The sequence below is a fragment of the Salmo salar genome, chromosome 02, assembly GCF_965601325.2.
Source record: "Salmo salar chromosome 02, fSalSal1, whole genome shotgun sequence".
NCBI classification, from domain to species: Eukaryota; Metazoa; Chordata; class Actinopteri; order Salmoniformes; family Salmonidae; genus Salmo; species Salmo salar.
In genome coordinates, this window is record NC_138292.1 from 72083055 (window position 1) to 72193554 (window position 110500).

General features: G+C 41.1%; 3 protein-coding genes and 1 long non-coding RNA gene across 4 annotated transcripts; all 4 read left to right on the plus strand.

The window, feature by feature from the left end:
- The first annotated feature begins 24818 nt into the window (after window positions 1-24818).
- Window positions 24819-38499, plus strand: LOC106592504 (uncharacterized). The gene is made up of 15 exons (XM_082969417.1): window positions 24819-25018; window positions 27174-27217; window positions 28068-28145; window positions 28410-28745; window positions 28908-29126; window positions 29253-29585; window positions 29697-29912; window positions 30152-30493; window positions 30596-30823; window positions 32501-32842; window positions 32954-33183; window positions 33533-33796; window positions 34185-34239; window positions 34334-34569; window positions 34878-38499. Exons 3-12 carry the CDS (start codon window positions 28091-28093, stop codon window positions 33578-33580), a joined length of 2349 nt encoding a protein of 782 aa, XP_082825543.1. The 5' UTR covers window positions 24819-25018; window positions 27174-27217; window positions 28068-28090; the 3' UTR covers window positions 33581-33796; window positions 34185-34239; window positions 34334-34569; window positions 34878-38499.
- A 19231-nt stretch (window positions 38500-57730) lies between these two features.
- On the plus strand, window positions 57731-60328 carry LOC145864216 (contactin-5-like). Its single transcript, XM_082969421.1, has 3 exons — window positions 57731-59331; window positions 59504-59830; window positions 59991-60328. The coding sequence occupies exons 1-3, from the start codon at window positions 59127-59129 to the stop codon at window positions 60326-60328; spliced, it is 870 nt and encodes a 289-aa protein (XP_082825547.1). The 5' UTR covers window positions 57731-59126.
- Window positions 60329-60935: 607 nt separating this feature from the next.
- On the plus strand, window positions 60936-63291 carry LOC123723829 (uncharacterized). Its single transcript, XR_014382904.1, has 4 exons — window positions 60936-61019; window positions 61122-61173; window positions 61259-61485; window positions 61815-63291. It is a non-coding gene; the product is annotated as an uncharacterized LOC123723829 (long non-coding RNA).
- A 12096-nt stretch (window positions 63292-75387) lies between these two features.
- LOC106593527 (B-cell receptor CD22-like) lies at window positions 75388-82751 on the plus strand. Its single transcript, XM_082969423.1, has 9 exons — window positions 75388-75545; window positions 78564-78730; window positions 78887-79153; window positions 79396-79659; window positions 79766-80029; window positions 80196-80286; window positions 80388-80442; window positions 80524-80759; window positions 81852-82751. The coding sequence occupies exons 1-9, from the start codon at window positions 75388-75390 to the stop codon at window positions 81916-81918; spliced, it is 1569 nt and encodes a 522-aa protein (XP_082825549.1). The 3' UTR covers window positions 81919-82751.
- The last annotated feature ends 27749 nt before the right edge of the window (window positions 82752-110500 follow it).

The window sequence follows — 110500 nt, forward strand, 5'->3', positions numbered from 1 at the left end:
CTAGCAAGTTAGTACAGAACGCTTGGAACAACCCTTAAAGAGATGGGTGGGGCTAAAGCTTAAGAGGGTGTGAACGATGCTGAATGGGTGTAGACAAAGAAAGGCTCTCCAATAGTAGTACCAAAACATTCAAAGACCAAAGTTAATCAACTTTCAAAGCAAAATTACTTTCCCATTGTTCCTTAACTGTACTGTATGATATACCATTTTGTAGTTCTGAGTCTCTACTTTTATCCAATGTAAAGAACACAATTTCAAATTATGCTACATAAGTCCAATTTGAGCCGGTCGGTCACAAATGTGAATCCCTCGCCCATTTCCATGACCCCTGGCAAAGACATAGACTGTGTATAGGGCAAAGATTTCAGCTTCGCCTGTTCCTCTGGCATGGATTCAGCAAACAAATATGGAAACTCCAATGTTCACACCAATTCCATACTTTTAAATCCATGATGGAAAGTGTGAACTTGCACTCTTGGGAATCGGAATCTCAGCCTTAGGCACCTTATTACCAGTTTATTATTCTGTTATTGATCCAAATGGATGAGGACATGATTGTGACATGTGAAGAGAGACAGGAGGCTGCAGTAATGTTGAGATGCCAGTAGGAGGAGCTCTAGTCTAGAACACTGGAACCTTCACTACCACTTTGATGGAGATGATGAGGAGTGATGGGTCGCATTATGTGAGCCAACACATAAAAAAAAAACATATAGAACACAACACTTTGTTATGGATCTGTATTTAAAGAAAATACTACATTGAAAATGTGCTGCATTTAGGCAAAATGTAGGCCCACTCCTCAAATGAAGAAATGTAAATAGCTATGCAGTCTTTAGCAGTACATCCAGTACATCCCTTTCTGACATGCTGTTGATGCATGCGACTGTCTTAAATCACTGACTAGGATACTTTCAAAATGTGTCAATCACTAAAATCACACTTCTTCTTTCTATGCACTGCTACGACGGTAAGTTGACTCACTGTACAAGACCTCTCCCCTTCACTATGTAAGTACGGTTGACGAGATCATTAAATATATATACAGTGGGGAGAAAAGGTATTTGATAACCTGCAAAATTGGCAGTGTTTCCTACTTACAAAGCATGTAGAGGTCTGTAACTTTTTATCATAGGTACACTTCAACTATGAGAGACAGAATCTAAAACAAAAATCCAGAATATCACATTGTATGATTTTTAAGTAATTAATTTGCATTTTATTGCATGACATAAGTATTTGATACATCAGAAAAGCAGAACTTAATATTTGGTACAGAAACCTATGTTTGCAATTACAGAGATCATACGTTTCCTGTAGTTCTTGACCAGGTTTGCACACACTGCAGCAGGGATTTTGGCCCACTCCTCCATACAGACCTTCTCCAGATCCTTCAGGTTTCGGGGCTGTCGCTGGGCAATACGGACTTTCAGCTCCCTCCAAAGATTTTCTATTGGGTTCAGGTCTGGAGACTGGCTAGGCCACTCCAGGAACTTGAGATGCTTCTTACGGAGCCACTACTTAGTTGCCCTGGCTGTGTGTTTCGGGTCATTGTCATGCTGGAAGACCCAGCCACGACCCATCTTCAATGCTCTTACTGAGGGAAGGAGGTTGTTGGCCAAGATCTCGCGATACATGGCCCCATCCATCCTCCCCTCAATACGGTGCAGTCGTCCTGTCCCCTTTGCAGAAAAGCATCCCCAAAGAATGATGTTTCCACCTCCATGCTTCACGGTTGGGATGGTATTCTTGGGGTTGTACTCATCCTTCTTCTTCCTCCAAACACGGCGAGTGGAGTTTAGACCAAAAAGCTCTATTTTTGTCTCATCAGACCACATGACCTTCTCCCATTCCTCCTCTGGATCATCCAGATGGTCATTGGCAAACTTCAGACGGGCCTGGGCATGCGCTGGCTTGAGCAGGGGGACCTTGCGTGCGCTGCAGGATTTTAACCTCTTGGGGCTAGGTGGGACGCTAGCGTGCCACCCGTGGTGCACTCCATCAACAGCAGGTGCATTTCAAGAGCGGCAAATTTGAATCCAAATAAATGTCAAAATTCAAATTTTTCAAAAATACAACTATGTTACACCATTTGAAAGATAAACATCTCCTTAATCTAACCACGTTTTACGATTTCAAAAAGGTTTTACGGCGAAAGCATAAATTTAGAGTATGTTAGGACAGTACATTTACAAGAGTTGTGTGTAATGTTTTGTCAAGTCAAAGACAGGGTCACCAAAACCATAAAACCAGCTAAAATGATACACTAACCTTTTACAATCTCCATCAGATGACACTCCTAGGACATTATGTTAGACAATGCATGCATTTTTAGTTCTATCAAGTTGATATTTATATCCAAAAATAGCGTTTTACTATGGCATTGATGTTGAGGAAATCGTTTCCCTCCAATAACCGGCAGTCAAGTCAGCGTCACAAATTAAATAATTAAAATTAGAAAACATTGGTAAAATATTATATTGTCATTTAAAGAATTATAGATTTACATCTTTTGAACGCAATCAACTTGCCAGATTTAAAAATAACCTTACTGGGAAATCACACTTTGCAATAATCTGAGCACTGTGCCCAGAAAAATACGCGTTGCGATACAGACTAGACGTCATGTTGGGGAGATCTAAAATCGAAAATACTATGTAAATAATCCATTACCTTTGATTCTCTTCATCAGATGTCACTTCCAGGTATCACAGGTCCATAACGAATGTAGTTTTGTTCAAAAAAGCTCATCATTTATGTCCAAAAATCTCCGTCTCGTTAGCACATGATGTAAGCCAGCCGGACTTCTCGTCATGAACGAGGGGAAAAAATATATTTCCGTTCGTTCAAACATGTCAAACGTTGTATAGCATAAATCATTAGGGCCTTTTTTAACCAGAACATGAATAATATTCAAGGTGGACGAATGCATACTCTTTTATAACGTATTGGAACGAGGGTACCCAACATGAAGTAGCGCGCCAGGTGTCTAATGGGACATCACCGTTCCATGGCTCTTGTTCGGTCAGATCTCCCTCCAGAAGACTCAAAACACTTTGTAAAGGCTGGTGACATCTAGTGGAAGCAATAGGAAGTGCCAAAATATTCCTAAACCCCTGTGTTTTTCAATGGGATAGGTTTAAAGTCAATACAACACATCAGGTATCCACTTCCTGTCAGAAAATGTCTCAGGGTTTCGCCTGCCAAATGAGTTCTGTTATACTCACAGACACCATTCAAACAGTTTTGGAAACTTTAGAGTGTTTTCTATCCATATATAATAAGTATATGCATATTCTAGTTACTGGGTAGGATTAGTAACCAGATTAAATCGGGTACATTTTTTTTATCCAGACGTGCAAATGCTGCCCCCTAGACCCAACAGGTTAACCTCTCTAGGATAGGTGGCACCAAATCGTCCCACCTACGTAACAGCCAGTGTAATCCCGTGGCGCGTTATTCAAAGACCTTAGAAATGCAAAAACTTCAATTTTTCAAACATATGACTATTTTACACCATTTTAAAGACAAGACTCTCGTTAATCTAACCACACTGTCCGATTTCAAAAAGGCTTTACAACGAAAGCAAAACATTAGATTATGTCAGCAGAGTACCCAGCCAGAAATAATCAGACACCCATTTTTCAAGCTAGCATATAATGTCACATAAACCCAAACCACAGCTAAATGCAGCACTAACCTTTGATGATCTTCATCAGATGACAACCCTAGGACATTATGTTATACAATACATGCATGTTTTGTTCAATCAAGTTCATATTTATATCAAAAACCAGCTTTTTACATTAGCATGTGACTAGCATGTGACTAGCATTCCCACCGAACACTGCCGGTGAATTTACTAAATTACTCACGATAAACGTTCACAAAAAGCATAACAATTATTTTAAGAATTATAGATACAGAACTCCTCTATGCACTCGATATGTCCGATTTTAAAATAGCTTTTCGGTGAAAGCACATTTCGCAATATTCTCAGTAGATAGCCCGGCATCACAGGGCTAGCTATTTAGACACCCAGCAACTTTAGCACTCAGAAAAGTCACATTTACTATAAGAAAAATGTTATTACCTTTGCTGTCTTCATCAGAATGCACTCCCAGGACTTCTACTTCAATAACAAATGTTGGTTTGGTTCCAAATAATCCATAGTTATATCCAAACAGTGGCGTTTTGTTCGTGCGTTCAAGACACTATCCGAAAGGGTAAATAAGGGTGACGAGCATGGCGCAATTCGTGACAAAAAAATTCTAAATATTCCATTACCGTACTTCGAAGCATGTCAACCGCTGTTTAAAATCCATTTTTATGCCATTTTTCTCATAAAAAAGCGATAATATTCCGACCGGGAATCTGCATTTAGGTAAACAGAGGAAAGAAAATAAAGCATTCGGTTGACTCGGGCACACACCTAAGCCCACAGTACTCTGAGCGGCCACTTGCCAAACGCGATAATGTGTTTCAGTCAGAGCCTGCCTCGATATCCTTCAGCTTTTTCCCGGGCTCTGAGAGCCTATGGGAGCCGTAGGAAGTGTCACGTTATTGCAAAGATCCTAAGTCTTCAATAAAAAAGAGCCCAGATGAAACACAACTTGTCAGACAGGCCACTTCCTGCATGGAATCTTCTCAGGTTTTGGCCTGCCATATGAGTTCTGTTATACTCACCGACACCATTCAAACAGTTTTAGAAACTTTAGGGTGTTTTCTATCCAAAGCCAATAATTATATGCATATTCTAGTTACTGGGCAGGAGTAGTAACCAGATTAAATCAGGTACGTTTTTTATCCAGCCGTGTCAATACTGCCCCCTAGCCCTAACAGGTTAATCCATGACGGCGTAATGTGTTACTAATGGTTTTCTTTGAGACTGTGGTCCCAGCTCTCTTCAGGTCATTGACCAGGTCCTGCCGTGTAGTTCTGGGCTGATCCCTCACCTTCCTCATGATCATTGATGCCCCACAAGGTGAGATCTTGCATGGAGCCCCAGACCGAGGGTGATTGACCGTCAAACTAGAACTTCTTCCATTTTCTAATAATTGAGCCAACAGTTGTTGCCTTCTCACCAAGCTGCTTGCCTATTGTCCTGTAGCCCATCCCAGCCTTGTGCAGGTCTACAATTGTATCCCTGATGTCCTTACACAGCTCTCTGGTCGTGGCCATTGTGGAGAGGTTGGAGTCTGTTTGATTGATTGTGTGGACAGGTGTCTTTATACAGGTAACAAGTTCAAACAGGTGGAGTTAATACAGGTAATGAGTGGAGAACAGGAGGGCTTCTTAAAGAAAAACTAACAGGTCTGTGAGAGACGGAATTCTTACTGGTTGGTAGGTGATCAAATACTTATGTCATGCAATAAAATGCAAATTAATTACTTAAAAATCATACGTCATTTTATGGATTTTTGTTTTAGATTCCGTCTCTCACAGTTGAAGTGTACCTATGATAAAAATTCCAGACCTCTACATGCTTTGTAAGTAGGAAAACCTGCAAAATCGGCAGTGTATCAAATACTTGTTCTCCCCACTGTGTGTGTATATATATATATATATATATATATATATATATATATATATATATATATATATATATATGTATTTTTTTTGGTGGGGGGTCATAAATCATATACTTGTGGTTATGTACTGTATCATTTTACTTTTACTTACATTTTTGACCTGTGTTTTGGTTGTTACATCAGGGCCAGTATTCATTCATTGTCTCAGAGTAGGAGTTCTGATGTAGGATCAGGTCCATATGATAATGATCTAAAAGGCTAAAGTGATCCTAGATCAGCTCTCCTACTCTACTTAGAGACACTGTGTGAATATGGACCCTGTACTGGTTTAATATATCAGGTGGAGTTATTCACCAGCTATAGAGTGAGTTGTTGTTTATGTTTCTAAGACTGCAGGGTGGGAGATGCAACAATGGCCTTGAGAACAGCAGGAAGTGTGTTGGTGGTCTTTCTCTGGTCTGTAGCAGGTATGGTCTCATTCATAACTGTTTTAGTAATGTTATCTTAATGTTATTCTGGTGTGTTCAGTGACATCATCTGTTAGGGGCTTCTTCTTTTCTGGAATAGTTGTCTTTCACACCTCACTGAGTAACGCTTAGGCCCTTTCTGTGGTTTCCATTCACACTCAGCAAGTAGAGTACGGCAACAAAGTGTGGACAAACGCTGTTAGTGTGAGCAAATGGGTCTGTAATGTATAATCACTATAATGTGTGATTGTGTTTCAGTGTTACTGGGTCAGTATGGCTGAAGTGTGATGTACACCATCTGTGCCTTGAAGGGGTCAACAGTGGAGCTGTCCTGCTCTTACACATATCCCAGAGGTTATACAGTCACAACAACCTTCTGGTTTACCAAACTTTATACCGTGACTCTGAGTGATGACCCAGACTACAAAGGTCGTGTGACGTACCCTAGCGACATGAAAAATGGCCACACTCTGACAATCAGAGACCTGAGAGAGAGTGACTCAGCTACGTACAAGTTCAGATTTATAACAGATCAGACCGTTGGGAAATATACTGGTGATCCTGGAGTCATTCTGTCTGTCACAGGTACAGTTACATTCAATAAAGCTAAACTGTTGAATTCATTTAGTTATGGGCATTTGTCTTGGTTTGTGTTTACATCTGTATAAAATTGGATTTCTTCCATCAGTGTATTAGAGTGAAAACTCAGTGATAAAGGGATTTACGGTGATATTGTTTTTTAGTCACACTTTATTTGGATAATCTGGATAGATGCTCTACAGATGGTCAGGATATCAACAAACTACCTGTTGATAAGTAAGTAACAGTTTTTTTTATTATTACTCTTTGTACTATTTTCACTGTTACCTTGACACAGCTCTCTCTCCACAGTGTGTCCATCCTGACCCTAACTGTGACACACACACCACTGAAAATGAGGACCAGACAGTCTGGCAGTAAGTATGTTATAACGTATTCATTTATGTGTTTATTTTGTATACAGTTTTTGTGTTTGTTTGTGTGAGTGGGTAATTGGGTGAGTGAGAGAGAGACACAGAAAGTAGAGGTGAGAGAGAATGCTGCAGAGCAGTGTGTAAAGTGCTCATACTGTGTTTCCTGTGTCGCTGTCTCTGAGTGTGAGGGACTCCAGGGGAGAAAACCACCACAGAACCTGGACTGAAGACAACCACCACAGAACCTGGACTGATAGAACCACCACAGAACCTGGACTGAAGAGAACCACCACAGAACCTGGACTGAAGAGAACCACCACAGAACCTGGACTGAAGAAAACCACCACAGAACCTGGACTGATAGAACCACCACAGAACCTGGACTGATAGAACCACCACAGAACCTGGACTGAAGACAACCACCACAGAACCTGGACTGAAGACAACCACCACAGAACCTGGACTGAAGAGAACCACCACAGAACTTGGACTGATGAGAACCATCACAGAACCTGGACTGAAGAGAACCACCACATAACCTGGACTAAAGAGAACCATCACAGAACATGGACTGAAGAGAACCACCACAGAACATGGACTGAAGAGAATCACCACAGAACCTGGACTAAAGAGAACCACCACAGAACCTGGACTGAAGACAACCACCACAGAACCTGGACTGAAGAGAACCACCACAGAACTTGGACTGATGAGAACCATCACAGAACCTGGACTGAAGAGAACCACCACAGAACCTGGACTAAAGAGAACCATCACAGAACATGGACTGAAGAGAACCACCACAGAACATGGACTGAAGAGAACCACCACAGAACCTGGACTAAAGAGAACCACCACAGAACATGGATGGAAGTGAACCACCACAGAACATGGGCTAAAGAGAACCATCACAGAACATGAACTGAAGAGAACCACCACAGAACATGGACTGAAGAGCTATGGCTCCAAAGCAAAGCTAGTCCTTACACCTCTATTCTCTTGCTAATATATTGTTATAATATCTTGAAGGTTCACCCAAATTACAAAATGACACATTGGTTTCCTTACCCTTTTACCAGTCTATGAACATGGTGTGACAGCAGTCCATGCTTTGGTTAAGTTTCCCCTGGCACTGTTTCAACTTGCTAACCTTTTAGCATCCATGGCACAAATCCCATTCAAGTAGAGAGGCATTTCTCGCAAAAAATGTTGAAATCATTCAAAAATAAAAAATGCATTGTGAAGCTCAACAAAGTCACTTAATATGTGAAATATTATTATCGATCCCATGACTTGAATGGGATTTTTGTTACAAATGCTATAATGTTATGTAAATGTCGGAGTGTTCGACATTGCAGCCAACTTTATAGGCGAGTCAAGATCTACAAATCATCTTGCATGATAAATAACTACTCAATGTTATTAATAGACCAGTCAGTCACAATTTACCCATCATACATCACAGTTTTGATGCTCTTGAACACTGTCTGTGTGACTGTGGAATGAAGCCCTCTCTGCATAAATGTCTTAGTTACTGACATAGAGTTGGATAGAGGGTATATCTTGGCATCTTTGTCAAGATGTCTTCTGTGACAGAATGAGCAGCGCCATTGAGGGCTATTTACATTTTAAAGTTGTTAATGCATTCTTCTTCAACTTCCATAAGTTTAATAACAGTCGGTATACCAATTGAAATGGTGTATTCAATGGCTTTGCCATGCTAAAACAGGCTTTTTAGCAAGTGCGCCCTCTATTCAACTCTATTGTCCCCTTCACTCTGTAAGTATGCTTGACGATATCTTAAAATATGTATCTTTTATCATTTCTTTGTATCCATGAACTTCTGTATCCTGTTTTGTGCATGGCAATGCTATTAGAATTTACATTGTTTAGTTTTTCTGTTAAGTACAGTATACTTTGTAGATGTATTTTTGCATATTAATCTGATACAGTATTGTACGTGGATTCGCATATAAAACTTTTGCATGCTATTTTAAGTGCTCTGAGAGCAATAGATTGTTGTGGAGACTTGTTTGAAAATGGCCTAAAGTAAGAGTGATTGGGTGGATGCTTCATAAGAGCTTTCGGAGAAGTATTAACATGAGACACAGTGATGGTGGGTTGTGTTTAGGAGTAGTATTAACATGAGACACAGTGATGATGGGTTGTGTTTAGGAGTAGTATTAACATGAGACACAGTGATGGTGGGTTGTGTTTAGGAGTAGTATTAACATGAGACACAGTGATGGTGGGTTGTGTTTAGGAGTAGTATTAACATGAGACACAGTGATGATGGGTTGTGTTTAGGAGTAGTATTAACATGAGACACAGTGATGGTGGGTTGTGTTTAGGAGTAGTATTAACATAAGACACAGTGATGGTGGGTTGTGTTTAGGAGTAGTATTAACATGAGACACAGTGATGGTGGGTTGTGTTTAGGAGTAGTATTAACATAAGACACAGTGATGGTGGGTTGTGTTTAGGAGTAGTATTAACATGAGACACAGTGATGGTGGGTTGTGTTTAGGAGTAGTATAAACCTGAGACACAGTGATGGTGGGTTGTGTTTAGGAGTAGTATTAACATGAGACACAGTGAAGGTGGGTTGTGTTTAGGAGTAGTATTAACATGAGACACAGTGACAGTGGGTTGTGTTTAGGAGTAGTTTTAACATGAGACACAGTGATGGTGGGTTGTGTTTAGGAGTAGTATTAACATGAGACACAGTGATGGTGGGTTGCGTTTAGGAGTAGTATTAACATGAGACACAGTGATGGTGGGTTGTGTTTAGGAGTAGTATTAACATGAGACATAGTGATGGTGGGTTGTGTTTAGGAGTAGTATTAACATGAGACACAGTGAAGGTGGGTTGTGTTTAGGAGTAGTATTATCATGAGACACAGTGACGGTGGGTTGTGTTTAGGAGTAGTATTAACATGAGACACAGTGATGATGGGTTGTGTTTAGGAGTAGTATTAACATGAGACACAGTGATGATGGGTTGTGTTTAGGAGTAGTGTAAACATGAGACACAGTGATGATGGGTTGTGTTTAGGAGTAGTATTAACATGAGACACAGTGATGGTGGGTTGTGTTTAGGAGTAGTATTAACATGAGACACAGTGATGGTGGGTTGTGTTTAGAAGTAGTATTAACATGAGACACAGTGATGGTGGGTTGCGTTTAGGAGTAGTATTAACATGAGACACAGTGATGGTGGGTTGTGTTTAGGAGTAGTATTAACATGAGACATAGTGATGGTGGGTTGTGTTTAGGAGTAGTATTAACATGAGACACAGTGAAGGTGGGTTGTGTTTAGGAGTAGTATTATCATGAGACACAGTGACGGTGGGTTGTGTTTAGGAGTAGTATTAACATGAGACACAGTGATGATGGGTTGTGTTTAGGAGTAGTATTAACATGAGACACAGTGATGATGGGTTGTGTTTAGGAGTAGTGTAAACATGAGACACAGTGATGATGGGTTGTGTTTAGGAGTAGTATTAACATGAGACACAGTGATGGTGGGTTGTGTTTAGAAGTAGTATTAACATGAGACACAGCTATGGCTGGTTTTGTTTAGCAGCAGTATTAACATGAAACACAAGGCCTGCCTGCATAGGATTAGGCCTATGGCGGCAGATTGACGAGGGCAGCATTTTCTGAGCTAAACTGACCAAGACCCACCTCCAACAACACAGAAAACCTCACATAATTCTGCCTAAAAACAATTACAATTTCTCTCAATCAGTGGGGTTTTTAGGTGAGCACTGATTCCACCCTGTGATAAGCAGTAACCACTTTGTCAATGGCAGGGATGCAAAATATTTATCTTGTCCGTTCCCAGTGCTCCTCTCCAGGGTGCTGTTGGAGAGACGCATCACTGCTGAGCTCCACCAACATTCTGTAAATAAAGAAAAAGAAAGAGTAGGTGGCCTTTTCGGGAAACTTTTTATATCAGGTTTCTCCTATCAAATAGCCTTACCTAAATGACCCCCAATCACATAAAAAATGTGCTGACACTTAACAAACAACATATTCTAAAAACAAGACAAGTCAAAGTAAAATAGACAATATTGTCTGGACAGCCAGGCTAGTCACTGCTGTCCAGGAGATTCATCCATGGGCTAAATTGTCACGATCAGTGGTTTCAAGTTTGTATCCTTCAATTTTTTACTAAGCTGATCATAGCGAAAATAAAATATTTCTGCATTTGTTGCTGTGTAAACACATTGCAAATAGGCTCAGGATAAATCCTCCTGATGAAGTTGGGTAGCTGATTTTCAGAGCTTAATGCGCCAAATTGATTAGTCACAGGAATCAGGACTAATTAAGTTGATGCAACGGCCTGTTTTGCAAATGATGGACCTACCAAATGGATGGGCATTCATAAAATTCAATTGTGCCTAACATCTTTTTGACATATTTGGTCATGTCCGAACTGGCAGTCTTTTTTGGTGTATTACAAATGGTAGGCCTACAACATAGATGGGCGTTCCTAAAATTCTATTCAGACAACACTGTAGGCTATACCTCAGTAAGCACCGTCCAACACTGACAACTTTTGGAGGTCTTTTTTTGGTCCTGTCTGGACTGGATGTTTTTTTTGGTGCATTCCGGACCGGCCCTGATTTCCACATTCACGGACGTTGGTTTTTGGTCTGGTCTGGACCAAATCTGAACCAATCATAGACGTCTGTGTTTGGTTGAGATTTTGCCTGCTCTGGACCAGCTTTCATTTGGCCAGAACAAAGACGTCTATAAATCACGTCTTTTCATCTTTCATTCAGAACCTAAACCTGAACCTAACTTCAACGTCTGGAAAAACAAGTATTTTAAAACCACGACCTAGAGAGGTAACAACGGCGATCAACTTAACACTTTACAACTAAGCACGCTGAAAATAAACAAGACTTCTACCGAGCAGCACACACTGTGTACCAACCGACAGCTCCACACAGAGAGCCAGAAGAGATTTATTTCCTCCTTCCTGACTGCCGATGCGCTCTTAAAGTGGCAGCGCACGGTGAAGGCTCTGTGCAGGATTTCGCCACAACGTTAAACTATATATGGATAACAGGCTATATTAGAATATGTATAGATAACAGGCTACATTCGACTACATATGGATAACAGGCTACATTAGACTATATATGGATAACAGGCTACATTAGACTATATATGGATAACAGGCTACATTAGACTATATATGGATAACAGGCTACATTAGACTATATATGGATAACAGGCTACATTAGACTATATATGGATAACAGGCTACATTAGACTATATATGAATAACAGGCTACATTAGACTATATATGGATAACAGGCTACATTAGACTATATATGGATAACAGGCTACATTAGACTGTATATGGATAACAGGCTACATTAGAATATATATGGATAACAGGCTACATTAGACTATATATGGATAACATGCTACATTAGACTATATATGGATAACAGGCTACATTAGACTATATATGGATAACAGGCTACATTAGACTATATATGGATAACAGGCTACATTAGACTATATATGGATAACAGGCTACATTAGACTATATATGGATAACAGGCTACATTAGACTATATATGGATAACAGGCTACATTAGACTATACAGTATATGGACAGCAGCAGTCAATACAGTAGGCTATGGTGATGATCATACTGATTCCTCTGCTAACTAATGCTACTACCAGTACTGTACACAAGGGTCAACAGTGTAACATAATATGATAGTGGTATGTTGTAATACTACAGACATCAGTGTTTTTGTGGTTAAATGTGACTTTGTCAAGTAGACAGTGTTGTGTTTCACCATTCTATCTGATGTATTGTCAGTTTGTTATGTTGTTATTAGTCCAACGTTATTGAGGACATTATTATTAGGAGGCTGCAGTAATGTTGAGATGGCAATAGGGAGAGCTCTAGGCTAGAACACTGGAACAGACAAGTTAATGTCTTAAAGAGGAAGGAAAGGACAGTTCTGTATCAGCTACTTGTGTCCTGACTACTATAAATATGTATCAACCACAGAACTGACACTTACTAGCAGTTCCCACTCACTACCAGTCAGTTAACTCACTGTACAATACCTCTCCCCTTCACTTCACTCTGTAGGTACTCTTGATAATATCTGGAAATATAGTGTGTGTGTGTGTGTGTGTGTGTGTGTGTGTGTGTGTGTGTGTGTGTGTGTGTGTGTGTGTGTGTGTGTGTGTGTGTGTGTGTGTGTGTGTGTGTGTGTGTGTGACACAGTGGATTTATCTGAGGGCCCTTCAGGACCAGACTGATAGGGAGTAGTGTTGACATCTATACTGTGTAGGATGTGTGTTTTAACTTTTCTACATCCATAACAACCAGCTCTCTAGACGTTGATGGCCTTTTTGGCCTTCCTACAGATGTTTTCTGTATTTGTTTGTATGTGTGTGTGTGTGTGTGTGTGTGCGTTCGTGCAATCGTGCGTGCGTGCGTGCGAGTGAGTCACTGTCTGTCTGAGTCACTTGCTGTTTAGCCTCACAGCTTGGGGATAGGAGCTATCATTGAACCTGGTGGTCAGTCTTTAGGCTGCTGTACAGCTTGACAGACGGTAGAGGTTTGAACATTTATCCTCCTATATTTGGGGTTCTGAGAATAAAACAACTTCAGAACAATCAATGTAGAAATATGTGTTTACAGTTCTACACATCTGTTAAATAAGTGGTTGTTGTTGTTGATGCTTTTTATGATAATGACTTTATTGAAACCATACAACATGTCATCTTAAATAGACAGACGTAGACAGACATGCAACACGTCACACACATTACATACATAGTGCAATAGACTTACAGACAGACAGTATTCACATAGACAACCATATAGCACAATACAACACAACACAATATGAGCCTGGTTCATTTTCAGTAATGAGGCCCTGTACACCATTTACAGTTTCTACTTCAATGTATCAGGTGGAGTTATTCACCAGCTATAGAGTGAGTTGTTGTTTATGTTTCTAAGACTGCAGGGTGGGAGATGCAACAATGGCCTTGAGAACAGCAGGAAGTGTGTTGGTGGTCATTCTCTGGTCTGTAGCAGGTATGGTCTCATTCTTATCTTTAAGTTGCTCTGTTTAATAATCTACAGACATTTCTAAAAGGATAAGAATCATAATGTTATTCTGGTGTGTTCTGTTAGGTGTCTCCACTTCACTTTAAATAGTTATCTTTCACACCTCACTGAGTGATTCTTATCCCTGGTTTCCATTCACACTTCTGCACGTCAGCAGCAGCAGCAGTATAATGTTGTCAACCACCAGCAGGGTTGGGGTCAATTCCATTTCAATTCCACTCAATTCAGGAAGTAGACTGACATTCAAATTCCAATTATTTTCAATGCTTTTCAATTAGGAACATTTAGAAAATGTGGAATTGGAATTTGGTTTACTTTGTGAATTGACTGGAATTGAAAAGGGATTGGCCCCAACTCTTGCCACCAGTGCTTTTTACTTCCATGATGTATACTGACATGAATACTAGAATGATATAAGGGATTGTACATTAGAGTAGATGGGTCCTACAGTATCCTGTACATGTTTACATGCATTTGGATGTAATATTGTAATGTCTGTTTTTTTATAGTCTTGATGTCACAGATGAAGTTCTCTCATGGTTGAGTCCTGTGACACTGTGTTTCAGGTGTTCTGGGACAAAATACTGTGAGGAGTGTCTGTGCCTTAAAGGGGTCATCAGTGGACATGCGCTGTCCTGTTCCCAGTGTGACCCAAGTCACAGAGATAGTCTGGTATAACAAATGGTTGAATCATGAGCCTTATGATCTGAGATGGGACCCTAAGTATGAAGGTCGTGTGGAGTACAGTGGAACTACAGAGAAAGACTGCATCCTGAGAATCACAGACCTGAGAGAGAGTGACATAGCAACATATTACTTCAGATATAAAACAACCCAGTATTCAGAATGGAAATATTCATATGGATTCACTCTCAGTCTCACAGGTACTGCATAAATAGTATAGTACAACTCAAGTTATTTATTACATGTTCTATGAGAACAGTGAAAAGGTGGTGACTGACAGACTTCCTCCATTATTGTTTCATAACCTCTCCCTTCAGATCTAAAGGTGGAGAGGATATATGACAACACACTGACCTGTATCACCACCTGTACTCTGACTGACAACCCCACCTACATCTGGTACAAGAACGGACAACTTCTAGATGAGAGCACCTCCCCCCAGTACAAAGACCCAGTCTCAAGTATTTATGTAGACAGTTACTCCTGTGCTGTAAAAGGCCATGAGGATCTCCACTCTCCTGCAATGTGTGAGTGGGAAAAAAAGTGTTGATTCAAACACAGTGTTTCCCTCTAGCAATACCAACAGCTAAAATGGTTATGATTTATACTGAAATGACTTGAAATGAAAAGTTTACTTCTTTACTTTGCACCTAAAGGTGCTCAGGGTCTCAACTGCTGGAGAGTGACTTACACCAAGAGGAGAATCTGTGTCTTGAAGGGCTCCACAGTGAACATATCCTGCTCTTACACTCATCCCACTAGTTATATAGAACAAGGTTCATTCTGGTTTACACAGAAACACCCTGTAGATCTCAGTTCATATCCAGAGTATGCAGGTCGTGTGGAGTACAATAGGAACACAGAGAACCACCACACCATGACAATAACAGACCTGACAGAGAAGGACTCAGCTGAATACAAATTCAGATTACTAACAACAGATGAGGGGAGATTTTCTGGTCTTCCTGGTGTGATGTTGACTGTCACAGGTAATACTCCACCTACAGTTAGTACTGTAATAGGACAAGTCTAATCACATGACAAGCCTGTCTGGAGTCAAATATGACTGATGTTTCCTCTTAGATATCCTGTTGGAGATGGATCCTACGTCTGTGTCAGAGGGGGAGAGAGTCACACTGAGATGTAGAACCAAATGTACAGTCGGTCTCAACCCCACCTACATATGGTACAAGAACGGACAACGTCTGACCAACCCAATCACCAGTTATAAAAGCCTGATCCTAGACCCAATCACCAGTTATAACAGCCTGATCCTAGACCCAGTCACCAGTTATAACAGCCTGATCCTAGACCCAGTCACCAGTTATAACAGTCTGATCCTAGACCCAGTCAGCAGTTATAACAGCCTGATCCAAGACCCAGTCACCAGTTATAACAGCCTGATCCTAGACCCAGTCAGCAGTTATAACAGCCTGATCCTAGACCCAGTCAGCAGTTATAACAGCCTGATCCTAGACCCCGTCAGCAGTTATAACAGCCTGATCCTAGACCCAGTCACCAGTTATAACAGCCTGATCCTAGACCCAGTCACCAGTTATAACAGCCTGATCCTAGACCCAGTCACCAGTTATAACAGCCTGATCCTAGACCCAGTCAGCAGTTATAACAGGCTGATCCTAGACCCAGTCACCAGTTATAACAGCCTGATCCTAGACCCAGTCAGCAGTTATAACAGCCTGATCCTAGACCCAGTCAGCAGTTATTACAGCCTGATCCTAGACCCAGTCAGCAGTTATAACAGTCTGATCCTAGACCCAGTCACCAGTTATAACAGCCTGATCCTAGACCCAGTCAGCAGTTATAACAGCCTGATCCTAGACCCAGTCACCAGTTATAACAGCCTGATCCTAGACCCAGTCAACAGTTATAACAGCCTGATCCTAGACCCAGTCACCAGTTATAACAGTCTGATCCTAGACCCAGTCAGCAGTTATAACAGTCTGATCCTAGACCCAGTCAGCAGTTATAACAGTCTGATCCTAGACCCAGTCAGCAGTTATAACAGCCTGATCCTAGACCCAGTCAGCTGTTATAACAGTCTGATCCTAGACCCAGTCAGCAGTTATAACAGTCTGATCCTAGACCCAGTCAGCAGTTATAACAGTCTGATCCTAGACCCAGTCAGCAGTTATAACAGCCCGATCCTAGACCCAGTCAGCAGTTATAACAGCCTGATCCTAGACCCAGTCACCAGTTATAACAGTCTGATCCTAGACCCAGTCAGCAGTGAGGATGCAGGGAACTACTCTTGTGCTTACAACCAAACATACTAATCAGCAATGAAACAAAAATGTGTGACATTTTTAGAACTGTATTGTTTGCATGTTGATAGCATTTTAATGTAGGACTATAGGGAAGATAGGTGCTGTGGAGATGTTTATATTGAAATATATCTTATTTTTATGTTCCATAATTGTTTGATTAGATTAGTACAGATTTTCTCAGGGGACCCCACATGGGGGCCTGACCCCACGTTTGGGAATCACTGTAAACTGATTCCAATATCTTTTTCCCAAAATGTTGTATTTCTGAAGTAGGCAACCTCAAGGTCCAGTTATATTTTATATATTCTATATGTTTTTATGTTATATTTCTGAAACAATCATCAGACTTGTGAGACTATATGCTGTATGAAGGCAAAGAACAAGAAAGTAATTCTATCTGTTTCTATTATATTGTATTACTTCATATGGTACTGTTAGATGATACACATAGTATAAGTTTTGTATCTTTTTTTGTTTTTATGTCCAGGAAAGAGTTCCTCTTGATGCAAGCCTTCTTATCGCTTTTATCACTTTTTTTTTTTAAGCTAAAGTGTGAAGTGTGACTTTTTTTCAGAATAAACTTAATTGTCATTGTTTTTACCTTGTTATAACAGTATCTTCAGTGGAGACAAAATGGAAAGCTTTCAAAATTGCACCTCTTCTACAGTAAGTACATACAGTAATTACAAATAAGACATTTACATTGGTATAGCAATAGTGGTTAATTCACCTTCATCACCATCATCATGAATGCTCAAAATATACACAGACACTTTCAGAAGGAGCAATGTCCAGCTCCTAGACACACAACAAGTTACATTAAATATTAGTTATTGTCATTTTTAAAACACACAGACACAACACAATATGACATAACATGGATGTTTGGAGTGTGGAGGGTAATTCAGTCAGTGATGTCATTCCATTCCAGAACACTGAGGGACGGAACATTACGGAATGTTCAATCGTTGATAATAATACATCTCACAGTTAAAACTTCTTAGGGCTAGGGGGCAGTATTCAGAAGTTCGGATGACTGATATGCCCAAAGTAAACTGCCTGTTACTCAGGCCCAGAAGCTAGGATACGCATATAATTGATAGCATTGGATAGACAACACTCTGAAGTTTCTAAAACTGTTAAACCAATGTCTGTGAGTATAACGGAACTGACATGGCAGGTAAAAACCAGAGGAGAATCCATCCGTAAAAAAAATTGTTTGAGGTCACAGGCCATTCCAATGCTTGCCTATGGGATATTCAAAAGAAATCCTCCCAGATTGCAGTTCCTATGGCTTCCACTAGATTTCAACAAGCTTTAGAAAGGGTTTCAGGCAGGCTTGTTTTTTGAAAAATGAAGAAGTAGTTGTAGTTTTTCAGTGTCCCTCAGTAGGACTCGTCTTGTGGCGTGCGTGAATGAGGGCGCGCACTTCGTTATTTATCTCCGGTATTGAACATACTACATTCTGTCTTAAATGTTATAGTTTATTTACATATTAGCGTACCTGAGGATTGATTGGAAACGTTGTTTGACTTGTTTGGACGAAGTTTACCCGTAACTTTTGGGATTCTTTTGTCTGCATGTTGAGCGAGTGGAACGGGTGGATTTCTGCATCAAACGCACCAACTAAACTGACTTTTTGGGGATATAGAGAAGGACTTTATCGAACAAAACGACCATTTGTTGTGTAGCTGGGACCCTTGGGATTGCAGACAGAGGAAGATCTTCAAAGGTAAGTGATTTATTTTATTGCTATTTCTGATTTTTGTGACGCCTCTGCTGGTTTGAAAAATGTTGTGTATGTGGGGCGCAGCCCTCAGATAATCGCATGTTATGCTTTCGCCGTAAAGCCTTTTTGAAATCTGACAATGCGGTTGGATTAACAAGAAGGTAAGCTTAAAAACGATGTAAGACACTTGTATTTTCATGAATGTTTAATATTACGATTTTTGTATTTAGAATTTCGCGCTCTGCAATTTCACCGGATGTTGTCGAGCCCAAAGAGGTTTTAACAAGATCAGACCAAGTAGTGAGATTATTGCCTGATTTAAAGCAATTTGTCCTTAGAAGAATAACAGTCCACGATTTTGTCGAACTAGTAGTTAGAGAATAGATTACATCATTGTTTAGTGAGAATGTGATGTCATATAGAATGAGTGCTATGGTCTCCAACATGGCGTGGCTCTTGACTCCCTAACTGTTGACTGACCTTCCCAGTTAGGTGTCTCTCTTTGGGGACATAGAGGGTTAGAAGGGAGACTGGAGATCCCATGTAGAGGTACCTTTTATCATACTCATACCCAAATAATGTTTATTTAACCTTTATTTTAACATGGAGGACATATTGAGAACTAGGTCTCTTTTTCAAATGTGCCCTGTATAATACAACATAAATATTCACATTACACACTATATACAGTACCAGTCAAAAGTTTTGATACACCGACTCATTCCAGGGTTTTTCTTTATTTGTACTAGTTTTACATTGTTGAATAATAGTGAAGACATCAAAACTATGAAATAACACAAATGGAATCATGTAGTAACCAAAAAAGTGTTAAACAAATCAAAATATATTTTATATTTGAGATTCTTTAAAGTAGCCACCCATCAAACGCTGTGTGTATCAAGAATGGTCCACCACCCAAAGGACATCCAGCCAACTTGACAACTTTGGGAAGCAATGGGCCAGCATCCCTGTGGAATGCTTTCGGCACCTTGTAAGTCCATGTCCTGACAAATAGAGGCTGTTCTGAGGGCAAAAGTGGGGGGTGCAACTCATTATTAGGAAGGTGTCCTTAATGTTTTGTACACTCAGTGTATATTCACAACATGACCAAAATTATGTGGACACCTGCTCACAGAACATTTCATTCCAAAATCATGGGCATTAACATGGAGTTGGTCACCACTTTGCTGCTATAACCACCTCCAATCTTCTGGGAAGGATTTCCACTAGATGCTGGAACATTTCTGCAGGGACTTGCTTTCATTCAGCCACAACAGCATTAGTGAGGTTGGTGACTGATGTTGAGCGATAAGGCCTGGTGAAGCGTGATTCACCCCTCCAGAGAACGCGATTCCACCACTCCAGCTGACGCTTAATTTGTGTGTTTGTATTTTACATGGTATTGAGAGTTTTTCTGTCTGTCTTTCTCTCTCTCTCTCTCTCTCTCTCTCTCTCTCAATTTCTCTCTCTCCCTCACTCTCAATCTCTCTCCACAGTGTCCACACTGACCCTAACAGTGACATGTGCACAGCTCTGAACATAAGGACCAGGTCACCAGAGTACGACACTCTGACAGTAAGTCTCTTATAATTAATTAATGTATGTGGTTTTTTGTTTGTGAGTGTGTTTGTGTTTTATATAGTATTTAACTGTGTTTTGAAAAACTGTGTCTCATTGTGTCTCAATGTGCTAATATGTTTCCTTTTATTTCAGAGTGTGAGGGACTCCCCCAGTGATACAGACCCTCAGGGAGACGCTCAACCCTCCAATTATGAGAACTGAAGAGAACCTGGACTGAACAAAACCACCACAGAGCCTGGACTGAAGATAACTAAAACAGAACCTGGACTGAAGAGAACCACCACAGAACCTGGACTGAAGAGAACCAAAACAGAACCTGGACTGAAGAGAACCACCACAGAACCTGGACTGAAGAGAACCAAAACAGAACCTGGACTGAAGAGAACCAAAACAGAACTTGGACTGAAGAGAACCACCACAGAACCTGGACTGAAGAAAACCAAAACAGAACCTGGACTGAAGAAAACCACCACAGAACCTGGACTGAAGAGAACCAAAACAGAACCTGGACTGAAGAAAACCACCACAGAACCTGGACTGAAGAGAACCAAAACAGAACCTGGACTGAAGAAAACCACCACAGAACCTGGACTGAAGAGAACCAGAACAGAACTTGGACTGAAGAGCTACAGCATCAAACCAAAGCTAGGCCTCACACCTCTATTCTCATATTATATTGCTATCATATTGTTATCATATCCAGAATGTTTTCCATAGCTTTAACTTTTGAGTACATTTGGAGTTGAATTCTCTTTCCTTGTAATGATAATTATGTATATTGATGATAAATAGGATAGTTTATGCTTCTGCTCTTTTTCTGTGGGGTTTTGCCATTTAGAGATTTTTTTATTACTTAATGTACTTTTCTCAGTGACTAATATTGATAACATTGATAACAGCTTTTTAATGTGTAAAGTCTCAGACCAAGTTTATCTTGATGTGTTGAAATTATGTACTTTGTATTGCTGTCAGACATTATTGAGCAATGGCATTAATGAGAAGGAATATTAATACCATAATCACACTTCTTTTACATAAAATTATGAATTTCTACCTACTTTAGATAAAGTTTGATTCAGTGTAATTTATGCATCATGTTGTAAATAAGCTCAAAGTTTTAGACAATTCATACGAAACGTTTTACTTTTAAAAACTGTTATGGCTTGATCCCGTTAGCGGGATCGATATGACGACAGCCAGTGAAAGTGCAGGGCGGCAAATTCAAAACAAAAAAAATCTCATAATTAAAATTCCTCAAACATACAAGTATTAAACACCATTTTAAAGCTTAACTTCTTGTTTATCCACACACAGTGTCTGATTTCAAAAAGGCTTTACGGCGAAAGCAAAACATATGATTATGTTCGGTCAGCGCCAACACACACAAAAACACAGCCATTTTCCAGCCAAAGAGAGGAGTCACAAAAAGCAGAAATAGAGTGAAAATTAATCACATACTTTCGATGATCTTCATCAGATGACACTCATAGGACTTCATGTTACACAATACATGTATGTTTTGTTTGATAAAGTTCATATTTATATCCAAAAATCTCAGTTTACATTGGCGCGTTATGTTCAGTAATCTTTTCCCTCCAGAAACATCCGGTGATTTTGCAGAGAGCCACATCAATTTACAGAAATACTCATCATAAATGTTCATGAAAATACAAGTGTTATACATGGAACTTTAGATAACCTCTTACATCTAGACGTTCCGCTAGTGGAACACCTGCTTCAATATCCAATAATAGGCGTGGCGCGAATGACAAATTCCTCAAAAATCCCCAAACTTCCATTTTTCAAACATATGACTATTTTACACCATTTTAAAGACAAGACTCTCGTTAATCTAACCACACTGTCCGATTTCAAAAAGGCTTTACAGCGAAAGCAAAACATTAGATTATGTCAGCAGAGTACCCAGCCAGAAATAATCAGACACCCATTTTTCAAGCTAGCATATAATGTCACAAAAAACAAAACCACAGCTAAATGCAGCACTAACCTTTGATGATCTTCATCAGATGACAACCCTAGGACATTATGTTATACAATGCATGCATGTTTTGTTCAATCAAGTTCATACTTATATCAAAATCCAGCTTTTTTACATTAGCATGTGACGTTCAGAACTAGCAAACCTCCGGTGAATTTACTAAATTACTCACGATAAACGTTCACAAAAAACATAACAATTATTTTAAGAATTATAGATACAGAACTCCTCTATGCACTCGATATGTCCGATTTTAAAATAGCTTTTCGGGGAAAGCACATTTTACAATATTCTCAGTAGATAGCCCGGCATCACAGGGCTAGCTATTTAGACACCCAGCAAGTTTAGCCTTCACCAAACTCCGATTTACTATTAGAAAAGTTTGATTACCTTTGATGTTCTTCGTCAGAATGCACTCCCAGGACTTCTACTTCAATAACAAATGTTGGTTTGGTCCAAAATAATCCATAGTTATGTTCCAACAGCGACGTTTTGTTCGTGCGTTCAAGACACTATCCGAATGGTAAATAAGGGTCACGCGCATGGCGCATTTCGTGACAAAAGATTTCTAAATATTTCATTACCGTACTTCGAAGCATGTCAACCGCTGTTTAAAATCAATTTTCTCGTAAAAAAGCGATAATATTCCGACCGGAGTCGTTGAATCCGTTCAGAGACGATAGAATAAAATCATGGTGTCGTATCGTGCACGAGCATGAAGCCCTTTGTCCGCTGATAGACCACTTAGCAAAAGCGCTCGTGTGTTTCAGCCAGGGCTTTGAATTACGTCATTCAGCTTTTTCCCGGGCTCTGAGAGCCCATGGAAGCCGTAGGAAGTGTCACGTAACAGCAGAGATCCTTTGTAATGGATAGAGATAATCAAGAAGGGGAAGAAATGGTCAGACAGGGTACTTCCTGAACAGAATCTTCTCATGTTTTGGCCTGCCAAATGAGTTCTGTTATACTCACAGACACCATTCAAACAGTTTTAGAAACTTTGGAGTGTTTTCTATCCAAAGCTAATAATTATATGCATATTGTAGTTTCTGGGCAGGAGTAATAATCAGATTAAATCGGGTACGTTTTTTATCCGGCCGTGAAAATACTGCCCCCTATCCATAACAGGATAGTAATGCAACCGCTGTGACAGATTTAAAAAAAGCTTCACTGAAAAAGCAATAATCTGATTACGGTGCTCAGACACAAAAACATGCCATACAATATGTCCGCCATGTTGGAGTCAACAATAGTCAGAAATAGCATTATAAAGATTCACTTACCTTTGATGATCTTCATCAGAATGCAATCCCAAGAATCCCAGGTCCACAATTTTTTTTTGTTTTGTTCGATAAAGTCCATCCTTTATGTCCAAATACCTCCTTTTTGTTCGCGCCTTCAGTTCACAAATCCAAATTCAGGACGCGCATGTCAGACGAAAACTCAAAAATGTCCATTACAGTTCGTAGAAACATGTCAAACGATGTATAGAATCAATCTTTAGGATGTTTTTATCGCAAATCCGCAATAAACTTTCAACCGGAGAAATCCTTTGTCTTCAGAAATGCAATGGAACTGAGGTACCTCTCATGTGAAAGTGCATGCCTGAGGCTCATGACCTGCTGGCAGTGTTCTGACTCCAGTAGCTCTTATTCATCATCACTTTACAGTAGAAGCCTCAAACAAGGTTCTAAAGACTGTTGACATCTAGTGGAAGCCTTAGGAAGTGCACAATGACCCCACAGACACTGTAGTTTGAATAGGGAATTAATTGAAGTCCTGCAGACCACTTCCTGTTTGGATTTTTTCTCAGGTTTTTGCCTGCCGTATGAGTTCTGTTATACTCACAGACATCATTCAAACAGTTTTATAAACTTCAGAGTGTTTTCTATCCAAATCTACTAATAATATGCATATCCTAGTTTCTGGGAGTGAGTAGCAGGCAGTTTACTCTGGGCACGTCAGTCATCCAAGCTACTCAATACTGCCACCATCCATAAGAAGTTAAATATTGCAGGTTAGCCTGTCATAAAAAAAGAAAGATTTGAAACGTATTCCACAGTTATTATAATATTGTATGACATCATTGGCTGTCAAGCATGTAAATGTGGCCGCGTTTGACATTGCAGCCGACTTTAAAGGCGAGTCAAGACTGACTGATCTACAAATAATCTGAAGTAGTTATTTATCATGCAAGGTGATTTGTAGATCAGTCAGTCAGTCAGAATTTACCCGTCACACGTCACAGTTTTGATGCTCTTGAACACAGCCTGTTTGAATGAGGAAGGAAGCCATCTCTGAATCAGCATCTTGGTCACTGACATAGAGTTGGATAGAGGGCACAGATTGCATCTTTTCATGATGGCTTCTGTTACAATATCGGCAGCGCAACTGTGTTTAGGAGTAGTATTAATCTATTTTAAAGTAGTCAATTTCTTCTTCTTCAACCTCCATGATTTTAATGACAGTCGATAAACAAACTGGAAGGATGCATACAACGTTATGCCCATGTTTAAACAGCCTTTGTAGCTAGTGTGCCTTTTATCCAACTCTATGGTCTTTCACGACTTCAAAGTTATGTCAACCACAGACCTCATACCTCACAGTCAGTGTCTGTTTCCTCAGACTGACAAATAGTTCATTACAAGACCTCTCTCCCCTTCACTCTGTAAGTAAGCTTGACAATATCTTAAAAAGCTTAAGCTCAGACAGTGTTAGATTATAGTAGATTGTTATGTTTAGGAGTAGTATAACATGAGACACAGTGACGGTGGGTTGTGTTTAGGAGTAGTATTAACATGAGACACAGTGATGGTGGGTTGTGTTTAGGAGTAGTATTAAGATGAGACACAGTGACGGTGGGTTGTGTTTAGGAGTAGTATTAACATGAGACACAGTGATGGTGGGTTGTGTTTAGGAGTAGTATTAACATGAGACACAGTGATGTGGGTTGTGTTTAGGAGTAGTATTAACATGAGACAGTGATGGTGGGTTGTGTTTAGGAGTAGTATTAACATGAGACACAGTGATGGTGGGTTGTGTTTAGGAGTAGTATTAACATGAGACACAGTGATGGTGGGTTGTGTTTAGGAGTAATATTAACATGAGACACAGTGATGGTGGGTTGTGTTTAGGAGTAGTATTAACATGAGACACAGTGATGGTGGGTTGTGTTTAGGAGTAGTATTAACATGAGATACAGTGATGGTGGGTTGTGTTTAAGAGTAGTATTAACATGAGATACAGTGATGGTGGGTTGTGTTTAGGAGTAGAATTAACATGAGACAGTGAGAGTGGGATGTGTTTAGGAGTAGTATTAACATGAGACAGTGATGGTGGGTTGTGTTTAGGAGTAATATTAACATGAGACACAGTGATGGTGGGTTGTGTTTAGGAGTAGTATTAACATGAGATACAGTGATGGATTGTGATTTTGTTGGTTTAGAAGCATACACTCAGTTTCACTTCCCTATTCTACTTTCCTGTCTGTCCTCTCACAGGCCTCCTGAATCATATTAGAAATCTATAGATGCACATTAGACTATACAGAATATGGTCATCTGTAACTCAGATGGTAGATCATGGCACCTACATCATAATGGGTTTGATTCCCAGGACCAGCCATATGTAAAATATATGCACACGGCTATAAATTGCTTTGGATAGTTGAGTCTTCTAAATGGCATTATTTATGGACAGCAGAATACAACAGACCACACAGTCTAAACAGCAGGCTATGGTGATGTTCATTGATGCTTCTGCTAGATAAAACTACTAGCAGTACTGTACAGCAGAGGAGACTGGTGAGTGGATATATTGGAGGATGGACTCATTGTGATGGCTGGAATGACGGCAACACCGTTCATTTTATTCCTATTACTTCCAAAATGAATGAGGACATCAGGAATGGATGGTGCAGTAATGTTGAGATGTCAGTAGGTAGACCTCTAGTCTAGAACACTGGAACCTTCAGTACCACTTTGATGCTGCTGATGAGGAGTGATGGTCATGGGTGTATAAATTAAATGGGTTCTAATTGGATGACATCATGGAACTTTGACCTGTATATACAGAACTCAGAATGGCAAGGCAACACAATAAATTGTTAACGTTATAAATAGTTGTCACAGCGTCCACAGAAGGTGGCGCCCCTCCCCGGTTGGGCGGTGCTCGGCGGTCGTCGTCGCCGGCCTACTAGCTGCCACCGATCTACGTTTCTGTGTCTTTTGGTTTTGTCTGTCTAGGTCCGCATCTGTTTGTCTTTTTTGTTTGGGAATTCGTGCGGGATTATTACATGTCATGTTCTGTGTGGTAGTCGGCATTTTGCGCTGCTTCAGCTACGCAGCGTAATTTTTGGATTAGGCATTAGGGTTGCCGGGCTGCGCCCCGTGTGTTTTTATTTTGGAGCTGTCCTGTCTTGTGTTCTGCGCACCCTGCCTTGTGGCGACTTTATTTATCGGTGATTATTAAACATCTGTTCAAACGGACCTCAGTCTCCTGCACTTGACTCTACCCCTTTCCTGCTATCAAGGATAGCTCTGACAATAGTACAGTCAACACATTGTTTACATGGTTCTGTATGTTGTATAAAGATCACATTGGAAATGGACACATTTTTTAAATAAAATAATTGTAGGGCCAGGCTCGTCTTTTTCACAATTTCTGTTAAAATACAGTAACAGCACTTTTCTGACTTGCTGGTCTGGTTGTCATTTATGTTAATGTCTTAATTAAACAGGGAGGACAGTTCTGCATTAGCTACTTGTGTTCTGACTGCTTTTATAATGTGTCAACACTTACTTCTTGTTTTCACTCACTACCAGTCAGTTGACTCACTGTACAAGACCTCTCCCCTTCACTTCACTCTGTAAGTACTCTTGACAATATCTTGAAGTATAGTTTTGGGTTATTTGTTTTTAGTCATAAGTCATATACTTGAGGGTAATGTATCATTTACTTCTTGTTATGTTTTGAGCTGTGTTTTGGTTGTTACATCAGGGCCAGTATTCATAAAGTGTCTCCCCCGGCGTGGGTGATTGTGTGAATGAAACAGTGTATTTATCTGAGGGCCCTTCAGGACCAGACTGATAGGGAGTAGTGTTGACATCTATACTGTGTAGGATGTGTGTTTTAACTTTTCTACATCCATAACAACCAGCTCTCTAGACTTTGATACGGACTCCATGGGCCTTCACTACAGATGCACTCTGTGTGTGTGTGTGTGTGAGAGAGTGAGTGAGTGAGTGAGTGAGTGAGTGAGTGAGTGAGTGAGTGAGTGAGTGAGTGTGTGTGTGTGTGTGTGTGTGTGTGTGTGTGTGTGTGTGTGTGTGTGTGTGTGTGTGTGTGTGTGTGTGTGTGTGTGTGTGTGTGTGTGTGTGTGTGTGTGTCTGTGTGTGTGTGTGTGTGTGTGTTTGTGTGTGTGTGTGTGTTTGAGTCACTTGCTGTTTAGCCTCACAGCTTGGGGATAGGAGATATCATTGAACCTGGTGGTCAGTCTTTAGGCTGCTGTACAGCTTGACGGATCGTAGAGGATTGAACATTTATCCTCCTATATTTGGGGTTCTGAGAATAAAACAGCTTCAGAACAATCAATGTAGAAATATGTGTTTACAGTTCTACACATCTGTTCAATAAGTGATTGTTGTTGTTGATAATGATGATGATGATTATGTAGTTATTCACCAGCTATAGAGTGAGTTGTTGTTTATGTTTCTGAGACTACAGGTTGGGAGATGCAACAATGACCTTGAGAACAGCAGGAAGTATGTTGGTTGTCTTTCTCTGGTCTGTGGCAGGTATGGTGTCATAACTGTTTTCAATTTACAAACATGTCTAAAAGGTTAAGAGCCATAATGTTATTCTGTTGTTCTGTTTGGCGTATCTACTTCTCTTTTTATAGTTGTCTTTCACTCCTCATTCAGAGATGCTTATCTGTGGTTTCCATTCACACTCAACTCAGCAACTATGTCAACAAAATGTGGACCAACATTACTGTTAGTGAGAGCCATTTTTGCTAAATTTCCATTTAATAAATGTTGTGTTGTGTGACTGTGTTTCAGTTGTACTGGGGCAGAATGGCTGGAGTGTGACTTACACCACTCAGAGTATCTGTGTCTTGAAGGGGTCAACAGTGAAGCTGACCTGCTCTTTCAGATATCCCAGAGGTCAGAAAGTCACATCAAACTTCTGGTTCACTAAAATGGAGACTGAAGATATAGGTCTGGACCCAGAATATGCAGGTCATGTGGAGTATCATGGGGATAAGGAGAAAGACTGCACCCTGAGAATCACAGACCTGAGAGAGAGAGACTCATCTACGTACAGGTTCAGATTATTAACAGATCAGGAAGGAGGGACATATACTGGAAGTCCTGGAGTCACTCTGTCTGTCACAGGTACAGTAAAAACCTGCTATTATGTTCAATTACAATTAGTTCTGGACAATTGTTGTGGTGTGTATGTATGATAGTCTGTATAACATAGGATTTCTTCCATCTTTGAATTAGAGTGATAAGTCAGTGATAAAGGGATTTACAGTGATTTTGTTTTTTCTCCAGGTCTTCAGGTGAAGGTGACTGGTGGACACCAGGATAAGATACTGACCTGTATCACCACCTGTACTCTGACTGACAACCCCACCTACATCTGGTACAAGAACGGACAACATCTAGATGAAAGCACCTCCCCCCAGTACAAAGACCCAGTCTCCAGTAACTACATTGATGGTTATTCCTGTGCTGTAAAAGGCCATGAGGATCTCCACTCTCCTGCAGTGTGTGAGTGTGCATTTAACACATTATACTGTGTGTTGGTTTCACTCTGTCATTTGAGAACTTTTAGCATTTCTAGAAAGAACTGAGAATAGAATCCTGTTGACCTCTTGTTATGTCACTATGGTTTAGGTGTTCAGGGTCAGGACTGCAGCAGAGTAACTTACACCAAGAGGAGAATCTGTGTCTTGAAGGGGTCAACAGTGGACATATCCTGTACTTATGTTGGTTATTATTCCACCACATCAACATTCTGGTTTAGAAGTGATAAGTCGACCCCTGAAGACCTAACCACAGACCCAGGGTATACAGGTCGTGTTGAGTACACTGGAACATACAAAGGTCCCTTCACCCTGAGAATCTCAGATCTGATAGAGGAGGACTCAGCTGAGTATCGCTTCACTTTTAAAACTCAAAACTTTGAATGGGGTCATAGTTTCCCAGGAACAACTATGTCTGTTACAGGTAATACTACACTGTATGATACAACTGTAAATCATATTGAATTACAGGAGAAAATAAATGAACCATCCTGTTAACACAGAGGTGTATGTGGTTTTATACATATTGTTTCAGGTCTGCAGGTGAAGGTGACTCCTGCTGCAGAGGGACAGAAGACACTGACCTGTATCACCACCTGTACTCTGACTGACAACCCCACCTACATCTGGTACAAGAACGGACAACGTCTAGATGAGCCCACTTCCCAGCAGTACTCTGTCAATAGTTATTATTCAGACAGTTACTCCTGTGCTGTAGAAGGCCATGAGGATCACCACTCTCCTGCAGTGTGTTAGTATGAATGAAACTAGTATTTTATGTAGTATCATTTAGAACCAATAAGAATGGTATTACTTTCTCTATCAATATTCTTAACAATATACATTGGAATGATAAACAGTTTTATAGATGTATGTACATGTATGTCAATATTATTTTAAAATTCAAAATCAACCTGTCCAATACATCTGAAACACTTGAAACTATTCTCATTATCGTTTCAGGAATTGATCAGCTTCATTTTGTTTCAGGTGTTCGGGGTGAGAGCTGTATGAATGTGACTTACACCCATCAGAGTATCTGTGCTTTGAAAGGGTCAACCGTGGACATATCATGCTTTTACACACATCCCAGTTGGCATAACCTCACAGAAGTATCCTGGTTCAACAAATGGGAGTCTGGTGTAACTAAAGACCTGAGCCAGGACTCAGAGTATACAAGTCGTGTGGAATACTATCGACAAACAGAAAAGGACTCCACCCTGAGAATCACAGACCTGAGAGAGAGTGACTCAACTGAGTACAAGTTTAGATTTACAACTGATAAGGCAAGATGGGGGTACAGCTTCCATGGAACAACTCTGACTGTCACCGGTAACAATGCATAACACATTATAAAGTTTTGAAGAGTCATGACGTTAATAATTAACACCAATTCTGAACCATGTACCCTTTTTTTGCTCTCCTTTAATTCAGGTTCTCGGGTGGAGGTGACTCCTGAATGGAGTTCAGAGTCGAAGACACTGTCCTGTAGCACCACCTGTACTCTGAGTAACCCCAACCTCATCTACATCTGGTACAAGAACGGACAACATCTAGATGAGAGCACCTCCCCCCAGTACAAAGACCCAGTCTCCATTAACTATGAAGACAGCTACTCCTGTGCTGTAAAAGGCCATGAGGATCTCCACTCTCCTGCAGTTTGTGAGTGTTTATTTAAGGGACAAATCAAAATTTGTTGGGGGACGAGACGAAATGGGGCTGGTCTCCGAAGTTGAAAATATTTTCACATGACCCTCCTATTGTACTGTAAAATAAATTGAACACCCTCCCCCTCATAGAAATTCTGCAAAATAATGTTTACGACCACAAATAAAAAATAACTGTATTTTTAAACGTGAATATCGACTTTGCCACTTCAGCATGCTTTTGTGGCATGGTCGATGCCACGCAGGGCTGTGGGCCCGAAGTTTGACGGTTCCCGACCACTACAGACAAGCTTAACCTGCCTGCCTGTTTCATTAAGCTACGATCATATACAAAATATATGCAATGAATTTTCCACCAACAGGTTTCTGTGCCAATGCACCACACAACCAATAAGCAAAGCGTACCAACTTCGGGCACTTAAATATCATGGTTTGTGTTTTCAACACCACAATAAATAGACAATGTAAATCTGGACAAACAGAGAATACATCCCTCCCTACCTTGTAGTCTTAACCAGTATCGAAGGCTTCTCTTGACAATCTCTGAATGTCATTAAACGTTTTGGTGTTTTGTAACAAATGTCTCTTTCCATTCATCAAATGGCTGCTGCACAGTTTGGATTGATTGACTGATTGGTTTTATTTGTCAGTGTCACGTCCTGACCCTTGTAAGAGGTCATTTTCCATAGTAGAGTGGTCAGGGCGTGACAGGTGGTTGTTTTGGGTGGTTTTGGGTTTTCTTTTTATATGTGGGTTTTTTCTAGATTTCTATTTCTATGTTTTGTTTTCTATGTTTTGGCCAGGTATGGTTTCCAATCAGAGGCAGGTGTCAATCGTTGTCTCTGATTGGAAGCCATACTTAGGAAGCCTGTTTTGCCTTTGGGTTTTGTGGGTAGTTGTTTTCCGTTTTGTCTATGTACCTGACGGAACTGTTGGCTGTCGTTTTTGTTATTTTGTTGAAGTGTTATCATTAATAAAGGAAATATGAGCACTTTACACGCTGCGCCTTGGTCCCCTTTCGACGACCCTTGTGACAGTCAGTAAAAAAAATACATACATACACAATATTTTTTTAAGTGACCACGATTGCACAATAAAGTCAGGGACGTATTTCCATTGTGGTCCCTATGTTAAACATAAATACATATATAATTATACTGAACAAAAACAAACGCAACATGCAACAATTTCAAATATTTTACTGAGTTAGGGTTCATATAAAGAAATCAGTCAATTGAAATAAGTAAATTAGGCCCTAATCTATGGATTTCACATAACTGGGCAGGGTCACAGCCATGGGTGGGCTTGAGGGCACAGGCCCACCCACTGGGGAGCCTGGCCCAGCGAATCAGACTGAGTTTTTCACAACAAAAGGGCTTTATAACAGACAGAAATACTCCCCACTTTCATCAGCTGTCTGGGTGGCTGTTCTCAGATGATCCCGCAGGTGAAGAAGCCGGATGTGGAGATCCTGGGCTGAATGTAATAAAACACACAATCCTCCCCAATGCAAAAAATAAATAGATTTATCCCAAATACATCATTGTAAAACTGTATAAACTGTATATCTTTGTCTGTGTTGGTTTCACTTGTAGTAAGAGAACTGTTAGCATTTCTAGAAAGAACTGAGAATATAATCTAGTTGATCTCTTTTTATGTCACTGTGTTTCAGGTGTTCAGGGTCAGAGCTGCAACAGAGTGACTTACACCAAGAGGAGAATCTGTGTCTTGAAGGGGTCAACAGTGGACATATCCTGTACTTATGTTGGTTATTCCACCACATCAACATTCTGGTTTAGAAGTGATAAGTCGACCCCTGAAGACCTAACCAGAGACCCAGGGTATACAGGTCGTGTGAAGTACACTGACAAAGAGACATGGAGAAATGAAGGTCCCTCCATTCTGAGAATCTCAGATCTGATAGAGGAGGACTCAGCTGAGTATCGCTTCACTTTTAAAACAAACAGCTTTGAATGGGGTCATAGTTTCCCAGGAACAACTCTGTCTGTCACAGGTAATACTACACTGTATGATACAACTGTATATCATATTGAATTACAGGAGAAAATAAATTAACCATCCTGTTAACACAGAGGTGTATGTGGTTTTATACATATTGTTTCAGGTCTGCAGGTGAAGGTGACTCCTGCTGCAGAGGGACAGAAGACACTGACCTGTAGCACCACCTGTACTCTGACTGACAACCCCACCTACATCTGGTACAAGAACGGACAACGTCTCGATGAGCCCACTTCCCAACAACACTCTAGTAATAACTTAGTAGTGTTGGGTCATTCTGCGGATAGTTACTCCTGTGCTGAAAACACCACGAGGACTTCCCCTCTCCTGCAGTGTGTGAGTATGAATTAAACTAGTATTCTACTTAGCAAGTATCAATAATTTAATATGAATGAGAAGGGTATTACTGCTTTATCTATCAATATTCATCATTACATAGAAATTACAGACAATGTCATAGATGTATGCATGTCTATAGTTAGAATGTTCAGTACCTCAAACACTTGAAGAATAATTTAGTAGACACTCAAGTCCTAAAGTATCTCCAAATGTATTCTTGTTCATGTTTTTTGTAAGTGATAGTTTTAGATAGTCCTCTGACTTTAGATATAATTAATTTTACACATGACGTCATTTGAGGTAGTATACTATAGTCCTAACCCTCTGACAAATTCTGCTTTACTAGATGGTCCAAAGAACACCTCAGTGTCAGTCAGTCCCTCTGGTGAAATAGTGGAGGGCAGTTCAGTGACTCTGACCTGCAGCAGTGATGCCAACCCACCTGTGGACAAATACACCTGGTACAAGAAGAATGTAGCCTCACCAAAAGCATCAGGACAGAGTTACAGCATCACTAACATCAGCTCTGAGGACAGAGGAGAATATTACTGTGAGGCTGAGAATACAATAGCATCTCATAACTCTACAGCTCTGATGATCATTGTAGCAGGTAAAGTTTCATCTTTAATACCTCAATACAAAATTACTTTTCAAGATATATCTTAATAATTATACTTTAGATTATTACACTTTTGTTTATAACTACAGGTTTATTTATAAAATCCCCAAATATTAACAAGTATTATATTGATATTCTATTTTATTATTATAATAACGTTCAGTTCATTAGAACATGCTGTGTACTCATATCATCTATATTTTATTATATGGAAACAGACCTCAGTTATGAATGCAGCTGTAGGAATCATAGTGGTTGTTCTGGTTCTCATCCTCTGTCTCTCTGGACTCATGTGGTTCAGGTGAGTTTTTTGGTTGTTTATTATTTCACTTTAGAAGATTAATTCATTCATTCATTCATTCATTTGTTTACAAAACAGGAAGAAGTCCTCCAATACCACCTCTGACACAAGAGACACAGCAGACAACGGACAGGTGAGTCTGTTGGAATCAGAAGATGACTGTGTTGACTGTGCAGTATTTGTGGGACTTTACACTCCTCATGTTGTCTGTCCTCTCACCCCATCAGGGAGACTCTAGTCCAGTGTATGACAACGTCTCAAGCATGGCCATGAACCCTACTGCAGCACAGACAGCAGCCACAGACAACCAGGATGATGTTCACTACACCAGCGTCCACTTCTCTGGCTCCAAAAACCAGGAAGTGCCTCTATATTCCACCGTCCAACTGCCTCAGCCCCAGAAACAGGATGAGGATGTCCAGTACGCTGCTCTGAAATTCAACCTCCCCAGTGCTGCCACCCAGTGAGCATATTCTGCATGAAGGTCATGCATATGTTGCAGTTTATTGTAGGAGATGTCATCAATAAGCAAAACAGTTGACCCTTAGTGACCACTATGAACCCAAACTATGAACCCAACAACGGACATCGCAGGACAATTACTATGACATGTCTATAATGAGGGAGTGATGTGACGATGATTTTGAGGAACTGTTCTTCTGTTCTAAATGTCACTCTATTCCCTATTTAGTGCACTACTTTAGACAGAGCCCTATAGGGTGCCACCATTTGGGACGCTGTGTTTGTTTTATTTCTGTTTCTCTGCTTCAGACCCGCAGCAGCACAATCAGCTGAGGAGGACTCCTCTGTTCTCTACAGTACAGTCAACAAACCCTGAGCCAAGAAGACCTGAACGCAACAAACTCAGAACCAAGAAGACCCAAACACAACAAACCCAGAACCAAGAAGACCTGAACACAACAAACCCAGAAAGAAGAAGACCTGAACACAACAAACCCAGAACCAAGAAGACCTGAACAGAACAAACCCAGTAACAAGAAGACCTGAACAGAACAAGTTTGACACAAACCTTGTATATCTGGACCTGTATATTTAAACTAAGTGACATAAGGCCTGAGGGGGTGTGGAATATTGACCATTATAAACTGGGTGGTTTGAGCCCTGAATGCTGATTAGCTGAAAGGCATGATATATCAGACCGTATACCATGGGTATTAACATTTGAATTTACATTGGTAACCAGTTTAAAATAAGGCACCTCTGGGTTTGTTGTATGTGGCCAATATACCACGGCTAAGGGCTGTATCCAAGTACTCCACATTGCTTTGTGCATAAGAACAGCCCTTAGCTGTAATATATTGGCCATATACCACACCTCCTCGGGCCTTATTGCTTACGTTTATAATGGCAATAAGGCACTTCTGGGGTTTGTGGTATATGACCAACATACTGTTCCACGGCTTATTTTAAACTGGTTACCAACATAAATAGAACAGTAAACATATATTTTTATGTCATACACATGGTATATTGTCTGATATACAAAATAGACTTCTGAAATGCTGTTTCAGCCAATCAGCATCCAGGACCCAAACCACTCAGTTTATAATATTATATAATAATATATGCCATTTATTAAACACTTTTATCCAAATTCCGTGTCATTACAGTCATGCATGAATACTTTTTTCATATGGGAAGTCCCAGCAGGAATGGAACCAAAAAGCCATGATGTACAAACTGAGCCACACAAGACTACTCTATTCAAACTTAGAGTAGGAGTTCTGATCTAGGGTCAGTTATGACTTTGAAACTATGATGAATAAGAAAGGGACCTTAACATTTTTTAAATATATTTTTAAGTTGAAAATGTTGTGTTTCTGACATAGGCAACCTTGTGTTCCAGTTATATTTTACAGAGCATTCAGAAAGTATTCAGACCCCTTGACCTTTTCCACATTTTGTGATGTTACAAACTTATTCTCAAATTGATGAAATTGTTTTCTTTCCTCATCAATCTACCAAAAAGGTTTTTAGACAATTTAGCAAATGTATAAATAAAAAAAACTGCAATATCACATTTACATAAGTATTCAGACCCGTTAATTAGTACTTTGTCGAAGCACCTTTGGCAGCGATTACAGCCTCGAGTCTTCTTGGGTATGACGCTACAAGCTTGGCACACCTATATTTGGGGAGTTCTCCCGTTATCTACAGATCCTCTCAAGCTTGGTCATGTTGGATGGGAACAGATATTTTCAGGTCTCTCCAGAGATGTTCGATCAGGTTCAAGTCCGGGCTCTGGCTAGGCCGCTCAAGGACATTCAGAAATTTCTCCTGAAAGCCACTACTGCGTTGTCTTGGCTGTGTGCTTAGGGTCCTTGTCCTATTGGAAGGTTGAACCTTCGCCCCAGTCTGATGTCCTGAGCCCTCTGGAGCTGGTTTTCATCAAGGATCTCTCTGTACTTTTCTCCGTTCATCTTTCCCTCGATCCTGACTAGTCTCCCAGTCTTGGCCGCTGAAAAACATCCCCACAGCATAATGCTGCCACCACCATGCTTCACTGTAGGGATGGTGCCAGGTTTCCTCCAGATGTGACGCTTGGCATTCAGGCCAAATAGTTCAATCTTGGTTTCATCAGACCAGAGAATCTTGTTTCTCATGGTCTGAGAGTCTTTAGGTGCCTTTTGGCAAACTCCAAGCAGGCTTTCATGTGCCATTTACTGAGGAGTGGCTTCCGTCTGGCCACTCTACCATAAAGGCCTGATTGGTGGAGTGCTGCAGAGACGGCTGTCCTACTTGAAGGCTCTCCCATCTCCACAGAGGAACTCTGGAGCTCTGACAGAGTGACCATCGGGTTCTTGGTCACTCTAGGAAGAGTCTTGGTGGTTCCAAACTTCTTCTGTTTAAGAATGATGGAGCCCACTGTTCTTGGACCTTCAAAACTGCAGAAATGTTTTGGTACCCTTCCCCAGATCTGTGCCTCAGCACAATCCTGTCTTGGAGTTCTAGAGACAATTCCTTCGACCTCGTGATTCTTCCTCTGACGTGCACTGTCAACTGTGGGACAGTATATAGATAGGTGTGTGCCTTTCCAAATCATGTCCACTCAATTGAATTTACCACAGGTGAGTTCCAATCAAGTTGTAGAAGCATCTCAAGGATGATTCATAGAAACAGGATGCAGCTGAGTTCAATTTCGAGTCTCATAGCAAAAGATCTGATTACTTATCTAGATAAGGTATTTCTGTTTTTTATTTTTAATAAATTTGCAAACATTTCTAAAGTCCTGTTTTTGCTTTGTCATTATGGGATAGTGTGGTAGATTGAAGATTTATTTTTATTTAATCTATTTTAGAATAACGCTGTAACGTTTCAAAATTTGAAAAAAGACAAGTGGTCTGAATACTTTCCAAATGCATTGTATATAATGGTCTAGTGTGGGTGTTCTAACACCCACACTAGACCACCTTAAATGGAACAAGTAGTGTGCGACTGTGGATATTGGAACGAGACCATTAACAGTTCAGTGATTTTATACATATACACTGAGTATACCAATCATTAAGAACACATTCCTAATATTGAGTTGCACCCCCCACTATTGCCCTCAGAACAGCCTAAATTCATCAGGGCATGGACTCTACAAGGTGTCAAAAGCGTTCGACAGGAATTCTGGCCCATGTTGGCTCCAATGCTTCGTACAGTTGTGTCAAGTTGGCTGGATGTCCTTTGGGTGGTTGACCATTCTTGATACACACGGGAAACTGTTGAGCATGAAAAACCAAGCATCTTTGCAGTTCTTGACACAAACCGGTGCGCCTGGCACCTACTACCATACCCTGTTCAAATGCACTTAAATCTTTTGTTTTACCCATTCACCCTCTGAATGACACACATACACAACCCATATCTCAAGGCTTAAAAATCCTTCTTTAACCTGTCTCCTCCCCTTCATCTACACTGACTGAACTGTTTAACAAGTGACATCAATAAGGGATCATAGCCTTCACCTGGATTCACCTGGTCAGTCTGCCATGGAAAGGTGTTCCTAATGTTTTGTACATTTAGTATTTGTTCCATGGACTAATACATGCATGTTCAGTGTACTAATTCATGTATGTTCAGTGGAATAATACATGTATGTTCAGTGGACTAATACATGTATGTTCAGTGGACTAATACATGTATGTTCAGTGGACTAATAATGTATGTTTAGTGGACTAATACATATATGTTCAGTGGACTAGTAATGTATATTCAGTGGACTAATACATGTATGTTCAGTGGACTAATACAATTGAAGTTGACTAAAGTGACAATATGAGGAGTACAGAATGACTGAGAGCATCAATGTAAAATGACAATCTGTCTGTATCCTCTCAGCATGTGGGGGAGCTGGGTGTACAAATGACTGTTTTATTATGTCAATCAGTTGTATTCATTCATAATAAAATACAGTTTTATCAAATCAGATGAAGTTTCATTATTAAATGTAATTTTTATCTGTATTTTTATCCGCTGCCACGTGGCGTATATTTACGTTTCCCTCCCTGATTGGATTGTCTGAATTCACTTGTCGAGTGACAATTAAAGAAAAAAAACGACATTGATGAAAGATGTGAATCACTCTACCCTGGCAAAGACATAGACCGTATCTAGGAAAACGATTTAGGCTTTGACTATTTCTCTCTGCCCCTGGCCCCTGGCCCCTACCCTTTCTGTCTGCGTCCCTATTCTCCACCCTTCCCAAAGTATGTACTAACAACGAATCACCAATCACACACACACAAACACACACACACAAACACAAAGACACACACATGCACACACACACATAGGCAGTGTTAACTGAGTTGTCTCATTTCTGGTGGAGAGTTCAGACCCTGTGAAGAGGAAGGGAGTCTCACTAACAGGTGACATTAACACAATTGTCTCAGAATTCTTATTTCTATTCACTGAAATGAATATGTGTGTTTTCCTCCAGAGAAGGGTATTCAGTTATTTAAGTAGGGCCAGTACTCTCAGGCTGTGGACATGTTCTCTGAGGCTATCCACTGTAACCCCAAAGTCCACAGGTACACAACACCTTAAAGCTTAACCTCTAACCTATGACCCAAAACACCACAGGTACACAACACAAAATTCCACTATACTCCCACCAAACTCTCTCTCTCTATCGATCTCTGTCGCTCTCTCGCTCACTCTCTTTCCATCTCTCCCCACTCTCTCTCTCTCCCTTTTCTTTCTTTCTTTCTCTCCCTTCCTTGCCTTTCTCTCTTTTCCTTTTCTCTCTCTCTCTCTCTCTGGTTCTTTGGGAATAATTGATACAGCTACGGGTGTTTGGAGATCTACTCCTCTGACTTATCAGATGCTCAGAAGTCCATCCAGCTTGCTCCTGATTGGCCAAAGGGATACTTCCACAAAGGGAGTGTACTAACAGGTTTGAAGGTCACTCTCTGAGCTTTCTACTGTAAACGTGGACATTGATCTGTGTGTGTGTGTGTGTGTGTTTGTCTGTCAGAAATCTGACTCTCTCTCCATCTCCCCCCTCCTCCCTCCCTCCTCCCCTCTTCTCTCCAGCGGTATGGTGAGGCAGACAGGGCAACATTGGAGGCTCCTCAGAAATTCATAAAAATGTAATGTTTTAAACATTTGAAAAGTTATCCTTTTAAGATAAAAATGTCAACATATAAATTATTTAAACATACTGTTTTGCAATGAAGATCTACAGTAGCCTCAACAGCACTCTGTAGGTTAGCACCATGGAGTAGCTGGAGGACAGCTAGCTTCCATCCTCCTCTGGGTATATTGATTTCAATACAAAAAAAATAGGAGATTCATGTTTCTTACTCCCTTTCATAGACTTACACATTAATTATGACAACTTCCGGACGATGTCCTCCAACCTATTAGAGCTCTTGCAGCATGAACTGACATGTTGTCCACCCAAACAAAGGATCAGAGAATTAATCTAATACTGAATGCATAAGCTACAGCTAGATAGCACTGCAGTGCACACAATGTGGTGAGTAGTTGAGTCAGAGAGAAAGACAATAGTTGAACAGTTTTGAACAAACAGAGTACTTCCAAAATGAAGGAGAAGCAAGAGAGAGATAGAAAGAGATATTTTGTTAAAAAAAATCACTTTCACTTACTTAGCTAGCAAATGCAGCTATCTAGTTTAGCCTACTGAAACACCCTGCTCAAACAGAGGGATGCTATGTTAACTAGCTGGCTATGACTATCCAACAAAACACTGGAACTCTTCCAAGTCAAGGTAAGCTTTTGGTTTGACTAATTTATTGCCACCGGGGATCGCCGGTGTAACTGCTTACTGCTGACTGTAAACTGTAACGTTACCTCATGATTATAGCGGGTTTACTAGCGCTTTAGTTCTATTAGCTATTCTGACTATGGCATTACTTTAGCTAATATGGTGACAACGATATAGGGTGTGTGTAGTGGTTTGGCTTGGAAAGGTTTTTTCACCTGGTCACATACAGCTGATGTGTTGTGCATTGCTACTATAACAACCTCCACTCTTCTGGGAAGGCTTTCCACTAGATGTTGGAACATTAGTGAGGGGACTTGTATCCATTCAGCCACAAGAGCATTAGTGAGGTTGGGCACTGATGTTGGGAGATTATGCCTGGCTTGCAGTCTGCTTTCCAATTCATCCCAAAGGTTTTGATGGGTTTGAGGTCTGGGCTCTGCAGGCCATTCAAGATCTTCCACACTGATCTCAACAAACCATTTTTGTATGGACCTTGCTTTGTACACGGGGGCATTGTCATGCTGAAACAGGAAAGTGTCTTCTCCAAACTGTTGCCAATAAGTTTGAAGCATAGAATTGTATAGAATGTCATTGTATGCTGCAGTGTTAAGATCTCTCTTCACTGGAACTAAGGGATCTAGCCTGAACCATGAAAAAGATCCCCACCAAACCGAGATTCTGGCTGCCAGATGGAGGAGCATGATTCATCACTCCAGAGAACGCGTTTCCACTGCTCCAGAGTCCAATGATGGCAAGCTTTACACTACTCCAGCCGACGCTTGGCATTGCGCATGGTGATCTTAAGCTTGTGTGCGGCTGCTCGGTCATGGAATCCCATTTCATGAAGCTCCCGGCAAACAGTTATTGTGCTGATATTGCTTCCTGCAGCAGTTCGGAACTCGGTAGTGAGTGTTGCAGCCGAAGACACACAATTATTATTACACGCTAGGCACTTCAGCTCTCGGCGGTCTTGTGTGGCCTACCACTTTGTGGCTGAGCCGTTGTTGCTCCTAGATGTTACCACTTCATAATAACAGCATTTACAGTTGACCAGGGCAGCTCTAGCAGGTCAGAAATTTGACAAACTGACTTGTTGTAAAGGTGGCATCCTATGAAGGTGCCACATTGAAAGTCACTGAGCTCTTCAGAAAGGCCATTCTACTGCCAATGTTTGTTGATGGAGATTGCTCGATTTTATACATATGTCAGCAATGGGTGTGTTATGGCCTAATCCACTAATTTGGAGGGGTGTTCACGTACTTTTGAATATATAGTGTCCTGAGCTTTGTTATATTTCCTAGATATAGGACAATCACTTCAAAACCTTAGTTAGACTTAGTCTTTTTTTGCCATTTATGAATGTGTTATTCAATGTGTTAATATGGGCTATAGCATTAAAGGACACATTCAGTATTTTATCAAATCATTTTTAAGTATTTTTTTTTTTTTACCTAAAGGTATTATAAAAGTATTTTCCCCTACAGGGGATAAATAAATGCTACTTTTCTATTGAGGTACAATTGAATATGGGGCATGTTCCAGGCAGACTATATTGCAGTCACCTGCCTGCTCTCACAAACATTAGTCCTTCTCCTTTTTTTCCTAAAAGGGTACTATAATTCAAAATCAAATAGCTTAATGATCCATGTGTGACCACCTTAAAACAATTCCATATGTCAGCTAGTAGAACCCTCCAAACGGCTTAGACTTTTAGAGGTTCAGAAACCCAGTGTCAGAGGGAGCAATGTCCGGTACCTAAACACACAAATCAAATTGTATTAGTCACATGCGCCGAGTAAAACAGGTGAAGACCTTACTGTAAAATGGTTAATGACAAGCCCTTAACTAACAATGCAGTTGTTTTTATGTAAGAAAATAATACTTTTTTTTATTAATGAAATGCAACTAAAAAAGATCACACAATAAAATAACATTAACGAAGCAGCAATAACCAATTACATGAAAGATTATTCATTGTCATAAAAAAAACACGCATCATGCAGACACAATGGGACACAATAATCCCAGACAGACAGACAGACTTAGCTATATGCATGTCAGGGTTCACTTTGGGTCCATTGTTCTGAAGATCAGTGAGCTGAACACATCTCTTTCACACAAGCACACACTGAAAATTCAGAGCAGCTTGCCTTGGCCTTGGCATAATGACAGCTCACTGTTGTCTGTTGTTTCTAGCTAGCTAACGTTGGTAAATAAAAGTTAGCTAACTAACTAGCTTACTAGCTCAGTATGGGATCTTGCTGTAATTCAGCGGCAGCACATCATATTGTTCACAATCCAGTCCACAATGCACAAAACTACATCTGTTCTGTAACCTTCAGTACCAGCTGATGAAGAGTGATGGGAATGGGTCACATTTTGTCTCTTGTAAAACATGTAGGCCCACTCCTCAAATAAAGAAATACAACTACAGTATTCTGACTTTAGACCATTTTCTATTTAGATACAGTAACATCCCTTATGTGACATGCTGTTCCTGCATGTTAATGCCCTGACTAGGCTACTTTTAAAATGTATCAACCACAGAACTCACACTTAGGCCACGCCTGCTTCTACTAATACTTACAGTAGACTACTTCTTGTTTCCACGCAGTGACAGTAAGTTGACTAACTGTTCAAGACCTCTCCCCTTCACGTCACTCTGTAAGTACACTTGACGATATCTTGGAATATAGTTTTAGTTATGATGTATTTAGCCATACATCACATCACTTACTGTATCTTTGTACTTGTTGGTTTATTTTGAACTGTGTTTTGGTTGTTACATCAGGGCCTGTATTCATAAAGTGTCTCAGACGGTCCATATAATTATGATCTAATGGACTGTGGTTTCATGTGTTTAGTTTAGCTCAGTTTATTCAATTGCATGTTTAATACGTGATCAGTAGAGTATGCCAGTAATAGACGGATCTCAATTCAATGTTCACTGTCAAAGTATAACAGGGTCAAGTATAACTGTGTGTTTGTGCATGTGTGGTGTGTTTGTATTAATCTGATAGTGGTATGTACAGCCACGACCAAAATGATTGGCACCCTTGACAAATACTGAGCTATATTGTATGCTACAAAAGACGGGATGTACATTGTACATGTGGTTTCACATAAAGACGTGTGCTTGCTATTTTAAGAGCTCTCAGAGCAACAGATATAGATACATATATTATATTTAAGATATAGCAATAGATTGTTGTGGAGACATTTTGAAAATGGCCTAAAGCAAGAGTGACAGTAAGATTAAGAGAGATTGAGTGGATGCTTCGTAAGAGCTTTAGGAGTAGTATTAACATGAGACACAGTGATGGTGGGTTGTGTTTAGGAGTAGTATTAAAATGAGACGCAGTAATGATGGGTTGTGTTTAGGAGTAGTATTAACATGAGACACAGTGACGGTGGGTTGTGTTTAGGAGTAGTATTAACATGAGACACAGTGATGGTGGGTTGTGTTTAGGAGTAGTATTAACATGAGACACAGTGATGGTGGGTTGTGTTTAGGAGTAGAATTAACATGCGACACAGTGATGGTGGGTTGTGTTTAGGAGTAGTATTAACATGAGACACAGTGATGGTGGGTTGTGTTTAGGAGTAGAATTAACATGAGACACAGTGATGGTGGGTTGTGTTTAGGAGTAGAATTAACATGAGACACAGTGATGGTGGGTTGTGTTTAGGAGTAGTATTAACATGAGACAGTGACGGTGGGTTGTGTTTAGGAGTAGTATTAACTTGAGACACAGTGATGGTGGGTTGTGTTTAGGAGTAGTATTAACATGAGACAGTGACGGTGGGTTGTGTTTAGGAGTAGTATTAACATGAGACACAGTGACGGTGGGTTGTGTTTAGGAGTAGTCTTAACATGAGACACAGTGATGGTGGGTTGTGTTTAGGAGTAGTATTAACATGAGACACAGTGATGGTGGGTTATGTTTAGGAGTAGTATTAACATGAGACAGTGACGGTGGGTTGTGTTTAGGAGTAGTATTAACATGAGACACAGTGATGGTGGGTTGTGTTTAGGAGTAGTATTAACATGAGACAGTGACGGTGGGTTGTGTTTAGGAGTAGTATTAACTTGAGACACAGTGATGGTGGGTTGTGTTTAGGAGTAGAATTAACATGAGACACAGTGATGGTGGGTTGTGTTTAGGAGTAGTATTAACATGAGACACAGTGATGGTGGGTTGTGTTTAGGAGTAGTATTAACATGAGACACAGTGATGGTGGGTTATGTTTAGGAGTAGTATTAACATGAGACAGTGACGGTGGGTTGTGTTTAGGAGTAGTATTAACATGAGACACAGTGATGGTGGGTTGTGTTTAGGAGTAGTATTAACATGAGACAGTGACGGTGGGTTGTGTTTAGGAGTAGTATTAACTTGAGACACAGTGATGGTGGGTTGTGTTTAGGAGTAGAATTAACATGAGACACAGTGATGGTGGGTTGTGTTTAGGAGTAGTATTAACATGAGACACAGTGATGGTGGGTTGTGTTTAGGAGTAGTATTAACATGAGACACAGTGATGGTGGGTTATGTTTAGGAGTAGTATTAACATGAGACAGTGACGGTGGGTTGTGTTTAGGAGTAGTATTAACATGAGACACAGTGATGGTGGGTTGTGTTTAGGAGTAGTATTAACATGAGACAGTGACGGTGGGTTGTGTTTAGGAGTAGTATTAACTTGAGACACAGTGATGGTGGGTTGTGTTTAGGAGTAGTATTAACATGAGACAGTGACGGTGGGTTGTGTTTAGGAGTAGTATTAACATGAGACACAGTGACGGTGGGTTGTGTTTAGGAGTAGTCTTAACATGAGACACAGTGATGGTGGGTTGTGTTTAGGAGTAGTATTAACATGAGACACAGTGATGGTGGGTTGTGTTTAGGAGTAGAATTAACATGAGACACAGTGATGGTGGGTTGTGTTTAGGAGTAGAATTAACATGAGACACAGTGATGGTGGGTTGTGTTTAGGAGTAGTATTAACATGAGACACAGTGATTGTGGGTTGTGTTTAGGAGTAGTATTAACATGAGACACAGTGATGGTGGGTTATGTTTAGGAGTAGTATTAACATGAGACAGTGACGGTGGGTTGTGTTTAGGAGTAGTATTAACATGAGACACAGTGATGGTGGGTTGTGTTTAGGAGTAGTATTAACATGAGACAGTGACGGTGGGTTGTGTTTAGGAGTAGTATTAACTTGAGACACAGTGATGGTGGGTTGTGTTTAGGAGTAGTATTAACATGAGACAGTGACGGTGGGTTGTGTTTAGGAGTAGTATTAACATGAGACACAGTGATGGTGGGTTGTGTTTAGGAGTAGTATTAACATGAGACACAGTGATGGTGGGTTGTGTTTAGGAGTAGTATTAACATGAGACACAGTGATGGTGGGTTGTGTTTAGGAGTAGTATTAAAATGAGACGCAGTGATGGTGGGTTGTGTTTAGGAGTAGTATTAACATGAGACACATTGATGGTGGGTTGTGTTTAGGAGTAGAATTAACATGAAACACAGTGATGGTGGGTTGTGTTTAGGAGTAGTATTAACATGAAACACAGTGATGGTGGGTTGTGGTTTCGTTTGTTTAGATGCACACACTGACTGTCAACTTCCTGTTCTGCTTTCCTGTCTGTCCTCTCACAGACCTCCTGAATCATATCAGAAATCTGTATATACACATTCGACTATACAGAATATGGTTCTCTGTAACTCAGTTGGTAGAACATGGCACCTGCAACGTAATAGGTTTTGTTCACAGGACCACCCATATGTAAAATATATGCACATGACTGTAAATTGCTTTGGATAGTTGAGTCTTATAAATGGCATTATTTATGGACAGCAGACTACAATAGACTACACAGTCAATACAGCAGACTATGGTGATGTTAAATGATGCCTCTGCTAGATAAAGCTACTGCCAGTACTGTACAACAGGCTGGTGAGTGGATAAATTGGAGGATGGACTCATTGCAATGGCATGAAGGAACACTAACCTATCATTTTATTAATTGTACTGCCCAAATGAATGAGGATTGGAGGCTGCAGTAATGTTGAGATGCCAGTAGGGAAAGCGCTAGTCTAGAACACTGGAACCTTTCAGCAGCACTTTGATGCAGATGATGAGGAGGGATGGGAACGGGTCAGATTTTAATTATTAAAAAAATATAGGCCCATTCCTTAGAAGAATAAGAAATGCAAACATTTTCTGACATGTTGTTTATGCATGTCAGTGTCCTAACGTCCTGACTAGGCTACTTTTAAAATGTGTCTCACACTTACAAATCAAATCAAATGTTATTAGTCACATGCGCCGAATACAACAGGTGTAGACCTTACAGTGATATTCTTACTTACAAGCCCCTAACCAACAGTGCAGTTTAAAAAATACGGATTAGAATGAGATAAAAGTAACAAGTAATTAAAGAGCAGCAGTAAAAAATAACAATATATACAGGGGGGTGCAGGTACAGAGTCAATGTGCGGGGGCAACGGTTAGTTGAGGTAGTATGTACATGTAGGTAGAGTTATTAAAGTGACTAAGCATAGATGACAACAGAGAGTGGCAGTGGTGCGGAGGGGGGAGGGGGGGGGGGGCAATGCAAATAGTCTGGGTAGCCATTTGACTTTATGTTCAGGAGTTATGGCTTGGGGGTAGAAGCTGTTTAGAACCCTCTTGGACCTAGACTTAGCGCTCCAGTACCTCTTGCCGTGCAGTAACAGAGAGAACAGTCTATGACTAGGGTGGCTGGAGTCTTTGACAATTTTTAGGGCCTTCCTCTGACACCGCCTGGCATAGAGGTCCTGGATGGCTGGAAGCTTTGTCCCAGTGATGTACTGGGCCGTTCGCACTACCCTCTATAGTGCCTTGCGGTCAGAGGCCGAGCAGTTGCCATACCAGGCAGTGATGCAACCAGTCAGGATGCTCTCGATGGTGCAGCTGTAGAACCTTTGAGGATCTGTGGACCCATGTCAAATCTTTTCAGTCTCCTGAGGGGGAATAGGTTTTGTCATGCCCGCGTCACGACTGTCTTGGTGTACTTGGACCATGTTAGTTTGTTGGTGATGTGGACACCAAGGAACTTGAGCTCTCAATCTGCTCCACTGCAGCCCTGTCGATGAGAATGTGGGCGTGCTCGGTCCTCTTTTTCCTGTAGTCCACAATCATCTCCTTTGTCTTGATAACGTTGAGGGAGAAGTTGTTGTCCTGGCACCACACTGCCAGGTATCTGACCTCCTCCCTATACCCTTTCTCGTTGTTGTCGGTAATCAGGCCTACCACTGTTGTGTCATCGGCAAATTTAATGATGGTGTTGGAGTCGTGCCTGGCCGTGCAGTCATAAGTGAACAGTGTGGAGTGGGTCTAGGAGTGGGTCTAGGGTTTCTGGGATGATGGTGTGAGCCATGACCAGCCTTTCAAAGAAATTAATGGCTACAGACGTGAGTGCTACGGGTCTGTAGTCATTTAGGCACAGGCACTTGGTGGTCTGCTTAAAACATGTTGGTATTACAGACTCGGACAGGGAGAGGTTGAAAATGTCAGTGAAGACACTTGCTAGTTGGTCAGCGCATGCTCAGAGTACACGTCCTGGTAATCCGTCAGGCCCTGTGGCCTTGTGAATGTTGATGTGTCTAAAGGTCTTACTCATGCCAGCTGCGGAGAGCGTGATCACACAGTCGTCCGGAACAGCTGGTGCTCTCATGCATGTTTCAGTGTTATTTGCCTCGAAGCGAGCATAGAAGTAGTTTAGCTCGTCTGGTAGGCTCGTGTCACTGGCCAGCTCTCGGCTGTGCTTCCCTTTGCAGTCTGTAATGGTTTGCAAGCCCTGCCACATCCAATGAGCGTCAGAGCCGGTGTAGTACGACTCAATCTTTGTCCTGTATTGATGCTTTGCCTGTTTGATGGTTCGTCAGAAGGCACAGCGGGATTTCTTATAAGCTTCCAGGTTAGAGTCTCGTTCCTTGAAAGTGGCAGCTCTAGTCTTTACCTCAGAGCGGATGCTGCCTGTAATCCATGGCTGCTGGTTGGGGTATGTACGTACGGTCACTGTGGGGACGACGTCATCGATACACTTATTGATGAAGCCAATGACAGATGTGGTGTACTCCTCAATGCTATTGGAGGAATCCCGGAACATATTCCAGTCTGTGCTAGCAAAACAGTCCTGTTGCTTTGCATCTGCTTCAACACTTTTTTATTGATCTAGTCACTGGTGCTTCTTGCTTTAATTTTTGCTTGTAAGCAGGAATCAGAGGGATGGAATTATAGTTAGATTTGCTAAATGGAGGGTGAGGGAGAACTTTGTATGTGTCTCTGTGTGTGGAGTATTGGTGGTCCAGAGTTCTTTTCCCTCTGGTTGCACATTTAACATGCTGATAGAAATTTGGTAAAATGTATTTAATTTTCCCTGTGTTAAAGTCCTCGGCTACTAGGAGCGCCGCCTAGGAGCGTTTTCTTGTTTGCTTATGGCGGAATACAGCTCCTTCAATTCTGTCTTAGTGCCAACCTCTGACTGAGGTGGTATGTAAACAGCTAAGAAGAATACAGATGAGAACTCTCTCGGTAGGTAATGTGGTCTACAGCTTATCATGATATACTCAACCTCAGGTGAGCAATAGCTTGAGAATTCCTTAGATATAGTTGTCATGACGTTGCCCTCTTTGAGTACAGGGAGGACAGTTGACCCCCTCCCCCTTGCACCATCCCCCAACCTACCTACCTCCCCCACCCAGGCCCTGTGTGAAGGGGTGGTCAAATTCTAGAGGAGAATCTCTTGCCACATGGCCCAGTTGAGACACAGAGGGGTTTCATAGAGAAACACAGGAAATTCTTCCAACTCGCAGAATTGGGGAACCGAACGACATTTATGTTCTGGAGAAGGTATAAAAGATTGGTGAAGAATCCAGCTACGAACTGGTCCGCTTGGTACAATTTTGTGATACTCAGAAGAGACAATATAGCCATATTACCATAAAACTGTTTATATAATAGCCTCAGCTATGGGACTTGCATCCAAATGGTTGTATAAAATGTATTAATAAGGATAAAGCTATTTGGAATACGTTGAGATGCCATGTACTGATGTTAACCTGTTGGGGATAGGGGGCAGTATTTGCACGGCCGGATAAAAAAACGTACCCGATTTAATCTGGTTACTACTCCTGCCCAGTAACTAGAATATGCATATAATTGTTTGATTTGGATAGAAAACAAACTAAAGTTTCTAAAACTGTTTGAATGGTGTCTGTGAGTATAACAAATCTCATTTGGCAGGCCAAAACCTGAGAAGATTCCAAACAGGAAGCGCTCTCTCTGACTATTTCTTGGCCTTCTTGATCATCTCTAACCAAAACAGGGGATCTCTGGCATAACGTGACATTTTCTTACGCTCCCATAGGCTCTCAGAAGGCGCCAGAGCGATGAATGGTGGCTTTGCAGGCCATGGCTGAAAAACATTAGCGCATTTGGATAGTGGTCGATCTGAGGACAATGAGACTGGAGGCGCGTGCACGAGCCGACACCATGTTTACTTTCTCTCTCTTTGAACGAAAACAACGACTCCCGGTCGGAATATTTTTTACGAGAAAAATAGCATAAAAATTGATTTTAAACAGCGGTTGACATGCTTCGAAGTACGGTAATGGAATATTTTGAATTTTTTTGTCACGAAACGCGTCGGGCGCGTCACCCTTCTTTACCCTTCGGATAGTGTCTTGAACGCACGAACAAAACGCCGCTATTTGGATATAACTATGGATTATTTGGAACCAAACCAACATTTGTTATTGAAGTAGAAGTCCTGGGAGTGCATTCTGACGAAGAACAGCAAAGGTAATCAAACTTTTCTAATAGTAAATCGGAGTTTGGTGAGTACCACACTTGGTGGGTGTCAAAATAGCTAGCCTGTGATGGCCGGGCTATCTACTCAGAATATTGCAAAATGTGCTTTCACCGAAAAGCTATTTTAAAATCGGACATAGCGAGTGCATAAAGGAGTTCTGTATATATAATTCTTAAAATAATTGTTATGTTTTTTGTGAACGTTTATCGTGAGTAATTTCGTAAATTCACCGGAAGTGTTCGGTGGGAATGCTAGTCACATGCTAGTCACATGCTAATGTAAAAAGCTGGTTTTTGATATAAATATGAACTTGATTGAACAAAACATGCATGTATTGTATAACATAATGTCCTAGGATTGTAATCTGATGAAGATCATCAAAGGTTAGTGCTGCATTTAGCTGTGGTTTGGGTTTATGTGACATTATATGCTAGCTTGAAAAATGGGTGTCTGATTATTTCTGGCTGGGTACTCTGCTGACATAATCTAATATTTTGCTTTCATTGTAAAGCCTTTTTGAAATCGGACTCATTCAAACATTTCTAGAAACTTTGGAGTGTTTTCTATCCAAAGCTAATAATTATATGCATATTCTAGTTTCTGGGCAGGAGTAATAATCAGATTAAATCGGGTACGTTTTTTATCCGGCCGTGAAAATACTGCCCCCTATCCATAACAAGTTAATGTGATAGAATGTATTTCTGTTCAAAGCATCGGCACGCCCCCATGGACACAGACAGGACCAGGCGTCATGTGACAAGCCTGTTCTATGTTCACTTATAAAACCCCACCCTGATTTACTTTCTCTAGACCAGTTTACCTCAGAAGAGAGAGCCAAGGTTTGACCCCCAATTCCTCTACTGAAAGTTAACTATACCACATGGTTAAACTTTTAGACTATCGAGAACGACAGAATAATAACAAGTCTTTGATATTAATTAATAGTCTGCAGCTAGAAATTATATCATTGAACGCGAAGACCGACTAATCATCCATTCTATAACGACATTAATGAATATCGCTTTGAAAGATCCATTCTAACCGAGAGAGAGAAAACAGGACAAAAACTCTCCAACAGGACAAAAACTCTCCAACAAGGATCCCGACGACACACTGAGCGTAAATATATATTGATTGCAATTGTTACCGAATGAGTGAGCGTTCATGTGCAAAGGATTAGCATATCAATTGTTAATATTTATCAACTCAAACAGGCTGCCATGCCTGTTTAGCCCACTAGGGCACATTCCTCTACCATTGCTTTGTAACGATACCTACTGTTTTCTGTGCTTTCTGTGAATTACTTAGTTTAGTAAATAAATGATTTTAAGACAATTGATGTATGGATGACTTTAGTAAAGGCTGGATTCGTGCAGATACAACAATTTACGACGTTTGGAATGAGACTGGACGCGAGGTAAAATACACCATTTAAACCAGAAGATAATCGGCCTATACTATAATAGAATATAATATATAATGTTATAATATAGGAAAGTGTCACAATTGTTGTCTTCGTCTTCTGACGATAATGCGAAATCGTCATCAGAAAATGTGGACCAATACGCAGCAGGTACGTGAATGCTCATCTTGATTTTTAATTAATCTCAACAATGAACATACAAAACACAAAAAAACGAACACTCGACAAATAAACAGTCTGGTAAGGCACAAGGCTATACACAGAATAATCACCCACAAATCACACATACAAACACACCCTAATATATGGAACTCTCAATCAAAGGCAGATAGACAACACCTGCCTTCAACTGAGAGTCCCAACCCCAATCAACCAAACATAGAAACACACAACCTAGACTAACCATAGAATTAACTAAACATAAACCAAAACCCGGAATTACTAAATCAAACACCCTTTACACAAACACACCACCCCGAACCACATAAAACAAATACCCCCTGCCACGCCCTGACCAAACTACAAAACAATTAACCTTATATACTGGCCAGGACGTGACAGTACCCCCCCCTTAAAGGTGCTACCCCAGAAGCACCTTAACAAAAAATAACCCCAAGCAACACCAACAAAAAGTCCCCTTTTCTAAAGGGAGGGAAGGGAGGGTGGCTGCCGTCAACGACGGCACTGTGCTACACCCCCCCTCCCCAACCCACCTATTTCTGGAGGTGGCTCTGGTTCCGGCCGTTCCAGGCTGTCGGGCCACTCTGGCATCGCCGAGGGGCAGTCGGGCCAGTCTGGCATCGCCGGGGGGCAGTCTGGGCAGTCTGGCAATTCGGGAGAGTCTGGGCAGTCTGGCAATTCGGGACAGTCTGGGCAGTCTGGCAATTCGGGACAGTCTGGGCAGTCTGGCAATTCGGGACAGTCTGGGCAGTCTGGCAATTCGGGACAGTCTGGGCAGTCTGGCAATTCGGGACACTCTGGGCAGTCTGGCAATTCGGGACAGTCTGGGCAGTCTGGCAATTCGGGACAGTCTGGGCAGTCTGGCAATTCGGGACAGTCTGGGCAGTCTGGCCACTCCGGCAGTTCAGGGCAGTCTGGCCACTCCGGCAGTTCAGGGCAGTCTGGCCACTCCGGCAGTTCAGGGCAGTCTGGCCACTCCGGCAGTTCAGCGCAGTCTGGCCACTCCGGCAGTTCAGCGCAGTCTGGCCACTCCGGCAGTTCAGCGCAGTCTGGCCACTCCGGCAGTTCAGCGCAGTCTGGCCACTCCGGCAGTTCAGCGCAGTCTGACCACTCCGGCAGTTCAGCGCAGTCTGACCTCTCTGGCGACTGTTGACTGGCGGGCAGCTCTGACGACTGTTGACTGGCGGGCAGCTCTGACGACTGTTGACTGGCGGGCAGCTCTGACGATGACTGTTGACTGGCGGGCAGCTCTGACAATGACTGTTGACTGGCGGGCAGCTCTGACGATGACTGTTGACTGGCGGGCAGCTCTGACGATGACTGTTGACTGGCGGGCAGCTCTGACGATGACTGTTGACTGGCGGGCAGCTCTGACGATGACTGTTGACTGGCGGGCAGCTCTGACGATGACTGTTGACTGGCGGGCAGCTCTGATGATGACTGTTGACTGGCGGGCAGCTCTGACGATGACTGTTGACTGGCGGGCAGATCTGATGATGACTGTTGACTGGCGGGCAGCTCTGATGAAGACTGTTGACTGGCGAGGCTGGGTTGACGCACTTGTAGCCTGGTGCGTGGTGCTGGTACTGGGCTTACCAGATTATGTACACGCACCTCCAGGCTAGTGCGGGGAGCGGGAACAGGACGAGTCGGACTGGGTTGACGCACTTCCGGGTCCGCACGAGAGACAGGAGCTGGAAACCCAGGGCTATGGAGGCGCACAGCCGGTCTAGATCTTACCTCCTGCACAACCCGCCTTGGCTGGATGGAACTAGTAGCCCTGTACGAGCGGGGTGCTCGTACAGGGCAGACTGGGCTGTGCAGGGGCCTGATGGTAGCCGTGCGTAGAGCGGGAGTTGGGTAGCCTGGTCCTCGGAGGCGTACCGGCGACCAGATGCGCTGCGCAGGCATCCTCCTACCAGGCTGGATGCCCGCTCTAGCACGGCACCTGCGAGGGGCTGGAATAACGCGCACCGGACTGTGCGTGCGTATGGGTGAGATAGTGCGCTCCTCAGCGAAACATAGCGCTCTCCACCCCATACGCTCCTCCATATAACCACGAGTAGCTGGCTTCCGGCTCTTCTTACGCCTAGCCAAACTACCCGTGTGCCCCCCCAAAAAAATTTCTTGGGGGTGCCTCTCGTGCTTCTCCTTCAGCGCGTACTTGGCCTCGTACCACCGCCTCTCTGCCTTGGCTGCCTCAATTTCCCCCTGCGGGCGTCGATAATCCCCAGCCTGATGCCAGGGTCCGGCCCCGTCCAGAACTTCCTCCCAAGTCCACTTCTCCCGCCAGTCCAACTCGAACTCCGTCTGCTCCTTCCTCTGCTGCTTGGTCCTTTGGTGGTGGGTGATTCTGTCACAATTGTTGTCTTTGTCTTCTGACGATAATGCGAAATCGTCATCAGAAAATGTGGACCAATACGCAGCAGGTACGTGAATGCTCATCTTGATTTTTAATTAATCTCAACAATGAACATACAAAACACAAAAAAATGAACACTCGACAAATAAACAGTCTGGTAAGGCACAAGGCTATACACAGAATAATCACCCACAAATCACACATACAAACACACCCTAATATATGGAACTCTCAATCAAAGGCAGATAGACAACACCTGCCTTCAACTGAGAGTCCCAACCCCAATCAACCAAACATAGAAACACACAACCTAGACTAACCATAGAATTAACTAAACATAAACCAAAACCCGGAATTACTAAATCAAACACCCTTTACACAAACACACCACCCCGAACCACATAAAACAAATACCCCCTGCCACGCCCTGACCAAACTACAAAACAATTAACCTTATATACTGGCCAGGACGTGACAGAAAGTTATATTAGGAAAATTATAACTTTGTAATCTGAATATTTTCCTTGGTGCCCCGATCTCCTAGTTAATTACAGTTAAACGATTAATCAGTTTAATCGCGTGATAATAATTACAGGGAGTTATTTTGATAAACATGTCTTCAGTTTAATGGTGCCCTCAAGACACAACATAGTGCACCAGCTGTTATTTACAAAAATACATACATCGCTTCTTGTCTTACCAGACGCCGCTGTTCTATCCTGCCGGTACGTCTTATAACCAGCCAGCTATATGTTGACATTGTCGTGGTTCAGCCACGACTCCGTGAAGCTTAAGATGTTACAGTTTTTAATATCCCGTTGGTAGTTTATGTGGTGTGTTTGCCAGCAGATTTGAGGGAATTGTTTTTTTTTTAGATCGCCTCCGAATCCTCAGAAGGCAGACTTCTCTCCGGCCTCTCTTTTACGCCTCTTCTTCATGCAGATCACGGGGGTCGGGCCTGTTCTTGTTTCTCTGCACTGCCAGTAAGTGTTGTTGGTTTAGATGAACTAACTCAGCATCACCTTCATGTCATCCACAGACCTCTACAGCCTGAACCATATCAGAGTTCTTTATATGGACATTATACTGTATGTCCTTCATTAGCACTTTATATTCACAGAATAGTATATGTACAACAGGCTACATGAGACTATATATGGACAACAGGCTACATTAGACTATATATGGATAACAGGCTAAATTAGACTATATATAGATAACAGGCTACATTAGACTATATATGGATAACAGGCTACATTAGACTATATATGGACAACAGGCTCCATAAGGCAATATATGGATAACAGGCTACATTAGACTATATATGGACAGCAGGCTACATTAGACTATATATAGATAACAGGTTACATTAGACTATATATATGGACAACAGGCTACATTAGACTACATATGGACTGCAGGCTACATTAGACTATACAGTGGGGGAAAAAGTATTTTATCCCCTGCTGATTTTGTACGTTTGCCCACTTACAAAGAAATGATCAGTCTATAATTTTAATTGTAGGTTTATTTGAACAGTGAGAGACAGAATAACAACAAAAAAATCCAGAAAAATGCATGTCAAAAACGTTATAAAATTATTTGCTTTTTAATGAGGGAAATAAGTATTTGACCCCCTCTCAATCAGAAAGATTTCTGGCTCCCAGGTGTCTTTTATACAGGTAATGAGCTGAGATTAGGAGCACGCTCTTAAAGGGAGTGCTCCTAACCGCAGCTTGTTACCTGTAAAAAAGACACCTGTCCACAGAAGCAATCAATCAATTTGAGAAATCAATCAATTTGAGCAATCAATTTGTGTGTGTGTGTGTGTGTGTGTGTGAGAGAGTCACTTGCTGTTCAGCCTCACAGCTTGGGGATAGGAGCTATCATTGAACCTGGTGGTCAGTCTTTAGGCTGCTGTACAGCTTGATGGATCGTAGAGGTTTGAACATATTTGGGGTTCTATATTTGGGGTTCTGAGAATAAAACAGCTTCATAACAATCAATGTAGAAATATGTGTTTACAGTACTACACATCTGTTCAATACTTTGTTGTTGATGACTTTTTTGTATCCATTAGGAAATAGTTTTTGCATCATACATCATGTCATCTTAAATAAACAGACATGCAACACGTCACACACATTACATACATAGTGCAATAGACTTACAGACAGTATTCACATAGACAACCATATAGCACAATACAACACAACACAACATGAGCCTGGTTCATTTTCAGTAATGAGGCCCTGTACCCCATTTACAGTTTCTACTTCAATGTATCAGGTGGAGTTATTCACCAGCTATAGAGTGAGTTGTTGGTGTTTCTAAGACTGCAGGGTGGGAGATGCAACAATGGCCTTGAGAACAGCAGGAAGTGTGTTGGTGGTCTTTCTCTGGTCTGTAGCAGGTATGGTCTCATTCTTATCTTTTAGTTGCTCTGTTTAACAATCTACAGACATTTATAAAAGGATAAGAATCATAATGTTATTCTGGTGTGTTCTGTTAGGTGTCTCCACTTAAATAGTTATCTTTCACACCTCACTGAGTGATACTTATCTGTGGTTTCCATTCACACTCAACTCAGCAACTATGGCAAAGTGTGGACAGAACCCTACTGTCAGTGTGAGCCATAAGACCTTGACTTAATTCTGATTCCCTTCTGTTTTGTGACTGTTTCAGTGGTACTGGGTCAGTATGGCTGGAGTGTGACCTACACCAAGAAAGGTATCTGTACCTTGAAGGGGTCAACAGTGGATCTGGCCTGCTCTTACACATATCCCAGAGGTCATACAGTCACAACAACCACATGGTATAAATGGAATAGTTGGATCTGGACTCAAATCCAAGATAAATATGAGGATCGTATAGAGTACCGTGGGAATAAGGAGAATGACTGCACCCTGAGAATCACAGACCTGAGAGAGGAGGATTCAGCATCATATTACTTCTCATTTACAACAGGCTCATGGAAATCTGGCTCAGATGTCACTCTCTCTGTCACAGGTTCTGTAATCTGACATAAAGAGTATAGTTAGCACTTCTAATGATTTATTACATTTTGTCACGAAATTCATCGTGGTATTGAAGGGAAGACCAAAATGCAGCTGGTATATGGATACTCATTCTTTTAATTCACAAAAAAGGAGTAAAGCATCCACAGAAAAAAAACAAAAACAATACTCACGACTAACACCAGTGTGGCAGGCTCAACAAGCAGTGCTCACAAACAATTCCCCACAAACACACAGACAAACCCACCCAACTAATATAGGACTTCCAATCAAAGGCAACACCACACAGCTGCCTTCAATTGGAAGTCCACGCCAATTAACTCTACATAGAAACACCCAACCTAGACAGAACATAGAAAACACAACTTCTTCTGCCACGCCCTGACCAAAACTTATACACCTACTCCACCTGCTGGTCAGGACGTGACATTACCCCCCCTAAAGGTGCAGACCCCGAATGCACCTTCAAAAGAAAAAAACACAGAACATCCAAAACAACCCGAAAAAAATCCCCCTAACTACAGGGGGGGGGGGGGGGGGGGGGGGGCTGGCTGCCGTCAACGACGGCACTGTGCTACACCCCCCCTCCCCAACCCACCTATGTTGGAGGCGGCTCAGGTGCGGGACGTGGACCCCGCTCCATCCTCGTCGTTGCCCACTTCGGTAGCGCCCCTGGCTGCTCCGGAAGACTAGTAGGCGCACCTGACTTCGCCCGACTGGCGGGCGACTCTGGCGTCTCCTGACTGGCGGGGAGCTCTGGCGTCTCCTGACTGGCGGGGAGCTCTGGAGACTCCTGACTGGCGGGGAGCTCTGGCGACTCCTGACTGGCGGGGAGCTCTGGCGACTCCTGACTGGCGGGGAGCTCTGGCGACTCCTGACTGGCGGGGAGCTCTGGCGACTCCTGACTGGCGGGGAGCTCTGGCGACTCCTGACTGGCGGGGCTGGAATGACACACTAGAAGCCTTGTGCGTGGAGCTGGTACTGGACGTGCCAGCCCGGAGACACGCACCTCAAGGCTAGTGCGTGTAACGGGAAACACCGGACCGTAGAGGCGCACTGGCGGTCTAAAGCGCAGGGTTGGCATCACCCCTGCTGGCTCGATGCGTACTTTCCCCTGGCACATGCGGGGTGCTGGTACTGAGCATACTGGCCTGACAATACCAGGCCTTATCATAGCACCTACCCCAAAGCACGGGACTGTCCAGTCTGTTTGCCTCTAAAAAGGGTACGGGGCACTGGCCTGGGTCTCCAGTCTTTCCCCGTCAAACAGCCCTTGTGCCCCCCCCCTAAAAGATTCTTGGGGGTGCCTCTCGGGCTCCCTTACCAGTCGTTCTCCCCAGTCCTCGCCAGAATTCTTCCGCTGCTTGGTCCTGGTTTGGTGGGGAATTCTGTCACGAAATTCATCGTGGTGTTGAAGGGAAGACCAAAATGCAGCGGTATATGGATACTCATTCTTTTAATTCACAAAAAAGGAGTAAAGCATCCACAGAAGAAAAAAAACAATAAACAGTACTCACGACTAACACCAGTGTGGCAGGCTCAACAAGCAGTGCTCACAAACAATTCCCCACAAACACACAGACAAACACACCCAACTAATATAGGACTTCCAATCAAAGGCAACACCACACAGCTGCCTTCAATTGGAAGTCCACCCCAATTAACTCTACATAGAAACACCCAACCTAGACAGAACATAGAAAACACAACTTCTTCTGCCACGCCCTGACCAAAACTTATACACCTACTCCACCTGCTGGTCAGGACGTGACACATTTTCAATGAGAACCTTAGAATGGTGCTGACTGACAGATGTTCTCTATTGTTGTTTCATAACTTTCAAAGGCCCCCTGTTTATTTTTATTCCATCCATAATACCTGATTGGTTTAATTACGCTATTGTCATTTACCTTGCATTCAGACCTGCAGGTGAAGATGACTCCTGGAACAGAGGCACGAAGGAGAACACTGACCTGTATCACCACCTGTACTCTGACTGACAACCCCACCTACATTTGGTACAAGAACGGAGACAAAGTAAAGGAGGACTCTTCCAGCCTGTACTCAGACTACTTTAGTGATGCAGACAGTTACTCCTGTGCTGTACAAGGCCATGCGGATCTCCTCTCTCCTGCAGTGTGTGAGTCTGGACTTTTGCATTAAGATGTTATATCAATACAGTTTAGTTCAGGTTGTGAGACTAATGTCAATTAATCAGTAAATATGGATCATTATTTAATAATTTGGGTTTTCACTACTGTATTGTAATTTAAGATTTATACAAGGTGTTGTATGGTATTTTTTTATTTCAGGTCAGAACTGTTGGAGTGTGACTTACACCCATCAGAGTATCTGTGTCTTGAAGGGGTCAACAGTGAACATATCCTGCTCTTACACATATCCCAGTTATCATGAGATCAAAACAACTTTCTGGTTTACTAAATGGTCTGGTATGGATGCTGAAGATCTGAGCTCAGTGCCAGGGTATGAGGGTCATATAGAGTACCTTGGGGATAAGGAGAGTGACTGTACCCTGAGAATCACAGACCTGAGATTGAGTGACTCTGCTGGGTACAGGTTCAGATTCATAACATCTGGAGGAAAGTTTTCTGGCTCACCTGTCTCCCTGACTGTCACAGGTAATCTGTCACTCATCTCACATCTATAACTGTAATTACCTTATTAAGGGCAGTCATACAGACACCATAGTGGTATGTGATGGAAATATACTAAATGTAGTATTTCACATAAGAGGACATATATAGGAGGAGAATAATCATTTGTTTCCATTTACTCTAGACGTTGTGTTGGAAATGAATCGTACATCTGTGTCAGAGGGGGAGGGAGTCACACTGACATGTAGAACCAAATGTACGCTGGACCCAATCACAGCCTACAGTTGGTATAAGAATGGACAGCCTATACCAAACAGCAACACCTACTCTCCTGTCTATATCCTATTCTCAGTCAGCAGTGAGGATACAGGCAGATACTCCTGTGCTGTAAAAGGCCATGAGGATCTCCCCTCTGCTGAAGAGACTCTCACTGTCACATGTAAGTACATGGGGTTTAAACCTTTAGCTTTCTATATTATCACTGTAGTGACAGATATTAGCTCCACATGGTACTTTAATTGATCATCTTAAATACGAGTGTGAATCTAAAAGGCATTGTAGTGAAAAGTACAATTGTGGAATGTTTATATAAAATGTTTAATAAGTGACCTATTTGTACTTTTACTAAATCCATTGTCTTTTACATCAGATGGACCAAGGAACACCTCAGTGTCAGTCAGTCTCTCTGGTGAAATAGTGGAGGGCAGTTCAGTGACTCTGACCTGCAGCAGTGATGCCAACCCACCTGTGGACAAATACACCTGGTACAAGAAGAATGTAGCCTCACCAAAAGCATCAGGACAGAGTTACAGCATCACTAACATCATCGCTGAGGACAGAGGAGAATACTACTGTGAGGCCCAGAATGGAAGAGGATCTATGAACTCTACAGCTCTGATGATCATTATAGCAGGTAAAGTTACATCTTCAATACTTCAATATAAAACTACATGTTTCAATCTAATCCTAATCATTATACTTTGTCTTATTAAACCTTAGTTCATAACTATACATTGGGTTATACGATCCCTTAACAAGTATTGTATTATTGTCTCTATTTAAGTTTATTTTTAGTTTATTATATCATGCCATGTAATTCATATCATCCATATTTTATTATAGGGAAACAGGCCTCAGTTCTGACTGCAGCTGTAGGAATCATAGTGGTTGTTCTGGTTCTCATCCTCTGTCTCTCTGGACTCATGTGTTTCAGGTGAGTGAAAATGCATATTTTTATGTTGTTCATTATTTAAATGTAGCAGTCTGATTTGTTGTTAACTTCATCAATTAATTCATTAATTCATGTGTGAAACAGGAAGGCCTCCAAATCCCCCTCTGACACAAGAGACACAGCAGATGATGGACAGGTGAGTCTGTTGGAATCAGAAGATGACTGTGTATTCTTTGTGGAACATTTCCTTCCTCATGTTGTCTGTCCTCTCTTCCCATCAGGGAGACTCTAGTCCAGTGTATGACAACATCTCAAGCGTGGCCATGAGCCCTACAGACAACCCCACAGACAACCAGGATGACATTCACTACGCCAGCGTCCACTTCTCTCACTCCAAAAACCAGGAAGTGCCTCTGTACTCCACCGTCCAACTGCCTCAACCCCAGAAACAGGAAGAAGATGTCCAGTACTCTGCTCTGAAATTCAACCTCCCCACTGCTGCCACCTGGTGAGCATATTCTGCATTAAGGTCATTCATATGCTGCTGCTTACTGTAGGAGATGTCATCAATATGCAAAACAGTTGACCCCTAGTGACCACTAGTGAAGTCATTTCCTAAAACTACCAACCCAACAATGGACATCTCAATACAATTACTATGACATGTCTATAATGAGGGAGTGATTTGATGATGATTTCTCTGTCTGTGTTCCAAATGGAACCCTATTCCCTATTTAGTGAGCCCTATAGGCCCTGGCTAAAGGTAGTGCACTATAAATGGTATAGAGTGCCACCATTTGGGACACATTCTTTGTTTCATTTCTGTTTCTCTCTCAGACCCACAGCAGCACAAGCATCTGAGGAGGACCCCTCTGTTCTCTATAGTACAGTCAACAAACCCTGAACAAAGAAGACCTGAACACAACAAACCCAGAACCAAGAAGACCTGAACACAACAAACCCAGAAACCTTGTATATCTGGACCTGTATATTCAAACTATATAAGTGGTATAATTAGGGATCAAAGCTTTCACCTGGATTCACCTGGTCAGTCTATGTCATGGAAAGAGCAGGTGTTCCTAATGTTTTGTACACTCATTGTATAAAGATATATGTAATTAAGCAGTAAGGCCAGAGGTGGTGTGGTATATGGCCAATATACCACGGCTAAGGGCTGTTATTATGCACTACACAACGAGGGGTGTCTGGATGTAGCCCTTAGTCGTGGTATATTGGCCATATACCACAAACCACGGAGGTGCCTTACTGCTGTTATAAACTGGTTACCAACATAAATAGAAAAGTGTTTTTGCGTCATAACAGTGATATATTGTCTGATATACCAACACAATCTCACACGCAAATCGTGCAAATATGTACAAAAACTATTTTAGCAGAATTCGTATGTTTTTTGCATTTTTGTGTGGATTAATTTGTGTGGAAAGACACTCCTTTTTGTGCGACTTAATTCGTAGGAAAAAACACACATTTTGTGCGACTTTATTCATAGGAAAATACATTTTTCGGGGCAAATTTCGTAACAATCTTTTTTAAATTGCATGATGAGCAATGGTGTTCTACACTGCCTTTTTTTGTCTGATATACAGCACACACTTCTGAAATGTTATTTCAGCCAATCAGCATCCAGGAACCAAACTATCCAGTTTTTAATAGTATATAATAATATATGCCGTTTACCAGACACTTTAATCCAAAGCCATTCACTCAGTCATTACAGTCATGCGTGCATAAAGCTTTCATATGGGAAGTCCTAGCAGGAATGGAACCCATGAGCCATGCTCTAACAACCGAGCCACACTACTTTAGTCAAGCAGAGTATAAATGCTGATCTAGGGTCAGTTTTGCCTTTTAAACTATGATGAATAAGAAAGGGACCTTAAAAAATGAGATATTTTTTAAGTTTACATAAAAAATATATATATTTACAGAAAACTCAGAATCTGATTACAAGAACCTTTGACAAAAACATTGTATTTCTGAAGATGGCAGCCTCAAGGTCCATGTATATTTTATATAACTATATTTGCTACTATATATATGTTATCTTTCTGAAACAATCATCAGACTTGTGAGACTATATGTGAAGGCTAACAGCAATTGTTAATCTGTTTCTATAACATTGTATTTCTTCATATGGCATTGTTAGATGATACACATAAAATATAGTTTTTATGACAAAGTTATGGCACAATTTTGCCTCAATGTCAAGAAAAGTGTTCTGCTTGATGAAATGTTACTTATTGTTTTTAAGAAAATGTGTGAAGTGTGAAATTTCTTGTAATAAACTTTAAGATTAAACTTCATTGTCACTGTTTTCAACTTGTATCTTTAGTGGAGAGAAAATGAAAAGCTTTCAAAATATTTTCTTTTAATCAACAACCCAAAAATGTGTAACCTACAGACCCCTGAAAGAAACATTGACTTAGATTTTTATTTTAAACAAGCTCACGAGATAAAGTGTCCATGATTTATAAAACGAGCTCACAAATTGTAAAACATGCTAATGAATTACTAAAATGTGTGCATGAATTGACATAAAACGTGCTCATGACCCAGGTATGTTCTCGTTTCTGATGCAATTATGGATACGTGTGATGCTTTTAACCTCTCTTGGGCAGGTGGGACGCTGCCGTCCCACCCACGGGACACACTATTCAACAGCCAGTGAAAAATCAGAGCGCCAAATTCAAAACAACAACATTTCATAATTCAAAGTTCTCAAACATATGACTATTTTACACCATTTTAAAGGTACACTTCTCCTTAATGTAACCACATTGTCCGATTTCAAAAAGGCTATACGGCGAAAGCATAAAGTTAGATTATGTTAGGACAGGTACAACACAAGAAAAACCACACAGCCATTTTCCAAGCAGGAGAGGGGTCACAAATGCCAGAAATTCAGTTAAAATTAAGCACTAACCTTTGACGATCTTCATCAGATGACACTCCTAGGACTCAATGTTAGATAATACATGTATGTTTTGTTCGATATAGTTCATATTTATATCCAAAAACAGCATTTTACATTGGCGCGTGACGTTCAGAAAATATTTTGCCTCCAATACTCGCGGTGAATCAGCACAACAATTTACAAAAATACTCATCATAAATGTTGATAAGATATTAAACTGTTATTCAAAGAATTATAGATAACCATTTCCTTTATGCAACCGCTGTGACAGATTTTAAAAAAGCTTCACGGGGAAAACACACTTTGCAATAATCTGAGTACGGCGCTCAGAAACATACACTAGGCAATACAGATACCCGCCATTTTGGAGTCATCTATAATCATAAATAGCATTATAAATATTCACTTACCTTTGATGATCTTCATCAGAAGGCACTTCCAGGAATCCCAGGTCAACAATAAATGTTGTTTTGTTCGATAAAGTCCATAATTTATGTCCAAATACCTCCTTGTTGTTTGCGCGTTCAGTAAGCTACTCCAAATGTAGGAAACGTGCCCAAAATTTCACGACGAAAACAAAACAACAAGTTATATTTACGTTCGTTGAAACGTGTCAAACGTTGTATAGCATCAATCTTTAGGGCTTTTTTAACATAAAACTTCAATATTTTCCAAACGGACGATTCCAATGTCTTGAAAAACGTTTTGGACCACAGCTACCTCACACGTGAATGCGCGCCAATGAACTTATGTAATTTTCTGAGTCACCAACTTCCCGGCCTTCTTGTTCGCTCTCTTTTCACTGCAAAAGCCTGAAACTAGGTTCTAAAGACTGTTGACATCTAGTGGAAGCCTTAGGAAGTGCAAAATGAACCCTAAGTCACTGTGTGTTAAATAGGCAATGACTTGAAAAGACTACAAGCACCAGATTTCCCACTTCTTGGTTGGGTTTTTCTCAGGTTTTTGCCTGCCATATGAGTTCTGTTATCCTCACAGACATCATTCAAACAGTTTTAGAAACTAATAATATGCATATTGTAGTTCCTGGGCCCGAGTAGTAGGCCATTTCATTTGGGTACGTTTTTCATCCGGCCGTGAAAATACTGCCCCCTACCCTAGTTGAAGCCATCCTCAACAGCAGCGTGGAAGAATGGAAGAACAGTCTAGCTTACTACTGTACAATTCCCATTAATTTGCTGTACTAAGTTGAGTGTGACAGTGGTGGCACCTTTCCATCCCTTTCCTGCTCCTTCAGTAATCAATGTATTTATCTTAGGTCTACTAGCTACATGGCTTGGTTTTGTGCTTGTGTCCATTTGTGTGGCTCTCACTAACTCCTTTGTGTTGTATCCACTCAATGGCTAAGTTGTGTGTGTGTGTGTGTGTGTACTGCTTCTGCAAACTTTACATTATGGCCAGCCAGGCATCCAGCTGAGGATGCTCCTCCATTGTTCATTCATTCATTCACTCACAAACACACAAACACTCAACGTGTACATGGTCATCCACCTGAACTCAACCCTGTTGATGTTGTCCACTATTGAGTTGAAAATGTTCTTTATTGAAGCTGGGTTTTGTTCATTAGAGCACACACCACAACAAAATGTGTTGCAACGAAGAAGAAAAAACAAGCTTTTAATATTGCACACGTTCAGATAATATTCTACTTTCTGTTTCTCAGTGTTTCTTCTGTTTTGTGCCTGATGAACATTACCCTGTCCTTTACTGACTTATTCTCTGTAGTGGCCTGTTGTTGTTATTGTTGTATTGACCATGTTGTCTTCTGTTGATATTTCCCCAGCGGCCTGGCTGCGTTGGGCCGGGCTGTGAGGTGGTGATGGTCTCTGGGGGCTGGTCTAGGCAGAGAGGCAGAGGCAGGAGGAGCCTGCAGTGGCTGTGGGTGTTGAGGTGTTGGCCATGCCAGGCCATGCCCAGGGCCTGGCTGGGGTAGAGTACTGTACTACAACAAGCAGACTTAACATCCCCTAACTAAACACACACATGGCTGGGGTACAGTACTGTACTACAACAAGCAGACTTAGCATCCCCTAACTAAACACACACATGGCTGGGGTACAGTACTGTACTACAACAAGCAGACTTAACATCCCCTAACTAAACACACACATTGCTGGGGTACAGTACTGTACTACAACAAGCAGACTTAACATCCCCTAACTAAACACACACATGGCTGGGGTACAGTACAGTACTACAACAAGCAGGCTTAACATCCCCTAACTAAACACACACATACTTGACTTATTTACACAAGGCTCCATGGGAAATGAAATGTGTAGGCCTTGACTGTCAGTCTGCAACTACCACAAGACAGTCATATCTTCTTCTTTCAGTCTTCTCTACCATCTTCTCTAACTCTAACATAATAGAAGTTAGATTAGTCAAATAAATCAGTGACTGAAGGGTAGAAGAAATGTAATTACACTGTAACAAGCATTGTAGTTCATTGTAATAACTCATAGTTACACAGTAATAACAACATGTAACTGGTGGTAATTGTAGTCTGTAATTACAGAGATGTAACAATGAATGGTTGTTACCATGCTTGTTTCAAATGGTCAAGTTTCCACTTAATTCACAATTTTAATTTTAATATTTTATTTTATTTTTTGTAACTTTATTTAATTGGGGTAGGGACTCTCAATTGAAGGCAGGTGTTGTCTATGTGCCTTTGATTGAGAGTCCTATATATTAGGGTGTGTTTGTAGTTGTGGGAGATTGTTTCTTGTTTTGCGTGTGTGAGCCTGACAAGACTGTTTTGTTGATCGTGAGTTCGTTGTATTTATTATTTTGGTGTTCACTTTTGAGTTAAAATAAACTTCAAGATGAGTGTTAATGTTCAGACCGAGCGTCGGTTGATCTTAACAAAACTCCCCGCTACAAAGACACCTTCGTCCAATGACTCTTATATGTAATGGAATGGAACTGAGAGTCATGATCAAAGGCTAGCGGCTAGTGTCTATGCTAACTCTTCCAGCAGAATTAATGTATACAAAAAAGCTAAACTCATTGCATGGAAAACATACTTTCTATCTCCTGTGTTGATGTTTTTGTCTTGTCTACAACACTGTGTTTCTTTAGCAGCAATCGCTCATGTCTTTTTTTGCACATTGACATTATTCTCAACCCTTTCTTGGTGCACTGTTAGGCCTTGCCCACAGGTAGTTTCACTAAATGACGTTGTCGAACAGATGATGTTCTCATCCTGGACGGGAGGCAGGAAGGGACAAATAGCAGAACGGGTAAGAAGCAGTTGGAGAGAAGTTTTTAACAGTAGAATGACAGGTTCTTGAAGTAACTGTCCAGTGATACTCTCACTTTTAAAAGTTAATATTCTGTTAACTCATACACAAATAATTTTGTTGACTCATCCATTGCTCATATTTGCGGCTAAACTATTTTTTTTAACTCATCTCAAGCAGACTGTTTCAGAAATGCTTTCTATTTCCTAATAGAATATGATGTCATACTCCTGAGGAGGATGAGCTGTCCAATAAGTGATCTAGAGGAGGATGAGCTGTCCAATAAGTGGTCTAGAGGAGGATGAGCTGTCCAATAAGTGGTCTAGAGGAGGATGAGCTGGCCAATATGTGGTCTAGAGGAGGATGAGCTGGCCAATATGTGGTCTAGAGGAGGATGAGCTGGCCAATATGTGGTCTAGAGAAGGATGAGCTGGCCAATAAGTGGTCTAGAGGAGGATGAGCTGTCCAATAAGTGGTCTAGAGGAGGATGGGCTGTCCAATAAGTGGTCTAGAGGAGGATGAACTGGCCAATAAATGGTCTAGAGGAGGATGAGCTGGCCAATAAGTGGTCTAGAGGAGGATGAGCTGGCCAATAAGTGGTCTAGAGGAGGATGAGCTGGCCAATACGTGGTCTAGAGGAGGATGAGCTGTCCAATAAGTGGTCTAGAGGAGGATGAGCTGGCCAATACGTGGTCTAGAGGAGGATGAGCTGGCCAATAAGTGGTCTACTGTACAATTCTGTCAGATAAATAGCCCTCACAGTTAACATAACTGTAATACAGGATGGCAGAACAATTTTACAAGCTGCATTACCAGGCTGCACTACCAGACCCCACCACAGGGACATAGTAAAGACAGGCTGCATTACCAGACCCCACCACAGGGACATAGTAAAGACAGGCTGCATTACCAGACCCGACCACAGGGACATAGTATAGACAGGCTGCACTACCAGACCCGACCACAGGGGCATAGTATAGACAGGCTGCACTACCAGACCCGACCACAGGGACATAGTATAGACAAGCTGCACTACCAGACCCCACTGCAAGGTGGCATAGCCATTGAATATAGAGGAGTTTGATTTATGATTTACCCAAAATACTACAACAACATAGAAATGCATACTGTACATCTAACATTGATTTATTTTGAAGATTAGCTACAACGTAGTTTAGCTACAAAGATAGTAAATTCGAACGACTCTGTTTTTACAAATAATAAATTAACCTTTTCTTGAAGTTTTGGGACTAATCTATTGGTTTCATTGTACTTTTGGGATAATGCTTTTGGTTCATTGTACTTTTGGGACTATGCTATTGGTTCCATTGTAAGTATTTTGGCTGTTACTGCTATTTGTCCTGCTGTCCAAAGGGTGGAGCTGGAGAGCACCAGGCTGGTGATCAGGTACCCAGACCGCTAGATGCAGAAAACCCCTCCATCTCCACAGAGGACCAACCCAATAGGCCTCAACACCTCCTCAGTCTCCCAGTACACCTCCACAGGGTAAGGATATCTGTCTATCTGTCAAAACGTCAACTATCATTTTTAAACATATAAAAAAGAAGAGTGCACCTCTAATTTCCTTCCCCCTCTCCCTCGACCTGAGCTGTGAAACATGTCATCATTGATGTCAGATGATCAACATCATCTTTAGACCATATTGTGGACACTGTCTGACCTGATAATTTATCCCCCCCCAGCCCTCAACACCCCCATGAAGATGTTCACACATTTCTTAAAGCCCTTCACTGACGTGTTGATTGTCAGGAAGAGGCATCATGAAGACAGGAAGCCAGCTCTGCATCACCATCTTATTCCCTCAGTAAATCTAGTGGCTGTTAACCACAGAACTCACACCCTTCTGTTTCATTATTTTCTTGGACAGTAAGCTCACCTACCCTCTCTCTACTCATGCTGTAAGTAAGATGGATGATGTCTATCTTTTCATTATTATTTATTTCTAGTCATCAAACTTCTGCCGGGCATGACAATTCAAACTTATGCCGGACATGACAATTCAAACTTCTGCAGGGCATAACAATGCTTTTATATTGCTGTTTTGTTTGTTTGTTAACCTAGACATACATAATGTAGACCTACATACAGTTTGTTTGTCTGTTAACTTAGACATACATAATGTAGACCTACATAGAGAATTTGAATGTGAATTATGCTTTGCATGTGAATCTATGTGTAAGATATTTTGATGGTGTTTCATTTATTTAGGGTTAATATTTGACATGCATTTTTAAGTGCAGAAAAACAGCATGGGCAGCGCCATTGAGGGCTGTCTCCATTTTAAAGTACTTAATTTCCTCTTCTTCGTCTTCGGTGAGTTTAATGATGTGGTTTCAAGTATAAGCCTTGTGCATGCTATTTTGAGGCCTCTGAGAGCGATATATTGTTGGGGAGACTTTTTGTAAGAGTGAAAGTAGGAGTAAGAGTGATTGAGTGGATACTTCATAAGAGCTTTAGGAGTAGAATTAACATGAGACACAGTGACAGTGGATTGTGTTTAGGAGTAGAATTAACATGAGACACAGTGATGGTGGGTTGTGTTTAGGAGTAGTATTAACATGAGACACAGTGATGGTGGGTTGTGTTTAGGAGTAGTATCTCCAACATGAGACACAGTGATGGTGGGTTGTGTTTAGGAGTAGTATTAACATGAGACACAGTGACGGTGGCATCCGGTGTTTGGAGGAGTAGTATTAACATGAGCACAGTGATGGTGGGTTGTGTTTAGGAGTAGTATTAACATGAGACACAGTGACGGTGGGTTGTGTTTAGGAGTAGTATTAAGGTGAGACACAGTGACAGTGGGTTGTGTTTAGGAGTAGTATTAATATGAGACACAGTGATGGTGGGTTGTGTTTAGGAGTAGTATTAACATGAGACACAGTGACAGTGGGTTGTGTTTAGGAGTAGTATTAACATGAGACACAGTGACAGTGGGTTGTGTTTAGGAGTAGTATTAACATGAGACACAGTAATGGTGGGTTGTGTTTAGGAGTAGTATTAACATGAGACACAGTGACAGTGGGTTGTGTTTAGGAGTAGTATTAACATGAAACACAGTGAAGGTGGGTTGTGGGTTTGTTGGTTTAGATAAACACAGTCACTTTCCTGTTCTACTTTCCTGTCTTTCCTCTGACAGGCCTCCTGAATCATATCAGAAATCTATATTTGCACATTAGTCTATACAGAATATGTTCCTCTGTAGCTCAGTTGGTAGAGCATGGCCCCTGCAACGTGATGGGTTTGGTTCCCAGGACCACCCATATGACATTATTTATGGACAGCAGACTACAACACACTACACAGTCAATACAGCAGGCTGTGGTGATGTTCATTGATGCTTCTAATAGATAAAGCTACTACCAGTACTGTACAACAGAGGATGCTGGTGAGTAGAGATATAGGAGGAATAACTGGAATGAATGAAACAGTATCCATTCATTCTATTCATATTACTGCACAAATGAATGAGGACATCAGGACTGGAGGCTGCAGTAATGTTGAGACGCCAGTAGGGAGAACTGTAGTCTAGAACACTGGATCCTTCAGTACCACTCTGATGCAGCTGATGAGGAGTGTAAATTGAATGTGTTTGTAGAATAGAATGAATGACATCATGGAACTGACCAAATGTAAATGGAACTTTGACCTGTTCCATGTAGAACTCAGAGGGACAAGGAAACACATTCTAAGATATTATAAACATTCCATATAGAATAGTCAACATATTGTTAACATGGTTCTGTATTTATATAAAAATGGAAATGGGGACATTTTGTCCATTTTAGAAATGTAGGGCCCACTCTAATACGGCAATCTACCTTTTCTGACGTTGTTCTGGTCGTCATGCATGTTAATGTCTTAAAGAGGAAGAAAGGACAGTTCTGTATCATCTACTTGTGTTCTGACTACTATAAATATGTATCAAGCACAGAACTGACACTTACTAGCAGTTCCCACTCACTACCAGTCAGTTGACTCACTATACAGACCTCTCCCCTTCACTTCACTCTGTAAGTACTCTTGACAATATCTTGAAATATAGTTTTTAGTTATTTGTTATTAGTCATAAGTCATATACCTGAGGGTAATGTATCATTTTCCTTCTTGTTATGTTTTGAGCTGTGTTTGGTTGTTACATCAGGGTCAGTATTCATAAAGTGTCTCAGTCTAGGAGTGTTGATCTAAATATGGATGAGATGATTAACCAGAGTAAAAAAGACATGCAGACAAACATTTGAATACCTGCTCAGTGTAGCACTGCACTGTTTGCGTGTGTGTGTGTGTGTGTGTGTGTGTGTGTGTGTGTGTGTGTGTGTGTGTGTGTGTGTGTGTGTGTGTGTGTGTGTGTGTGTGTGTGTGTGTGTGTGTGTGTGTGTGTGTGTGTGTGTGTGTGTGTGTGTGTGTTTGAGTCACTTGCTGTTTAGCCTCACAGCTTGGGGATAGGAGCTATCATTGAACCTGGTGGTCAGTCTTTAGGCTGCTGTACAGCTTGACGGAGCGTAGAGGATGAACATTTATTCTCCTATATTTGGGGTTCTGAGAATAAAACAGCTTCAGAACAATCAATGTAGAAATATGTGTTTACAGACCTACAGATCTGTTCAATATGTGGTTGTTGTTGATGATGATGACTTTATTGTATCCATTAGGAAATTATTTTGTTATTTTATTATTTTTTCATCATACATCATGTCAGTTAAAATAGACAGACGTAGACAGACATGCAACACGTCACACACATTACATACATAGTGCAATAGACTTACCGACAGACAGCATTCACATAGACAACCATATAGAACAATACAACACAACACAATATGAGCCTGGTTCATTTTCAGTAATGAGGCCCTGTACCCCATTTACAGTTTGTACTTCAATGTATCAGGTGGAGTTATTCACCAGCTATAGAGTGAGTTGTTGTTTATGTTTCTAAGACTGCAGGGTGGGAGATGCAACAATGGCCTTGAGAACAGCAGGAAGTGTGTTGGTGGTATTTCTCTGGTCTGTAGCAGGTATGGTCTCATTCATACCTTGATATGTTTGTCAATCTACAGGCATTTGTAAAATATTTAAATTACATTTGTGTTTTATTATTCTGGTGTATTCTGTTAGGCTTCTTCACCTCACTTCAATAGTTATCTTTCACACCTCACTTACCTTACTGAATGATGCTTATGTGGTTTCCAATCACACTCAACTCAGCAACTATGGCAACACAGTATGGACAAAGCCTATACTGTTAGTGTGAACCAATTGGCATTGGCTTAATGTAATACCCTTGTGTTCTGTGACTGTTCAGTTGTACTGGGGCAGAATGGCTGGAGTGTGACTTACACCACTCAGAGTATCTGTATCTTGAAGGGGTCAACAGTGAAGCTGACCTGCTCTTTCAGCTATCCCAGACGTCATAAAGTCACATCAACCTTCTGGTTCACTAAAATGGAGACTGGTGTAGAACCTGAAGATCTAGTTCAGGACCCAGAGAATGCAGGTCGTCTGGACTATCATGGGGATAAGAAGAATGATCACAACCTGACAATCACAGACCTGAGAGAGAGAGACTCAGCTACGTACAAGTTCAGATTTATAACAGATCAGACTGGAGGGAGATATTATGGCAATCCTGGAGTCACTCTGTCTGTAACAGGTACAGTAACATTCTATATACTGGTGATCCTGGAGTCACTCTGTCTGTCACAGGTACAGTAACATTCTATATACTGGTGATCCTGGAGTCACTCTGTCTGTCACAGGTACAGTAACATTCTATATACTGGTGATCCTGGAGTCACTCTGTCTGTCACAGGTACAGTAACATTCTATATACTGGTGATCCTGGAGTCACTATGTCTGTCACAGGTACAGTAACATTCTATATACTGGTGATCCTGGAGTCACTATGTCTGTAACAGGTACAGTAACATTCTATATACTGGTGATCCTGGAGTCACTCTGTCTGTCACAGGTACAGTAACATTCTATATACTGGTGATCCTGGAGTCACTGTCTGTCACACGTACAGTAACATTCTATATACTGGTGATCCTGGAGTCACTCTGTCTGTCACAGGTACAGTAACATTCTATATACCGGTGATCCTGGAGTCACTCTGTCTGTCACAGGTACAGTAACATTCTATATACTGGTGATCCTGGAGTCTCTCTGTCTGTCACAGGTACAGTAACATTCTATATGCTGGTGATCCTGGAGTTGCTCTGACTGTAACAGGTACAGTAAGATGCTTTATACTGCTAATCTGTTTAATTCATATCTACTGTCCATTTAGGTCTATAAATTGTATTTGTATATATGAAATAGATTTAAGAATTAAATGCATTTGAGAATATCTTGCATCATGTGATTAAACTTGACAACAGGTGATTCAGGGTTTTAGTGTTGTGATCTACTCCAGACCTGCAGGTGAAGGTGACTACTTCAAGTCGGCAAAATCCAGTGACACTGACCTGTAGCACCACCTGTACTCTGACTGGTAACCCCACCTACATCTGGTACAAGAATGGACAGTCTCTTCCTCAGTCCACTTCCCAACACTACTCTGTCTTGAGTCCTAAAACAGAGAGTTACTCCTGTGCTGTAAAAGGCCATGAGGATCTCCACTCTCCTGCAGTGTGTGAGTGTGGATTCACCTCAGTATTCTAGTTTAACTGTTCAAGTATAACTCTTCTGTCTACTAAACAGCCCTCACAGTAATCTAGCAAAAGTGCAACACTTTGACAAGACAGGATGGTATAACTACTTTGGATTACTGAAGCTCACGATTCCACTGTGTAAATGATGCCCTCTTTATGTTTCAGGTGTTCAGGATCAGAACTGCAACAGAGTGAATTACACCAAGAGGAGAATCTGTGTCTTAAAGGGGTCAACAGTGGACATATCCTGAACTTATGTTGGTTATTATTCCACCACATCAACATTCTGGTTTAGAAGTGTTAAGTCGACCCCTGAAGACCTAACCAGAGACCCGGGTATGCAGGCCGTGTGAAGTACACTGACAAAGAGACATGGAGATATGAAGGTCCCTCCATTCTGAGAATCTCAGATCTGATAGAGGAGGACTCAGCTGAGTATCGCTTCACTTTTAAAACAAACAACTTTGAATGGGGTCATAGTTTCCCAGGAACAACTCTGTCTGTCACAGGTAATACTACACTGTATGATACAACTGTAAATCATATTGAATTACAGGAGCAAATAAATGAACCATCCTGTTAACACAGAGGTGTATGTGGTTTTATACATATTGTTTCAGGTCTGCAGGTGAAGGTGACTCCTGCTGCAGAGGGACAGAAGACACTGACCTGTAGCACCACCTGTACTCTGACTGACAACCCCACCTACATCCGGTACAAGAATGGACAGAATGTACAAGATAACTCCTCCCCCATGTACTCCATCAGCAGTGAGGATGCAGACAGTTACTACTGTGCTGTAAAAGGCCATGAGGAACTCAGATCTCCTGCAGTGTGTGAGTACAGTGCAATAGTACCGTATTCTACTCAGCAAGTATCATGCATTCAAGCAAAATAGAAAGGTCTTACTTTATCAATCATTACAGAAAAAAACTTTTTTTTTTACTCGCTGTTAATATTACTTTGACAAAATGTTTGGCCTTTTACATCAGATAAACCAAAGACCTCAACCCCTCAACCCCCTCAACCCACCTGTGGACAAATACACCTGGTACAAGAAGAATGTAGCCTCACCAAAAGCATCAGGACAGAGTTACAGCATCACTAACATCAGCTCTGAGGACAGAGGAGAATATTACTGTGAGGCTGAGAATACAATAGCATCTATGAACTCTACAGCTCTGATGATCATTGTACTCGGTAAAGTTCCATCTTATATATTTCAATACAAAATTACATTTCAAACTAATATTAATAATTATACTTTGGCTTATCATACTTTGTTTTATAATTATATACACATTGAGATTAGATCAGTTAACAAATATTGTACTATTGTACTCATATCATCCATATTTTAAATTAGGGAAACAAACCTCAGTTATGACTGCAGCTGTAGGAATCACAGTGGTTGTTCTGGTTCTCATCCTCTGTCTCTCTGGACTCATGTGGTTCAGGTGAGTGATCTTTTAAAGATTATTTCACTCTAACTCTTTTTTATTAACTTAATTTGATCATTGATTCATTCAAGAATCATGGCCATGACCCCTACTGCAGCACAGACAGCAGCCACCGTCGACCAGGATGACGTTCACTATGCCAGTGTCCACTTCTCTGGCTCCAAAAACCAGGAAGTGCCTCTATACTCCACCGTCCAGCTGCATCAACCCCAGAAACAGGACGAGGATGTCCAGTACGATGCTGTGAAATTCAACCGCCCCAGTTATGCCAACCGATGAGCATATTCTGCCATTAAAATAACATAGAGCCAATACTAGAGCATTGTGAATACATCACATTAAAGGAGAAGTTGGCTTTTTTACAACCAAATGTCGATTATTTATGTAAATGCCATGTTATAGAAAGGTCCGGACACCTTTTTTTGTGATTTCACTTGTTTTAGAGAATCTTGCCCCAACCACAAATTCACTTCCTCATCCTCGTTGTGCAGTACGGAGGCTCTGAAAAAAGATGAACTGCTCCAAAAACACCATAATACTGTCTTTTAGAAACAGAAAGCTCTCAGTATAGTGATGCAGGTCTTTAGATGTTGCAGTTGTACACATGAAATTGTGTCATTCATAACTTTATCCACAACGTTATATTCCATTTTGTGTGACTTGTGCTGTTTCCCCGTCCAACTGTTCTATTCTCTGTGTAGTCTGCTGCTAGAATGGACGAGAGGCATCGTTCAAGTCTCAACAACATGGAACATAACGTTGTGGATTAAGTTCAGAATGACACAATTTCATGTGAACAACATCTAAAGACATGCATCACTATATAGACTACTTAGAGCTTTTTTTGTTTCATATAGGATGTTTTGGGGTGTTTTTGGAGCCCACTTCCTGAACAACGAGGATGAGGAAGTGAATCGCTGGTTGGAGTTTCTCACAAACGAATGAAATCGCCAAAAAATATTGTGACCCTTCTATAACATATCTTTTACATATCCTTTTTTTTAGATTTGGTTGTAAAGAAGCTAAATTCTTGATTACAGCTCATTCATATGCTGCTGCTTATTGGACGAGAAGACCATGATGTCATTAATAAGTGAAATAGTTTACCCCTAGTGGCCACTAGTGATGGCATTTCCTTAAACTACAAAACCAGCAATGGAAATCTCAAGACAATTCCTGTCTATAATGAGAGAGTGCTGGTTTTGATTAACTGTCATGTGTTCCAAATGGAGCCCTATTCCTTATTTAGTGTACTACTTTTCACCAGAACCATGTAGGCCTTGGTCAAAGTAATGCACTGTAAAGAGTATAAGAAGGTTTTTTTGGGGATGCAGATTCTGTTTAATTTCTGTTTCTCTCTCTTCAGACCCACGGCAGCACAAACAGCTGACGAGGACTCCTATGTTCTCTACAGTACAGTCAACAAACCCAGAACCAAGAAGACCTGAACATTACAAACCCAGAACCAAGAAGACCTGAACACAACAAATCCATATGCAAGAAGACCTGAACATTACAAACCCAGAATCAAGAAGACCTGAACACAACAAACCCAGAACCAAGAAGACCTGAACACAACAAACCAAGAAGACCTGAACACAACAAACCCAGAACCAAGAAGACCTGAACACAACAAGTTTGACAGAAACCCTGTATATCTGGACCTGTATAGTCAAACTAAGTGTTATAATAATGTATCATAAGATATGGCATTTAGAAAATGCTTTCATCCAAAGCGACTTATAATTATGTGTGAATACATTTTTCATGCCGGTGGCCCTATTGGGAATGGAAACCATGCAGCATGCTCTACCAACTGAGCCACACAGGACTATTCAAACTTAGTTGGACTGCTGATCCAGGGTCAGTTTTGTCTTATAAACAATGCTGTATTTGTCATCTTGCTCAGTTGTGCACCGGGGCCTCCCACTCCTCTTTCTATTCTGGTTTGAGCCAGTTTGCACTGTTCTGTGAAAGGAGTAGGACACAGCATTGTACGAGATCTTCAGTTTCTTGGCAATTTCTCGCATGGAATAGCCTTAATTTCTCAGAAAAAGAATAGACTGACGAGTTTCAGAAGAATGTCCTTTGTTTCTGCCCATTTTAAGCCTGTAATAGAACTCACAAATGCTGATGCTGCAGATACTCAACTAGTCTAAAGAAGGCCAGTTTTATTGCTTCTTTAATCAGAACAACAGTTTTCAGCTGTGCTACTAATTGCAAAAGGGTTTTCTAATGATCAATTAGCCTAAACTTGGTTAACACAACGTGCCATTGGAACACAGGAGTGATGGTTGCGATAATGGGCCTCTGAACACCAATGTAGATATTCCATAACAAAATCTGCCGTTTCCAGCTACAATAGTCATTTACAACATTAGCAATGTCTACACTGTATTTCTGATCAATTTTGATGTTATTTTAATGAACAAAAAATGTGCTTTTCTTTCAAAAACAAGGACATTTCTAAGTGACTCCAAACTTTTGAACGGTAGTGTGTATATGTATATATAAGTACATATATTATTCTTGTTTACATTTTTCATTCAAAAACAAATATACACTTAAAATAAAACTTACGAGATTATATATGAAGGCTAAGAACATTCTAAATATTTTTTAGTTACTTGTTGATGTTCGTTCTCGGGATTTATTCTATTCTGATTCTATTCTATTACGTTATACAGTACTGTACAATGATACACATAATATACAGTGCATTCAGAAAAGTCTTTAGACCCCTTGACTTTTTCCACATTTTGTTACATTAAATAAATAAAAATCCTCATTAATCTACACACAATGCACCATAATGACAAATCAAAAACAGGTTTTTAGACGTTTTTGTCAAATGTATTAAATATAAAAAACAAATACCTCATTTACATAAGTATTCAGACCCTTTGCTGTGAGACTTGAAATTGAGCTCCGGTGTATCCTGTTTCCATTGATCATCCTTGAGATGTTTCTACAACTTGACTGGAGTCCACCTGTGGTAAATTAAATTGATTTGACACGATTTGGAAAGGCCCACACCTGTCTATAAGCTCCCACAGTTGACCGTGCATTTCAGAGCAAAAACCAAGCCATGAGGTTGAAGAAATTGTGTGTTGAGCTCCGAGACAGGATTGCTCAGTTTGGCCAGCCGACCAGTCTTGGTTGTTCCAAACTTATTCCATTTAAGAATGAGGGAAGCCACTGTGTTCTTGCGGACCTTCAATGCTGCAGAATTGTTTGGTACCCTTCTCCAGATCTGTGCCTCGACACCCCACCTACACCAACCCCACCTACATCTGGTACAAGAATGGACAGAATGTACAAGATAACTCCTCCCCCATGTACTCCATCAGCAGTGAGGATGCAGACAGTTACTACTGTGCTGTAAAAGGCCACAATGGTCTCAGCTCTCCTGCAGTGTGTGAGTACAGTGCAATAATACAGTATTCTACTCAGCAAGTATCATGCATTCAGGCAAAAGAGAAAGGTCTTACTTTATCAATCATTACAGAACAAAAATATATATTTTTACTATTGTTAATATGAATTTGATAAAATGTTTGGTCTTTTACATCAGATAAACCAAAGACCACAGTGTCAGTCAGTCCCTCTGGTGAAATAGTGGAGGGCAGTTCAGTGACTCTGACCTGCAGCAGTGATGCCAACCCACCTGTGCAGAGTTACACCTGGTGGTACAAGAAGAATGGAGGTGACTATCAGAGTATGACAGGACCACAGCATGTCTTCAATCAAATCCAGTCATCTGACAGTGGAGAGTACTACTGTGAGGCCCAGAATGAGATGGGGACAGACAGGTCTAGCACCATAAACATGGATGTGAAATGTGAGTGAAGTACAGCTCAGTGTTTGAATGATAAGGTTGCAAAACAATTGTAATTAAATGCATTAGTCCTAAAGCATAACATCTCCAAATTTGTATTTATTAACGTTTTGTGTAAGTTAGAGTTTTAGATAGTTCTCTGATATTAACAGATCATTTATTTTGACATGACATATAATTTGTAAATATACTACTGTCGTAAATATACTACTGTCCTACCCCTCTGACAAATGCTCCTTTACCAGATGACCCAAAGAGCACCTCAGTGTCAGTAAGTACCTCTGGTGAAATAGTGGAGGGCAGTTCAGTGACTCTGACCTGCAGCAGTGATGCCAACCCACCTGTGGATAAATACACCTGGTACAAGAAGAATGGAGCTTCACTGACAGGATCTGAAAAGACATACAATTTCACAACCATCAGCTCTGAGGACAGAGGAGAATACTACTGTGGGGCTGAGAATAAATATGGACATCTCAACTCTTCTTCTGTGTCTGTGGACGTTCAGTGTTAGTACACCTAACCATCTTTTGATCAGAGGATCACATTTAAATTAATATTTCAATAACAAGTAAAACACTATTTAAAACACTGTTGTAACATATTGTTCACCAGATGGCCCAAAGAACACCTCAGTGTCAGTCAGTCCCTCTGGTGAAATAGTGGAGGGCAGTTCAGTGACTCTGACCTGCAGCAGTGATGCCAACCCACCTGTGGACAAATACACCTGGTACTTTCAAAATAAGACTTTTCAAAATGGATTTGGACAGATGTACAACATAAGTAAGTTCAAGTCTAAGGACAATGGACATTACCACTGTGAGGCCTGGAATGGAAGAGGATCTATGAACTCTACAGCTCTGATGATCAGTTTACCAGGTGAACCTTCATCTTCAATACTTCAATACAAAATTACATTTAAATCTGATATTAATAATTCTACTTTGGCTTATCATACTTTGTTTTAGAATTATATATACTTTGAGATTAGATCAGTTAACAAATATTGTACTATTGTACTCATATCATCCATATTTTATTATAGGGAAACAGACCTCAGTTATGAATGCAGCTGTAGGAATCATAGTGGTTGTTCTGGTTCTCATCCTCTGTCTCTCTGGACTCATGTGGTTCAGGTGAGTGATTCTTTTAAAGATTATTTCACTCTAACACTTTTTTATTAACTTATTTTGTTCATTGATTCATTCAATAATACATGTATGAATGTACAAACCAGGAAGAAGTCCTCCAAATCCATCTCTGAAACAAGAGACACATCAGAGAATGTACAGGTGAGTCTGTTACAATCAGATTATATGTATCGCTTTGTGGAACATTTCTACTCATCATGTTGTCTGTCCTCTTCCCATCAGGGAGACTCTAGTCCAGTGTATGACAACATCTCAGGCATGGCCATGGCCCCTACTGCAACACAGACAGCAGCCACCGTCGTCCAGGATGACGTTCACTACGCCAGCGTCCACTTCTCTCGCTTCAAAATCCAGGAAGTGCCTCTGTACTCCACTGTCCAGCTGCATCAACCCCAGAAACAGGACGAGGATGTCCAGTACGATGCTGTGAAATTCAACTGCCCCAGTTATGCTAACCGGTGAGCATATTCTGCCATTACAGCAACAGAGTCAATTCTAGAACGTTGTGAATACACCACATTAAAGGAGAAAGATGCTTTTTTACAACCAAATTTCTATTTTGTATCTAAATGCCATGTTATAGAAAGGTCCAGAAAAACTTTTTTGTGATTTCACTTGTTTTAGAGAAACTTACACCATCCAGAAATTCACTTCCTCATCCTCGTTGTGCAGTACGGAGGCTCTGAAAAAAGATGAACTGCTCCAAAAACACCATAATACTGTCTTTTAGAAACAGAAAGCCCTCAGTATAGTGATGCAGGTCTTTAGATGTTGCAGTTGTACACATGAAATTGTGTCATTCCAAACGTTATCCACAACGTTATATTCCATTTTGTGTGACTTGTGCTGTTTCCCCGTCCAACTGTTCTATTCTCTGTGTAGTCTGCTGCTAGAATGGACGAGAGGCATCGTTCGAGTCTCAACAACATGGAACATAACGTTGCGGATTAAGTTCAGAATGTCACAATTTCATGTGAACAACATCTAAAGACATGCATCACTATATAGACTACTTAGAGCTTTTTTTGTTTCTTAAAGGATGTTTTGGGGTGTTTTTGGAGCCCACTTACTGAACAACGAGGATGAGGAAGTGAATCGCTGGTTGGAGTTTCTCACAAACAAATGAAATCGCAAAGAAATATTGTGACCCTTCTATAACATATCTTTTACATATACTTTTTTTTTTGATTTGGTTGTAAAGAAGCTAAATTCTTGATTACAGCTCATTCATATGCTGCTGCTTATTGGACGAGAAGACCATGATGTCATTAATAAGTGAAATAGTTTACCCCTAGTGGCCACTAGTGATGGCATTTCCTTAAACTACAAAACCAGCAATGGAAATCTCAAGACAATTCCTATGTCTATAATGAGAGAGTGCTGGTTTTGAGGAACTGTTCTGTGTTCCAAATGGAGCCCTATTCCTTATTTAGTGTACTACCTTTCACCAGAACCATGTAGGCCTTGGTCAAAGTAATGCACTGTAAAGAGTATAAGAAGGTTTTTTTGGGGATGCAGATTCTGTTTAATTTCTGTTTCTCTCTCTTCAGACCCACGGCAGCACAAGCAGCTGAGGAGGACTCCTCTGTTCTCTACAGTACAGTCAACAAACCCTGAACCAAGAAGACCTGAACACAACAAACCCAGAACCAAGAAGACCTGAACACAACAAGTTTGACAGAAACCCTGTATATCTGGACCTATACAGCCAAACTAAGTGTTATAACAATGTATCATAAGATATGCCATTTAGAAAATGCTTTCATCCAAAGCGACTTATTATTATGTGTGAATACATTTTTCATGCCGGTGGCCCCATTGGGAATGGAAACCATGCAGCATGCTCTACCAACTGAGCCACACAGGACTATTCAAACTTAGTTGGACTGCTGATCCAGGGTCAGTTTTGTCTTATAAAAAAATGCTGTATTTGTCATCTTGCTCAGTTGTGCACCGGGGCCTCCCACTCCTATTTCTATTCTGGTCAGAGCCAGTTTGCACTGTTCTGTGAAAGGAGTAGTACACAGCATTGTACGAGATCTTCAGTTTCTTGGCAATTTCTCACATGGAATAGCCTTCATTTCTCAGAACAAGAATAGACTGACGAGTTTCAGAAGTATGTCCCATGTTTCTGGCCATTTTAAGCCTGTAATAGAACTCACAAATGCTGATGCTCCAGATACTCAACTAGTCTAAAAAAGGCCAGTTTTATTGCTTCTTTAATCAGGACAACAGTTTTCAGCTGCGCTACTAATTGCAAAACGGTTTTCTAATGATCAATTAGCCTAAACTTGGATTAGCTAACACAACGTGCCATTGGAACACAGGAGTGATGGTTGCGATAATGGGCCTCTGTACACCGATGTAGATATTCCATAACAAAATCTGCCGTTTCCAGCTACAATAGTCATTTACAACATTAACAATGTCTACACTGTATTTCTGATCAATTTAATGTTATTTTAATGGACCAAAAATGTGCTTTTCTTTTAAAAAACAAGGACATTTCTAAGTGACCCCAAACTTTTTGAACGGTAGTGTGTATATGTATATATTATTCTTATTTTAAAATATATACACTTATAATAAAACTTACGAGATTAAATATGAAGGCTAAGAACATTCTAAATATTTTTTTGTTAATTGTTGATGTTCGTTCTCGGGATTTCTTCTATTCTGATTCTATTCTATTACGTTATACAGTACTGTACTGTTCTATTATGTTATACAGTACTGTACTATTCTATTATGTTATATAGTACTGTACAATGATGCACATAATATACAGTGCATTCAGAAAAGTCTTTAGACCCCTTGACTTTTTCCACATTTTGTTACGTTACAGCCTTGTTCTAAAATTGATTAAATAAATACAAATCCTCATTAATCTACACACAATGCACCATAATGACAAATCAAAAACAGTTTTTTTTTAAAATTTTGTCAAATGTATTAAATATAAAAAACAAATACCTAATTTACATAAGTATTCAGACCCTTTGGTGTGAGACTTGAAATTGAGCTCCGGTGTATCCTGTTTCCATTGATCATCCTTGAGATGTTTCTATAACTTGACTGGAGTCCACCTGTGGTAAATTCAATTGATTGGACATGATTTGGAAAGGCCCACACCTTTCTATAAGGTCCCACAGTTGACCGTGCATGTCAGAGCAAAAACCAAGCCATGAGGTCGAAGGAATTGTGTGTAGAGCTCCGAGACAGGATTGTGTCGAGACACCGATCTGGAGAAAGGTACCAAACAATTCTGCAGCATTGAAGGTCCGCAAGAACACAGTAGCTTCCCTCATTCTTAAATGGAATAAGTTTGGAACAACCAAGACTGGTCGCCTGGCCAAACTGAGCAATCTGGGGAGAAGGGCTTTGGTCAGGGAGGTGCTGAAGAACCCGATGGTCACTCTGACAGAGCTCCAGAGTTCCTCTGTGGAGATGGAAGAACCTTTCAGAAGTACAACCATCTCTGCAGGACTCCACCAATCAGGGCTTTATGATAGAGTTTCCAGACGGAAGCCACCCCTCAGCAAAAGGCACATAACAGTTTGGAGTTTGCCAAAAAGGCACCGAAAGACTCTCAGACCATGAGAAACAAGATTCTCAGGTCTGATGAAACCAAGATTGAACTTTTTGGCTTGAATGCCAAGCGTCACGTCTGGAGTAAACCTGGCACCATCCCTACGGAGAAGCATGGTGGTGGCAGCATCATGCTGTTGGTATGTTTTTCAGCAGCAGAGACTGGGAGACTAGTTAGGATCGAGAGAAAGATGAACGGAGCAAAGTACTGAGAAATTCTTGATGAAAACCTGCTCCAGAGCGCTCAGGACCTGACTGGCGCAATGGTTCACCTTCCAACAGGACAACGAGCCTAACCTCTTACATCTAGACGTTCCGCTAGCGGAACACCTGCTCCAATATCCAATGATAGGCGTGGCGCGAATTACCAATTCCTCAAAAATACAAAAACTTCAATTTTTCAAACATATGACTATTTCACAGCATTTTAAAGACAAGACTCTTTTATCTAACCACACTGTCCGATTTCAAAAAGGCTTTACAGCGAAAGCAAAACATTAGATTATGTCAGCAGAGTACCAAGCCAGAAATAATCAGACACCCATTTTTCAAGCTAGCATATAATGTCACAAAAACCCAGAAGACAGCTAAATGCAGCACTAACCTTTGATGATCTTCATCAGATGACACACCTAGGACATTATGTTATACAATACATGCATGTTTTGTTCAATCAAGTTCATATTTATATCAAAAAACAGCTTTTTACATTAGCATGTGACGTTCAGAACTAGCATACCCCCCGCAAACTTCCGGGGAATTTGCTAACAATTTACTAAATTACTCACGATAAACGTTCACAAAAAGCATAACAATTATTTTAAGAATTATAGATACAGAACTCCTCTATGCACTCGATATGTCCGATTTTAAAATAGCTTTTTGGTGAAAGCACATTTTGCAATATTCTAAGTACATAGCCCAGGCATCACGGGCTAGCTATTTAGACACCCGGCAAGTTTAGCACTCACCAATATCAGATTTACTATTATAAAAGTTTGATTACCTTTTGTTGTCTTCGTCAGAATGCACTCCCAGGACTGCTACTTCAATAACAAATGTTGGTTTGGTCCAAAATAATCCATCCTTATATCCGAATAGCGGCGTTTTGTTCGTGCGTCCCAGACACTATCCGAATGGTAAAGAAGGGTCGTGCGCATGGCGCAATTCGTGACAAAAAAAATCTAAATATTCCATTACAGTACTTCGAAGCATGTCGACAGCTGTTTAAAATAAATTTTTATGCCATTTTTCTCGTACAAAAGCGATAATATTCCGACCGGGAATGTCCATTTAGCTAAACAGAGGAAAGAAAACAAAGCTTTCGGTCGACGCGGGCACGAGCCTGAGTCTCACAGTACTGTAACCAGCCACTACCCAAACGCGCTACTTTGTTTCAGCCAGAGCCTGCAAAGCCACGATTCAGCATTTTGCCGCCTTCTGAGAACCTATGGCAGCCGTAGGAAGTGTCACGGGACAGCTAAGATCCTCACTCTTCAATAAACAGAGACAAGAAGAACGACACCTTGTCAGACAGGCCACTTCCTGCATGAAATCTTCTCAGGTTTTTGCCTGCCATATGAGTTCTGTTATACTCACAGACACCATTCAAACAGTTTTAGAAACTTTAGGGTGTTTTCTATCCAAAGCCAATAATTATATGCATATTCTAGTTACTGGGCAGGAGTAGTAACCAGATTAAATCGGGTACGTTTTTTATCCAGCCGTGAAAATACTGCCCCCTAGCCATAACAGGTTAATACAAAACCCACGGCAATACAAAAATAACCTACACGGGTACAAAATCCGGCGTGCACCAGTAACATAGAGTACAAGCACTTACAAACAAACAATTCCAAACAAGGACATGGGGGGAGCAGAGGGTTAAATATACAAAAATTAATGAGGGAAATGGAAGAAAACAAGACAAAACAAGACAAAACAAATGGAAAATGAAAAATGGATCGACGATAGCTAGAAGACTGGTAACGCCGACCGCCGAACACTGCCCGAACAAGGAGAGGAAACGACTTTGGTGGAAGTCGTGACAATAGTACATTATACAATAGTACTGTATAATGTAATAGAATAGTACAGTACTGTAGAATGTAATAGAATAATACAGGACTGTAGAATGTAATAGAATAGTACAGGACTGTATACTGTGTCGTGTCTTTGGGGGTACCATTAAACTGAAGATATGTTTATCAATTAGCTCCCTGTAATTATTATCACGCGATTAAACTGATTAATCGTTTAATTGTAATTAACTAGGAGGTCGGGGCACCAAGGAGAATATTCAGATTACAAAGCTATAATTTTTTGGGGGCTGCCTCTTGTGTCTGCTGCGCTCCCTTTCCCCACACCAGCGCCTCTCAGCTATCACCGCCTCGATCTCCCACTGCGGGCGGCGATACTCCCCAGCTTGAGCCCATGGTCCACCTTCGTCCAGTAATTCCTCCCATCTCCAGGAATCCTGAACGTTCCTCTCCATCTTCTCCAAAGTCCATGAGTCCTTCTCCTGGTGCCTCTCCTTCCTCCGCTGCTTGGTCTGTTTTTGGTGGGTAATTCTGTAACGGCTGTTGGGAGAGAGAGTTGACCAAGGGGCAGCGGAGTTAGTTTTCATCATTGCATTAAATAACAGAAAGAACACTATATGAAACAAAACAAGAAAACCGACAGCCAAACAGTCCTGTCAGGTGCAAAACACTAACAGAAACAATTACCCACAAAACCCCAACGGAAAAACAGGCACTTATGTGTGACTCCCAATCAGCAACAACACTCTACAGCTGTGCCTGATTGGAAGCCACACGGCCAAAATCAATGAAACAAACCAACATAGAAAAATGCACATAGAACGCCCACCCAATGTAACACGCTGGCCTAACCAAAATAAAGAACAAAAACCCCTCTCTATGGCCAGGGTGTTACAGGTCCCTATTTTTTACATAAATACATATACAATTATACTGAACAAAAAAATAATTGCAACATGCAACAATTTCAACGATTTTACTGAGTTACAGTTCATATAAGGAATCAGTCAATTGAAATAAATGAATTAGGCACTAATCTATGGATTTCACATGACTGGGCAGGGTCGCAGCCATACGCTCACCCACTTGGGAGCCAGGCCCACCCACTTGGGAGCCAGACCAGCCAATCAGAGGTTTTCCTAACAAAAGGGCTTTATTTCAGACAGAAATACTCCTCAGCTTCATCAGCTGTCCTGGTGGCTGTTCTCAGATGATCCCACAGGTGAAGAAGCCGGATGTGGAGGTCCTGGGCTGGCGTGGTTACAAGTGTTCTGCAGTTGTGAGGCCGGTTGGACGTACTGCCAAATGCTCTTAAACAACATTGGCAGAGAAATGAACATTACATTTTCTGGTAACAGCTCTGGTGGACATTCCTGCAGTCAGCAATCCAATTGCACGCTCCTTCAAAACTTGAGACATCTGTGGCATTGTGTTGTGTTACAAAAATGCACATTTTAGAGTGGCCTTTTATTGACCGCCGCACAAGATGCACCTGTATAATGATCATGCTGTTTAACCCCTGTGCGGCCTCCGTCCCGTATGCGTAACGTTGACTAACTATTATCCCTCAAATGCATCCGATGAAACAGAGCTACAATTTACTAAATTACTATTCGAAAACATTTTTAAAATGTAATATTGTCATTCTAAGATGTATAGATGAATATCTCTTGAAAGCACCTGTAATGCCAGATTTAAAATTAACTTTACTGGGTAATCATACTTTGCGATGAAAGGGGATGCGATACTCTGAAAAATAGGCTAACGTTACAGGTCAGCGCCATCTTGGAACAATCTCATATCACATCTAGTCTTGTATACTATTGTCAATAATCCCTTACCTTTGGTTGTCTTCATCAGAAAGCACTTCCAGGCATCCCAGGTCCACAACAAATGTATTTTCGTTCGAAAAAATTACTCCTTTATGTTCCAAGAGCTTGTTCTTGTTAGCACGTCTGAAGGCTTATCCAAATGCTCCGTTGGCCGCGGGACAGCCATTTCGAGAAAGTGCATTTTTTTTCCCATTTAGGTTCATTCAAACATGTCAAACGTTGTATAACATAAATCTTCAGGGCGTTTTTCAACAAGAGAGCCAATAAGATTCGAGGGGGACGATTGCATTGTGTTTCAAAACGTTTCGAAAGGGGAGGGTAACCAGGGGCGCCGGCGTCATAATGGTGATGGCCCTCTCCGTGTGACCACGTTCCACAGCGTCTCATTCATTCAGTTTTAACAGTAGGAGACTCAAACCACTTTGTAAAGACTGGGGACATCTAGTGGAAGCAATAGGAAGTGCTCAATGAACCATAGCTCACGGTGTGATTAATAGGCAACGTGATGAAGTTGAGTTCGCAATTCAGAATTCCACTTCCTGTTTCGATCTGTCTCGGGGTTTTGACTGCCATATGAGTTCTGTTATACTCACAGACACCATTCAAACAGTTTTAGAAAGTTTAGGGTGTTTTATATCCACAAGTATTAATTATATGCATATCCTAGCTTCTGAGTTTGAGTAGTAGGCCGTTTAAAATGGGCACAACATTTTTTCAAAATGCGCTGTGGCGCCCCCTATCCTAGGCGACCGTCAAGAGGTTAATCAGCTTCTTCATATGCCACACCAGTCAGGTGGATGGATTATCTTGGCCAAAGTGAAATGCTCACTAACAGGGATGTAAACAAATTTGTGTACAATATTTGAGAAAAATAAGATGTTTGTGGTAATGGAAAATGTCTGGGATCTTTTATTTCACCTTATGAAACATGGGACCAACACCTTACTTGTTGGGTTTATATTGTTGTTCAGAATACATAGATAGAGACACATTACAGAGTATAACGACACAGGATGAGACCCAGATGCAGACAGAGGAGACAGATGGTTCGAGTCTCTGATATGTATTAACAGACAAGGGGCAGGCAAGAGGCAGGTCGAGGACATGCAGAAGTTCGTAAACCAGATCAAAAAAAGGCAGGCAGGCTCGAGGTCAGGGCAGACTGAATGATATGACAGGTGGGCTCAGTGTCAGGGCAGGCAGAACAGGTTGGAACCGGGAGGACTAGAAAACATGGACTAGGAAAAACAGGCGTACCGAACAACACGCCAGTGCCTCCACTCCTCCAACACCATCTTGACCACCAGAAGTTCCCGATTTCCTACGTCATAGTTTCTCTCAGCGGGATTGAAACAAAGGGACAGGAAGGCACAGGGATGGAGCTTTTGGTTTTGGGCAGACCGCTGGGAAAGGACGGCCCCCACTCCAACGTCAGAAGCGTCCTTAACCAAAAACCTCAACCAAAAACTGACGGGGCGGGTCCGAATGGATAAGGATGGGGGCTGTAGTAAACCGGAGCATTGGTGAGTCCAAACGGCATGACCAGGTACTCATAGTGTCTGTTAGCTGTGTCTTCCACTTGTCTCCTTCGCGTATCTGACCTAGGTGGTAGGCATTCCGAAGGTCCAACTTGGAAAAGATGGTTGCCCCCTGGAGAGGTTTAAAAGCCGAGGAGAGGAGTGGTAAAGAGTAACGATTCTTAACTGTGATGTCATTGAGTCCCCGGTAGTCAATACATGGATGCAGGCTCTTGTCCTTCTTTTACACTAAGAAGAACCGCATGCCAGCAGGGGAGGCAGAAGGACGGATGCTCCCAGCAGCCAGAGAGTCCTCAATGTACTCCTCCATGGCCTTGGTCTCAGGGCCAGACAGGGAATATAGCACCCCATGAGGTGGTGTGGTGCCCAGGAGGAGGTCAATAGTGCAATCGTCGGAGGAAGGGCGCTCCGCGGGAACGGTGGAGAAATCTGAGTCTTTACCAGAGCCCGCAGGAGGACATCCTGGGGCAAGCTGTATCGCCTTAAGGCAATGTTAGTGGCAGAATGGGCTCCAGACCAGGGTAGAACCAGTGGTCCAGTCTATAAGAGGGTTGTGCCTCTGGAGCCATAAAAATCCCAAAACAACAGGAACATGGGGAGGTTCAATAGAAATAACTGAGAATGCAATCGAGCTGACCTCTTATGTCACTGTGTTTCAGGTGTTCAGGATAAGAACTGCAACAGAGTGAATTACACCAAGAGGAGAATCTGTGTCTTGAAGGGGTCAACAGTGGACATATCCTGTACTTATATTAGTTATTATTCCACCACATCATCATTCTGGTTTAGAAGTGATAAGTCGACCCCTGAAGACCTAACCACAGACCCAGGGTATGCAGGTCGTGTGAAGCACACTGGAACATATAAAGGTCCCTTCACCCTGAGAATCTCAGGTCTGAGAGAGGAGGACTCAGCTGAGTATCGCTTCACCTTTAAAACATGCAACTTTCAATGGGGTTATAGTTTCCCAGGAACAACTCTGATTGTTACAGGTAATACTACACTTATAGAACATGATGATATACTGGTAATACTACACTTACAGAACATTGTGATATACTGGTAATACTACACTTACAGAACATTATGATATACTGTAACTACTTTATCTCTAGTAGTAGGAGGGGGAAATGATGGTTGTTCTTTTACGTTTTTATTCTCTCTTCATTCAGACCTGCAGGTGAAGGTGATTCCTGCTACAGAGGGACAGAAGGATCATTTGTTACACTGACCTGTAGCACCACCTGTACCCTGACTGAAATCCCCAACCCCACCTACATCTGGTACAAGAATGGAGAAGACCTATTTTCTGACTCCTCTCCCCAGTATCAATACTCAGCCAGTAGAGGAGGTTCTGACAGCTACTCCTGTACCTTAAGAGGCCATGACAAACTCAGCTCTTCCAAAGTCACCGTGGTTGAGTGTGGTGATTTACCTCCAGACTTTTCCTCTCTTATGGTAAACAGACTTGATATTTTCAGTCAATTCAGAGTGCTAATTTATAAGTAACTATAGCTCATTACCATATAACATGTTAGTACTGAAGACTACTGAGAATCATACAAATCAGCTAATATCATCACCATCATCATCAACATCATCACCATCATCATCACCATCATCATCATGTGCTTCATCATTTGTTCCAGATACTTCTCTGAGCTGCTTGAGTGTGACCTACACCAGTAGAAGCATCTGTTCCTTGACACCATCAGTGGACCTGCCTTGCACTACCATATATCCCACAGGTTAGACTGTTATCTTTAAGTCACATTGAGTAATATTGTCAACGACAGAAGGAAACCATTAAGTGTGTTTTTATTTGCTCTCATTCAGACCTGCAGGTGAAAGTGACTCCTGACTCAGAGGAAGGGAAGAGGACTCTGACCTGTAGCACCACCTGTACTCTGATTGGTAACCCCACCTACATCTGGTACAGGAATGGACAGTCTCTTCCTCCGTCCACTTCCCAAAACTACTCTGTCTGGAGATCTGAAACAGAGTTACTCCTGTGCTGTTAAAGGCCATGAGGATCTCCACTCTCCTGCAGTGTGTGAGTGTGGAATTTGCTAACTTCAAGGGATGTGTGATGTATTTTCAGGTGCTCAGGGTCACATCTGCTGGAGGGTGACTTACACCAAGAGGAGAATCTGTGCCTTGAAGGCCTCCACAGTGAACATATCCTGCTCTTACACTCATCCCACTAGTTATATAGAACAAGGTTCATTCTGGTTTACACAGAAACACCCTGTAGATTTCAGTTCATATCCAGAGTATGCAGGTCGTGTGGAGTACAATAGGAACACAGAGAACCACCACACCATGACAATAACAGACCTGACAGAGAAGGACTCAGCTGAATACAAATTCACATTACTAACAACAGATGAGGGGAGTTTTTCTGGTCTTCCTGGTGTGATGTTGACTGTCACAGGTAATACTCCACCTACAGTTATTACTGTAATATGACAAGTCTAATCACATGACAAGCCTGTCTGGAGTCAAATATGACTGATGTTTCCTCTTAGATATCCTGTTGGAGATGGATCCTACGTCTGTGTCAGAGGGGGAGAGAGTCACACTGAGATGTAGAACCAAATGTACAGTCTGTCTCAACCCCACATACATATGGTACAAGAACGGACAACGTCTGACCAACCCAATCACCAGTTATAACAGCCTGATCCTAGACCCAATCACCAGTTATAACAGTCTGATCCTAGACCCAGTCAGCAGTTATAACAGTCTGATCCTAGACCCAGTCAGCAGTTACAACAGCCTGATCCTAGACCCAGTCAGCAGTTATAACAGCCTGATCCAAGACCCAGTCACCAGTTATAACAGCCTGATCCTAGACCCAGTCACCAGTTATAACAGTCTGATCCTAGACCCAGTCAGCAGTTATAACAGTCTGATCCTAGACCCAGTCAGCAGTTATAACAGTCTGATCCTAGACCCAGTCACCAGTTATAACAGTCTGATCCTAGACCCAGTCAGCAGTTATAACAGCCTGATCCTAGACCCAATCACCAGTTATAACAGCCTGATCCTAGACCCAGTCAGCACTTATAACAGCCTGATCCTAGACCCAATCACCAGTTATAACAGTCTGATCCTAGACCCAGTCAGCAGTTATAACAGTCTGATCCTAGACCCAGTCAGTAGTGAGGATGCAGGGAACTACTCCTGTGCTGTAGAAGGCTTTGAGAGAATCCTCTCTCCAGAAGAGACTCTCACTGTCAGATGTGATTACATGGGGTGTTGATATATCTAAAGTGAAAGTCATTGATATCATCTCTCTAATACATGGTTCTACATGTCAGTGTAATATACTAATCTATACTAATTTACATCATCTCTCTAATACATGGTTCATCATGTCAGTGTAATATACTAATCTATTCTAATTTACATCATCTCTCTAATACATGGTTCTACATGTCAGTGAAATATACTAATCTATACTAATTTACATCATCTCTCTAATACATGGTTCTATATGTCAGTGTAATATACTAATCTATACTAATTTACATCATCTCTCTAATACATGGTTCTACATGTCAGTGTAATATACTAATATATACTAATTTACATAATCTCTTGGTGCCTTACATGTTATATGAGTTGTTACTTTTTCTGTCATCTTCAACACCAAATGGTCCAAGGAAAACCTCAGTGTCAGTCAGTACCTCTGGTGAAATAGTGGAGGGCAGTTCAGTGACTCTGACCTGCAGCAGTGATGCCAACCCACCTGTGGACAAATACACCTGGTACAAGAAGAATGTAACCTCACCAAAAGCATCAGGACAGAGTTACAGCATCACTAACATCATCTCTGAGGACAGAGGAGAATACTACTGTGAGGCCCAGAATGGAAGAGGATCTATGAACTCTACAGCTCTGATGATCATTGTAGCAGGTAAAGTTACATCTTCAATACTTCAATACAAAATGTTCAATAAGAAATGATGTTTCAAGGTAATCTTCTCATAGTTTGCCTTATTACACTTTGGTTTATACCTATACATAGTCTTATATATACAAGTATTGCATTAATGTCCTGTATTGCTGTATATTCATTTTCAGTTCATAATAACATGTACTCATATCATCCATATTGATCTTTTAGGGAAACAGACCTCAGTTGTGACTGCAGCTGTAGGAATCATAGTGGTTGTTCTGGTTCTCATACTCTGTTCCTCTGGCTTCATGTGGTTCAGGTGGGTGAAGAAGGGAAAATTGATGTTTGTATTATTCTTTCACCTTAGCACTCTGATTTGTTATGAACTTAATTCATTCATAAATGTATTTATTACTGCTAAACTGTATTAGCAACATATCAACTTCCACTAGACGTCAGTAGAGAGCAGAACTCACTCTGTCCCTCATTACAGGAGATCCACAGGAGGAAGTGATGCCACAGCAGACACACAGGTGATGCTATCAGTTACACCAGGACCTGGTGTACCTTACCTCTCTCTCTCTCTCTCTCCACAGTGTGTCCGTCCTGACTGTAACAGTGACATGTACACAGCTCTGAACATGAGGACCAGGTCACCAGATTATGACACCCTGGCAGTAAGTGTGTGTGTGTATATGTGTATATGTGTATGTGTATGTGTATGTGTGAGTGTGAGTGTGAGTGTGTGTGAGTGAGTGAGTGAGTGAGTGAGTGAGTGAGTGAGTGAGTGAGTGAGTGAGTGAGTGAGTGAGTGAGTGGTGAGTGAGTGTGTGAGTGGTGTGTGTGTGTGTGTGTGTGTGTGTGTGTGTGTGTGTGTGTGTGTGTGTCCATAAACATTTTAGTGGGAGTGTAAATTGCTAATTCAGTATCTTCTTTCAGAATGTGAGGGGACCCTCCCACTGAAGAGAATCACCACAGAAGCTGGACCGAAGAGAATCACCACAGAAGCTGGACTGAAGAGAACCACCACAGAATCTGGACTGAAGAGAATCACCACCGAATCTGGACTGAAGAGAAGCACCACAGAATCTGGACTGAAGAGAAGCACCACAGAAGCTGGACTGAAGAGAAGCACCACAGAAGCTGGACTGAAGAGCTACTGTTCCAATCCAAAGCCAGGCCTCACACCTCTATTCTCTTGCTATTATATCTAGATGGTTTTCCAGACCATGAACTTTAGCTTTTGAGTAAATGCTGGAATATATTTTTTATTTTCTCATTATGATAATTATGTATATTGATGTTAAATGGGATGGGTTATGCTTCTGCTTTTTTTCAATGGGATTTTTCAATTTCCATACTAATCTGTTTACTAGCTATAGTTTAAGATTATATTTCTGATCTTATTCAATGGAATTTTGCTGTTTAGGGATTTATAACATTAATAGTCCTACTTTCCTCACCAACTAATATAGATAATATTGATAACAGCTTTTTAATATTTTTAGATCTTGGGCCAAGTTTCTCCTGATGTGGTTAGTGATGATTTACTTTGTATTGCTGTCAGACATTATTGTGCATTTTATATTTCATATTACATGATACTATATTGTTTTTTTTATTTAAAAACATGTAATCAGTACATTACATACATTTGCAGTTTTTTACATTTTATATTAATTATAATTGTATATTACGTAATGCTATATTGTTCAGTGTCATTGTTCAGTGTCATGATATCACTTGTTTTGTCATCACATTTTTCATAACTACGTATTTTATATATGTTAAATAAATGTCAATACAGTATAAGTATCACGTTGTAAATAACATCAAAATTTAAGACAATAAATACATAGAATATTTCAACTAATAATACATTGATTCATAACTATTTCCACTCAGCTCTTGTTTCTTGTATTTCTGCCTATTAGACACATGATGGCGGCATTGAACCACATAACCATGAGTGGTTAGGCCAGCGTTTCCTCAACTCAGTCCTGGGGACCCCAAGTGGTGCACATTTAGGTTTTTACTCTAGCACTACATAGCCGATTCAAACGATACAATCTTGATGACTAGTTGATTACACACACACACAGAGGCAGTGTTACTTAGTTGTCTTACTAACCTCAGAAATATTATTTATATTTACTGAAATGACAATGTTTAACCCTTTGTGTGCTCCTCCAGTGAAGGGTATTCAGCTGTATAAGCACGGCCAGTATTTCTTTTCACTAAAGCAGCTGTTTTGCAATGAAGGTCTACAACAGCACCATGGTGTAGCTGGAGGACAGCTAGTTTTCGTCCTCCTCTGGGTACAATGACTTCAATACAAAACCTAGGAGGCTCATGGTTCTCAACCCCTTCCATAGACTTACACAGTAATTATGACAACTTCCGGAGGACGTCCTCCAACCTATCAGAGCTCTTGCAGCATGAACTGACATGTTGTCTGACCAATCAAAGTATCAGATATTTAATCTAGTTCTGAAAGCATAAGCTACAGCTAGATAGCACTGCAGTGCATAAAATGTGGTGAATAGTTGACTCAAAGAGAAAGTCAATAGATGAACAGTTCTGAATAAATTCAATTCTTTAAAAATGAAGGAGAATCAAGAGAGAGTGGGAGAGAGCTAGCAAACTCTATTTTGTTGTATTTTTTCACTTTCACTTACTTAGCCAGCATCTAATGCAGCTAGCTAGTTTAGCCTACTCAAATAACCGTCTCAAACAGAGAGGGATGGTATGTTAGCTAGTTGGCTATGGCTATCCAACACTGGAACTCTTCCAAGTCAAGGTAAACTTTTGGTTTTATTAATTTATTGCCATGTGGGCCCACCGGTGTAACTGCTAAACTGCTTGCTGACTGTACACTGTACTGCATGATTGTAGCATGTTTACTAACGCATTAGTTCTAGTAGCTATGTTGACAATACATTAGCTAATATGGTAACAATGATGTAGGCTGTGTGTAGCGTTAGCAGTCATGATATGAAGGTTTGGCTTGTAAAGGTTTTTTCTCCTGCTCACAGACAGCTGATGTGTTGTGCACTGAAGTCCACAAGTGAAGGGGTGAGAGGAGTGTAGTGCAGAGATGCGAGAAGGAGTTCCACAATGGGCAATGTGATCATGTTGTTTCTATGTGTCTGCTTTGAAAGTGAACTGTGTTTGAATGTGATCAGAGGTGTATTCATTCCACGGATTCTGTTGAAAAACGTTATTTAAACGAAAGCAAACAGAACAAAATGGGGATAAATATACCTGAATTTGTCGAAGAGAAATTCTTGTTTGCAACTGTTGGACGAATGATTACATCCTAGATCAGCTAGATGCAGGCCAGAGTGTGCAAGGCAGTATTGAATGTGTCACTGTCTGTCACCTTGATTACTACAATTTCTCTCGACCTGTGCACCTACGTTGTAAACTTTCATTCATAGGCTAGGTTGTAACAACCACATGATGGCTATAGGGAACATTAGAGTATCATGACATGTAGTAGCTAAAAAATACCGATGTTACATTGAGCTGGGTGAATGGAATCTGAATGACAGTCATCCAAAATGCTGTGATAGAAATAAGGCCATGCTCATAAAAATATTGCATCCTCCCTCATCTGTCTGTCTGTCTGTCTGTCTGTCTGTCTGTCTGTCTGTCTGTCTGTCTGTCTGTCTGTCTGTCTGTCTGTCTGTCTGTCTGTCTGTCTGTCTGTCTGTCTGTCTGTCTGTCTGTCTGTCTGTCTGTCTGTCTGTCTGTCTGTCTGTCTGTCTGTCTGTCTGTCTGTCCATACCCTGCCATAGTATTGACAGGCTGCACTACCATGCCCCACCACAGGGACATTGTATATACAGACTGCACTACCAGACCCCACCACAGGAATCCAGTGGTGGGCCTCTCCTCCCCTCAGGACTCCAGTGGTGGACCTCTCCTTCCCTCTGGACTCCAGTGGTGGACCTCTCCTTCCCTCTGGACTCCAGTGGTGGACCTCTCCTCTCCTCAGGACTCCTTTTGGTGAGTATGTTTAATTCTGGTTATTCCACAGTACCGTAATTTCTGAACTATAAGCCGCAACTTTTTTCCCACGCTTTGAACCTCGCGGCTTAAACAATGACGCGGCTAATATATGGATTTTTCCCGCTTTAAATTTTTTTGGAAAGGAGATGACTTCAGTGGTTTCAGTGCACAGGAGGAGGAAGGTAGTGACCAATGACTTTCTTGGTAGGCTACTGTTTACTGAATTTTTTTTTTGTTGTTGTTACAAGCCGTGTTTCGTTAAAGCCTATTTATTTTTGTTACAAGCCATGTTTCGTTAAAGCCTATTTATTTTTGTTACAAGCCGTGTTTCGTTAAAGCCTGTGTAAAGTTAATTTGTTTCAATGTACCGGTAGGCACCTGCGGCTTATTTATGTTAAAAATAATATATATTTTTTAATTCAGTGGGTGCGGCTTATATTCAGGTGCGCTCAATAGTCTGGAAATTACGGTATATATTCCTACAGTTATAGGTTCTATAGGCTGTCTCAAATAGCACCCTGTTCCTATATGCATTGTATTTTGACTGTGGTCACCTCCCTCCCTTCCTCTCCTACATTCTGTACTGTAGTTGTGGGGATGTAGAATTAGAATGTAGAACTCTGATACTCTCTATGTTCTGTACTGTAGTTGTGGGTAGATAGAGAGTATCAGAGTTCTACATTGTAATTCTTTATTTTGTACTGTAGATGAGGGGAGATAGAGTATCAACGTTCTACATTCTAAATCTAGGTTATGTACTGTAGTTGTGAGGAAAGAGAGAGTATCAAATCAAATCAAATCAAATGTATTTATATAGCCCTTCGTACATCAGCTGATATCTCAAAGTGCTGTACAGAAACCCAGCCTAAAACCCCAAACAGCAAGCAATGCATGTGAAAGAAGCACGGTGGCTAGGAAAAACTCCCTAGGAAAAACTCCCTAGAAAGACCAAAAACCTAGGAAGAAACCTAGAGAGGAACCAGGCTATGAGGGGTGGCCAGTCCTCTTCTGGCTGTGCCGGGTGGATATTATAACAGAACATGGTCAAGATGTTAAAATGTTCATAAATGACCAGCATGGTCAAATAATAATATTCATAGTAGTTGTCGAGGGTGCAACAAACACGTCCGGTGAACAGGTCAGGGTTCCAGGCAGAACAGTTGAAACTGGAGCAGCAGCACGGCCAGGTGGACTGGGAACAGCAAGGAGTCATCATGCCAGGTAGTCCTGAGGCATGGTCCTAGGGCTCAGGTCCTCCGAGAAAAAGAAAGAAAGAGAGAAAGAGAGAATTAGAGAGAGCATATTTAAATTCACACAGGACACCGGATAAGACAAGAGAAATACTCCAGATGTAACAGACTGACCCTAGCCCCCCGACACATAAACTACTGCAGCATAAATGCTGAAGGCTGAGACAGGAGGGATCAGAAGACACTGTGGCCCCATCCGATGACACCCCCGGACAGGTCCAAACAGGCAGGATATAACCCCACCCACTTTGCCAAAGCACAGCCCCCACACCACTAGAGGGATGTCTCCAACCACCAACTTACCGTCCTAAGACAAGGCCGAGTATAGCCCACAAAGATCTCCACCACGGCACAACCCAAGACCACGTCAGTGACTCACCCCACTCAAGTGACGCACCCCTCCCATGGCCGGCATGGAAGAACACCAGTAAGCCAGTGACTCAGCCCCTGTAATAGGGTTAGAGGCAGAGAATCCCAGTGGAGAGAGGGGAGTTCAACAAGAGAGATGATGTGCCTTTGTCAACTTCAAGAATCCCAATGTGTCCACTTGCACCTTGGAAAGGCTAAAGGTGAGTGGTGGGATGAAACATAATGCTGTCATATGCATTGAACTATGTGAGATGTGCTATCAATTTTTTAGCTTGAAAAGGAGTGTGTAGTTTTGGGACCATGCTATTGGTTCCATTGTATGCTTAGGAATGTGCTATTGGTTATATTGTACTTTTGGGACTATGCTATTGGTTCCATTGCACTTTTAGGACAATCTTTATTTAACCTTTATTTCACCAGGAAAGTCAATTAAGAACAAATTCTTATTTACAATGGCGGCCTGGCAAGAGGCAAAAGGTCTCCTGTGGGGACGGGGGCTTAAAATAAGTCAATGCAAACTAGTGACATGGGCTGACAACTAGAAACAGCTACATGTCTTAATAACCTGTTAATCTATTTAACCTTTGAACTCCTCCAATGGAGGACATTCCAAAGATCAAGGTGCTGAATAATGAATAGGACTTTTTTCCATGTTTGGTTCTAATTTTCGCTAGTGTTAGCATAACACAAGATTGAGATCTGAGTTTGTATGTGTTCTCATTTCCTGCTAGAAGAGGATATATAAAGTGGTCGTTTTCCTTAACCTGTTGAGGACAGACGTTCCGCTAGCGGAACCCCTAGAAAACAGCCAATGGCATCGCACGGCGCGAATACAAAACCAACTAAAATACCAAAATTCTATTTTCTCAAACAATCAACTATTTTACACCATTTTAATCTAATCTAATCTAATCTAATCACATCTAATCACATTTAATCTAATCACATTGTCCGATTTCAAAAAGGCTTTACAGTGAAAGCAAAACATTAGATTATGTTAGGAGAGTACATAGACATAAATAATCACACAGCCATTTTCCAAGCAAGCATATATGTCACATAAACCCAAACCACAGCTAAATGCAGCACTAACCTTTGATGATCTTCATCAGATGACACTCCTAGGACATTATGTTATACAATACATGCATGTTTTGTTCAATCAAGTTCATATGTATATCAAAAACAGCTTTTTACATTAGCATGTGATGTTCAGAACTAGCATACTGTCATGACGTTGGCCTCTTTGAGTACAGGGAGGACAGTTGACCCCCTCCCCCCTTGCACCATCCCCCAACCTACCTTCCCCCACCCAGTCCCTGTGTGTAGGAGTGGTAAAATTCCAGGAGAATCTCTTGCCACATGGCCCATAGAGAGACACAGGAAATTCTTCCAACTCACAGAATTGGGGAGCCAAGCGACATTTGTGTTCTGGAGAAGGTATGGAAGATTGGTGAAGAATCCAGCTACGAACTGGTCCGCTTGGTACAATTTTGTGATACTCAGAAGAGACAATATAGCTATATTACCATAACACAGTTTATATAATAGCCTCAGCCTTGAGACTTGCATCCACATGGTTGTATAGAATGTATTAATAAGGATAAAGCTATTTGTAATACATTGAGATGCTATGTACTGATGTTAATGTGATAGAATTGTATTTCTGTACCAAGCTTAACCTGTTGGGGCTAGGGGGCAGTATTTGCACGGCTGGATAAAAAAATGTACCCGATTTAATCTGGTTACTAATCCTACCCAGTAACTAGAATATGCATATACTTATTATATATGGATAGAAAACACCCTAAAGTTTCTAAAACTGTTTGAATGGTGTCTGTGAGTATAACAGAACTCATTTGGCATGCAAAACCCTGAGACATTTTCTGACAGGAAGTGGATACCTGATGTGTTGTATTACCTTTAAACCTATGCCATTGAAAAACACAGGGGCTGAGGAATATTTTGGCACTTCCTATTGCTTCCACTAGATGTCACCAGCCTGATGTCAAGAGCCATGGAACGGTGATGGCCGATTAGACTCTGGCGCGCGAGTTCATGTTGGGTACCCTCGTTCCAATACGTTATAAAAGAGAATGCATTCGTCCACCTTGAATATTATTCATGTTCTGGTTAACCTCTCTAGGCTAGGCGGGACGAATTCGTCCCACCTACGTAACAGCCACTGCTATCCTGTGGCGCGATTTTCAAAACCTTAAAAATCCTATTACTTCAATTTCTCAAACATATGACTATTTTACAGCCATTTAAAGACAAGACTCTCGTTTAATCTAACCACACTGTCCGATTTCAAAAAGGCTTTACAACGAAAGCAAAACATTAGATTATGTCAGCAGAGTACCAAGCCAGAAATAATCAGACACCCATTTTTCAAGCCAGCATATAATGTCACCAAAACCCAGAAGACAGCTAAATGCAGCACTCACCTTTGATGATCTTCATCAGATGACAACCCTAGGACATTATGTTATACAATACATGCATGTTTTGTTCAATCAAGTTCATATTTATATCAAAAACCAGCTTTTTACATTAGCATGTGACGTTCAGAACTAGCATACCCCCCGCAAACTTCCGGGGAATTCGCTAACATTTTACTAAATTACTCACGATAAACGTTCACAAAAAGCATAACAATTATTTTAAGAATTATAGATACAGACCTCCTCTATGCACTCGATATGTCCGATTTTAAAATAGCTTTTTGGTGAAAGCACATTTTGCAATATTCTAAGTACATAGCCCAGGCATCACGGGCTCGCTATTTAGACACCCGGCAAGTTTAGCACTCACCATAATCATATTTACTATTATAAAAGTTTGATTACCTTTTGTTGTCTTCGTCAGAATACACACCCAGGACTGCTACTTCAATAACAAATGTTGGTTTGGTCCAAAATAATCCATCGTTATATCCGAATAGCGGCGTTTTGTTCGTGCGTTCCAGACACTATCCGAAATAGTAAAGAAGTGTCGCGCGCATGGCGCAATTCGTGACAATAAAATTCTAAGTATTCCATTACCGTACTTCGAAGCATGTCAACCGCTGTTTAAAATCAATTTTTACGACATTTTTCTCGTAGAAAAGCGATAATATTCTGACAGGCAATCTCCTTTTCGGCAAACAGAGGAAAAAATCCCAAAGGCGGGGGCGGTCGGGGTCACGCGCATAAGCCAGTGTCCCTTGATCGGCCACTTGAGAAAGGCGATAATGTGTTTCAGCCTGGGGCTGGAATGACGACATTCTGTTTTTTCCCGGGCTCTGAGCGCCTATGGACGACGTGGGAAGTGTCACGTTAGAGCAGAGATCCTTAGTAAATGATAGAGATGGAAAACAAGTTCAAGAAATGGTCAGACAGGCCACTTCCTGTAAAGGAATCTCTCAGGTTTTGACCTGCCATTTGAGTTCTGTTATACTCACAGACACCATTCAAACAGTTTTAGAAAATTTAGGGTGTTTTCTATCCATATGTAATAAGTATATGCATATTCTAGTTACTGGGTAGGAGTGGTAACCAGATTAAATCGGGTATGTTTTTTATCCAGCCGTGTCAATACTGCCCCCTATCCTAAACAGGTTAAAAAAGGCACTAATGATTTATGCTATACAACGTTTGAGATGTTTGAACGAACGTAAATATATTTTTTCCCCTCGTTCATGACGAGAAGTCCGGCTGGCTTAGATCATGTGCTAACAACACGGAGCTTTTTGGATATAAATGATGAGCTTTTTTGAACAAAACTACATTCGTTATGGACCTGGGATTCCTGGAAGTGACATCTGATGAAGAGAATCAAAGGTAATGGATTATTTACATAGTATTTTCGATTTTAGATCTCTCCAACATGGCCTTTGTCTGTATAGCAAAGCATATTTTTCTGGGCGCAGTGCTCAGATTATTGCAAAGTGTGATTTCCCAGTAAGGTTATTTTTAAATCTGGCAAGTTGATTGCGTTCAAGAGATGTAAATCTATAATTCTTTAAATGACAATATAATATTTTACCAATGTTTTCTAATTTTAATTATTTAATTTGTGGTGCTGACTTGACTGCCGGTTATTGGAGGGAAACGATTTCCTCAACATCAATGCCATAGTAAAACGCTGTTTTTGGATATAAATATGAACTTGATAGAACTAAAAATGCATGCATTGTCTAACATAATGTCCTAGGAGTGTCATCTGATGGAGATTGTAAAAGGTTAGTGCATCATTTTAGCTGGTTTTATGGTTTTGGTGACCCTGTCTTTGAATTGACAAAACATTACACACAGCTATTGTCAATGTACTCTCCTAACATAATCTAACTTTATGCTTTCGCCGTAAAACCTTTTTGAAATCGGACAACGTGGTTAGATTAAGGAGATGTTTATCTTTCAAATGGTGTAAGATAGTTGTATGTTTGAAAAATTTGAATTTTGACATTTATTTGGTTTCAAATTTGCCGCTCTTGAAATGCACCTGCTGTTGATAGGGTGCACCACGGGTGGCACGCTAGCGTCCCACATAGCCCCAAGAAGTTAGTGAATTCCTCCGGAAGTATGCTAGTTCTGAACGTCACATGCTAATGTAAAAAGCTGGTTTTTGATATAAATATGAACTTGATTGAACAAAACATGCATGTATTGTATAACATAATGTCCTAGGGTTGTCATCTGATGAAGATCATCAAAGGTTAGTACTGCATTTAGCTGTCTTCTGGGTTTATGTGACATTATATGCTAGCTTGAAAAATGGGTGTCTGATTATTTCTGGCTTGGTACTCTGCTCACATAATCTAATGTTTTGCTTTCGTTGTAAAGCCTTTTTGAAATCGGACAGTGTGGTTAGATTAACGAGAGTCTTGTCTTTAAATAGCTGTGAAATAGTCATATGTTTGAGAAATTGAAGTAATAGGATTTTTAAGGTTTTGAAAATCGCGCCACAGGCTTAAAGTGGCTGTTACGTAGGTGGGACGAATTCGTCCCGCCTAGCCCAGAGAGGTTAATGACGTTCCTACTCGCACAAATGTGTTCGAACATGACATTAATGTTGGAAATGCTGCCCCTATCAAGCAACACCCATATCGTGTCAATGCTTCTAAGAGGAAGATAATGAGGGATGAAGTGAAATATTTGTTGGAAAATGACCTGGCTACGCCAAGTTCAAGCCCTTGGAGTTCTCCTTGCATTCTGGTTCCTAAACCTGATGGTACGTCCAGGTTATGTACGGATTATCGAAAGGTAAATTCTGTCACATTGCCAGATTCTTTCCCGTTACCCAGACTGGACGACTGTATTGACACTGTTGGTGCTGCTACTTATGTAACTAAGTTGGACCTCTTAAAAGGTTACTGGCAGGTTCCGTTAACCTCACGTGCTTCTGAGATTTCTGCCTTTGTTACCCCAGACAACTTCCTACAATACTCTGTCATGGCTTTTGGGATGCGAAATGCACCAGCCACTTTTCAATGACTGGTTAACACCATATTAGCTGGCGTTCCTAATTGTAGTGCATATCTAGATGATCTAGTGATTTATTCATCTGAGTGGACAGATCATGTTAACTCTCTAAGGGTAGTATGTGAACGTTTGGCAGCTGCTTCTTTAACCCTGAACTTGGCAAAGTGCGAGTTTGGGAAGGCCACTGTTACCTATCTCGGCAAAGAGGTAGGCCATGGACAGGTGCGCCCTGTTGATGCTAAGGTCTTGGCTATCACTGCATTCCCTGCGCCTACCACCAGACGAGAGCTACGCCGCTTTTTGGGGATGGTTGGTTACTACCGTAGCTTCTGTAAACTTCTCTGCGGTAGTTGCTCCATTGACCGATTTGCTCAGTCCGGCAAGATCGTTTGTGTGGTCCCCGGACTGTAAGGTAGCTTTTGAAACTGCTAAAGCACTATTATGTAATACCCCTGTACTTGCTGCTCCGGATTTTGAAAAACCATTTAAACTTGAGGTAGATGCTAGTGCCAGAGGTGCTGGTGCTGTTCTACTTCAGCAGGACAAGAGTGGACTGGATCATCCGGTGTGTTATTTCTCCAGAAAATTTAACAAATGTCAGACAAACTATGCCACCATCGAGCAAGAAGCTCTAGCGTTGTTGTTAGCTCTGCAATATTTTGAGGTGTACATAGGGTCTAGTGCCCTACCTGTGACTGTATATACGGACCATAACCCCTTAGTGTTTCTCCACCGTATGTACAACCAGAACCAGCGCCTTATGCGTTGGGCTCTTATTGTACAAAATTATAATTTGGAGATTTGCCACAAAAAGGGTTCTGAAAATATGTTAGCAGATGCTTTGTCTCGTGTGTAATAATTTTTGTATGTTTCGGAAGATTGACTTTGATTTTGTGAGTATTCATTGTAGATACTTTTGTATAAACTGTGTACATACTTTTGGTCGCAATCCCCCCTGGGGGTTGCTCTTTTAAGGGTGGGAGTGTTACAGATACAAGTGTGTATCCTGTGTATTTCTTTTCTCTCCTTCTCCCCTCACAGGTGACAATCATCACTCCCCAATCAGTCATCAATCAGTCTCCAATCAGAAGACACCTGTTCCTTTTCCCTCAACCAATCACAGTCCCTTTCCCTTGGTTTAAAAACCCAGTCAGTTGTTTTCTCCCCAGCTCATTATCTCGCTAGCTCATTCTCACTCTGTGATCAATCTTTGTGCTCATTCGCTCTTGTGTCCAATCTCTATCTCCCTGTGTCTCTCTCTATCTCTGTATTGATCTCTTTTGTTTTTGCAACTACATGTCACATTTGTCCAGTAATCCAGTGAGTATTGTTTTGTTGTTTGACTGTTTGTTTGTTTGGTGGGAAAAGGGGGTACCAAGACAAGTCGCCCATGGGCATACATTACCCGTAGGAATACTGTGTCTAAGTACCCTAGTTAGAACTGGGCGGACCACCCACTGTATTTTTGGTTAGTTAGCTAGCTGTTGTTGAAATAGGCTAGTCTAGCTTAGGGGTGGTTTTGGATTATTGTTTCTTTGCTTGGGTCCCGCTCAGCCCCTTTTCTCACACCCCCCCTTTACCGTGTGTTTAAACAATAAACCTTTAGTGTTTGACGGTAGATTGTAGTTGTCTGTGGTTATTGGTTCACACTGTTTCTTATCACTATTATAATTTGCATGATTTATGTTACGGTCTCGTTGCCATCCCCCCTAGACTGCAGGGCCAAAGGGATTCGTAACACTACTCCTAAACACAACCCACCATCACCGTGTCTCATGTTTATACTACTCCTAAACACAACTCACCATCACTGTGTCTCATGTTAATACTACTCCTAAACACAACTCACCATCACTGTGTCTCATGTTAATACTACTCCTAAACACATCCCACCATCACTGTGTCTCATGTTAATACTACTCCTAAACACAACCCACCATCACTGTGTCTCATGTTACTTCTACTCCTAAACTCAACCCACCATCGCTGTGTCTCATGTTAATACTACTCCTAAACACAACCCCTACTCCTAAACACAACCCACCATCACCATGTCTCATGTTAATACTACTGCTAAACACAACCCACCATCACTTTGTCTCATGTTAATACTACTCCCAAAGCTCTTACGTAGCATCCACTCAAACTATTTTACTCACCGTCACTCTTACTTTAGGCAATTTTCAAAATGTCTCCACAATAATCTATTTCTCTCAGAGCTAATCAGATTAATATGTAAAAATTAATTTAAACACACACACACACACACACACACAGTTATACTTGACCCTGTTATACTTTGACAGTGAACATGACCCTGTTGAATTGAGATCTGGGTATTACTGGCATACTCTACTGATCATGTTTTAAACATGTAATTGAATAAACTGAACTTAACACATGAAACCACAGTCCAGGATCAGTATTCACAAAGTGTATCAGAGTTGGAGTGCTGATCTGGGATCAGTTTAGCCTTTTAGATTATAATTATATGGACCGTCTGAGACACTTTATGAATACAGGCCCTGATGTAATAACCAAAACACAGTTCAAAATAAATCAACAAGTACAAAGATACAGGAAGTCATTTGATGTTTGGCTAAATACATCACAACTAAAACTATATTTCTAGATATCGTCAAGCGTACTTACAGAGTGAAGTGAAGGAGAGAGGTATTGAACAGTTAGTGAACGTACTGTCACTGCGTGGAAACAAGAAGTAGTCTACTGTAAGTATTAGTAGAAACAGGCGTAGCCTAAGTGTGAGTTCTGTGGTTGATACATTTTAAAAGTAGCCTAGTCAGGGCATTAACATGCAGAAACAGCATGTCACTTAAGGGATGTTACTGTATCTAAATAGAAAATGGTCTAAAGACAGAATACTGTAGTTGCATTTCTTTATTTGAGGAGTGGGCCTACATGTTTTACAAGGACAAAATGTGACCCATTCCCATCACTCTTCATCAGCTGGTACTGAAGGTTCCAGAACAGATGAAAGGGGAGTATCTTTGGTTCCAGTGTTCTAGACTAGAGCTCTCCCTACAGACATCTCAACATTACTGCAGCCTCCAGGCTTCATATGTCCCTACTAGTCCGATGTAAATATACAATATTGAATATAATATAACATTTGAAAATGTAAAAAATACATATAGAATAAACAAGGCACGCACGTAAACATACTGTGTTATTGGGACTTATGTTGAACTGGCGTTTGAATTGAGTGAATTAGTGACCTCAGCTAGCTTGTTAGCTACATGAAGCTGCTATTATTCAGCGATTAACAAGCATTTTTGTGCATCACACAGCTACTCTGAATGGACTGGATTGTGAACAATATGATGTGCTGCCGCTGAATTACAGCAAGACCCCATACTGAGCTAGTGAGCTAGTTAGTTAGCTAACTTTTAGCTATCAACATTAGCTAGCTAGAAACAACAGACAACAGTGAGCTGTCATTTTGCCAAAGCCAAGGCAAGCTGCTCTAAGTTTCCAGTGTGTGGTTGTGTGAAAGAGATGTCTTCAGCTCACTGATCTTCAGAACAACGGACTCAAAGTGAACCCTGACATGCACATAACTAAGTCTTTCTGTCTGTCTGGGATTATTGGGTCCTTTTGTGTCTGAGTAATGTGTGTTTTTTGAAAATGACAATGATTAATCTTTCATGTAATTTTTTTTTGCTGCTTCGTTAGTTATTTTATTGTTTGATTTAGTTTTCGTTTTTTTAACCTGTTAGGGCTAGGGGGCAGTATTGACACGGCTGGATAAAAAACGTACCCGATTTAATCTGGTTACCACTCCTACCCAGTAACTAGAATATGCATATACTTATTACATATGGATAGAAAACACCATAAAGTTTCTAAAACTGTTTGAATGGTGTCTGTGAGTATAACAGAACTCAAATGGCAGGTCAAAACCTGAGAGATTCCTTTACAGGAAGTGGCCTGTCTGACCATTTCTGGAACTTCTTTGCCATCTCTATCTTTTACTAAGGATCTCTGCTCTAACGTCTGTTTGCCGAAAAGGAGATTCCCGGTCGGAATATTATCGCTTTTTTACGAGAAAAATGGCATAAAAATAGATTTTAAACAGCGGTTGACATGCTTCGAAGTACGGTAATGGAATATTTAGAATTTTTTGTCACGAATTGCGCCATGTGCGCGACCCTTCTTTACTATTTCGGATAGTGTCTGGAACGCACGAACAAAACGCCGCTATTCGGATATAACGATGGATTATTTTGGACCAAACCAACATTTGTTATTGAAGTCCTGGGAGTGCATTCTGACGAAGACAACAAAAGGTAATCAAACTTTTATAATAGTAAACCTGATATTGGTGAGTGCTAAACTTGCCGGGTGTCTAAATAGCTAGCCCGTGATGCCTGGGCTATGTACTTAGAATATTGCAAAATGTGCTTTCACCAAAAAGCTATTTTAAAATCGGACATATCGAGTGCATAGAGGAGTTCTGTATCTATAATTCTTAAAATAATTGTTATGCTTTTTGTGAACGTTTATCGTGAGTAATTTAGTAAAATGTTAGCAAATTCCTCCGGAAGTTTGCGGGGGTATGCTAGTTCTGAACGTCACATGCTAATGTAAAAAGCTGTTTTTTGATATAAATATGAACTTGATTGAACAAAACATGCATGTATTGTATAACATAATGTCCTAGGTGTGTCATCTGATGAAGATCATCAAAGGTTAGTGCTGCATTTAGCTGTCTTCTGGGTTTTTGTGACATTATATGCTAGCTTGAAAAATGGGTGTCTGATTATTCTGGCTGGTACTCTGCTGACATAATCTAATGTTTTGCTTTCACTGTAAAGCCTTTTTGAAATCTGACAGTGTGGTTAGATAAAGGAGAGTCTTGTCTTTAAAATGCTGTGAAATAGTCATATGTTTGAAAAATTGAAGTTTTTGTATTTTTGAGGAATTTGTAATTCGCGCCACGCCTATCATTGGATATTGGAGCAGGTGTTCCGCTAGCGGAACGCCTAGATGTAAGAGGATAAATCAGGCAATAATCTCACCGCCTGGTCTGAACTTGTTAACTGTGAGATATATTATTATCAGTCAACGAACGTTGCAGAATGTTCCATCTCTCAATGTTCTGGAATGGAATCCCCTGGCTGACGGAATTACCCACAACCCTCCAAACATCCATATTGTGTCCTATTCACCTCATTATCTCTGGAAATATGGGCGGGGTCTGTTTATGTTTTTTTGTGGGTGACTTCTGGTTAAGTACTTCCGGCCAATAGTTGGGAGCTAGTTAACTAACTCAGTATCGCTTCTCACAACTTTACAAACATAAAATGGTCATTTTATGGGTAAGGGGTTGCCACGGTAATTGGCAGAAATGGAAGCTGTTCATGGAGCACGAGTGTTTGACCCCCAAACTTTTTTGAGGAGCCAGTGCAGTTGTGAGGCGCCTTTTGATTTGCAGCCACCTCCTAAGGACGAGGAGTCTCTTCGGCTTTGGCTCAAAGCATTGAAAAGATGCTGTAAAGAGGTCAATGGAACTCGACCGAAACAATCGAATTGCCATGGAAACGCTTGAGGGAAAGATCCCAAATCTCCTCATTGCCCCCCAGCAAAATGAACCTATATTTAGGCTTTTATTTACAGTATAGAGGATGTGTACTATGTTGTGGTAAAAATCAGAGTTTAACACTTGTATGGATGTCAACCATTGGAGGTTGGTGGCACATTAATTGGGGAGGACGGGCTCGTGGTAATGGCTGAAGAGGAATAGTTGGAATGGTATCAAATGCATCAAACACATGGTTTCCATGTGATTGATGCCATTCCAATTGCTCCGTTCCAGCCTTTATTATGAGCCGTCCTGTAACTACATTACAGTTAAAAACTACTTTGACTACACCACCGATTTCTGTATGCTCTCTATGCTACCAGCTTATATGAAGGTGAGTTAGCATTTATCAGTCACTCCTTCTAAACCTGAAAAGGGAAAACATCTAAATTATGCAGCAAAGACAGCCAAATATATTCAAATCAAACTTTAGTTGCCACATTGTGGGCCTGTTTACAATACATAAATCACGGCGGATTGATGAATATCCACTTTGTTATATCAGATATGTTTAATGTGCACCAATCCGGCGTCCCTCTTATATCCCCCACGGTCTGTGTTCCATTGACCTCTTTACAGCATCTATAGTGTCTGCATGATG

Coding starts and splice junctions, on each gene's coding strand:
- LOC106592504 (XM_082969417.1), top strand. CDS start 28,091: ATGACCTTGAGAACAGCAGGAAGTATGTTGGTTGTCTTTCTCTGGTCT. Junction 28,746..28,907: donor AGTCACTCTGTCTGTCACAG/GTACAGTAAAAA, acceptor TTTTTTCTCCAG/GTCTTCAGGTGAAGGTGACT. Junction 29,127..29,252: donor TCTCCACTCTCCTGCAGTGT/GTGAGTGTGCAT, acceptor ACTATGGTTTAG/GTGTTCAGGGTCAGGACTGC.
- LOC145864216 (XM_082969421.1), top strand. CDS start 59,127: ATGACTCCTGGAACAGAGGCACGAAGGAGAACACTGACCTGTATCACC. Junction 59,332..59,503: donor TCTCCTCTCTCCTGCAGTGT/GTGAGTCTGGAC, acceptor TTTTTATTTCAG/GTCAGAACTGTTGGAGTGTG. Junction 59,831..59,990: donor TGTCTCCCTGACTGTCACAG/GTAATCTGTCAC, acceptor CATTTACTCTAG/ACGTTGTGTTGGAAATGAAT.
- LOC106593527 (XM_082969423.1), top strand. CDS start 75,388: ATGGCCATGACCCCTACTGCAGCACAGACAGCAGCCACCGTCGACCAG. Junction 75,546..78,563: donor AAACAGGACGAGGATGTCCA/GTACGATGCTGT, acceptor ACCCTTCTCCAG/ATCTGTGCCTCGACACCCCA. Junction 80,287..80,387: donor TCTGGACTCATGTGGTTCAG/GTGAGTGATTCT, acceptor TGTACAAACCAG/GAAGAAGTCCTCCAAATCCA.